This window comes from Aphidius gifuensis, linkage group LG4, assembly GCF_014905175.1.
Source record: "Aphidius gifuensis isolate YNYX2018 linkage group LG4, ASM1490517v1, whole genome shotgun sequence".
Classification (NCBI taxonomy): Eukaryota; Metazoa; Arthropoda; class Insecta; order Hymenoptera; family Braconidae; genus Aphidius; species Aphidius gifuensis.
In genome coordinates, this window is record NC_057791.1 from 11,221,171 (window position 1) to 11,365,349 (window position 144,179).

The 144,179-nt window shown below is 29.6% G+C and overlaps 1 protein-coding gene, 2 long non-coding RNA genes and 2 other non-coding genes across 10 annotated transcripts; 2 read left to right on the forward strand and 3 right to left on the reverse strand.

Moving 5' to 3' along the window:
* Nucleotides 1-2,725: 2,725 nt before the first annotated feature.
* Nucleotides 2,726-99,791, reverse strand: LOC122855049 (protein jagged-1b). Of its 6 annotated transcripts, XM_044156170.1 has the most exons (8): nucleotides 98,408-99,791; nucleotides 97,628-98,082; nucleotides 97,271-97,510; nucleotides 58,649-58,948; nucleotides 13,324-13,615; nucleotides 7,615-8,233; nucleotides 6,895-7,535; nucleotides 2,726-6,813 (listed from the first exon to the last, which is right to left on the reverse strand). In XM_044156170.1, exons 3-8 carry the CDS (start codon nucleotides 97,316-97,318, stop codon nucleotides 5,102-5,104), a joined length of 3,612 nt encoding a protein of 1,203 aa, XP_044012105.1. In that variant the 5' UTR covers nucleotides 97,319-97,510; nucleotides 97,628-98,082; nucleotides 98,408-99,791; the 3' UTR covers nucleotides 2,726-5,101. The 6 variants fall into 6 exon arrangements, with proteins under 6 accessions (XP_044012105.1, XP_044012109.1, XP_044012108.1 ...); XM_044156174.1 differs by lacking the exon at nucleotides 97,628-98,082 and having other exon boundaries at nucleotides 98,580-99,791; XM_044156173.1 differs by having other exon boundaries at nucleotides 97,271-97,968; nucleotides 98,580-99,791.
* LOC122855051 lies at nucleotides 25,478-26,524 on the forward strand. The gene is made up of 2 exons (XR_006374034.1): nucleotides 25,478-25,791; nucleotides 26,021-26,524. It is a non-coding gene; the product is annotated as an uncharacterized LOC122855051 (long non-coding RNA).
* Nucleotides 99,792-105,572: 5,781 nt separating the features above from the next.
* Trnas-gga lies at nucleotides 105,573-105,645 on the reverse strand. Its single transcript has one exon. It is a non-coding gene; the product is annotated as a tRNA-Ser (tRNA).
* A 6,557-nt stretch (nucleotides 105,646-112,202) lies between these two features.
* LOC122855052 lies at nucleotides 112,203-114,741 on the reverse strand. The gene is made up of 3 exons (XR_006374035.1): nucleotides 113,106-114,741; nucleotides 112,737-112,877; nucleotides 112,203-112,400 (listed from the first exon to the last, which is right to left on the reverse strand). It is a non-coding gene; the product is annotated as an uncharacterized LOC122855052 (long non-coding RNA).
* Nucleotides 114,353-114,425, forward strand: Trnaa-ggc. The gene has a single exon. It is a non-coding gene; the product is annotated as a tRNA-Ala (tRNA).
* Nucleotides 114,742-144,179: the final 29,438 nt, after the last annotated feature.

Sequence of the window (144,179 nt, forward strand, 5' to 3'; positions counted from 1 at the left end):
ACACACCCAAACTTGAGAGTTTATGTTAAATATGAAAGTTTGAAACATTCAAAAATAAATATTTTTATAACTTATTTATACTATTTATTAGACTCATTCATACGCTCATGAAAAATAACTATACTACAATACCGATTGACATGTTTAGTCTTCGTGAATGTCGGCAACACCCGACTTCGTCGAGCCAATAATAATTTGAAAAAAATATCTCAAAGTCTACTAATGAATCGTCGTCGATTGAAACTTTGCGGGAATTGATCAGTCAATATTTACAATTGGGTGCTGTGAGAAAACAGAAGTTTTAAATCTAATAAGGCCCAAAAATAAAAAATAAATATGATGATTGCTTTTGGGAAAAAAAAATGGAGCATAATGAACATCTCAAAAGCCAATTCGATCCAGAACTTTCATTTTCTCCTATTATAAAAATAAGAAAAGTAACGGCGGTTCTTTCTTCTGTGATTGGTTGTTTGTTTCCCTAGATTAATATTCTTTTTTTCTCTCTCTTTATTTTAATTAATAAAATAAATATATTATTCTGTTTCTTCGTCTGTTTTTTCTAAATTTTTTTATTTTTGTTAATTTTATAATATTGTGGTTGGCAACGGTTGCTGTAGGGTCAAACATTCTATTTTTGTTGTGTTAATAATAAAATAAAGTTATTATCCTGTTTTTTCGTCTTTTTTTTAGGTGCGTAAATTAACCATGCTCTACGTTCTAGAAAAATTTTCTAGGATACTTATTAGAAGCGTCTTAATTTGTACTATTTTGTACCGTAAATGTTTTAATTTGTAACTCAAAATTAAAGGGTGGAGAGAGGTTTAAAAATCTACTTTTTTTTTTTGATGAATTAGGGGGGAAAAAAAAATTATTACAAACGCATAATAATTTGCACCTACACGGAGAAAAATTTTCAGCAAATTTTGCTATGGCGCCATATCATTGAGGGTCTATCTTCTGACTATTAAAATATTTACTATCATGTTAACAAAAGAAAACAATTTTTGCTTTGAAAAATTGAAATGTACCATAGCAATTTATATAATGTTTTTTTTTTTTGCTATGTTCAGAAAAAAAATTACAACGCATTATGAAATTTTTACTGAGGCCAAATTTATAAGTTAAAATAATCTAGCCTAAAAATTACATTGTACCATAGCAAAATATATTTATTTTTTTTTTTGCTTTGTTATTCATAAAATTTTACGTTGTTGCTGTGGACAAAATTAAAATGATCCTCTGAAAATTTACAATGTGCCATAGTAAAAATTTAATTCTCTCAGAAATCCTATAGGTGTCACTGATATATACAAAGCAACATGGTTAAAATTACAATGGGCCATAGCAAAAGCAATGACAGACTCAGAAATATCAACCACCCCCACTTTTTAGCCGACTGCGCAGGCGTGTCTTTGCTTATGTTTAAGTTGTTAATGAAAAACAAACAAATGTTAGCTTTTGTAAATGTTGTTGTGGCGCAGCGGATAACGCGTAGGAATTCTGTTCGGAAGGTTTGGGGTTCAAACCCTGGTTTAGGTTAATAAATGAAATAAAATAAAATAAAATAAAAAGAAATAAAAAAAAAACAAATAAATAAATTATAGATATTGACAATAAAAAAAAAAAATTTTATAATATTTTCAATAAATGGAATAAATTTTGCGTTTGACCATAACAAAAATTACTATGGTACACAAAAAAAAAAAATAGCCACGCCCACACGATATTTTGCTATGGCCCATATGAAAATATCATGAAACCGATAGATGGCGCAGCTCAGCTATGGGCCATTGTAAAATTTGCTATGTTTTTTTCGTAAAAAAAAATAAAAAATTCTCTCCGTGTAAAAAATAACAACAAAAAAAAAACCATTTAATCCAAAATGTTAATTGGCAATTGCATATCTGCTTTAATAATCAACATATTTTGATGTTTTTTTTCCAAAGTAAAGAGTGAGTTGTATTTAAAATAAAAAAAAAATTATTTAAAAATATTTATTTTTGGAAGCAGTATAGAAACATTTTGGAGTAAATATTTTTTTTTTGTTGTTATTTTTGAGTTACAAATTTCGGGCTTGGTGGTACAAATTAGTACGAATTATTCTGTGTTTCCATTGATTTTTTTTTTCCCCCTAAACCATCTAAAAAAAAAGTAGATTTTTAACCCTTCCTCCACTATTTAATTTTGAGATAAAAATTAAAACAATTACCGTACAAAATAGTACCAATTGAGACGCTTCTAATGAGTATCCTAGAAAATTTTTCTAGGACTTATGCAGGCTAGGTTCACGCACTCCCGTCTTTTCTCTTTTTTTTTTCAAACTTAAAGAGGCAGAGAGACTCATTATCGAGAAATAACAAAAAGTCACAAGAAAACCGAAAACATAAGTGTCCTACGGAACACTAAAAAACGATATCATTTACGACTAATAAACGCAAATCAAGTATAGTATTGTGAAGGCACATATGACTGAAAAGAAATGCTTCGTGAAGTTAGCAACGAGTCAAGGAAGCAGGAAATACAAGTTTCTAGTGAATAGCAAGATACATATCGTGACTGAGGTGCAGCCAAGGGTATTCTATTTATATTTCGATGACATGAAATGGAGGCGATGTCGATAATGAAACTCCATTTATATGTACTTGTAATTATGTTATATTTATTCATAAAGTAGAATCATCATAAAATTTTCAATCAGTTAGTGATTTTCGGGTATCAAACCTTAAAATATTTTTCCAAGTTATAAAAGATTTTTGATAATGATTATCATTGCATAGGCCCACTGTATTCATAGACAAATTTTCGTTTTATTTTTTTTTCTTTTATTTCTTCTTATGAACCTCAATCTTGGCAACGGTTTGAAGCAAGACCTTTGAATTGCACTTTTTCCATATAAAATGTTTAAAAAAAAAACAAAAATCGAAATTATCGATAATAAGTTGTAATAATTATTAATAATTGGATATAGAATTTATGTACAGTTGTCCAATGGTTCGATTGCCTCGAAACTCAAAATCTGATTTTGTTCCTTTTTAATTTTTGCTCACTGATACCTGTTTTTTTCAATTTTATGTTAGAATCAGTATTTTCATAATGTTAGTAAATAAAGAATTTGCTTAAGATTTTCGACGCATTTATCGCCATGTATGCACATGTAAGATCATTCAGTAACGTCTAACTATTCTTTTTTTTAGTTTTTTTTGTTTTTCATGTTTGTTGCGCAAATATTGCATAGAGTCCCAGGTAGGAAGTGACGACGGGCACAAGCCTGGGACAAGCCTGATTACCCGGCTCTCGGGCCTGTGTCGGGCCTGAGACACAAGCCTGTGTCAAGTCTGGAATGTTCACGATGTATTTGCTGGTGTCGGACTAGTGTATCGGGCTTGACACAGGCTTGTGTTCCCAGGCTCGACACAGTCTTGTGTTCCCAGGCTTGACACCGGCTTGCAAAAAAAATTATAAAAAAATATAAATAAACAATTTCTATTAATTTATTAATTTGACATTATTATTTCTTACGCGATACAATTTGAATTAACGATGATTATATGAACGAAAATAAACGGCGTAACGGGGGATCGATCCTAGGTCTCTCAAGTGGAACTCCAATGCTCTATCAAGTCGACCACGGGGGATTCATGAAAGAGTCAGTCAAAATTTTTTATATGAATGAATTTATTCGAGAGTCAATACACAGTCCTTGTAAAAGCCTAGTACGGTAGTCAAAACCTAATAATTTTTATTTAAAATGTCTATTTACAATTTATAGATCTAATTAATTAATTTTTTTTTTTTAATTGAATATATGCACAAGTCAAGTCCCGTGTGAGGCTTGGTAAAACGGGCTTGACACACGGCTCGTGTGAAGCCGGGGAAAACAAAAAACACAGGCTTGACACAGGCTTGGATCATTGAGGCTTGTGTGAGGCCGGTTGAAAACAACGGGGTCAGTCTTGTGTCAAGCCTGTGTTAACAAGGCTCGTGTGAGGCCGGGGAAAACAATGGGCACAAGCTTGTGTCAAGCCTGTGCTCCCAAGGCTTGATACACGACCCTCGCACAAGCCTGGCACAGTTGTTCAAGCCCGAGAACTCCTACCTGGGGTGGAAAAATTCCCTACTTATTAACATTACATCACATACATATCACTTATATATTTATACTTATACAAAATCATCATAACAAAGTAAAAAAATTTCAAAAATCAGTATAATATGTATGTATCATGGTGTATGATATTGTGCAACATGATTATCATGTCGTTTTCTAGGAATGTTTGTGGAGTCTTGCATTACATATTTCTATAAGTAATTTCAATAAGTTTCTTATTCATATTATCATACGATGTGTTTTTTTTTTTATTACAATCTAATGGAATAATCGTATATTATGATACTTATTACTATGAACATTCCAAATTTTTTTTAAAGAAAAATTAAAACTAAATGAAAAATTAATAAAACGTATAAATCAAACAGTGATAGCTTATCATATACAAGCAATGATGCGTTTCTTAGTTTTATCATTTTCTTAATAAAAATAAAAGACTTAAAAAGATAAATAAGTACAAATTATGTACATATGTACAAGAATAGCAACGCATTATCATCATTATCATTGATTAGAACAGATCAAATTAATTTTCAAGTCTTGAGATATTTTTCTTTTTCGCTAGTTTAATGTAAGAAGAACATTTGAATAGACGTGAGCCTGTCCTGCATTTTATATTTTTTTGTTTTTTCTTTCACATATGTTTTGGTTGAAAACAAAAAAAAAATTCATGCCATGTATGTAAATATACACAAAGCAATATATTATTTTCTATATTTAGAATGTCAATCCAAAAAAATGAATAAAAAAATTAACCAGAGTTATGCGACATACAACCATATAATCTACTAAAATATACATTTTATGATTAGGTTTATATTTTTATAATTATTGAAATTCTTTTCGTATTTATTCTTCTCTCTTTTCAATAATAATAAGTTGCGATAACACACTATCATTCATTAATGTTTATATTTGACGTCGTTTTTCAAATGTTCAACTAGTTGCTTTATTTTAATTTAAAGTATTATAGATTACTCGTTCGTTATTTCTCTAAACATGTACTGTTAAAACCTGTCTCGGCCCAAGTTGTGTACTGGTACCAGGTTGCTGATGCGAGTATAATGGTTCTTGAAGTCGTGGCTTTGTGTATGGCTTATGAAGACTTTCTTGATAATTGAAACTTGCTGTATTATTCCTCGCTTCAGTATTCGTCGGTTTATAAAGTGGTGGTAAACGGTGTCTCCTTTCTTCAGAAACCATTTCCAGACTTTCTTCAGTGTTTGGGATAGAACCAAGTGATACAGCCGATAATGGTCTAACGACTGATACTCTCGATTCACCCAAATCTTGATCTTTCAATGGGTTAGCATATCTACGTAAATTTTCTTCATTCTGTAAATTATTTGATTTTTCATCCAGATCACCACGATGCCGATGTAGTGCTGTTTCACTAGTTGATGTTGCAGTTAGTCCAGAGTTTTGTCTAGATCTTAGAAACCAAAGTATGCCAGTAAAAGCAAAAATAAGTAAAGTAATAATGGCACTGCCAAGTAATGCAATATAGCTATTTCCTGATCCATTAGAGCCATTATTCGGGTTTGTAAGTAGAGCAGTTTCAACCTTTACTTCCACTACTGATGCCAGAGCAAAGGGTCTACCCATCGGTCGACTCAGAGATTCGCCGAGGTCTCTGGCAGCGTCAGCAGCAGCTTCAGAAAATATTGTCACTTCAACAGTGTCATTGTCACCAGGTTTAGTGTCACAAAGTAAAACAACTGATTGTAGTCTTCTTGGATCGGCTAAAAACCTTCTTAGTCGTCGACATAATATTTCAACAGATGTACCAGGTGGTAATGTATCTCTTCTAAGGATTATTGTCAAACGTGAACATGTTGGACCTGGTGTTGCTTGACCAGGCCAACATGATAGCGGTGCTGGTATTGCTGGTGGACCAACTCTTCTACCAGTTTCAATCGGTCGACATTCACCCCAAGGTAAACATGGTGGTAATAAACAACTTTCACCTGGTGATGGTACACAAACTTCATGTGCCAAACATGATGTACCGTTTAGACAATTACCCTGTCCACACCAAACATTACTGCACTGATTTTTACTATTTCTACATTCACATACATTGCAATCATCATCCCAGTTCGTTGAAATACAACCTATATTTTTAGATATTATGATTTCACAATGTACACCTCTTCTACCTGGTGGACAAACACAGAAGTAACTTGCAATACCATCATTGCATGTAGATCCACCAGTACAAGGATCACTTGCACATTCGTTGACATTGATACGACAATCTGGACCAGTAAAACCAGGAGCACATTCACATCTGAACCAATTGACACCGTCAACACAATGACCACCGTTCAAACAAGGGAGTAGTTTACAATCATCAACATCACGTCGGCAATTTGGCCCCTCGAATCCTTCACGACAAATACAACGATAACCACCGTCAGCAGTATTCACGCAAGTTGCACCATTTTCACAGGGATTACTTGCACATGATGGTGATGCGATGTGACATGCTGCACCTTCCCAGTCTGGTGGGCAATGACAGATAAAACCATTTCCTTGGTCTTCACAAGTACCACCGTGTCTGCATGTTCCTGGCTCACAGTGACCACCACGAAGAGTACAAGTTTTCCCTTTCCATCCTCCACGACAAGTACATAAAAAATCAGCAAGGCCGTCTATACACGTACCATTGTTTCGACAAGGTAAGTTTGAACACTCGTCTACATCTAATAGAACAACAATAAAAAATTAAGATTTTTCGAATGAATGAAGAATTGATTGAATTAGACTTGGAAAATTCTGAATACCTTCGTCACAGAGATCTCCTGCCCATCCTTCTCTGCATATACACTGGAAAGAATTAACAAGATCAACACAAGTGCCGCCATTGAGACATGGATTACCTTGACAATCATTGATATTTTCGTGACAATGTTGACCAGTGTATCCAGGATCACATATGCAAACACTACCACTGCACCTTCCACGCCCACCGCAAGTTGTACCCTCACTACCACATCCAAGGTTACTATTATCAAATGTATATTGAGTATTTTGAAGTACTGCCTCAGAACAATTTTTTCCTTGCCATTGTTCAGGACAGTGACAGTAAAAATCAGTTTGAGTGTTGAAACAAGGAGCTGTATTTTTACAAGGATTTGGACTACAATGATCACGATCAATTTCACATTGAAATCCTGTATATCCAACTGGACAAACACATTCATATGCGTTAACTAAGTCTCGACAATCACCACCGTTCTGACATGGCTTTGACGCACACTCATCGATATCAACATCACAATCTTTACCAGAGTATCCTGGTGTACAAGAGCAGTGATAATCATTTACAAGATCAATACATAAAGATCCATGTTTACATTGCCCAACACAATCATTGATATTTTTTGTACAATTTTTACCGGTAAAGCCACTTCTACATCGACACCTGCAAGATAATAATAAAGAACACTGTAATATTTGATTGTTATTCTGTTGAATAAGAAATCATCAAAACCAATTTATACCTGTAGTCACCAGCGAGATTAACACATGTAATGGAATTTTTACATGGTGATTCTTTAAGAGCACACTCGTCAACATCAAATTGACAAAGTGTACCTTGCCATGATGAGGGGCATTTACATGAAAATTCATTTTTACTGTCGATACATATTCCACCATTTTGACATGGTTGTGATGCACACTCGTCAATATCAATGGCACAAAGTAGACCAGAAAAACCAGGCGAACATTCGCATTCAGCGATTTCTCCACTTTCTCGACAAGTAGCGCCATTTAAACATGGATTAGTTGCACATGGATTATCAACTTTTTCACATGTTGGTCCAGAAAAACCATCTCGACATGTACATCTGTATTGATCTGGTGCTGTATTTTCACATGTACCTCCATTTTGACATGGTTCATGAGTACCACAATAATTCAAATCTTGATCACAAAGTATACCACCCCAATTGGTATCACAAATGCATTGCCAACTTGAGCCATTACAATAACCATGTTTGCACCCAGGATATGGTGTACACTGATCACAATAGTCACCTCGCCATCCATGGCGACATTTACATTCGCCACTCACATTGCAGTGACCATGAATTGGATGACATCCTTCTTTACAAACAGCTGAAAGACAAAAGAAAACAGTAAGAAGTATTTCGTTTCACATTCTGAGTAAACTTTGCAAGCAGTGTACAGACTTATCATGCTCCAGGAATCAGTTCAAAAATGTAATACTAAAATACCTCCATGACATGAGAGCAGTGGATATAATACATAAAGAAAATTCCATATAATATTCCCACTGCCTTAGTGTCATAAAATATGGTTCCATTTATTAACCGATCAAAAAGCCCACAACTTATGTAGAGGATAACTAAAGAAAAGATATATTTACCAGACAGTGGCTTGACCTTTTTTTTCTCTTATTAAATTGAAAGATATAGGTAAAGTAACTGAAAATGACTTTGATTGAATGTATTCATATTTCTTCATAACAAGAAAATAATTTCTGTTATTGTTTGATGACGGGATAGAAATCATAATTTAAATACATATGGAATCGTATTTATACGTTAATATGTTCATGAATGAATTTATTCAAATATAAAATCTAAAATACTACTAGTAGCAAATTTTTTTTACAAAACAGTAAAAGAATTATGATATTCAATGTCATTTTTGTCTCATATCTTGTAATATGTTGTCTCCTGTACTTGTGGGTAAGGACCTAATCATTCAATGAGTGTAGTGCTCTAAAACATCCAATTTTTTGAGTACGAGCAATAAAGTATAGCCGAACAATCATACATTTGAGCGCTCACACAATATAAAATGCACACTTGGGTTTTTGTTTTTTAGTAAATAGTTTTTTTTCGATATTTTCTTTAAGCCGGAGGTTATATTTTGTAATGATGAACAATAATTAATGAACGATTTTTTGTAGGTCAATTTTTTTAAGGTGATATTTTGAGATTGAAACTTGTAACGAAAATCACAATTGAAAAAAAAAAAAACAAGTCCAAGCTCATATAAAACTTAAAAAAATTAACCCACTGGAAATATAATTATTTGAATAATAATCTACTCAAAAAAAACATTTAGACTTGAAAAAAAAATGAAAAAGTTATTATGATTGAAACATCAATCAAGAACTGCATGACAAAGAAATTCACTGTTTTCCATTTTCGGTTGAATAATTCTTTTTTTTTGTAAGTTTTCTCTTCCAAAAGTTGTGTTTTCAATGGAAGACAATGAATAATAAATATTTTCCAATGGGTTAGTTTTTTAAGTTCAAAACAATTCAAAATTTTCAACAAGTTCAAATTTACAAGAATACCCGCATAAAATTGAACCAGCAAATTTTATTCATTTGTTATTGTTATTTATTACAATTAACATCTTTCAGACGAAAAAAATATGAGAGAAACATTTTTTCCCAAAAAAGAAAATAAAATCCATGTGCGCAGTTTGTATTGCAGTAGCACTCGTATGTAAATTGGTCATACTTTACCTTCTTTACGCTCACTCAAAAAAGCCTCTAGTAGCAGCTCACTTGTAAATATGATGCTTCTAATAATGGATTTTTATCATGATGAATCTGCGCCAAATTCAACAAGTTGAATTCAACAATATGAATTTTTTAAAGTGTCTCATGAAGTTCTATCTCAAATTCCATTAATCTAAGTAAAATAAACATTAATTAAGATTCTGTGTTAAACTATAAAAAAGTAATCACAATTACAAAATTACCGAAATCAATGAACAACAAAAGAAATTTTTGTTTTTTTTTCCGTCCATTATTAAAAAGTTGATTTCTCCGGCGAAAATATTTTTTCTATTTTCGACGCGTAATTACTTTGCAGGGGGGGTTATTTTGGCAATGCTGTAGGCAATTACTACGAAAATTTTCCCGTTTTTATTTTTTTTTTCGGTCAATTATTTAAAGAGTTATTCGATATTTCTCCGATAAAAATATTTTATTTTCAATTCTTTTCGCGACGCGTAATTATTTTTGGGGGAAAAGGGGTGGTTATTTTGCGAAAATGCTATATATCGAAATTAATGTACATAAACCGAAAAAAATTTTCCTGTTTTTATTTTATTTTATATAAATAAATAATTTTTTTTTATTAAATAAATAAATTTTATTACTTATATATATTACAATTTTTTTTATTGTTAATATTCCAAGATTCAGTTGTTTAAACAATTCAACAACTAAAAATTATCAAATTTATACACTTTTTTTTTGTTGTTGAATTATTTAAACAATTCAATCTTGGGATATTAACAATAAAAAAATTGTGATATAAAGTAGAAAATGTGTAGATTCTTATAGAATAAATGAATTTTTGTCTTTCCTTATTAACAATAGATATTTACAAAAATAAAAAAAAGAAAAAAATTCAATCATTTAAAGAATTTTATTTATTTATGCAAATATTAATTATTTATTACTTACTATTATTAATTACGCGTCGCGAAAAGAATTGAAAATAAAATATTTTTATCGGAGAAATATCGAATAACTCTTTAAATAATTGACCGAAAAATAAAATAAAAACGGGAAAATTTTCTTTAATTGTAGTACATTGATTTCGTTGTGGGCATTTTCGCGAAATAACCCCCCTTTTTCCACCAAAAGTAATTACGCGTCACGAAAAGAATTGAAAATAAAATATTTTTATCGGAGAAATATCGAATAACTCTTTAAACAATTGACCGAAAAATAAAATAAAAACGGGAAAATTTTCTTTAATTGTAGTACATTGATTTCGTTGTAGGGCATTTTCGCGAAATAACCACCCCTTTTCCCCCAAAAATAATTACGCGTCGCGAAAAGAATTGAAAATAAAATATTTTTGTCGGAGAAATATCGAATAACTCTTTAAATAATTGACCGAAAAATAAAATAAAAACGGGAAAATTTTCTTTAATTGTAGTACATTGATTTCGTTGTAGGGCATTTTCGCGAAATAACCCCCCTTTTTCCACCAAAAGTAATTACGCGTCGCGAAAAGAATAGAAAAAAAAATATTTTCGCCGGAGAAATCACGAATAACTTTTTTAATAATGGACGGAAAAAAAAAATAAAAACGGGAAAATTTTCTTTATTTGTAGTACATTAATTTCGTTGAAGGGCATTTTCACGAAAAAACCACCCCTTTTCCCCCAAAAATAATTACGCGTCGCGAAAAGAATAAAAAAAAAAATATTTTTGTCCGTGAAATATCGAATAACTTTTTTAATAATGGACCGAAAAATAAAATAAAAACGGGAAAATTTCCTTTAATTGTAGTACTTTAATTTCGTTGCAGGGCATTTTCACGAAAAAACCACCCCTTTTCCCCCAAAAATAATTACGGTCCGCGAGAAAATAGAAATAGCAATTTTATTACGCGCATACGATAGTTTATTTAATTTATAATATGACGAAAAAAAAATTTTCAAAATCGATGCATTTTTGAATGGTGGGGCTATTTGTTAAGATTCTTTTTTTATTAACAATTGCTTTTGTTGTTATTCCGAGTCGGCGACGCGAGAATTGAGAGAATTCGAATTGAAAAGTTTATGTCACTAATACTTTCACGGTGCGTGTAAATACAACAGCTGTGAGTGTGTGTGTGCGTCAAGTCGGGTACAGTCGAGAAGCGTCGGATAGCGTCGGGTCGAAATAAAACTATCTCACTTTTTTATATATCTATCGCGGTCGCACAGGAGAGTTTTGAGTGGGGGCTCGTGAGGGGAAACGCGTTAATCAAAAAATATAAAACTTTAAAAATTAATTACTCGAAAACGGATGGTTAAAAAAAAAAAACTTATTTGACTTACCCCCCCTAAAAAATTATTCTCTACAACTTTTACTTGAAACTTTTTTTTCTAATTCTAACAGGAATCGCGAAATTGATTATTTTAATTTTAATTAATTTTTTTTAACCCTTTCCCGGGGGGATAGAATTTTTTTGATATTTTTATTGAAATCGGGAGGTCAAAATACCCTTAGAATAATTTTTTCGTCAAAATCGGGTAAAATTTTTTAAAATGCCCATTTAAAACAGAACTTGCCTGGATCATAAGCAGCTTTAAATCTAGCTATATAAAATAAAATTTTTCGGGAAATTGTTAATATTATTGTGTTTTCTTTTCAAACATATTTCTCTATAAACATTAATCCTATAACTACAGAATATTTCACATTAACGTGTTATTATTAAATCATATATGGATCAGGAACCTCAATTAAGGGCAATTTTGTCAATTATTTGCTAAAATTATTTGAATTGAAAAAAAAAAAACCTAGTTATGTTGTCTGCATAATTATATTATGTACGCAATTTCCGAGTTATACGCAATTTTCTTAATATACTAACAGAACATTACATGCCTGCATGCGAGAAACATTCATCAATGTATTATTCTCTATTTTCTACTATTTGATTAATATGTATCATCAGTATAGCAAAGATGGTAACAATCCGACGATATCATCCGTTTTATAGATAAATTTCAAAAAATTATCAAATTCATAAAGTTTCTTCTAAATTAACGGTTTAAAAAAAATTTGGCAAAGTTTGAGAAAATTTGACAAAATTTGTCTAATTTTGACAAATTTTTTTCGTCGAATGTATTCAAAATTTTTCAAAAAAATATAAATTATTATAATTGTCGAAATTTGACAAATATTGCCAAAATTTGACAAAAATTGGAGATTTTGGCAAACTATAACTAATTTTGGCAAATCTTGACTAATTTTGCCAAATTTTGTCAAAATTATGTTCACCAGGCATCCTATCGTCAATCGTGATTATCGTATCGTATCGTATCGTGATTATCGTCTATCGCGGTTACACTAGGTGTAACTACGAACTACTACATACTACTACGAACTACTACACCATACTACATGCTACTACAACATAACTACACTTAGAGTAAAACGATGACTTAACTAATGAATAGCCCCTCGAGTAAGTTTCTATGGAATAACACTATTGACGGCTATAACAGTACATGTCACAAACTCATAATTTTGTAATTTTAAATTTCACAAATTAATAATAATAAAAGATAATTTAGGTGGAAGTAATGTGTCTTAACAATATGTAAATAAACTATAAATATTATATTTTAGGTTCATTTTTCATCGACTGAATAGTAACTATGCCTGCATTAGAAAAGTATGATAAAACATAAAATAAGGTGACCACTCTTACCTGTTCCACAGTCATTGCCTCTCCATCCTTGTATGCAGACTTTATCACCATTGTTATCACATGTATAATGACCAAATATATCGTCTCTTGAACGGCAAAATTTTGTACATGTTGCATTGTAATAATGATCATCACATTGTACTCTAACGCGATAAGCAAGTTGTGCGTTCCGCCCCTGATGATTCAGAGTATGCCACGTTGGTCCTGGTAAAACGATTCCACTGTAGCTTGCTTCGTCAATAATACCACCATGTGGATCATCTTTTGCTTGAAGTATCAGAGTAAATTGTCTCTACAATAGAAATCAGAGAAAAAAAAACAATAAGTAATTGCATTTGCTTTTAACGAAAGAAGTTGCGCAGTTGCCTGAAAGATGATTCTTTGTCACATAATCATACAAATATCTGTGTATTGACCGTAAGAGTATAATTCACTCTTGTCACAGAAGTTTTGTAATGCTACTGGTCGAAAAATCATATACTATCCTTGTATGTGTGTGAGTAAAGCCGGGATAAAAAGAACTAGTACTGAAAAAGTATAAAATTTGTATAGAAGTACAATAAATGTATAAAAAAAGTATTAAACTATAAAAAACGTATTGAAACTAAAAAACTATGTTGAAAGTTCAATTCGATTTATTAATTAAAATAAAAAGAACGGCTGAATTATTGAATTTTTTTTACTTTGTTTACTTATTGTATCATTGCTAACCCTAGCGGAACACTCAACAACAGCTTAATAGCGACTTGTTAATGAAATGGGCGCTTACTCAATAGCAGATTAATATCAAGTCAATAGCAAAAAGAATTATGGATTACAAAGGCTCTACATTACACTAAACATATTAAATTGATCTACATAAATTAAGGAAAAAATTAACAATGTTTCTATCACATTATTATAGCGTGATTCGATGTCATTTCTCAATAATCATAGCAAAGAATGATGTTAAATTTTTTTAGGTTATGTCCGAGCTAACATTCGTTGTTATCTGAGTTTTGGTAATTTATAGAAACTTATCGCGAGAATAAAATGACATGAAACATCCACTCAATAGCTAGTCAATAGCTGATTTATTTATCATTGTTAATGTGTATTGTTGTTGTTAAATTGTTTATTATATTGTTTTTTTCAAAGTTTTTGACAACAATACATAAAATTTAAAAAAAAAAAAAATTTTTTTTCGTATAAATTCGTCCAACATCTAGTCAATAGCCAGTCAACAGCAGATCAATAGCAAATTCGTAGCAACTCAATAGCTAGTCAATAGCTAGTTAATAGCAGAATAAAATACGTTATTTATCATTGTTATTGTGGTTGTTGTTGTTTATTATTATATTGTTTTTCAAAGTTTTTGACGACAATACATAAAATTCAAAAGTGCAACAGATCATTAGCAGAAGCACAGAAGAAGTCAATAGCGTTAGCAAGTTCAAAATTTATCATTGTTGTTGTTGTTTAATTGTTTATTGTATTGTTTTTTATTTAAAGATTTCAACAACAATACATGAAATTTTTTTTTTTTTCAATTTCATGTATTGTTGTCACAAACTTTTAAATAAACAATATAATAAACAATCAAACAACAACAATACACAATAACAATGATAAATAACGTATTTTGGATTTTTTTTTTTTTTGCTATTAACTAGCTATTGACTAGCTATTGAGTTGCTACGAATTTGCTATTGATCTGCTGTTGACTTGCTATTGACTAGATGTTGGACGAATTTATACGAAAAAAAAAAATTTTTTTTTTTTTAAATTTTATGTATTGTTGTTGAAAACTTTTAAAAAAACAATAGAATAAACAATTAAACAACAATACACAATAACAATGATAAATAACGTATTTTTGACTTTTTTTTTTTGCTATTAACTAGCTATTGACTAGCTATTGAGTGGATGTGTCATGTCGATTTATTCTCGCAGTAAGTTTCCATAAATTACCAAAACTCAGATAACAACGAATGACAGCTCGGACATAACCTAAAAAAATTTAACATCATTCTTCGCTATGATTATTGAGAAATGACATCGAATCACGCTATAATAATGTGATAGAAACATTGTTAATTTTTTCCTTAATTTATGTAGATCAATTATTGATATGTTTAGTATAATGAAGAGCCTTTGTAATCCATAATTCTTTTTGCTATTGACTTGCTATTAATCTGCTATTGAGTAAGCGCCCATTTCATTAATGACTCTTCCGCTAGGGAATACGAGAAAATATATTTATAAGTATAATTATAAATGTATATATATATATATATGAGCAGAAACGCCAAATCTAGACGTCGGCTTGAGTGACCCATCCTCAAAACTTCTTAAAATTTTGACAGATTATAGTCCTCGATAAAATACATTTACGTATTTTTTTTTATTTTTTCATCGATTATTTTGGCAATGTAAAATTTTTCTCAGCTTTCCGAAAAAAATATTTTTAAACATGTCAATTTTGGCGCAACGCAAATAAAACTTTTTTTTGTGAAAAACTGTATTTTAAAAGTATTATAAAGGTCAAAAAAAAAAGTGATATTTTTTTTGAAAAGCTGAGGAAATTATACACGAAAAATGATTTTTCTATATATTTTCATTTACCGACGAAATACTAAAAAAATAAACCAAAAAAAAAAAAATTCCAATTTTGATAAAATGCCCCATACAATAACTGCCACGTAATTGGCGTTTACGCTTATATATATTAAATTATTTATTTATAAATTTCAATTATTTATTTATTAATTAAACAAAAAAAAAAAATTTTTTTTTTTTTTTACATGAAACCGAGGGGGAAGTCACTTGTGTAATCTGGTGTACATCGGGAGAAGAATCTTCAATAATCTCTTGTAATCTTACAGAAATGATTACGAAAAAATCGTGTAATCGATGTAATCTAAGGTACTCTTGTAATCTTTTATAATCATCAATAATCTTCAAAAATTTTATGTAATCACCAGTAATCTTAAGTCGTATATCTTTAATCTGCGGAAACTTCTTGTAATCTTGACATGATTACAGAAAATCTCAGTAATCTTCCCTTCTCTGTCTGAAAATCGCGCATGCGCGTGTATACATGCACATGTATAGTATACTAATTTTTTTTTTTTTTTTTTAGTTAGTTTTTCATTATTTTTTTTTCTTCTTTGAATTGTAAGTGTAATCATAAAAGATTACAGGGAATCTGTGATTACCAAAAAAAAAAGTAATCTTGTGTAATCATTAGGAATATTGCATGATTACAGGTAATCTGTAATCTGGTGTAATCTTCAATAATCTCGTGTAATCTTTTTGAAATCTTTGAATTTTAAGTGTAATCATAAAAAATTACTGGGATTCTTCGTGATTACAAAAAAAGTAATCTTGTGTAATCATTGGAAAGATTACATGATTACTGGTAATCTGTAATCTGGTGTACACTAAATTTTGGAGTGACTTCCCCCTCGCATGAAACTTTTTTATTTTTTCTGAAATTTCTAGCAAAATTATTTAAATTGATGCTATTGTTATAAACAAAATTTTTTATAAACAATTTAAAGCCCAATCGCACTTTTTAATTTTAAAATATTATAATATTTTTTTTCATTTTAAATTATTATTTTATTTTAAATTCTTGGATTTTGGGTCTGCGATGAGCTACGAATGAGAGGTAAAAGAGAATCCGCGTCCCCTTTTCCCGATCAACCAGAGGTATTTTTATTAATATTTTCAATCGCGATTTCCCGCTTAACCTTTTGAAATACGCGAAAAATCCCCGACAACTCAATTGAAGCTAATTTTTTTCTGAACAACTTTAATTAAAACTATTTTTCCCGAAAACCCTTACTTTCCGCGATATTCCCAAAAAACACCCATTTTTAACCCTTTTTGTTTTTTTTTTATCTTTAAAAAAATTTTCAGCTACTTTTCATTACCACCCTCAAATTCCCCACCCCCGAATTAGTAAGTGTGATTTTTTTCCCTAATTTTGTCAAAAATCGACTCCAACTGTGTGGTTTGAGTGGACTATATAGTTGCTATGTGATATAGACAGTATGGTTACGTATTTCATAATCCTATCAGGTGGACCGCGCCACTCTGAGACTGAGTTAGGTTTACGTTTTGTTCTCGTTATCCCGCGGCTGTTGGCTTCTGAGATAAACAACATGGCTCCCCCGGTTATTTGGAGAAGGATGGTGAGAAATCCTCGTTGCAAACCTTGGCCAATGGTTCTTGCCGTGCAAGTCAGAAGACCGGTTACAATATTGCGCGGAGATCTCGGGATCTTTCGGTATGAGTGCCGCATCGCCAACAGCTGTCCGGTTAAATGTTAATAATTAATGTGCATTTCAGCAGTGTTCAGCAGTGAAAATTGTTTATAATAAGATATTCAAGAATAAGATATTGAATAGAGTCTTTCAAGGCTCTTTTTTGAACCTTATGAACATTTTATTTCAATTCTATGGTGACCCTGGTAGAAATAATTTCTCCGGATTTCTCCGGATCTCTCCCGATTTCTCCGGATTTTCTACGTGATTGAGACTTCCGGAGATATTTACGGAGTAATCTCCAGACTATTTCTATAATATCTCCGGATTTTTTCCGGAATTTTGACTTTAAAAAAAAACACAAAAAAATGGAAAAATTAATAAGAAAAAGTAGAAATAAAAGTTTACATACGAAAAAAAAAAAAGAAATTTTTTCTGAGAAAAGAAGTCTCAATTGCGTAGAAAATCCGGAGAAATCCGGAGAAAATCCGGAAAGATTATTTCTACCAGGGGACTTATTTATTAGGCCATTTTTTTTTTTCGCGAGCCATACACTCAGAGAAGGATATGTTTACAGTTAACATACCAATATGTTTACATTAAACATACAAAAGTCTAATGTTAAGATATATATATATTAACAATAAACATAGATATCTCAACTGTTAACATACGTATGTTTATAGTTAACATACGTATCTTTACGCGGTCAAATATTTTGATGCGCCTGCGCATATCAGTCTACTTCTTGTAATCTTTTTTTTTGAAATTATATTGTGATACTATTCTAATTGTAATATAATATAATATGTACTCGTGTTGTCATAAATTTATTTAAAATGAGTTTTTTTGTAAATTCATTCTTCATTAATCATTTTACATTAGATTTTCATATTTACATACGTAAATGTCCTCAACTATCAACCTAAACTTCAAATTGTGTCAATTACAGATATCTTAATATAGTTAACATACGCACATTAACTATTAAGATACGTATGTTAAATGTTAATATATATATCTTTGATGTAAACTTATCAGCCACCACCCATTTAAACATGGCATATGTTAACATTAAACAGGATATGTTAACTGTTAACAAATCCTTCTCTGAGTGTAACTTTTGTTATAAGATAGAGGTTTTGTATTAGGTTCATATCATGCGCTTCGAGAAAAGCTAGTGACGGTGTTAGGTTTTTTTTTTCTTTTAATAATGGTTTTCGAGAAAAAAATCCCGAATTTTTTGTTGAATTTTGAAGTTTTTTTTTTTTTTTCTCGAAAAAAGTAAAAAGTATTCCAATTTATTTTGGCAAATATAGCTAAGGAATTAATGTAGATTACAACACAAAATTTTTAGCTACATTAATTCCTTAGCCACAATAAATTGAAATCTACATTAATTCCGGAGTGACATCTCCTTTTTTTATTTTTCCTAATTTTTTTTTTATTTTAATATATAATTAACTTTTTCTTTATAATTTTTTCAGTGACAGCAATCCCTCAGCCATTTGCCTGAAGTATTTTTATTCATTTTGGCAAATGGCTAATGAATTAATGTAGCTGAAAAAATGATGTAGTAATGTACGTCTATTTCTGAGCTACATCGCTTTTCTTTGACTACCGTTTGTCCTTAGTATTTTATTTATTTAAAAAATAAAATATAAAAACAAAACATAAATTACAATTAATGTCGCCAAAAAGCCTCAATTTTTAAATACCTGTCTATTCATCATACCTTTAATAATCAAAAGACGTAAAATATCCAAAAGAATGTCAAAATTTTGAAGTATAAAGTTGAATAATTTGCTGGATAAAAAAAAATTTAAAAAAAAATTAGGCGCTGCAGTTTTTATTATTTATTATATTATTATTATACCATGTATCGAAATAGCGCCTAATTTTTTTTTAAATTTTTTTTTATCCAGCAAATTATTCAACTTTATACTTCAAAATTTTGACATTCTTTTGGATATTTTACGTCTTTTGATTATTAAAGGTATGATGAATAGACAGGTATTTAAAAATTGAGGCTTTTTGGCGACATTAATTGTAATTTATGTTTTGTTTTTATTTCACTTATTTTGTTTAAATTAATAATAAATTATATTTGTAATTCGTCTACTTTAAATTGACCGTGAATACCATAATAAATAATAAATAATAATCGAATACTAATTTTCTGGAATATAAAAATTTAAACATGTATATATACTATATATGTACGCTTTGAATAAAAGGAAAAAGAAACGAATTCTGCTATACCATCAATGATAAATAACTAACACATGCGGCTGCATACACACATATATAAAAAAAATTCAGGAGTAGGGATAGGCGCGGGGTATGCGCAACGTATCCGAAGAAATTAGACATTTCAGCTTGAAAATTTATTTTTTAGTAAGATTTAATACCTGGCTTTTACTGACTCTTATATCTTTTTTATTATTTGTTGGAAAAAATTGAGAGTAGGCTTATTGGAAAGAGAGGCATCGATATACATAGTGAAACTATTTTTATTTTTATTTTTTAACAAATAATTAGAACGTCATTTGATAAATTAAAAACGACGACGTCACAGACCACTGACTTAAAATACTTATACCCGGTAAAGAGTCTCGCTTTTTAAAAATTGAGGCGAGACTCTACCGAGTCTCTTGATATGCAATTTATTCTTACAAATTGAATTACTAAGGACAAGCAGTAGCTAAGGAAAATATGTAGCTCAAGAATTGATGTCGATTACCGCATGATTGCTTCGTCTACATTACACCGTAGCTAACATCGGATTCTTCACATTCACACCCAATGAACTTAAACTAAGAACACTTCTATCAAAAGGTATCCAAGATAATTATGCCGATAAAGGGACCTTAAATGAAATTAAAGAAAAAGCTGAAATAGGTACAACAATCATGAAACTAAAAAATGATCATACAGTTGCTGAAGCAACTGTGCCTTCCCTGCGGGGGGAATTTTAATTTCTTCTTTAATATATATTAAAATTCGTGACTACAAATTTATTTCATTCTCTATTGTTACAATGATTATTGTTACAGCTAAAATTTATTTAAGTTTCATTCATTTTGCTTGTTCCTTCTAATGGGTCATCTCCATGCCCAGAATCGCTTTCTTCTAACTTTTTAAACTCTCTGTTTTTATTCATTTTGTTGTACTATGATTTTAGCGTGTCAATGTTAAATATTTATTACAAAATTGTCGAGTTCGATTGTTTTTATTCTATTTACTTTTTTCTCTCGGTTGAATCAGGATTTAACGTTTTAGTTGTTGCTGAAGTCGTCATTATATTTTTAATTTTTTTATATTCATTTATTTTCAATTCCTTTAATACTATCACATCACCCTTTTTTCCCTAGAAATTTTCTGCCTTTTCATTCCATATAGTTAGTTCAATCTAAAATATATTTTCTTTGGTAAATTTATTATCTTTATTTAGTTTAATCAAACTTTTTTTCATTTAAATTTTATTTTACTTCATAATCACTGTCGTCTGCTAATGTTATTGTTCTTTATTTTAATAACCGTCCTGACATTGCATATATAAATTCCACTTTATTTATTGCTATTATGATTGCGATGATATCTAAATAATGTCATTATTACTATTAAATTTTTTTCCATGATGATTTTTCCATGATATTTTGCTATACTTTTCTTTTTTGTTTATCGATATTTTCCTAATATTTTCCTATAATTATCGTATTTTTCTTTATATTCAGTGATTTTTCTATATTTTTGTTTATTCGTTTATATATTCTTTATTTTCCTATATTTTTCTTCATTTTCCATATTCATCGTGTTGAGATTAATTAAGGGAATTTTTTTTTGGGGGGGGGGGGGGGCATAATTGATATGTTCCCTTATTTATCGTTTTTAGTGTTCCGTAGGACACTTGTGTTTTCGCTTTTCTGTGACTTTTTGTTATTTTGAGATAAAACGAGAAGTCCTGAATCGAATTGGCTTGTGAGATGCTCATTTTCTTTATTTTGGCCAAAAGCAATGGTCATATTTATTTCCAATTTTGGGGCCTTTTTGGATTTAATATGCCCATTTTTGGACATGGCCCAATTCCAAATATTGACGGATCAATTCCGGTAATGTTTTAATCGACGACGCTTCATCTGTAGACTCTACGATATTTTTTTCAAATTTTTCGGTCGTTTATTTTTTTTTTTTATTCAACGATATGTAGTGTCACAAATTGTTTTTTCGCGATATTTTTTGAACCGCTGGACCGAACTAGTCGATGTTGAAACAAATTTAGGTTTTTTTTTTTTTCCAAAAACAGACATGATATTTTTTTTTACTTTTTGGACCTTATTAGATTGAATATGCCCATTTTTGGACATTGCCCAATTCCAAATATTGACCGATCAATTCCGGCAATGTTTTAATCGACGACGCTTCATCTGTAGACTCTACGATATTTTTTTCAAATTTTTCGGTCGTTTATTTTTTTTTTTATTCAACGATATGTAGTGTCACAAACTGTTTTTTTACAATATTTTTTGAACCGCTGAACCGAATTAGTTAATGTTAAAACAAATTTAGGTTTTTTTTTTTTCCAAAAACAGATATGATATTTTTTTTTACTTTTTAGGCCTTATTAGATTTAATATGCCCATTTTTGGACATGGCCCAATTTCAAATATTGACCGATCAATTCCGTCAATGTTTTAATCGACGACGCTTCATTTGTAGAGTCTACAATATTTTTTTCGAATTTTTCAGTCGTTTATTTTTTTTTTTATTCAACGGTATGTAGTGTCACAAATTGTTTTTTCGCGATATTTTTTGAACCGCTGAACCGAGTTAGTCGATGTTAAAACAAATTTAGGTTTTTTTTTTTTCGCAAAAACAGACATGATATTTTTTTTTACTTTTTGGGCCTTATTAGATTTAATATGCCCATTCTTGGATATGGCGCAATTCCAAATATTGACCGATCAATTCCGGCAATGTTTTAATCGACGACGCTTCGTCTGTAGACTCTACGATATTTTTTTCAAATTTTTCGATCGTTTATTTTTTTTTTTATTTAACGATATGTAGTGTCTCAAACTGTTTTTTTACAATATTTTTGTAAACAGCAAAAAAAAAAAAAAAAATTCTACGGAACACTTAGGGTGCACCTTGGGGAACTTGACTATCTTTTTTTTCTTTATATTCAGTCACTTTTCTATATTTTCTTTTATATTCACTGATATTTTCCCATTTTTATCGTTTTTTTCTTTATATTCACTGATTTTTCTTCGATATTTTTTCTACATTTTTCTTTACAGTTACTGATATTTTCCCATATGTATCGTATTTTTCTTCATATTCAGTGATTTTTCCTTCATATTTACTGATATTTTCCATATTTATCGTATTTTTCTTTATATTCAGTAAGTTTTCCTTGATATTTACTGATATTTCCTTGATATTTTCCCATAATTATAAGAGAGGGGGGGGTCTACCATGGTTGGGGGGGGGGGGTCCAGATGAAAAGCGAAAACAATAGGAAATTAAAATTCCCTAAAAAAATTCTAGGGTATACAATAATAAAACTTACCACCTTAGAACAAAATAATTTATACATAATCGGCCTAGGTGCAACAAATAACAATAGAGACATATCCATCACATATCTAAATTAACTATTTATCAGCCTTGAACTAAATGATTAAAATAACTACTACTGATAGCAAGTGACTTCAACGCCAGACACATAAACTTTGATGATATACGAAATAATGCTAGTGACAGATATCTAACATGGATTGAAAATTCAGCTCGATTATAAAGAGAAAAAATCTACACCGCGTCTGAACAAAGTTTTACACTCAGAAAATTTTTTGACGAAAAAAAGAAGAATTATTCTCGATAATAGAAATAAACTGCTTGGCAAAAACATTTTTGAAAAAAGAAATAATTTTTTTTTTATAAATTATAATTGTTTTGTAAAGAGAAAGAAAAAAGTCTTGAATGAAACGAAATTTGTTTATTACATCCAGATGGCGTTTTGTGTCGAACGATAGATTGTTTTTATCAAGAAAAAACCTTCTAAAAAGTACCCCCACCACGCCTTGACACGAACACTACTACGTTCCCTATAATAGACTACATTCTTGTTTCGAACGGCAAGGGGTATTTTTTAGAAATAAACTTCTAAAGTTATGCCATGTGGTGTTTTCATTCAAACGGTGGCTGTTCGTAAAAAAAAAATTGTCATTTATTTAAAACGAGGTAACGTTTGTTTCAAATGACAGATGACTCAATATAAAGATAAAAGTAATGAATTAAATAAATTATAATTTGTTACAAGCAAAAAAAATTGAATTGACGGAAATATTAATTTTTTTCTTCGAATAATAACTTGTTACTATTTAATTGATTGATTGATTAGCTTATTGATTATTGTATTTAATTATTATTTAATATCAAAAATGTTATAATTTTAGTTTTAAGTAGAAAAAAAATTGAGTGTCTGGGTGCAATATAGGCACGAGGGCTCGGAGATCCATGGAACGTGACGTTGTTCGCGTTGAATTTAGGAAAATTCTAAAATGATTTTAAAAAAGAAGAAAAAATATCGTCATGTAAAGAACCAAAAATGACATATTTTCTTTTAAACGAATTATTTTCAATTACAATTATTTACTGAATTAAAAAATAAAGTTTATTAATTCTTTTCGAAAAAAACATTATTTTTCCAGATTTAACTCGTCATAACTTAATAATTAATAAATCGACCTGAAACTTGTCATATAGTTTTGTTCATCTTTATATCAAAAAGTTTTACTTAAATCTTCAAATTTTTTAGCAATAATTAACCAAGTTATTAATTAATTAACAAATTGTGAGCTGACGCTGCCACCGTTTATATGTTTGCATGCCCATGTAGGTCCATAGCAAACGTATGCGCACTCTCAAGTCATTGTAAATACTAATCTCTTGCGCAATAGATGAATAATGTTGCCACCCTGGTAGAAATATTTCTCCGCCGTTACTCCGGCTTTTTCCGGCTTTCTCCGGCATTACTCCGGCTTTCTCCGGCATTACTCCGTTTTTGGCCCATTTCCGGAGAAACTACTCCGGCATGAGGCTGGTGGCGGAGAAATTACTCCGGCATGAAATTGATGGCGGAGAAATTATTCCGGCATGAGGTTGATGGCGGAGAAATTACTCCGGCATGAGATTAGTGGTGGGAAAATTACTCCGGCATGGGATCGATGGTGGGGAAATTACTCCGGCATGAGATTGATGGCGGATAAATTTTTCCGGCATGGGATTGATGGCGGAGAAAATATTACAATTGTTATTAATAAATACTATTTTTGAGCAGACAAACTAGAAGTATTTTTCATCGGTTGAACATTTTTATAATATGACAATCTATTCTTTTGTGTTCTTTTGGTTCATGGAGAACCACATCCAACCCCGCACATACACATGCTTTATAAAAAAAAAAAATTGTCAAGTTCACTCACACATTTATAATCTAATCCTCGCCGAGTCGCCGGACGGCTGCCAGAAATACCACCTCTACTGCTCACAAGAAGACTAGAAATACAGGAGGACTTACTCCCTATCTCGCCTGTATATAAAAACCGTTCCGCTATATGGTCGCCGCATAATTGAGGGGCGCTAGTAGTACCCGGGTAACGTGCGCGACTTGTATCGCTTTTTTTTTACAATGCGCACAATACAAACATACTCTGACAAACACTAATAGAGCATATACACATGATGTTTGTCAGAGTATGTTTAATAATTAACATTAAAAGCGCACGTTCGCCTAGCGCCCTCATCGCACAACGGAACGGTTTGAACAAGTTCGTCCTCCTGTATTTCTAGTCTTCTTGACTGCTCACCATCGCTACTCATATACATGTGTGCGCCACTGTAGCATAGCAGGCATAGCAGTGGAAGCAGTGGAAGCAACGTAGATTGTTTTTATTCATTATCTTGTTAAAAGAAAAAAGTTGTAGTGTTGTGCCCTAGTATATAAGGCAATGGAAAATCATATCAATAAACAAATAAAATAATAAAAAAAGCCATATTGTGCCCAGGGCTAATATTAAAACACTCAGAATAAATGAATTCTGCTTCTATAAATTTGTGGTTCAGCAAAATGGCAGCAGCCGACTCACCAACCGACGACAGTCTTTATCCAATTGCAGTTCTGATCGATGACTTATAAAATGAAAATTTACAAGTAAGTACAATAATTATTATTTTTCAAATATTACCAAAGTTTTTTATGTTTGAAAAAAAAAAAATAACTCGATCTTAGTCAGCAAGTGTTTGTAACAATGAGGTTATAACTGGAGCGGTTTTTTTTTATATTAATTTCATCATATCAGTTGACTTAAAATTTGTTTAAAATGTAAATATGATGAACATTTTATTTTATTACAATTAATGAATATATTTTTATTTTATAGCTGCGATTAAATTCAATCAAAAAACTTTCAACGATTGCCTTGGCACTTTGTGCTGAACATACTCGTTGTGAGTTGATACATTTTGTTCCATTGGTACAACGTTTGGCATCTGGTGATTGGTTTACGTCAAGAACATCGACATGTGGTTTAATAAGTGTATCTTATCCACGTGTAAGTACAGCAACATCAGCTGAATCAAGAAATCATTTTTGTAATTTATGTCAAGATGATACACTAATGGGGCGACATTCAGCATCATCAAAATTGGGAGAATTTGCGAAAGTTGTTGAAATTGAGTATTTAAAATCTGATTCAATTCTAATGTTTGTTATACTTGCACGAGATGAACAAGATTCTGTTCGTTTATTAGCTGTTGATGCATGTGTTAGTATATTGCAACATTATTACAACGAGAAGATGTTGAACAACGTGTTATGCCAAAATTACGTCAATGTGCTGCTGATTTATCATGGCGTGTACATTATATGATTGATGATGAATTTATAGATCTTGGAAAGGCCGTTAATTATAAACGTACCACATTCCGAAAATATAATTTTAGTTTTTCTGAGTCACAAATGTGATGGTTAGTTTAAATAAATATATTTGATAAAATTGATGAACATATAACATTTCTACATTGTTTTTTAGTAATCTCATGCCGAATTAATTACTCCGGCATTAATGTTATGCCGGAGTAATTATTCTGGCATAAGATGAATGCTGAAGAAAATGCTTCGGCATAAAACTAGTGGCGGACTAATTTTTCCGACATTACTTTCATGCCGGAGTATTTACTCCGCCATCAATCTCATGGCGGAGTAATTTTTCCGCCGTCAATCTCATGTCGGAATAATTTTGTCGGCATGAAGTTAATGTCGGAAAAATGAATCCACCACTAGTTTTATGCCGGAGTTTTTTCTCCTTCACAGATCTAATGCCGGAATAATTTCTCCTTCACTGATCCCATGCCAGAATAATTTCTCCGGCACGAATCCTATGCCGGGATAATTCCTCCGCAATCAATCCCATGCCGAAATAATTCCTCCGCCATCAATCCCATGCCGGAATAATTTTGCTGGCATTAATCCCATGCCGGAACAATTTCTACGGCATGAACCTCATGCCGGAATAATTTCTCCGCCATCAATTCCATGCCGGAGTAATTTTTCCGCCATCAACTTCATGCCGGAATAATTTCTCCGCCATCAACCTCATGCCGGAATAATTTCTCCGCCATCAACCTCATGCCGGAATAATTTCTCCGCCATCAACCTCATGCCGGAATAATTTCTCCGCCATAAATTTCATGCCGGAGTAATTTTTCCGCCATCAACTTCATGCCGGAATAATTTCTCCGCCATCAACCTCATGCCGGAATAATTTCTCCGCCATCAATTTCATGCCGGAATAATTTCTCCGCCATCAATTTCATGCCGGAGTAATTTTTCCGCCATCAACTTCATGCCGGAATAATTTCTCCGGCATCAACTTCATGCCGGAATAATTTCTCCGGCACGAATCTCATGCCGGAGTAATTTCTCCGCCATCAATTCCATGCCGGAGTAATTTCTCCGGAAATGGGCCAAAAACGGAGAAATGCCGGAGTAATGCCGGAGTAATGCCGGAATAATGCCGGAGTAATGCCGGAGTAATATTTCCACCAGGGCACTGATAAGTTTTTTAATTCTAAAATTTTCTCGACACTTTTTTAATTGAAAGTTTGATAAACATATTTTATTTTTATTACCGCTAGACTATAACAAACCTATATGCCAAGTTTCAGATCGATTTATTAATTAACAAAGTTATGACGAGTTAAATCTGAAAAAATGATGTTTTTTTCGAAAAAAAATTAATAAACTTTATTTTTTAAATCAGTAAATAATTGTAATTGAATATAATTTGTTTAAAAGAAAATATGTCATTTTTGATTCTTTACATGATGATAGTTTTTCTTCTTTTTTAAAATCATGTTGAAATTTTTCTAAATTTAACGCGAACAACGTCGCGTTCCATGGATCTCCGAGCCCTCGTGCCTTTATTCCACCCAGACACTCTACGAAATTTTTAATTTTTTTTTTACATTTTCAACATATCATTAGTTTGATTAGAAAAAAAAATGGTTTGTATTAAACAAAAAATTAATTCCTTGAAAACGCTTTTTTGCTTGTAACAAATTATAATTTATTCAATTCATTACTGTTATTGTTTATATTGAGTCATCTGTCATTTGAAACAAACGTTACCTCGTTTTAAATAAATGACAATTTTTTTTTTACGAACAGCCACCGTTTGAATGAAAACACCACATGGCATAACTTTAGAAGTTTATTTCTAAAAAATACCCCTTGCCGTTCGAAACAAGAATGTAGTCTATTATAGGGAACGTAGTAGTGTTCGTGTCAAGGCGTGGTGGGGGTACTTTTTAGAAGGTTTTTTCTTGATGAAAACAATCTATCGTTCGACACAAAACGCCATCTGGATGTAATAAACAAATTTCGTTTCATTCAAGACTTTTTTCTTTCTCTTTACAAAACAATTATAATTTATAAAAAAAAAATTATTTCTTTTTTCAAAATTGTTTTTGCCAAGCAGTTTATTTCTAAATGTCAGAATTTTTTTTTCCCAGTGTTGTAACTAAATCAGATAAATTCACAAAACGATTAGAAAAAAATACATCTAACTACTAAGTGATAGAATCCTCATAATTAAGAAAATTAATATTGATCGAAATTAATGACAAAATAAGTCAGCTAAATCGACCAGAGGAAACACAATAAATTCTTCTGAATAATTAACAGATTATTCCAGAAAAAACAATCAATAGAACTCCAAAACTAACATATTGAAACAACCAACAATAATGTATTGACTGAATGCGACTCTGATCCATCAAATACTCCAATTAGTGATGCCACGAGCCTTATTATTTTCATGAATAAACTCTTCTGCAGAGTCATGTCAATGTCTTATTTTTTTTCCTTTAACTTTTCAGTATGAGTATTAGGTTGTTGTACAGTTCCGTTTTTCTCCGATATTTCTCCGATTTTCTTCGTATGACTCCGATTTTGTTCCGTATTGAATATAACTGAAATTTTCAGTTTTGAACGAAGAAAAAAAATTCTTGTTATGAATGGAAAACTTCTTGTTAAAAGACAAAAAAATTCTTGAAACATGACAGATTTAGATTTAGAATGAAACTAAATTAGTTTTAAAAAAAGACAAATTATTCTTGTAATGACAAAAAAACTTCTTGAAATAAATGCTAAAAAGGTTTTGAATTGAGACGCATACTTCTTAAAAAAAATCTTTTTGTTCTCACTTTAAGAGCAATAGTTCTAAATTTTAGAACAAGAGTTCTTGGAAATAATCAAGTTGTGTCTTGAATTGAGAACAAAAGGATTTCTATTAAGTCAAATTTTGATTCAAAAAGTACTACTGATTTGAATAAAAAAAAAAATTATTTTTTTAACATTACTTTTGTTAATCAACAGAAGCACAGTGCAACTGTACATTGTGAACAATGTTTTTTTTTCCTAAACTAATAACCTATAAGGGGATTCGAACCCTCGACCGACGCAAACCACGATAACTTAAACCTAACGACGGGACGGAAATTTCTGTTCTTATGAGCATGACATTTAAAGAAGAAAATAAGTAATATTCAAATTAATGTTAATTTTGTTAACAAGTCAAAAGAAAAATAATTTGCTTATTATTTTTTTTACATATATCATAAAGCAACTTATAAGACATAATAAAATATTTTTTTTCTATGTTTGTATTACTTTAATAATAATATGATAATATTATAGAAAATAAATACCGACTAAAGATTAGTTTTCTATTAATTTTTTTTTAATTATTTTTCAGTAAGTATTTGATATTGAACGTTAGTTTCTTAATTCGAATATGACTTAATCATTCTTCTCAAATATCATGTTTTACGAGAACAGAAATTTTCGTCCGTCACGTACATGCGCTTGTGGCTGGGGGAAAGTCGTTAGGTTTAAGATATCGTGGTTTGCGTCGGTCGAAGGTTCGAATTTCCTCATAGGTTACTAGTTTAGGAAAAAAAAAACATTGTTCATAATGTACAGTTGCACTGTATGTACTTCTGTTAATTAACAAAAGTAATGTCAAATAAATAATTTTTTTTTTTATTTGAATCAGTAGTTATTTACTTCTTGAATCGAATCGGAATTTGACTTAATAGAAATCCTTTTGTTCTTGATTATTTTCAAGAACTCTTTTTCTAAAATTTAGAACTGTTGTTCTTGAAATGAGAACGAAAGATTTTTTTCAAGAAATATGCGTCTATATTCAATACCATTTTTTAATTATAATTATTTCCAAGAAGCCTTGTTCAAAAAGTTAGAACTGTTGTTCTTGAAGTGAGAACAAAAAACTTTTTTTAAGAAGTATGCGTCTCAATTCAAGACCTTTTGAGCATTTATTTCAAGAAGTTTTTTTGTCATTATAAGAATATTTTTTTTTCTTTCAAAACTCATTTAGTTTCATTTCAAATCTAAATCTGTCATGTTTTAAGAATTTTTTTGTATTCTAACAAGAAGTTTTCCATTCATAACAAGAACTTTTTTTCTTCTTTCAAAACTAAAAATTTTCTAGAACAAAAATTTTATCCGGTAGAACTTTTTTTTTCAATGTACTTTTTAATATTTTAACAAGCGACATATTGAATTCATTTGACCTTAAGGATGGTAACAACACATACTCATTGGTTGGCGATCTAGTTATATGCATAGCTGGAAATACCCACTATCAGAGATACACTTGAAGATTTTGCAAACAAGATAAACAAAAATCTTGACATAAATCCAACAATATGTGAAACAATATTAATGGACCTAGATGAATTCAGTTCCGTGGTACCCCATGGTTACCCCCTGGGCCATTGTTTTCCGACCATTTATATACATTAGAATGTGTACCTAGTCACATCTGGTGGAACTGAATTCACCCTTTTCCATATTAATTCATGAACTAGTACAAAAATTGTCAAAAACTTTAACGTTTTATCTTGATTCAAATTAGTGAAAATTGTTATTCTCGTTACATCTTCATCATCAACAACATTCGCTCGTTTTAAGAAAAATGTAAATAAAATGAGTATGCACTATACATATATATACTGTATATTATATATCTCAGAAAGAACACACAACAAAAATTTTGGAAAAAAATTTTGTGAGCCATCTAGACTCGCGGGTTTATTATGTGTAAACATCTTCGGCGTGTTGTTGTAATTGAACAAAATAAAAATAAGTACACATTTAAACAAATTTTTTTCATTCATTTATGAAAATATTGTTTGTTTTTATTGAAGTGAAACTTCTTTACGGAGGGTAGCAAAAAAATTCGAGGCCCTGCTAGCGTTACGCGCTCGCGTATACTCTGGCGTATATTCTGGCGTTTACTCTGGCGTTTACTCTCCCGTATACTTTCTACTATACTCTCTGCTATACCGGCAAGCATTATACATGCACTATATATAGCGTATAAACTCGGGTCTCGGAGCGTCAGTGAGCGTCAGCTTCTATGTGTGTATGCGTGTGCGACTTTTTGTTTGTTTATTTATTTAAATATTATTAAACAGTTCAACTGAGTTTAATACTTAAATAATTGATTTTTAAAAAAAATTCATTTGAACGTATCAAGCAATAGTTATCTCGCGGGTTTAAAGAATCATTATTATAATAACAATAAAATTATTATAAATATATATAAATGATAATTATAACAACAATAATTTTGATAATATTACCAATTATTCACAATAGTATTAATATCAATAATAATATCTATAATAATAATATTTTGAATATCAATACTAATAATTATCAATATTTATATATGAATGTTATTGTCAATATTATTATTCATATTGTTAATATCACTGATATTATTATAAATCGATAATATTATTGTTATTATTACTAATATTATATTGATATTATTATTATCGATGATATTTTTGAAATTATTATTTTATTTATACTATGGTTATATATGAATAATATTATTATAAATAATAATAACTCCAATAATATTATGATTAACAATAATATCAATATAATATTAGTAATAATATCGATAGTATCAATTATATCGTCGCATTAAAGAATGAAGGGCGTAAGTGCCAAAAACGTCAATTTTAAAGGAAAAAGGGCGTAAGTGCAAATTTATAAATTTTCGGGTTTTTCATCTAATTTTAATACTTAAAAAAAAGCGAGAATGGGCGTAACAACCTTTGATGAAGGATAAAGAGCGTATGTCCAAGGATTTACGCCTTTTTTCCCGTTATCAAAATAATTTTTGATAAAAGATGAAGGGCATACTTTCAATTTTATTTGAAATTCATTTAATGGCAGGATTTTTTAAATTATTGATTGTTTACTGATAATTATACATAATTTATTATCAATAAGAAAAACATAAAAATAATTACAAATCTTCATCTTTTATTAAAAATGATTTTGAGAATGGAAGAAAGGCGTAAGTCCCTGAACATACGCACTTTTTTTTTTTCTTTAAGCCTTAAAATTGGATGCAAAACCCGAAAATTTATAAATTCGCACTCACACCCTTTTTCTTTTAGAAAAAATTCCTTACGCCCTTTTTCCATTAATGTGACGATATAAATAATAAAATTTATAATAATAATATTCGAAATATAAATACTAATAATTATTATTAACTAATAATATTTATATTTGAATATTATTGTCAGTATTAATATTATTATTATTATTATTATTATTAATATTCAGCGTGACATTACTCTGAAAGAAGTTTCACTTCCCCCGCGCGTACTCGCAACACGCTAATTTTTTTTTATTTTTTTCTATTTTCATCCAATTATTGTTGTTCAGAAATTTTCAATAATCAATGATTTTAAAAATTCCGATATATCGATTTTTTTTTCCTAATTTTATACTAATGATTGATAAAACTCATCAAGTAGAAAAAAGAGTTCAAATAAAATTTTTTAATATATTCCGAACGGCTGGTAAAAATATGTAGGTATTGTTTGTTTGGCTATAATTGAGGGTCCAGATGCAATAACCGGCCGCACGCTCGAAGCCCAAGAAAACACGACGTTGCTCTGGGTGAAAAATCAAACATGAAATATTACAAAAAAAAAAAATACCATCATTTGTAAAATTAAAAAATACATATTTTCCTTCGAATAAATTTTTTGTTATGATTATTAGTTAACAAGTTGAAAATTAAAAACAAACTTTTTTTTTTTTGAAAAAAATACTTTTTTTTCAATATATAACTTGTGATAACTTTCTTAAAAATAAATAAATCAACTTGAAAATTTAACAGTAGCTTTATAATAATCTAGTGATGCCAACAGCATTATTAAAAAAATTATTTATTCATATTGTTTATTTTTTTTTATTTATTGATTCATGTCCACGGAAAAATTCAATTTGTCTAACTTCAAACGATAAAAGAGTCGGAGAAATTTTAAAATTGATTGACTTGTCAGCGACAATATTGTGTAGTAGTATATCAAGAAGTTTTATCTAAATTTTCAGGTATTTTTATTAATTATTCACTGAGTTATTCATTTAACAACAAATTGCGCGTCTATCGTTTGTATTTTTATGAATATACAAACGCGCGAGCATACACGTTTACGAGAGAGGGGGTAACGATCAAGCATATATAGCTTCAACGGCGGCTTGCCGTGACGAAAAAATAAAAAAAAATATGAGTCAAAATATTTTTTTGGGTGTTCCATTTAGTAAAATTTAGTAAAATCATTAAGTAAAATAGTTCGTTCAAGGGAAATTACGATAAAATTTAAAAATTCCACTCAATTGAAAAAACAGCACCACTTAAATTAAATAAATTTTTTCTAAACATGATTTCTTATTCAAATGAATATACAAATCCCTGAAATGAAGAAAAAATTTTTTGAAAGAAGTGAAAATTAACTAACTTGACCTCTCAAGAATAAATGTGATTCTCTGCAGAACATTTGAAGATGAGAAAAAAAAACTATTATAAAAAGTACATAATCCAGTAAAAAAGAAACAAAAAATGTGGCGCGAATTATAAACAATACAGTTGAGTAAGTATAAATTTAGAACCTGAAAATTTTCCCTGAATTCAAGAAAAAAAAAATTTTAAATTAAAAAGTTTGATTTTAGATTGTAAAAGTAAAAAATATATATATTGTGATACTTAATATTATTAAAATTTAAAAATAACACACTAAAAACTCGCCTGATTAACGTGAAAAAAAAATTATTAGTATGAATATTAAATTTTCTTCAGCAACTGTTTCATCATTTTTAGTGTTCCGTAGGACACTTATGTTTTCACTTTTCGTGTGACTTTTTGTTATTTCGCGATAAAAACAAAAGTTATGAATCGAATTGGCTTCTACGAAGCCCATTAGGTTCCATTTTTTTCCCAAAAGCATTCATCATATTTATTTTCAATTTTTGGCCCTTATCAGTTGTGATAGTGCCATTTTTCTACAGGGCCTAATTTCAAATATTGACGGATCGGATCCGGCAATGATGCAATCAACGACGCTTCATCTGTAGACTCTACGATATTTTTTTGAAATTTTTTGGTCGTTTATTTTTTTTTTTATTAAACAAAATGTAGTGTCAGAATTTGTTTTTGCAAGATATTTTTTGAACCACCGAACCGAATTAGTTGATGTTAAATGAAATTTATGTTTTTTTTTTTCCCAAAAGCAATCATTATATTTATTTTTAGTTTTTGGGCCTTATCAGATGTGATAGTGCCATTTTTCGACAGGGCCCAATTTCAAATGTTGACGGATCGGATCCGGCAATGATTCAATCGACGACGCTTCATCTGTAGACTTTACGTTATTTTTTTGAAATTTCCGGTCGTTTATTTTTTTTTTTCATTAAACAACAGAAATAAACAACATTAGAAATTAAAACAAAACAAAAAAAATAGTCATTTATTTTACAATAAAATGAAAAAACAAATCGAACAACAAGAAAAAAATAAAAAATCCTACGGAACACTTAGGGTGCACCTTAGGGGACTTGACTATAATTTTTTTTTATTACTGAAATTAATTTTATTAACCTAAAGAAATAAAAAAATGATTTATAATGCGCAGGATCCATTCATGCATGGTAATTTTTATATAAATAATATTCTTAAATCTCTCTTATGAAACAAAAAAACTTGATTACAAAAAAAAAATATTTTTAAAACGTGTATTTTACTTAAATACAGATATGGATTTCCTTGGATTTAGGGAATATTGCTCATTTTGAAAAAAAACAATATTAATATCCAGCCAAAAAATGTTGCGACGTTTATTATAATTTTTTGAGTACAGAATGGAGTACACCAGATTATATGTTAGAGTTTTTATTTTTCAATTTTAAATACTAACTTCATTTTATTATCATTGGTTAATAAAGAAAAAATAACATTTCCGGGAATATTTCTACAATACGAAACAAGAAAAACCCTTTCTTCATAAAATGTGTTTCAATCCATTTGAAATAAATATTTCTCTCGATAAAAAATTTTTTTTTTTTTTTTGTATTTTTTTTCTTTAGTAGTGAAATAAATTTTATCAATTTGAAAAAAAGCCTTAGCCAAACCTGACTGAACCCGGAGATAAATTTGAAAAAAAAAATTAAGTTCGATTAAAGTCCGGCAATCTGGATCCGATTCGGATCAAGAAAGAGTAAGGAAAGCCGGATCCGGTTAGCCTTAGCCAAACCTGACTGAACCCGGAGATAACTTTGAAAAAAAAAATAAAGTCCAACTAAAGTCCGGCAATCTGGATCCGATTCGGATCAAGAAAGAGTAAGGAAAGCCGGATCCGGTTAGCCTTAGCCATACTGGATCCGATTCGGATCAGGATCCGGCCAAGCCGGATTCAATTTCCACTCGGGAAGCTAAAATTACTTGAATTTAGGTTCTAATTCTTATTTTCCAATGTTTTTCTTTTCTTTTTCAAGCAGTGCCGTAACAAGGAATTTTTGCGCCCTGGGCAAAATTATATTTTGCGCCCTATTTTTATCGATATAATATATAAAAAAGAAATCATTTGTTAGGTGTATTTAACAATAATATATATAACAAGCAAAACCGCCAGAATATACTGAAATTATTTTATTTTTTAAATAAAAATTGTTGTGGATATTAATATAGAAGACAAAATATTTTAAAAGTGATACCTATAGATGAAGAATAGATCATTAGAAAATCAAAACAGTTTTTGTCTTCTGGCGTTGTCGCTGGAAAATTCATCTATGATGTCATCGAAGTCTATTGAAGATACAATCAATTTGGCACAATGATTCTATTGTATTATAGAAACCATTGCAGAGAAATTGATCTAGATAATGAAATAATTTATTTGGTTACATCCAATCTTTAGCAACAGTCACCAATAGCTTTTTGATTAATTAATTATGGCAAATGTATCTAGGGAAAGAATGTAACCAAATATATTAATTCCTAGTCTAAATTAATTCCTTAGCAATATCTCCTATCATAAATTGAAATTATTGTCTAAAATAGCTAACGAATTCATTTAGACTAGGAAATAATATATTTGGTGATACATTCTTTTCTCAGCAATATTTGGCAATAGCTTTTTTATTAATTAATTATGGCAAATGTTGCTAAGAAAAGGATGTGACCAAATAAATAAATTCGTAATCTGAATTAATTTCTCAGCCATTTGCCTCAATCATCTCAATTTATGTCAATTAAAAAAAGGATAGGCAAACCTTTGGCATATATAGTCAATACAAGCAGAATAAAAATCGGTCCATGTTAACCTGCGTTACTGGTTAAGTCGGTTATAGTACGATGTTAGTGATAGGTAGAATTAGGTAGAATTTTAGAGTATAGAGGATCGTGTCTTGGCCGTTGTCAGAAGAAACAAAAAAAAATTTCAATTCAAATTATTAAGTATATTTTTGTCTTATTTTGCATTTTTAATATTGTTTTAGCACGATTGTCTCTAAATGACAAATGACAATAATGAGGACGATTAACTTCAAAATTTAGAAAGACAATCATGTTTATGTAATATCTGAATGATCATAAATGACAGTAGTCAATTTCTTTCCTGAAAATATAATTTTTTTTTTAATTGTTTAAAAAAGAATATTTTTTTTCTTGTGACGCGCTTCTAAGTGCGCCCCCCTTTACACTGCGCCCTGGGCAGTTGCCCCTCTTGCCCACCCCTTGTTACGGCACTGTTTTCAAGTAATACTCCTAATAGGGCTGTACGAAAATTTTCAATAATCAATTATCATAAACTGAAAGTCAACTTTTTTTTTTGGACTTTAAAAATTTTTTATTCATAACAAATCCATCTGGGTTGAAATATAATAATTATTTTCTACACAACAGGCCATTAAACCTTTTTTGATTTTCCTAAAACGAAGTAATTTTTTCCTTAATCAACAATAAAATTTTTATCAGTGATATTCCAAAATACTAACGATATACACGCATTTTGTTGTTAAATTTATAACTGAGTAAATAATTAATAAAAGCAGCTAAAACTTTGTATACATCTTCTCGGTATACTGCTCCACAATATTGTCATTGACAAGTTAGTCAAGTTTCAACTTTCTCTTATTTGATTTTCATCCAAAGTTACACAAATTGAATTTTTGATAGGCATAACACAATAAAAAAAAAATAAACAATATAGGTCAATATTCCATAATCAAGCTGCATATAATTTTTTTTTCTAGAACGTATGAAAAACTTTGAAAACTCAATTTTAAGGATGAAAAGATACTTTTATGAAATTGCCTATATGACTATAGTTTGATATTTTTTAAATTATTCATTATAGATACGTAAAATTTAGATTTAATGAAAACGATATAAGTTTTGTTTTTTTTATAACTGTGGAGACGACGTATACATCAAGAGTCCAGGGCTTAATTTTTCCAAACTTACATAAAATATATATATATATTCTATAGAAATATTTGAAAACTGCGTCCAACATCTTGCTTAGGTTTCGAAAGTTTGAGAATCATCTAAAAGTTTTACTCGGGAAATCTGAAAGAAGTGAAGAAAAACTTCTGAAGGTACGCACGTAAGTGACTTTGGATACACATAGAACTATATACCTATATTTATTCTGTATAATAATATGCATAATTGCTGTACGTGTGAAGACAAGATAAGGGTAATGCAATGGATATTGCAAGTGAATATTCGCGTATGTAAATGAAGTACAGAGAATATATCATCAAGATTTTACAGAAATAATATTGAGGTGTCCTAATAAAAACTGTGTATTAAAAAATCTATAGATAAAAATGAGATCCGTGATTCTTTTTAGGACGAGTTGATATGTCGTCCAATTTCAGGTGACAGTTTTTTTTATAATCTTAAGATATTAATTAAGAATTCACTGCATCTCCAACATTCTGTAAATATTGCTTTTTGTTTAAGTACAACCTTCTTAGTGATTCCTCGATGCCGTGGCTCTCTAATACGTGAGTTAATATACATTATACAGTATGAGTCTCTTCGAAACCAGTGCTGTACCTCTTTTTGGAGTGAATACGATGACGAAGGAAGAAGCGAGAAAGACTCAAGAAAAATATTCGACCGTGGCATTCAATACTGTGGAATGTTACAAAACGACCGCTTCTGGTGGTATTTTTTTTGTTTTATTTTTATATGCATCAGGTAAGCTCTGACGAGAGGTTCGCTTCTCTTCTTTGCATCGTTGTGTGTATCACTTCTCTAAAGTTTGTGTGTAAGTGTGTGTGTGTCATCTTGTAGATATATGTTCGTCCTTGGACCTGTTACAATAGTACTGGCCTGTTGCACTTTTTTATTATTCATTATTATTTAGTATTTTGGATATCATATAATATAAGATTTTATAATGTTGAATCAGCATCAGAATATAATTTCATAGTTTTTTCTTATTTGGAAAAAACGTAAACAAGTGGTAATTTTTTTTTTTGGATTCTGGTATAAAAACCACTTGGATTTTCTTGATTTTTTTTGTTTTCGGGGTAAAAAAATCGGAGTATTTCGCCTAAAGAAAATAGTATTGTATATTCTCTTTAAATTTTCTCTGCGTCATTCAAAATATTTTTTGAATACCGCTTTTGGCCTTTTAATGATATTTAAGGCGGTATGTCAAAATATTGAAAAAAAAATCCCTCTCACAGATTTTGATCAAAGTAGGCTCATTTTTTTAATGAAGTAAAGATCTATTTAAACAAATTTTTTTTGTAATTTTCTACCACGATTTGACCGAGATAATTAGGGTCAAAGTTGACAACAATTTAACACTTTAACACATAAGCATAGGAAGCATCGGCACGTTTTCACTTCTATTGAAAAAACGCTCTTACAGAAAACCTTTATTTTACTACAGCTTATACTTCTTTTAATTACAAAAATAATAAAAAAAAATCATCGATTTCTACCACGAATTTTAAAAGTTATTAATTATTTAAGACGAAAATTTAGGGTCAAAAACAGTCAAAAAGTACCAGGCGAAGCATTGAAAATCTGCTGAAGTAGTATTAGTGTGTGTAAATACGAGGCGCCCTCACTCATACTTCTAAAGACGCGTCAGTAAAGTATACAAATTTTAGACATTAGAGGGCACTTATTATTTTTTTAAGCTATGGTTACAAGGGTGCCTCTTTGAACCCAAAGAATCATCCTACCTTGGGATTTACATACCGCCTTAAGAAAAAGAATTATCTCAACAAAAAAAAAAAAAAAAACAAAGTTTGTCATTAATAATGAGTATATTAATTAAGAGGTGATACCAGAAAGACAAGAAGAAAATATGTTTTTGACGAATGTAATTAAGTCTAAACTATATTAAAAAAAAAATTTTTAACTTGACCCCACCTGATGTAAAATATATTGAATACTGAAATTTTATTTGGTAAAAACCAGGTGGGGTCAAGTTCAAAATTTTTATTTTCAATAGTTTAGACTTAATTACATTCGTCAAGAATATCTTTTCTTCTTGACTTTCTGGTATCACCTCTTAATGAATATATTCTCACAATTAATGCACGGAGAGAATTTTTTATTTTTTTTTACGAAAAAAACATAGCAAATTTTACAATGGCCCATAGCTGAGCTGCGCCATCTTTCGGTTTCATGATATTTTCATATGGGCCATAGCAAAATATCGTGTGGGCGTGGCTATTTTTTTTTTTGTGTACCATAGTAATTTTTGTTATGGTCAAACGCAAAATTTATTCCATTTATTGAAAATATTATAAAAATTTTTTTTTTTATTGTCAATATCTATATAATTTATTTATTTGTTTTTTTTTTATTTCTTTTTATTTTATTATATTTTTTTAATTTATTAACCTAAACCAGGATTTGAACCCCAAACCTTCCGAACAGAATGCCTACGCGTTATCCGCTGCGCCACAACAACATTTACAAAAGCTAACATTTGTTTGTTTTTCATTAAACATAAGCAAAGACACGCCTGCGCGGTCGGCTAAAAAGTGGGGGTGGTTGACATTTCTGAGTCTGTCATTGCTTTTGCTATGGCCCATTGTAATTTTAACCATGTTGCTTTGTATTTATCAGTGACACCTATAGGATTTCTAAGAGAATTAAATTTTTACTATGGCACATTGTAAATTTTCAGAGGATCATTTTAATTTTGTCCACAGCAACAACGTAAAATTTTATGAATAACAAAGCAAAAAAAAATATATATATATTTTGCTATGGTACAATGTAATTTTTAGGCTGGATTATTTTAACTTTTAAATTTGGCCTTCGTAAAAATTTCTTTATGCATTGTAATTTTTAATCTGAACATAGCAAAAAAAAAACATTATATAAATTGCTATGGTACATTTTAATTTTTCAAGACAAAAATTGTTTTTTTTTGTTAACATAATAGTAAATATTTGAATAGTCAGAAGATAGACCCTCAATGATATGGCGCCATAGCAAAATTTGCTGAAAATTTTTCTCCGTGTGACAATTTCGAATACTTGACACTTTTTTGTAAAAAAAACTTTGTTTTACGGAGGCTAAGAGCCGAAAGGCTCAGCCACAGTATTGGATTTATCCCCCAAAAAAAAAAAAAAAACGTTTATAACTTTTAAACTAATTGAGGGTCCGGATGCAATAACCAGTCGAGCGCTCGAAGACAAGAAAACGCTATGTTTCGGTGGGTGGAAAATAAGAAAAAGTAAAATTGATAAATCAGAAAAATAAAAAATACAGTCGTTAATAGAATTGAAAAATACATATTTTTCGTCAAATAAATTTTTTTAAATAATAATTAGTTAACGTGATAAAAAATAAAAACAAAATTTTTTTTTTTGAAAAAAATACTTTTTTTTAATCATATAACTCGTGACAACTTCTTTAAAAATTAATAAATCGACTTGAATTTTTGACTGTAGCTTCATTATAAGCTGCCGATTACAACAGTATGAGCAAAAAACTCATCTATTTATATTGTTTAATTTTTATTATATGATTGTTTAACGTCGAGGAAAAATTCAATCTGTCTAACTTTGAATGAAAAAAGAGTCGAAGAAATTTAAAAACTGATTAACTTGTCAGTGGCAATATTGTTGAGCAGTATATCAAGAAGTTTTATACGAATTTTTAGATATTTTTATCAATTATTTACCGAGTTATTAATTTAACAACAAATAGCGCGCATACTGCTTGTATTTATATGGATAAACAGACGCGCGAGCTTAGGCGTTCACGAGAGAAGGGGCCGAAGACCACGCATATATAGTCCTAACGGCAACTCGCAATTTGTTGTTAAATTAATAACTCGGTAAATAATTAATAAAAATATCTAAAAATTCGTATAAAACTTCTTGATATACTGCTCAACAATATTGCCACTGACAAGTTACTCAGTTTTTAAATTTCTTCGACTATTTTTTCATTCAAAGTTAGACAGATTGAATTTTTCCTCGACGTTAAACAATCATATAATAAAAATTAAACAATATGAATAAATGAGTTTTTTGCTCATACTGTTGTAATCGGCAGCTTATAATGAAGCTACAGTCAAAAATTCAAGTCGATTTATTAATTTTTAAAGAAGTTGTCACGAGTTATATGATTAAAAAAAAGTATTTTTTTCAAAAACAAAAATTTTGTTTTTATTTTTTATCACGTTAACTAATTATTATTTAAAAAAATTTATTTCACGAAAAATATGTATTTTTCAATTCTATTAACGACGGTATTTTTAATTTTTCTGATTTATCAATTTTAATTTTTCTTATTTTCCACCCACCGAAACATAGCGTTTTCTTGTCTTCGAGCGCTCGACTGGTTATTGCATCCGGACCCTCAATTGTCGTAAAGACTTCGGATTTGGCTTAAAAGAAGCGGCTTTGGAATTTCTATCGCCCCTGATAAAAAAAAAAACATTATCTATTCGGCCATTTTTTTTTTTTCCAACACGGCCCTAGCCGGAGTATTGAAAATTTTTAATTTTCAACGGTAACGCGGGCCACACACCTCAACAAACGTTACCAGATCTTTTTTTTTTTTTGTTGAGATATCACATCTTTTTCTACAGTAAACAATTTATTTATGCTGTCAAAGTAGTTTGGAGGTTATGTCATGAATACAAACAAATAATAACATACTGCAGTGCAGCCAAAATATAAACACTAAAAAAAATTTTTAGTAACGGATTCGTTCTATTGAAAATTGAAAATTTTCAAAACTCCGGCGAAAGCCTGTGTGGATGATTATTCCAAATTCATTTTAGTTTTTTTTTTTATTAATAATTTTAAATTATATGATTAAATATTTTTTGTTTTTTTCGCGCTGTTTTTACCTGTCAAATTATGTAGATAAATCAAAATACAGATGAAAAAATTTTAAGGTTATACCACTTGTAATTAATAATTTTATTAGATTCGTTCAAAAAAGAAATCAATACAAATATAAAAAAAATAAATCGTTCAATTTACTTTTTCTTTAACTAAACAAATCTTTTTTAGAACCATTTTGTTTATTACTTTTATTTATAAAAATTTGTCCATGGTAGTTTTTTTTTTCTTTTCAATAACATGGTAATATAAATAACTATTTTATCAATCAAGCAAATTTTAACCACAGCAAAGAAAGTTTTACGCATGCGCTTTAAACTCTTTTTTGAAGAAAAAATGCTTAAAATAAAAATCGGTAATTGTTTATATTTTGGATAACTTTTGAACAAATTAACATAAAAAAGTTTTATTAAGCTCAAAAAATTTGATATGAAATTCCTGAGAGCCACCCTGTCTTGATAAAAATCGCTAAAATCACTCCTTCGTTACTATTTTTCAACTGTAACATAGAGGATGATAGTGATTGTTATAAACAATTGCTGATATCTAATTTACAAATGATCAGAGCAAATTTTATCAAAAGAGGGTGGCTCTCGATATCGAAAAGACAATTAATTTGAGCTATAAACAAAGCTTGTAAGTTAAAATTTTAAAGAGTTATGCAAAATATAAAAAAACAGCAATTTTGTTTTTTTGTTTATTAACAATCTTCCAACGACATTAAAAACAATTTTCAACTCGATTATTATAAATTCCGTCATTCTTAATATCCTGGCAAAAAATCACATCCATGATTTGTTCTTAGTTTTCTTATTATTTGACTTTGAAAATTATACGGTGATCGTTTTTTGTTAATAACAAATTAAATAACAATTAAAATTACTTTTAGTAAGTCCCCGGTTTTAGTATTTTTATAGACAAATGATTTGGTCTTAATACGATTCTTCTAACTTTATTACTTTACAAGATATGATCATTTTAAAAAAAAACGTGTATGAATTCTATAGGCTTCGCCTACGTAAAAAGAGAGTCGTCGTAAGAAAAAGAACAGAAATAATTGTAAATTTTACCAACTGAACGTAAGAAATCTGGTCAACTTGATAAAAACGCGAAAACCGTAAATAATTATTGTCTTCATTGTTATATTCAAAAAATTTTTAATAACATATAATACTGGAATAATTTTAATTTATTTATATACACTGAGAGAAATATTAACTAAAAATTAAAATCACGGTTGAATAAAAATTACTATACTGCTTTGTAATTTTTGTTTTATTTCTGGGACTGGCCGCGAGAGATGGAATTCTACAATAAAATTATGTAAAATGTGTAAAATGTCAAAAAATTGTTGGGTTACTTCAAGCCTCTATACATCGTTATCTATTGCAGATGGACATGGGGTTGAGTGAAGTTTATTATTGAAAATTCAATTCTAAACAATTTATAAAGAATTACTTTTTTTGATTAATCTCTTAGATAATGAGTTATGAGTTAATTAAAATAAAGACATGTTTTGTGAAAAGAATAAAAATTATTATATGGTTGAATAAAAAATACGGCACAATTTAATAAATATTCTTATATATATAATAAAAATTATCATGTAGGCATATAAAAGTTAGCATAGACCTAAATATTTTTTACTATATAGCTTTGTAAAAATTCTGTTTGTAGGGCGAAATAACACAAAGATGGCCGACCGATTGAACAAATGATTGAACTGTCATGTAATTTCAAGCATTTCTACAGCCTTATCGGTTGAAGCTAGGTATGGGGTTAAGCGAGGTTTATTATTAGTTATTTATTTCTAAACAATTTATCAAGAATAACTTTTTTCTATTTAACAATTAGTTTTCGAGTTTTGAGCGTGTAAACAGAAAAGAAAAAATGTTGCCAGGAATTGATTTCTATTCTCGGTGAATCTAGCACAAACTGCCGAACTTAACACAAAAAATGTCCAACTTTTAAATAAAATTTATGATAAAATTTAGTAAATTCTAAAACCGGTAGTGGGTAAATTCTCAGCCTGCTAAAATTTACTTGTGAGTGTCGTGAATTTAGTCATTTTTTTAAACAGAAATTACAATAAAATTGTGTAAATTTTATGGCTTAGTAGTGTATATAGTCAATGGCCAGATTTTTTACATAATTTTATTGTAAAAATTATCTATCAATATACGAATAATTCTGATAAATGACGGGGGAACGCAATTTTTACTATTTATTTTGTAATTTTTTCTTTTACTTTTGTAATTCTTAGTTAATATTTCTCTCAGTGTAGATATAATATCAAAATAAAAATTAATTTTTATATACAAAAGCGGCTCATTTCTTCCTTTTTCATTAAACAAAAGATGTGAAATAATAAATGTATGAATAAAAAAATTAGGCAGTTTTCTTACAATAGTTTGTAAATTTGATTTTGTAATTTAAAAAAAAGTGCCTAATTTTTTTATTCATATATTTATTATTTTACATCTTTTGTTTAATGAAAAAGGAAAAAATGAGTCGCTTTTGTATATAAAAATTATTATTTTTTTTAATGTTATTTCACTTCTTTTGTTCAATAAGACGCTATTTTGGGGAACAATCGTTATTTATTTGTTTAAAAACAAAAAAAAAATCTAGCACATGCCAAACCATCCCTGTATTGGGAAACGCACTGTGGGCGTGGCCAATCGCTGTAAGCAGTCGGCAAAAAAAGAAACTAATGACATTCAGTCAAGTACCATTAGCATAGAATTTTATTGTTTATTAAAAAAATGTTATTAACTATTGAATATATACTGTCATGGGCACGAAAAACGAATTCCCCACGAAATTTCCTTGAAGCAAATCGTATTATATATGCGGAACATATTACGAGTATTGGTGTAAAAATTGATTCAAGTGATGAGTATTATGTGTTTGCCACTATTGTATACAAACATCTCATCCAAAGACCAAAAGAACCATGTCATGATATTGAGGGTCGATTTAAAAAAATTAATGGTGAAATATTATCAGTAACATGTTCATGCAAAGCTGGTCTAGGAGAAAAATGCAAACATGTCCTTGCTTATCGTATTTACTGTTCTTTGTAAGTTTTATTTTTATAAATATGTATTTTGTTTACACGAATGACAGGTTAAGGTTGTACATAAATAGATTTCCCTGAATTTAATTTTCGATTTTTTTTTTTAAATGTTTAAATGAAATAATTATCTATTTGGTGGAATTTTTTCGTAATTTTCCTCTTCGCGAAAATCCAGATAATTAGTGTCAAAGTTGACAACTTTAACACGCAAGCATAGGGAGTGTAGGTACGTTTGCGCTTGTATTTTTAAAACTCTTAATTTAAATTTCGATTTTTTTCTACAGATTTGTACTTTGTTGAATTCCAAAAATTATGGAAAAAAAATTATTCATTTCCTCTTCACCGTTTAAAAGATATTAATTAATTAGTTCTGAAATTTATGGTTGTCAGCCGACCGACGTCACATTGCAAACGTAGACATGGCAACATCGGATGCTTTCTCTCTTATTTTTTTTCTCTGTTTCGTGTATTGCGCACACTCACACCAACAAACTCATTCAAAAAATATATATATGCATTGATAAATATACATATAAATTGATAAATTATAATTTTTTTTTTCAAATAAATATTTTCAAATAAATAATTTCTTTTTTAAATAAATAATAAAAATAGATCAGGTGCTTTTTCAATAAAAAATCATCAAGTTTTATAATTTTCTTTTATTTTATTTATTAATTTAACTGCTAACAAAAGTACTATAGTAATAATCATTTTAGATAAAAAAAATATATATAAAAACATTATTATTTTTTCAACAAAATAATGCTAAATATATGAATAGTTTATTTGTTTAGTTGACAACATACGAGATACACTATACAGGGTATACAGTGAGTAGTGTAGTAGTGTGCGTAATTGCGTCGTTTCACGATCTGAATTTTTGCTGCTGGGGTAGTGTTAGTGTGTGTAAATACAGGCCGGCCTAAACATATACAACGAAAGACGCATCAGCAAAGCACAAAGATTTTAGGCATAGGAGGGCGCTCAAATATTTTTTTTAACGTAGTTTCATAGGTACCCTCGTGACTCCAAAAAGTCGCCCGACCATGCAATTTATGTACAACCTTAAAGTGACAGGTTCACAACAACAATTTCTGTTCTCTTCATAAGCAGTTGGTGAATTACATGATAGGACAGCATTTTTTTAAAAAATGTGCATTGGTTCTGATGCACCGAGAGCTAATTATTTAAAACAAACAAAAACTTGTTACTTGTGATGTTGAAGTATTTAGAGTTTTGTTTACATATAGATAGGTATACTTACTCTTCGTATAATCCTAATAATTAAAATAAAGAGAGCATAACATTGCTTTTTTATTTACTGTTTTGATTTTTAATGCACGTTTCCAAGCATCACACTGATTTATTTGATTAAAATCACCGAAATAATTTTTTACTTTGACAGGTTGTTGTTTGTCTAACCTCGGAAATGCATAGAAACTCAGATCTCTATTTCTCCTGGAATTACTGTTGCACCCAGAAACGTATAGTCTTGTTTTTTTTTTTTTTTTAATCAATTTTGGGGAAAATTTTGTACCAGACATTTTAAACTATTTGTAAAAATAATATTTGTTTATTAATTCAGCATATATACTGTGTATACCACATACGAATGACTGGATGAAATAGTTTCTCGAAACTTACCACCAGACGTCGTGGTGAATTGTGCGTTTCCCATAAGAACCAATCCGATGTGCGTATCCGTATGTAAGTTGCGTACACATTGAAGTGAAATAAAGATAGGAACGATGGATTTATAATAGAGGACGTAGAGGACGGAGAGATAGACGAAAAGATCAGACCGGCAATGTTAAAAAGGGAAAGAGAACGTGACGGATTGGCTCATTTTTAAGTTTGAAAAATCTTTTTTAATAAAAATTGTGACATGGCATTTACGGGGTACTGTATCTATTTTATTATTTATCGGAAAAATTTGAGAGTAGGCTTATTGGATAGGAAAACATCAATATTAATGAGGAAATTATTTTTACTTTAAATTTAAAATTGATATTTAAAGAGTTATTAGACAAATAAAAAATTTTGACGTCACACACACGCAACCTATTTATATAATTACACGGTAACTTCTCTCGCGCTGGGAAAAAAGAGTTGAAGACCCTACCGGGTCTTTTGATATTGAATATAAATATGTATTCTAGTATTTATCAATTAAATATTTGTTTTTTTTTTTTCTTTTTAAGGGAGAACGGTACGTATCATATCAACCAAAAGTTTTGTCCCTGAGCTCTATTTTTTAGTACCACAACCACCCGAGTAGAAATTCAGGTCAGGTTCGGATCAAGCCCTGATCAGGCTTGCCTGATTTCAAATCCAATCCGGATCCAGATACTGGGTCCGAACCTGATCAGGATGTAACGCTTTTTCGTAAGGTTTGGATCCAGAATGGATCAGGATACCTGATCAGGCTGTAGTAAAGATACATGATCCATAATGGATCCAGATACTGGATCCGAACCTGATCAGGATGTAACGCTTTTTCGTAAGGTTCGGATCCAGAATGGATCAGGATACCTGATCAGGCTGTGGTAAAGATACATGATCCATAATGGATCCAGATTCCGGATCAAAACTGGATCAGGATACATGATTTATTCAAAAAAAAAATTAATAATTTCAAATTTATTTTTTTTTTTAATTTGAAATCTAACGCTTAACAGAATACAGATAAACTTTATTATTACAAACTGACCTAATTGATAATTTACCTAACTAATTATTGCTACGACCGGGGTTCGAACCCTTCGACACGGGATTACAACGCTAGTACTTGACACGCTCGGCCATTGAGGCATTCGATAATTCGTACTAAATTTTGTCCTCATAGGTTCTACAAATTGCCTGGTCAGGATAGCATCAGGCCATCTCTATTTTATCCTTAATAGGGATAGCCTGATCCATTCTGGAACAAGACTGGATCAAGAAAAAATTATTTGAAAAAAAAATAAATTCAATAATTTTTTCTTGATCAAGATTTGATCCAGAATGGATCAGGCTACTCTATTAAGGTAAAAATACAGATAGTCTGATGCTATCCTGATCAGGCAATTTGTAAAATTCAAAGACGCAAATTTGATACTTTTTTCTTTATCCATTTTGGATCCAGCTAGCCTTACTCTATCCTTAATTGAGTAGCCTGATCCATTCCGGATCAAATCTTGATCAAGAAAAAATTATTTGAAACAAAAATAAATGCAATAATTTTTTCTTGATCAAGATTTGATCCAGAATGGATCAGGCTACTCTATTAAAGATAAAATACAGATAGCCTGATGCTATCTTGATCAGGCCATTCCTACTCTATCTTTAATAGGGATAGCCTGATCCAGTCCGGATCAGGACTTGATCAAGATGAAATTATTTAAAAATTAAATAAATTTAATACTTTTATCTTGATCAAGTCCTGATCCGGACTGGATCAGGCTATCCCTATTAAGGAAAAGATGTAGGTGCCTGATCCAGGCTTGATCAGGATGTGATAGAGTTACTTGAATAGGGATAGCCTTACGATATCCTGATCAGGCCTGGATCAGTGTTCAGGCTATCCTGAACAAGTTTCTACTCAGGCAGTCACTGACGTGAAAACTTTTGATTTTTTTTACCCACACAATTAAAAAAAAATTTACACCTACACAACAAGAGAGATTTGGCAACGCTTGATCTAAGTAAACACGCGTTTCAGAGACGCAGTCGATAATATACCATCAAATTTATAACACGAATCCAATGCGTAGTTGCCATATTTTTGTTGACAAGAAAAAAAAAATGATAAAATTAGCGTTTTTTTTTTTTTTCATTGCTATTTTTCATAAACAATAAGATAGTAACTGACAAAACTAAAACTGTCAATCTGTTCTAAATGATTTCATTTACTTATATTCACAAAAAAACACTATACAAAATAATTCCGGTCTATACTTTTTTTTGCAATAACTACTGTTTTGGAGGGTCATTTTTTCATTACTCCATAAGAGCCCATGTTAAATTTTTTTTTTTATAAACATTATAACTCTTAAACTAAGTCTGTAAGAAACGTAGAAATTTGTTTTAATAGATTCATCATAATTTTAACTATCTAGAAACACAATAAAAAAAAAAAATATAGTCAAGTCCCCCAAGGTGCACCCTAAGTGTTCCGTAGGATTTTTTATTTTTTTTTTTGTTGTTTGTTTTTTCATTTTGTTGTAAAATAAATGACTATTTTTTTAGTTTTGTTTTATTTTCTAGAGTTGTTTATTTCTGTTGTTTAATAAAAAAAAAAAATAAACGACCGAAAAATTTCAAAAAAATAACGTAAAGTCTACAGATGAAGCGTCATCGAATGAAACATTGCCGGAATCGATCTGTCAATATTTGAAATTGAGCCCTATCGAAAAATGGAAATATTAAATCTATTAAGGCCCAAAAATTGAAAATAAATATGATAATTGCTTTTGGGAAAAAAAAAAACATAAATTTCATTTAACATCAACTAATTCGGTTCGGCGGTTCAAAAAATATCTTGCAAAAACAAATTCTGACACTACATTTTGTGTAATAAAAAAAAAATAAACGACCGAAAAATTTCAAAAAAATATCGTAAAGTCTACAGATGAAGCGTCGTCGATTGAAACATTGCCGGAATCGATCCGTCAATATTTGGAATTGGGCCCTATCGAAAAATGCGGATATTAAATCTAATAAGGCCCAAAAATTCAAAATAAATATGATAATTGCTTTTGGGAAAAAAAAAAAACATAAATTTCATTTAACATCAACTAATTCGGTTCGGCGGTTCAAAAAATATCTTGCAAAAACAAATTCTGACACTACATTTTGTTTAATAAAAAAAAAAATAAACGACCAAAAAACTTCAAAAAACTATCGTAGAGTCTACAGATGAAGCGTCGTCGATTGAATCATTGCCGGATCCGATCCGTCAATATTTGAAATTGGGCCCTGTCGAAAAATGGCACTATCACATCTGATAAGGCCCAAAAATTGAAAATAAATATGATGATTGCTTTTGGGAAAAAAAAAAACATAAATATTATTTAACATCAACTAATTCGGTTCGGTGGTTCAAAAAATATCTTGCAAAAACAAATTCTGACACTACATTTTGTTTAATAAAAAAAAAAATAAACGACCAAAAAATTTCAAAAAAATATCGGAGAGTCTACAGATGAAGCGTCGTCGATTGAATAATTGCCGGATCCGATCCGTCAATTTTTGAAATTGGGCCCTGTAGAAAAATGGCGCTATCACAACTGACAAGGGCTGAAAATTGAAAATAAATATGATGATTGCTTTTGGGAAAAAAAAAAAACATAAATTTTATTTAACATCAACTAATTCGGTTCGGCGGTTCGAAAAATATCTTGCAAAAACAAATTCTGACACTACATTTTGTTTAATAAAAAAAAAAATAAACGACCAAAAAACTTCAAAAAAATATCGGAGAGTCTACACATGAAGCGTCGTCGATTGAATCATTGCCGGATCCGATCCGTCAATATTTGAAATTGGACCCTGTAGAAAAATGGCACTATCACAACTGATAAGGGCCAAAAATTGAAAATAAATACGATAATTGCTTTTGGGAAAAAAAATAGAACCTAATGGGCTTCATAGAAGCCAATTCGATTCATAACTTTTATTTTTATCGCGAAATAACAAAAAGTCACACGAAAAGTGAAAACATAAGTGTCCTACGGAACACTAAAAAAGAAGTTTATAATTTCCTTCAATGGGGGCCGTTCTCCCTTCATTGAATGCCTTGTTTTGCATGTGCCTTAGACCTTATCATTTTCTTTGGTGTAACTACCAATGACTACATATCATTACGAAGTATACTGCACTATACTTAATAAAACTACGAATGACAACGTGAAATAACGACGAAAGTTGCAGTCAAACGTACAAATACTACATAACTACACGTGACTACACCTTCACTACATGCTACTGCACCTTGACTACACTCAGACTGACACCATAACTACCCACATGAATAGCACTTCGAGTATAATACTATTCACTGGAAATATTAATATGTGACGTATAGTTATACTTTTTTTATTTTTTACTTTCAAGTTTGAAATCGGAGCATTTACTGACCGGACCATTTCGCGTTTTAGTTAGATTAATTAATTAGATTCTTACGTTGTTATTTAACCAAAGTTTTAGTTTTCATAGTAATTAACGTGTATTATTAAACCTATAATGACAATATAAAATTTGTATCAAAAATTTTCAAAAGTTTGTATAAAAATTATATGAAAATTTCGGAAATTTTTCACAGAATGTTTATATAATTTTTATAAAAGTCTCATTTAATTTGGTACATTCGAACCTATCTTATCCTCCCCTTGCATGCCGTCAGTCGATTTTTTTGAAGTGAAACTTCTTTACGCAGGGTACAAAATTCGAGGCCCCGCTAGCGTCACGCTGAAAGTCACACGCTCCGTACACGCTCTGTCACACAAGCGAATAAAGAGGGGAGAATTACATAGAGAGAGTAGGGAAGCTGGCAAGCATACAACATGTACTACATATAGCGTATGATAGCGTACAAACTCGGAGCGTCAGCTGGTTTGTGTGTATGCGTGTGCGACTTGAAACTTTTTTTTTTTTATCTGAATATTATTAAGCAGTATAACTGAGTATTGATCATATTAAAAATTTTATTATTGATAGAATCATCAATATTATATCGTAATTAATATTATTATTATTATTCATACTATAAATATATATAAATGATGATAATTATAACAACAATAATTTCGATAATATTATCAATTATTCACAATAGTATTGATATTAATAATAATATCTATAATAGTAATATTTCAAATATGAAAAAAGAATATATAATTATCAATATTTATATACGAATGTTATTGTCAATATTGAAGTGAAACTTCTTTACGGAGGGTAGCGACAAAATTCGAGGCCCCGCTAGCGTCACTCTCTGTTATACGCTCTACGCTCGGTCACACGCTCGGTCACAAGCGGATAAAGAGGGGCGAATTACATAGAGAGATTAAGGAAGCTGGCAAGCATACAACATGTACTACATATAGCGTACATCTCGGAGCGTCAGCTTTATAAAATTATTGTGATTATTATTATTCATACTATAAATATATATAAATAATGATAATTATAACAACAATAATTTCGATAATATTATCAATTATTCACAATAGTATTGATATTAATAATAATATCTATATTAATAATATTAAATATAAATTCTAATAATTATCAATATTTATATATGGGGCATTCTGAGTCACTTCAGCTGGTCATCTGCCTGACCCTCTCGGATTGAGTTGAACATTTTTTTATACATTGTTTTTGACTTTTTATGCAGCCGGAATTTTTTTGAAAATTTTGTGACGTGTTTTAGCCGGTAAAGTAGAGTGTTTTAATGTTAATTCTCTTCTTTCATAAAAAAAGCCCCAATTTAAATTCGTGAAATTTTTTCCATAAAATAAGATACTCAATTCACGTATATTCAATTAAAAATTAGAGTGGGCCGAGACGTTTATATGCTTTTTTTTTTTTTTTTTTAATTTTTTTTTTTTAAAATATTTTGAAAAAAAAAAAAAAAATTAAATTTTTAAATACAAAAAAATAAAACAAAATTAAAACATATCGTGGTAAGATTCTATTTTCAGCATATTTTAAAACTAAAAAGTGGAAAATTTCACAAACATTTCGTTAAAAGTTGAAATTTTTCACTTTTTAGTTCTAAAATACGCCGAAAAACAAATTTTACCAAGATATGTTTTAATTGAAAAAAATGAAAAAGCATATAAACATATTGGCCTCTACGTGGATTGAGTACCTTATTTTATGGAATAAATTTCATGTATTTAAATTGGGGCTTTTTTTATGAAAGAAGAGAATCAACATTAAAACACTCTACTTTACCAGCTAAAATACGTCACAAAATTTTCGAAAAAATTCAGGCTGCATAAAAAGCCAAAAACAACATATAAAAAAATTTTCAACTCAATCCGTGAGGGTCAGGCAGATGACCAGCTGAAGTGACTCAGAATGCCGCATATGAATGTAATTGTCAACATTATTATTAATATTATTATTATCGATAATATTTTTGAAATAATTGTTATTTTATTTATACTATGGTTATATATGAATAACATTATTATAAATAATAATTCTAATAATATTATGATTAATAATAATATCAATATAATATTAATAGTAATATCAATGGTATCAATTATATCGTCGCATTAAAGGATGAAGGGCATAACAACCTTTGATAAAGGATAAAAAGCGTATGTCCAAGGATTTACGCCTTTTTTCCGTTATCAAAATAATTTTTGATAAAAGATGAAGGCTGTATTTCCAATTTTATTTAAAATTTATTTAATGGGAGGATTTTCAAATTATTAATTGTTTACTGATAATTATAAATAATTTATTATTGATAAGAAAAACATAAAAATAATTACAAATCTTCATCTTTTATTAAAAATAATTTTTATAATGGGAAAAGAGGCGTAAGTCCCTGAACATACGCCCTTTATCCTCAATCAAAAGTTGTTACACCCTTCCTCTTTTTTTTTCTTGAGCCTTAAAATTAGATGAAAAACCCGAAAATTTATAAATTTGCACTTACACCCTTTTTTTTAATAAAAAAAAAATTCCCAAAAATGGCACTTAGGCTCTTCTTCCATTAATGCGACGATATTAATGATAAAATTTATAATAATAATATTCGAAATATAAATACCAATCATATAGAACTTTTGTTCAAGAAAATTTTTAAATTTGAAAGAAGAAAAAAAATTATTGTTATGAATGGAAAACTTCTTGTTAAAAGACAAAAAAATTCTTGAAATATGGCAGATTTAGATGAGAAATAGAACTAAATTGGTTTTGAAAAAATAAAAATTATTCTTGTAGTGACAAAAAAAAAAATTATGCGTGTTGCGAGTACGCGCGAGAGAAGTGAAACTTCTTTCAGAGTGATTGCGGTTATGACTCTATAAGTTTCTTTTATTGATTTTTCTGTTTTTTTTTTGACAATTTATATTACGGTCGGTATTCATATTATTGTTCATTTTATTAACTATTTATTATAAATTTTTTTGTTATAAATTATCGTTGTCTAGAAAGATATCGCTGTGAACGTTTAGTACTTGATAAAATGGTAGGTGTTATCTCGACTGGAAATTTTGGTCCGATTCGGATCAGGTTTACCTGATATAAGGTCTGATTCGGACCCGGTTTACCAGTTCCGATTCGAATCCTGTTGTAATAAGGACCCTTTAGCAAAATCGGATTGCAAAATTCATATCCAGCATAGATCCGAATTCATACTTAAACCGGATCCGAATTTATACTTAAATCAGATCCGAATTTATACTTAAATTGGATCCGAATTTATACTTAAATCGATCCGAATTTATACTTAAATCGGATCTGAATTTTGATTTAAAAAAAAAAAAATATGTGCTTTTTTCAATTATTTTTTTTAACAATCATTATTAACAATTTTTATATCTTAGAAAATTCAACCTAAAATAAACTAAAATTCTGAAACTTTCGAGGATCGATCTCGAGGCTTGTCCGTTTAAAATCAGCGACACTATCCTATCGACCACGGTGGCGTACATGGAATTGATAAAATCAAAAGCCATTTAAGCCTTACCGAACCCGGAGGTTAATTTTGAAAAAAAATCAAACTTCAATTAAAGTCGGGCATTCCGGATCCGATTTGGATCAGGATAGAGTAAGGATAACTAAATCCAGTTTACCTTAGCAATACCGGATCCAATTCGGATCAGGAAAAAGTAAAAGAAACTGGATCCGGCTTACCTTAGCCAAACCTGACTGAACCCGGAGATAACTTTAAAAAAAAAAATAAAGTCCGGCATCCCGGATCCGATTCAGATCAAGACAGAGTAAAAAAAGCCGGATCCGATTCAAGCCCGTTCACCTAGATCCGATTCTGATCCAAAAAAAGTCAAGAAAGCCGGATCCGGCATACCTTAGCCAAACTTGACTGAACCCGGAAGTTGACTTTGAAAAAAAAGTCACATTTCGATTCAAGTCCGGCAATCCAGATCCGATTCGGATCAGGAAAGAGTAAGGAAAGGTGGATCCGGATTACCTCAGCCATTCCGGATCTGATTCGGATCAGGATCCAGCCAAGCCGGATTCAATTTCCATTCGGGAAGGGGTGCTGGCATTGGAATTTTCCTGTAATTTTTTTTCACGTTGTCTAGCACGGTGTTGCCGATTTGCCGTAAACGTTGAGTGCTTGAAACAGAGGAAGATGTTGAAGCTAATAGAGCATAAGGGTTTTCCTGTAATTTTTTTTAACGTTGTCTATCACGATATTGTCGTACACGTTCAGTACTTAATGGTCTTGATTTCGTCGCAGGATTTTTTTGGGGTTTTTGATCAGTTGAATCAGGATAGGAAACTTAAGCCTTGACGAGTAATAGAGTTAGATCGGTTTTTGTTTTTTCAAGAATACCTATTATGTTAATAATATTTTTGAATTACAATTTGAATCAAGTGTTGAAGAATAAGTATTAATATTATCATTTTTGTTTTCATTATTTTTATCAACATACAATTTGTTGGGATCATTATCCATTTTAGATTCATCAGAGGTTTGTGATAATAGAGACAATTTTTCCGTCATTTTACAAAGTTTTGCGTTCATATTAAACGATTCCAAAAGGAGATTAATATACTATTTTTTATTGTTATTTTTTTATATATGTACTTATAAACCTATTTATTATAGTATTATGTATATCTACAGGATGAAGCGTAAGTCGCGAACAGTAGGTATACTACGAGATTGTACGTAAAATTTTAAATAGTAAATGTTTTTACAGTTTGGGTCTACGACGCTTTGTGCCTGAGTTATTAACCTTTTAAGTTGACCAATCAGAATCGAGCGTCGAAAATTATTGCGAATTCACACACACAGCACTCACACTAATCATAACAAAATAATCATTTTTAATTTAAAATCACATTTATATTTTTGATCACATTGTGTGATTTATTTATTGATCACATTTCAATTTAAAAACACTTTAATATTTTTTTGATCACATTATGTGATTATTCTATTAATGTGATCAAGAAATAAATCACATAATGTGATCAAAAAATATAATCATTTCTAATTAAAATATAATCATTTTTCTTGGTTATAATCCAAGAACCTTACTTCTAAAAATTAGAACATTTTGCCATGATTCAAGAAATTTTTGTTATTATTTAATAATTTTTTTTTATAACTCAAGACGTATTTGTTATAATTCAAGAAATTTTTCGTTCTCGAATTAAGAAGTTTTTTATTTAATACAAGAAAATTTTTCTATAATCCAAGAACTTTTTTTGCAAGAACAAAAGTTCTGTATTTTAGAAGTTTTTTTTCTCAGTGTATGACACCAATACGATAAAGCGATATATATATTTTTTTTTCAGTTATGCGCATGGCTATTTCTTTTTTCTAACTCTCAAACGATACTATAGGGATCTGACCTATTAGCCATGGCATCTGGTGGCGCACAGTGAACTATTTCCAGACCATTGAAAAATTTTATATGGTATAGTTTGTTGACGATAGCATACTATAGTAAAATGGTCTGGAATGCGCCATATTGCCTCACAGATAAGCTTTTACACAATAAATGTGTGCGTGAGCGACCAAACCCCGCCCATAGGTCAGATCCCTATACTGTGTTTCATATTGCGTTACCAATGCTATATGTATACCATGTATACTGTGTTTCATGTTGCGTTACCTATGCTATATGGATACTGTGTTTTATATTGCGTTACCAATGCTATATGTATACTGTGTTTCATGTTGCGTTACCTATGCTACCGTTTCAGTTCCCATTACAGTTTCTTGTGTTTCAGTTTCCGTTACACTACTTCCGTCTCTGATTTTCGTGACGAATTTTTTTTCCACCTACCCTCTAAAAAGAAGTTTCACTTCAAAAACTTCTTAAAATGAATGCTAAAAAGGTCATGAATTTAGACGCATATTTCTTAAAAAAAATCTTTTCATTCTCACTTCAAGAACAACAGTTCTAAATTTTAGCACAAGAGTTCTTGGAAAAAATCAAGTTGTGTCTTAAATTGAGAATAAAAAGATTTATATCAAGTCAATTTTAGATTCATTTCAAGAAGTAAATTACTACTGATTTAAATAAAAAAAAATTGTTTATTTAACATTACTTATGTTAATTAACAGAAGTACATTGCAACTTTACATTGTGAACAATGTTTTTTTTTTATCCTAAACTATAAGGGAATTCGAACTCTCGACTGACGCAAACCCCGATATTTTGAACCTAACGACTTTCTTACTGAGCTACGAGCGCATCTACGTGACGGACGAAAATTTCTGTTTTTATAAAGCATGATATATCAATAATTAGCGATACTTTAGATTTGTGTTGCTCCCTACGCTACAACCCAAGCATGGACTAAGATAAGTTGCCAATCTTTAGCATAATTTTGCCTAGCTTAGTACATTGCTCAGTGATGTTGTTTTCTCGTCCACGGGCACGCCATGACTTGCTAATTGACGAAGAATTACTTAAGCTTTCGTTATTATGCACTTCAAATAAAAACCAGTACACAAATTTTTTTTATTGTCATTGAGCTTACCGTCCATCTGAAGGTAAAATGAAGCTGCAGCTTTACTGGCTGAGTTAGAGTAAACGTATTCTGTCCAAGTGCATGACTAGATACATTGCCAAAGCTACATGAACCGATGGCAGTTACATTGGATTGATATTCTTTGAGACACAGCCAAAATGCTGTTGTACATGATTGTAAGCATGGTGGTGAATTGACATGACTACCAAGATCAGTACCTCCACCACAACAGCGTCCATCAATTAAGGTTCCACGATTATTTGTTATTGAAAGTATTTGTACCTCAAAGAATCCGCTACATGTTGCTGCCTGAAAGAAAGAAAAGAAAAAATATGAATACATCGAAGTTCTTGTAAATAATAATCGATGTGACAAAAGGTATATTCCAACAAGTACGACAAGAGACACAAAGGTGAATGCAATTTGCATAATTGACCGAAAAGGTTCACGACGATCGCGAGATCGAATAAAGAAACCAAAATTTAAGTAAAAAGCTAAATTATTTACCTTTGTTGGTGATAGTTTATCTATAATTACGTGATTTTCGGTTATGTAGTATGAAAATTATTTTTCAATTTCAAAATTTATATTAACTTGTGTCTTTCATTTTATATATAGAAAAAAAAAAAAATTATAAATAATACAATATAATTAATAATAATTAATCAAAGTATATAAACAAATAAAAATTATTCTAAGCGGTAATATTTATTCATCAGTTAAAATATTTTCAATTTTTTTAAGTCCAAATATTGGAGTATCAGAATACTTTTCAAACACTTTCAAAACACTTGAGTATTCAAAATACTATTCAGGGACAATCATGTTTTAGAATCAATCTTCGAGCTCCTTATCTATACTTTTCGAAATACCGATAGAAGTTCAAAAAATATTCACAAATACTCGAAAATATCGCCGGAGGTAATTCGAACACGAGAAAACATTAAAAATACTTCCCTAATACTTAATTTTTTTATCTCGGGCTCATAAATCATTAAATGTGATAAAATAATTAATGATCATGTTAAAAATTAATAAAATCAGTTAATTTTTTTTTTTTTCGTTTCTAATTGTTTGCTTGACTAACGTGGCCGAGTATTGGCAGCCAACGTTTGGCCAAGTACTGATATAGGTAAGCTTAATTTTGTGTTACTTCCCAGGGCTTGACCGAAGCATTTTGCCAGGCTTCTCCATTACTCGGCCGAGTTGTTTTCTCCTACACAGAACTGTTGAATTGTATGTGTTTGACTTGTGTTTCTATTCATTATAATTTTTTCTAAAGGAGTCATTTGAGCTTCAATGATGATTTATTAATATTTGGATATGTCTCGTAGTTTTACTCAATCTATACTAATAACTGACGAGCTTTCTTATGACTTATCCCTCTAATTTTTTTTTTTATTATCTTTATCAATACCTCCAAGTAATTTGTACATTACTATGAATGAAAACAACTATTGTCTTTTGTCTACAATTTTTATATTTTCTTTATTTAAATAAATAAATAACAAAAAAAAAATAATAATAAAATATGAAATAATAATAGTAAAAATATAGATCGGAAAATAATTCAAAGTGTTTATCATACACTCTACTTGCCTACATGTAAGTTTCACTGTAAAAAAAAAATAATTAGTTTTACTATGTTACTATAGTACTGAGGGACGTTTTCGGAAATATGGTTCAACATATTATTTTTTATAATTACGATGTGCATTTTAAATTTTACGATAGTAACATAGTAAAAACTACTCTGCTGAGGTAAAACCGGTTTTTATTATGGTTTTAGTAGACTTTACTTGTTCAATAGATAGTCTTCACTATACCAATGATACGAACAACCATAACTTGTTACTTTTTACTATGTTGTGTGTTTAAATTAACCATGACCGTGAGGGTACATTTGGAAAAATGAACCGTACTATGGGAACCTTTAAAATGTGCTATGCGATTCGTAGTTGTTACTATATACAAAATGGTAAAAGTTATTAGGTCTGTAGTTAGTTTCACTATGTTAGCATGAAAGAAGAAGGGAATAAAAGGGAATAAATATATATAGACATTTTCGATTCTTCTACTGTTTTATACCTGAATGGCAATTTGGGTAAACGATCGGAGTACAAATCCAGAAACCCGGGTTCGAATCCCGAGTTAGGTCAAGAAATAGCCAAGTTGAGAAACATGTATAAGCATAATAATAATTATTATAAATAATTTAAAGTTATTTTTTAAATGAACAAATAATTCTGTTTTTTTTTATCAAAAATACAAATAGAATATAATGAAATGTACTATTGAACATCGTAAATCTCACCATGCAACATAGTAGATTCAACGATCGCTAGAATTGACTATGCAACATAGTACTTCTTAACAAGATACATCGTATCTTCTCCGATTGAAACATTGTAAACTATACTAGGATAAAAAATTTTACTATGTGCATAGTACATGTTATTATTTTTTCGAAAACGTCCCCGAGTACCAGAAAAAATAGTAAAAATAATTCTTTTTTTATAGTAAAACTAATTATTTTTTTTTTACAGTGTTTGAATGCGTCTTGGAGACCACTCTGTCGTCAGCGACACAAAGCGTTTGATCACAGAGCTTTTGAACAAATTGTGTTCAGTAGACGTCTTTCAATCAGTCTTAATTAAGTCCAATGAACTTTATTGTCTCATATTAACGACTAGTGGGCGAAGAATTTTTCATTGCAATGGTTATTGGTTAAGTTATAATTTTAGTTTTATGATATTAATATGAAATAAATATTTTCCATCCCACCATCATTCAATAACGTGTTTTCTCATACCAGTTTATCGTTTAAGCTCAAAATTTATGATATCTATATCGGATGATCGGGAGATTAGAAATTTATTACGTTTCTGATAAATTATAAATAGGGCAGGGAGCTTGCTGTACGCGGGAGTGTAATATTGTTGAAATATTCCAAATTCAAAAATTTATTTGAATAAAAATTGAATGCAATTGCTATGTTCATGTATGTATATCGATATAAGTCGATACTAGAAAGAAAATCGATTTATGCTTATATGTGTATATGGGGCATTCTGAGTCACTTCAGCTGGTCATCTGCCTGACCCTCTCGGATTGAGTTGAACATTTTTTTATACATTGTTTTTGACTTTTTATGCAGCCGGAATTTTTTTGAAAATTTTGTGACGTGTTTTAGCCGGTAAAGTAGAGTGTTTTAATGTTAATTCTCTTCTTTCATAAAAAAAGCCCCAATTTAAATTCATGAAATTTTTTCCATAAAATAAGGTACTCAATCCACGTGTGATCGATTAAAAATGAGAGTGGTCCGAGATGTTTTTATGCTTTTTTTTTTTTTTCAATTTTTTTTTTTTCAAAATATTTTAAAAAAAAAAAAAAAAATTAAATTTTCTAAATACAAAAAAATAAAACAAAATTAAAATATATCTTGGTAAAATTTCATTTTCGGCATATTTTAAAACTTAAAAGTGGAAAATTTCAATTTTTAACGAAAAGTTCGTGAAATTTTCCACTTTTAAGTTTTAAAATATGCCGAAAATGAAATTTTACCAAGATATATTTTAAATTTTTTTTATTTTTTATTTAAATTTAATTTTCAAAATATTTTGAATTAAAAAAAAATATAAACGTCTCGGCCCACTCTAATTTTTAATTGAATATACGTGAATTGAGTATCTTATTTTATGGAAAAAATTTCATGAATTTAAATTGAGGCTTTTTTTTATGAAAGAAGAGAATTAACATTAAAACACTCTACTTTACCGGCTAAAATACGTCATAAAATTTCCGAAAAAATTCAGGCTGCATAAAAAGCCAAAAACAACATATAAAAAAATTTTCAACTCAATCCGTGAGGGTCAGGCAGATGACCAGCTGAAGTGACTCAGAATGCCCCATATGTATGTATCGACTTTCGTGTGAATTACTCCTTACTTTTATGTTTCCCTGTAATAATCTCGTAGATACAGTGAAGTTTAGTTAGTTTCTTCAGAGTAAATGTATATGAAATTTTTTTAAATTTTGAGAGGTTATAGAAATGAACAAGATGCAACTTTAATTTATATTTTTTTTAAAATTAATCCATTGGAATATATATGTTTTATAAAAAAAAAAGGATTGAGAATAAAAGATTCGCATAATATCTGTAGATAATTTCAGCATCAATTAGAATAATATACTTAAAGATAATTGTATACGCTTAAAAATTGTATTTTTTTAATTTAATTTTATTAGAAATAAAAAATAGTGATTTGAGCAGGAATTGAACCCGTGCCTTGTAGATACATTTAAATTTTTGTGTTTGAAAATGTGTGAATTTTTTTTTAATTTTATTTTTTTCTCATTTAAAATAGCAATTTATAAAAAAAATCCCGCATAATATCTGTAGGCTATTAAGAAATGCACACCCTGCCATCATCTATTTGGATTAACACCATACATCCGCCGTACTTTATCCATATGTACGCTGGATTTTATCCGTACGTACGCTATATTTCAAAAAAATGTATTTAAAAACCAACAAAGCTATTTACTGGAACAATAGATATTTGATTTTTTTTTTTTCAGTGTGTTATGCTGCCGTACTTTATCTTTACTTCAAAAAAAATAAATGTTCAAATTTTAAACCAACAAATCTGCTTATCAAAATATTAGTATTGGATAAATATTAGATGTAAAATATCGATTTACAAAAAAAACCTCGCATAATATCTGTGGACAATTAAGAAAAGCATAGTTTGCCGTATTTTATCCGGACGTACTCTATAAATCTGCTGTACTTTATCGGTATGTACGCCGTACTTCTCCGTACATATGCCGTACCTTGTTCGTACGTATGCCGTACTTAAAAGAAATCTATTTAAAAACCAAAAAAGCTATTTTCCGTAACAATAGATATTTGATTTTTTTTTTCGTTGTGTTATGCTGTCGTACTTTATCCGTACTTAAAAAAAATAAATGTTTAATTTATATTGAATACTAAATTTTTTCTGTAATGTATTATGCTGCCATACTTTATCCGTACGTTTGCCGTATTTAATCCGTACGTATGCCATACTTTGTTTAAATGTAACGTAATCTGGATAGGGAAGCCTGCTCCGGATCGGACCAGAATACTATCAAGATAAATTAACCAAGTTGATTGTTTTTTTGTACATTAGTTTCTCTATTCAGGAAAAGAGTAGGAAACCTTCCCATATCCTGAATAGAAATACCTGATCTGATCCCGACCAGAATATTATCAAGAAAAATAAATTTTTACAATTGGTTAAAATAACAGTTTCACATGATAATTCTAAAAAAAAATCACAACGGACAATTTAAGGTTGAAAGTAAATCGCATCGGTGGACGAAGTTTGGGCCAGAGAGGGTGCGCATCTACATATGGTTATAAAAAATATTTTCAGTGCCCCTCTATCCAAACTATATTCACTATACTGGCTAGTGATGGCGTGAGACGAGACAAAACGAGTTTGAAATAGGCTCTAATGACAAATAGACGTCGGTATTAACTTGTTGAAACTAGGAAAAAATTGAGATGCCCTGTAGTTTAGAATCCCGGTGGGGGAACTTCTTATTTTTTCCGAGTTTCTGTTTTTTAAATTGACGATCGTCTCGACTTTAGAGATCCGTCTCTCGTCTCGATTATTCTTGTCCCTCGTCAGCTATTTCTCTCAATTTATTTTTTAGTAGTTTCATTTACAATATAAATAGTGTATTTATTACTTTGATTTTTTTATAAATATTTTTGATATTTTCTAATACAAATTATTCATGCCTAGATTATTTGGTTAATTCGGTAACTTTTCTGCGAAAAAAAAAATATAATATGGAGAATAAATATATGTTGTACACTGTACTACATAAAAACAAGAAACAATGTAAATAATATTACAATCAACATTGATGAAAAAATCAAATATTTATTATAATAAATTAAACAAAATTATCAAAGTGAGAATAAATAAAGTATCATCACTGAACCAAATAAAATATTATTAAAAACAAGTAATATAAAACGGGTCAGAAATGTATTATAAGTAAATTAAAAAAAAATAAAAACAAGAAGAAAACAAGCTTGGTGGTATGTGTTGTAACGAGATTAAGCAGATCTTGATAAACTGATCAAGAGAAAACTGATAAAGAGAAAATATTTCATTGTAAAAACTGTGAAAAAATTCGGCACGCAAGCACAGATTGCAGGTTGCAACCTGTCGTATCGTTGTGTTAAATATGGGATCAGCTACTTCGCCCTGGCAAGTGATCGTTTACACTGTTTGAACATTTTGTAGAATTTTGTGAACATACAAAACCTGCATTGTAAAAGATGAACACAACATGTTTTTTGGAAATTTTTAATTTATTAAAATTTTTGTTTTAAGAAAAATAATTTTTGTTAGTCGTAAAACAAATTTTATTAGTAGTTGAATAATTTTTAATAAACAGCACAACAATTTTTACTGGCCAACAATATTTGTTGTTCTTCTAACAATTATTGTAGCGCAGTGGAATAAATTTTGTTGTTCCAGCACAGTGAATTTCTCCTTTCTTCCATGCAAAACCGAAAGTAATTCGGAAGATTCGGGATCTTTCGATATAAGTGCCGAATTGCCAACAGCTGTCCGGTTAATAACTAATGCCCATATCAGTAGTGAAAATTATTTATAATAAAATCCAATTATTACAATAACAATTAATTATAGAAAAAAGATGATAAATTTAATAAAAAAATGATGAAACAGTTGCTGAAGCAACTGTGCCTGCCCCGCGGGGGGAATTTTAATTTCTTTATTGAAATTCGTGATTACAAATTTATTTCATTCTCTATTGTTACAATGATTACTGTTACAACTGAAAATTATTTATCATTTTGTTTGTTCCTTCCATATTTTCTTTAGTAAATTTAGTGTCTTAACTTGGTTTATAAAATTTTCTTGATTCAAATTTTATTTTACTTCATAATCACTGTCGTCTGCTAATGTTATTGTTCTCTTTTTTAATAACCGTCCTGTCATTGCATATATAAATTCTACTGCATTTATTGCTATTATGACTGCGGTGATAACTATATAATAACATTATCAGCATTGAAAAATTTTCTTTTTTTTTTTTTTTTGCTAAAATACTTTTACCTGCACTTGAATTATTTGGTAGATGATTTCTTGTATTTTTTCAATTCGAAATTCATCTTTATTATATTTTCATTTTTCTCATCGTCTTCGAATTTTATATTAGCCGCTACTGGTATCATTATTTCTTCATTAATTTGGGTTATTTATTGACGGGTATTGTTTATTAATTTTTCTCACTAATCCTTCAGTGATATATTTTGTTCAACTTGAATGTTTAATAATTTATCATATGTTAATAATTTTCCTTTTTGTTTTATACATTTTATTGATAACGGTACCTCAATCAATCCATGATCTTTATTTGCAGCTTCTCCAAAATAAAATACATCTTATTTTGTCACTTTCCTCACATATATCCATCGTAAATTTTTTACCAGTTCCTCGTTCGTTTTTCCATTCCTTTATTTGACTTTTTTTAATTTAATTTTTTATGTAAATTATATTCATTTCTAATTTTTGACTTACCATATTGTGTTTAATTTTAAATCTGTTATTTTTTTAATTTTCTTTTTCATCAATGTATTTTTTGTTGTGTTTTTATTACACAGTTTTATTTTTTTTCTTTATTTTTGGATTGTTCCCTTCTTGTTTTCTTTTACCCATTTCGATTTTATTGGCTTATGATTTTAAAAATTTCGTTGTATCTGTTTTCAAATTGGTTAAAAATAATAGATGTTTTTTTTTTTTTCTATTGATGATGTGATGTTGTTGCATTAATTTTGTTTTTATTTTTATGTCATTAATTTTGGTTATTATATGTTGTTTTTAATTTGACTGAAATTGATTTTGATTATTCTTCACATTATTATATCTTAGGTCACATATATTGTATTATTTTCTTCTGCACGGATAGATTTTTTCTTTTTTTTTTACTGAAAGAACACCGCGATTTTTACTATGGCCCACAGCAACTCGGAAACGTGGGGGAATTGTATTGAAATTCAATATGGGCCATAGAAATTTTTCTCGATGAGCGCCGCCTAACGGCAATTTGAATTTTTAGCCTTGTACCATAATAATTTTTGAAATGGCCATATGAAAAATTTATAAAGGCAATACTAAATATTGGAAATTGACGATGTAAATTTTGAAAAAGTGAATATTACTATTTAATAAGGCAAACAGTAAATTTTCCAATAGTTATAAATTTTTTTACCCTGCACCGTGCTCTCTCCCCCCTTCATGGAGAGGGGGGGGGGAGACAGTGCAGGGTAAATAGATAGTAATTATAATGGAATAGAAATCAAATGAATGCACAGACAACTTTTAGGCAATAATTTAATAACAGCAACAGCAATAATAATAATAATCATATTTTTACATGAACTTATTTTGACAAAACTTGACCTCAAAACTTGCAAAGAATAGATTAAAAAAAAAAAACTGCAAGTTAAAAAAGTTACATAAATCATTGTTTTTTTTTTTTTTTATCAAAATTTCACTTATAAATTAAAATAAATTTACTTTTTAAATCCCATGAAAACTTCAATGGAAGTATAACACTACTGACTTTGAATAAAACACATTAAACATTTCGCCATTGAAATTTATTTTACCACGTCTGTGCACGTCTGACAGAAAGTGTCGATTATCGACAAAGGCAGACAACAAAAAAACATCTGGATCTTCCGATGCGCAGATGAACTTACTATTTGAGAATGAAATTTATTTAAGGTATTAGTTCCCAGCGGCGGGAGGCCATTTTAGGGATACAGGTTGAAATTACCAATAAGCAATTTCTACATAGTACATAATATTACAATTAAAAATTATATATACAGAATACAATGTGTTATTGTGTTGAGATGTAATTGAAATAATAGCTAAATTAAAATTAAAATACAGATCAGTATAACGTAGTACGGCTTATATTTAAATATTTATTTACTGTCTAATTACTGTCTAGATATTTTAATGCAATCCAGTATGAAACTAGGTGAGATTGAGTTTAATGACATAATATTATTGAACAGTGATGTTTTACGGCATACATTATTAGTAAGATTTATCATATTGTCTAAAGGTGGAATAATTGATGACACACATGGTCCAGCTGTGGTATAAAACGGTAATACACTACGAAGTTTGGTTGCAAGTGTTCTTATCCTGACGTCAGATAAGAGGTCAGGACAGTCAACAGCACCAGTTAGTAATTTGATAAAGAAGATAATTGTTAAAGTATCACGATGTACTGAGATGTTTGTCATATCAGCTGGCTGGATCAGAGTGTCATCATCACATCCTCTATCAACAACCAGAGCCTGAGTCCGATGTAGCAAGTACTTGGAAAATTTTCTTTGTACCTTGTTTATTAACCTGAGTTGTTTGTTGGTCCTTAAATCATAAGCTGCTGTACAAAAGTCCAATCTGGACCTAACGAACGCATTATATAATGCCTTTATCGTAGACGGGTTCCTGAATGACCTGGCCAGACGAAATACCATGCCCAATGAAGACATTGCCGATTTAACCACCTGTTCAACCTGGGAGTTAAACAAGAGCTTGTCGTCAAATACAACACCAAGATCTGTTTTTTGTCTAGTCCTACTTAACAATTCTTCATGTACTGTGTAGTTAAATACGAGAGGGTGACGAGATTTACTGAAAGACATCACGCTGCACTTAGCTATGTTGACCTGAAGGTCATTAACTAGACACCAGTTTGCAAACTTATTTATATTTGTTTGCAAGTAGTGACAGTCATTCAATGATTTAATAGGCAAGTACAGCTTAACATCGTCAGCATACAATAGTGAGTAACATGACAGTTTATCAGATAGGTCATTTATGTAGATATTAAATAATAGGGGACCTAAGTTAGAGCCCTGTGGTACTCCAGATGTTGGTGAGTACGGTGCTGATAAAGTTCCATAAATACAGACATAACAGCAGCGATTGACAAGATAAGACCAGATAAGGTTTATAAGAGTGAGTGGTAGAATTATTGCAATTAATTTAATGACAAGAGTTAACCAGTTTATCCTATCAAATGCCTTTGTCATGTCTGTATATATCACATCCACCTGAATGTTCTTGTTTAAGTGAGACGTTACGTATTGACTAAATTCTACAAGGTTAGAACAGGTGCTACGCCTTGGTGTAAAACCATGCTGGTAGCTAGATAAGAAAGGTGAGAAATATGACATGATAACCTTGTAGATTATTTTTTCAAAAAGTTTCGAACAAACAGGAAGTAGTGATATCTGTCGATAGTTAGATACAATTAATGGATTGCCTGACTTGAATAGTGGTTTAACCACTGAGTTTTTCCAACAGGTAGGATAAGTACCTGAAGATATAGCTACGTTAAAGATAATTTTAAGTGGTTGTATTAAAGCATCTGGACAAACCCTTATAAGCGACCCAGGCAGATTATCAAAACCACTAACGTTGTTATTTTTTACTAGTAGTATTTCACGGGCAACATTCTCAGAGGTTACAATAACATCCTGACAACCCAGATCACTCAGGAAAACCCCCGACATGAGTGAGTCAAAACCAGACATTGCATCAATATTCAGTTTGTTAAATACGCTAGAAAAATGTGCTGCAAATGCCTCAGATATATATATGAAAATTATAATTTATATTGTGGTCAATTAGAAAACAATTTATATTACTGGTTTGATTTTTCTTGTTGTTAATATATTGCCAAAACTTTTTTGGATTACTACTAATGTGATTTTCTATTTTATTATTATATAAATCAAGATCTCTACGAGATATATCTTTAATGGCTAAATTGATTGACTTAATTCTAGTTTTGATGGCTGCTGAATCTTTGGTTTTATTAATCCTCAGATATTTATGCTTGTTTTTAATCAGGGCAATCAGCTCAGCTGAATACCAGTATGGAAACCTCGGGGCCTTGAGGTTTTGTAGTTTAGGGTAGTAATTATCACTCACTAGTTTAAAAAATGTATCGTAAAAGATATCACAAAGGTGATCTACGGTAACCACACTGTCACCCAGCCTGAGAAGATTGTCCCAGTTTAAAGACCTTAATGCTAGCTTAAATTTATCTAAATCTAAGTATTTTATATTGTACTTTGAGAATGAACTAGATGACGGTATAGCCTCTATATGATAAGAGGTAGAGTTTACAATAAGTAGTAGTAAAGGCGGATGGTATTCATCCTGTTTAACTAAGGCCTGAGCCTGAGAGACCAGACATAGAGCACGAGAAACGAGTATGAGATCAAGGAGCTTGCCATAAGAGTTAGGGATGAGTTCAACTGTAATAGATTGAGTGCATTTATGAACATTGAGATATTAGAATATATTTTGCTGTTTGCAAAGGGTAACGTTGAGTTATAATTAGGGAGGTTAAAATCACCAACAATAATTAAGTTACCATGAAATTTTGCTAGATGTTCTTGAAGTAATTTAATAAATTTTGTAAATATGGCACATCTACCATTGACTATATCCGGTGGAATGTAGGTTGCAATGATACGGTAAGACACACCATGATAGTCTAAATAGATACCAAGTGTATCAATTTCTATAATATCTTTGATAACATCTGGCAAATTAATTATGTGAACATTGTTAAATTTAGTGAGTCTTACCGCACACAACACCCCACCCCCTTTGGATTTATAATTAATACTTCTATCTGCTCTAAAAACAACAAAATACTGACTGTCAAAGTAGTGATAAGAGAAAATGCTAGGATCAAGCCATGTTTCGGTGATAATGTAGATATCATGATCAAGTAAAAGAGAGTTTGCATATGTATCAGTGAATTTATTTTTAATGCTCCTGGCATTTTGGTAATGAATATTGAATGATGAATCAGAGAGTACGAAAGAGTCCATAGTAGAATTTGTAGCCTGTGTTGAACTGAAAGAAAGAGGTACATTAGCAGGAGGTAAAAGTGAAGGTGAAGGTAAAAGAGAGTTTACAATATTTGAATTAGATAGATTAACAGCAGAAAAATGAATTGACGCATAGAAGGACGTCGGAGTTAACTTGATGAAACTTAGAAAAAATAAGAAGCCCTGTGGTCTAGTGGACAAGGCGTTTGCCCGGAAAGCAAAAGACCCGGGTTCGATTCCCGGCGGGGGAACTTCGTTATTTTTTCTAAGTTTCTGGTTTTTTTTTTGATATCATCATTTGAAAAAAAAAAAAAAAAAAAAAAACCAGAAACTTAGAAAAAATAACGAAGTTCCCCCCCCGGAAATCGAACCCGGGTCTTTTGCTTTCTGAAACACTGATGACTTCTTCCACAGATTTCATCAAAGTTCTTCTATGCGTCAGTCATGCACTAACACTTCTAAGATGATATCAATGTTGTTTTATATATGGTAAATTGCCCAATATAAGATGATTGTATAAGATGATGAACCGTAGATGATTGTTTATTAATATTATTATTAATATTTATATTAACAGATCCGCAAAAAGCTCTCAGATTATTACAAATTATCACACCTCACAAATTTATTGAACACAATGAGACAATCCTGACTGAATAATAATTTATCAAAGTTTTAAAGTCAAAGACAATAGCTGTATTGTTTGTATTAAATTCAAGTAGCTGTTTTATTACACTAATGAACTCAAGTGATCACAGTATACTAGATACACTCAATTTACGACGCCGTAGAGGTTAAGTTGCCATGTGACACTTAGACTTTTGCAAAAACTATCTTCTAGCACAGTATAAAAATAAATTACCAGAGTAATTATATTGAATATTATTTACGCTGGTGGACACAACACAAACAGTATTATTTTGATTAATTAAATTAGTTTAATTATAATAAAAAATCCAACCAATTTTTAGTATGAGCAAGAGACGATGCGTACCGTGTTGCGTCCAACCACATATTTGATGATTTATCGTTTTTTCTCTATATTCACTGATTTTTTTTCGATATTTTCCTATTTTTCTCTACATTTTCCTTTATATTTACTAATATTTTCCAATATGTATCGTATTTTTCTTTATATTCCGTGATTTTTCCTACATAATTACTGGTATTTTCCATATTTATCCTATTTTTCTTTGTATTCAGTAAGTTTTCCTTGATATTTACTAATATTTCCCTGATATTTTCCCATAATTTTTAAAGTTTTTTTTATATTCAGCACTTTTTTCTTCAGATTTACTGATATTTTTCTATATTTATCGGTTTTTCTTTATATTCAGCGACTTTTTCTTTCTATTTACTGATATTTTTCCATATATATCGTATATTTCTTCATATTCAGTAAGTTTTCCTTGATCTTTACTGATATTTCCTTGATATTTTTGTATAATTATGAGAGTTTTCTTTATATTTAGCCCTTTTTTCTTTATATTTACTGATATTTTTCCATATTTATCGGTTTTTTTTTTATGATCAGCAATTTTTTCTTTATATTCAGTAATTTTTTCTTCATATTCACTGATATTTTCCTATATTTATCGTTTTTTTCTTTTTATTCAGTGATTTTTCTATATTTTCCTCTATATTTAATGATGTTCTTCATATTTATCGTATTTAGATTAAGGGACTTAGAAAATTTTCGGTAGGGGGGGGGGGGTCCCGATGAAAAGCGAAAAAAATAGGAAATTAAAATTCCATAAAAAAAATGTTGGAGATACAAAGTCTGATGACACGTCCCTGACTAAATATATTTACAACTGCTACACTAACGGACACAAATCTTAACTTACAGGCTGACACTAAACAAACATACTCAACCATACACTACACACACACACTATATGCACCCCTATATAATATACTCATTCCAGTTCCGGCCGCTGTGCACTTTACACTCTTGCCTCGCATTATATATTCTCTGACTGCTAATTAAATAAACGTAACCAATAATATTAAATTGTACTTGTTATTATTTATGATCTACCCTCACATAACCAACAAAAAAATTAGAATAATGTCCAAAAAAAGAATCATGGAAAAAAAATATTATTTTCATGTAATTATCAAATCTAACTGTTTGTGTAACTAACTTCATCTCCATATTATTTATCCTTGTGATTTTTTCTATATAGAAAAATGAAAAAAATTTATTTTCATACTAATCTAACTATGCATTTGTTAATTTTATTAGTTCTTTTAATATTCCCACAAAAAAAATTGGTTATGTAGTTTTTAGGCATGTGGATTTACGACACCCTGAAGACGTTTAGAAGTAAAAATTACGAAAAAAATGGTGTTATTTTTCACGAAGTTTTTCGTAAAATCACAAAACTTTTTTCGGAAATTTACAAAACTATCATTACAAAAAAAATTTGAAAAACTCTAAAACATTCTGTGGAATTTCAAAAAAGTTTTGTAAAGTACCAAAACCTTCATGGAAAAATGCGTAGAAAACTTTTTTTCTTTTTTCCCAAAAAAAATTCATATAGTGTAAAAGAAAATGTCACAAATAAACGTTTTTTTTTGTGTTAGCTGCAACTTGATGAAACTTACCAAAAATAAGAAGCCCTGTGGTCTAGAGGTCGAGGCGTTTGCCCGGTAAGCAAAAGACCCGGGTTCGATTCCTGGCGGGGGAACTTTTTTGTTTTTTCTAAGTTTTTGGTTTTTTTTTTCAGAAATTTCAACCTTAAAATTCTCAAAATCCTTATAATTTTACACCCAATAGGAGATGAACACTTGACACACTATCGACCAATCATTATTATGCAATAGCCACCTTTGTGAATCAAAGACAAACTATAGTCTTGCACGAAAAACCACAAAAAACTGTAGCATGTGGACACACCGCTTAATGCTTAATAATGATTGGTTGGTTCTTGCATGTTCGCCTTCTAACGGGATAAAAATTATAAGATCAAATTTTAATGGTTGTAGAATTTTTGTTATGTGAAAGAATAAAAATTGTTCAAATATTTTGTGAAAATATTTTTTTAAACTATTTTAATGATTTAAGGTTGATTCCCAATCCGATTAGTGAACTGATGTTTTTGCTTTAAAGGGCCCATAGATCAAAAGAGCTATTTTTTATTCCTTCCTCTTTTGAAATTTTTCAGTCCTGCTTAGTCTTTTGCGTTTTGCTCTATCCTGGATGCAGGCTAATCGTGTTGTATCGGCTTTGATTATCGTTCTTTTGAAGACAATCGTTCTGGATCGACTATTAAAAATGCCCAAATGTTTCCTCTTGATTTTTTTCCGAGTTCTGAAGGGTATTCATTTTGGAGACGATCCAACTTTTCGTCATTAATTGTCTTTATTGTAAGGGGATCGTGTCTGCAGTCTTTTATTTGAATATATTTAAGATTTACAAAAAAAATATAGAATAAGATCGTTGAACGGGGACTAAGAATAATTTACGTGCAACAATTTATTTAATTATTGAATAATTATTGTTCAATTATTATTAAGTAATGATAGTTATTAAATAATAAATGCAAAATTAATTAAAAAGCTATTGGTGAACGTATCTAAGAAAAGATATAGCCAAATAAATTAGTTACTAATCTAAACCAATTTCTCAGCCATTTGACACATTAATTTTAATTTATTACGGAAAACATTGGAGAGGAATTAATTTAGATTACGAATTAATTTATTTGGTTACATTCTTTCCTTAGATACATTTGCCTATAGCTTTTAAACCAATTAATCATAGCAAATATTGCTAAGCAAAAGATGTAACTAAATTAATTAATTAGTAGTCTTCATTAATTCCTCAGCAATATTTTCCATAATTAATTAAAATAATTATTATGGAAATAATTAATTAATTTAGTTACATCTTTTTCTCAGCAACATTTGCTATGATAAATTAATTAAAAAGCTATTGGCATAAGTAATAAGTATCTAAGGAAAGAATGTAGGGTGCGATCTACACGTCATTTTTTGATTTTCCTTTAATACACATGTTGATCAACATTACAATAATTAAAATTATCTATTGAATAGAACTTTATAGATATTAATGATTCAAGTGAAAGATAAAAAACTGTCACCCATTCGGAATTAATATTAATGAAATTGATATAAAATATTTGCACTGAATATCGGAATATTCATCATATTTCTTTTTGTTTATTTATTTTTATATATATGTACAGTTAAATGAAAAAAGACATTGATACAATAATAAATTTAAAAGTATATAAATGCATATCTAGTTATTATATGTATATAAAAAAAACGTAACTATTCCCAAACATATGACATCGACATTCAAGTTAGATAAAAACGACCGCGCAAGAAGCCGCTTAGTCGCGTTATAATAAAATATAGTAAATTCTAAAACCGGTAGTTGGTATATTCTCAATCTGCTAGAATTTAGCAGTGAATATTGTGAATTTAGTCATTTTTTTAAAAGAGAAATTACAATAAAATTATGTAAATTTTATGGCTTAGAATTGTATACAGTCAATGACCAAATTTTTTATTTAACTTTATTGTAAAATTATTTATCAATATACGAAAAATTCTTACAAATGACGAGACGAACGCAGTTTTTACTATTTGCTTTGTAATTTTTCCTTTTACGTTTGTAATTCTTAGTTAAAATTTCTCCTTATATTTATTTCTCTTATATTTATTAATTATTTTTAAATAGAAAAATACCAGTACGTAACAGTATACTTTTTATTTGAATTTTTGAATAATTATAGAAGAACGACACGGAGAGAAGTTTCCAATGAAAATTCCCGAGTAGAAATTCAGTTTAGGATATGATCAGATTTTATCAAGTTTTGATCGGACAACTTGATTGAGAATTGATAAAAACGTAACACCCCGGGATAAAATTTTTAGAGCCTTTATGAGTCTTTAAAATAAAGATGAGCCTTTATTTGACTCTTTCTATGTACCACTAGCGGGACTCATAAATACTCTGACCCACAGTGGTTGAGTCTTTAAAAAAAAGGCTCTGAAATACTGTGCATGCGAAAAAAAAAATATGAGCCATTTTTTTAAATACTCATAAAGGGTCTGACTTCGCATCTTTTAGAGTATTTAAAATAAAGGCTCTGAAATATTAAGGATAATTTGTTTTTTTATTTTATATTAAATGGGTGAATGAAAAACGTGCGCGTAACTGCCAGGATTTGAAAAGATGAACACAATGTCTAAATGTATAAATAAACGCTTTAGCCCGCTCGACCACTGGACCATCGATGCAAAGAATAATTTTTTTACTTTAATATTTTACGTTCAGTCACGAGAGACACAAACGAAATTATTAACATCAAAAAAAAATTATTTTGCAATATTATATTACACTCAATAATCATATGCATATTTATTAATTAATGTATATATTAATTAATATATATAATTAATAAAATACGAAATAGTTCCTTTGTATTTATTTGTTAATGTTGAAGTCATAACAGACTGGATACATTTTGAAATAAAAGAAATATAGTTATGGACATTGGGAAATTTGATGAAACTTAAAAAATTTTGGTCGAGGTTTGACCAGGTTGTCCTATTATTATTCGAAATGTGGTAAAGATACTTGATTCTATCCTAAATATGGAAAATTAAACAAAAAAAAAATTACGTATTTAAATAATAAATTTATTTATTAAACTTCCGTAGTAATTAATTGGTTTATTAATTAGCTAGAAAACATCTAAGTTTGCAGACAAATTGGAAATTATTCTAAGTTCCTAAACTCGAAAATAATCTAAGTCCTCGTTGAAGCCGAAAAAATTCTAAGTGTTGAAAATAAAAGTGAGTCCCAAAAAAAAAGGCTCTGAAATACTCGCGTCCACGATTCAATATATGACGAGTATTTAAAAAAAAGACTCATAAAGGCTCTGAAAGACTCTGAAAGGCTGTGAAATACTCTAAATCGATAAATAAAGACTCATAAAGAGTCATAAAGGCTCAAAAATTTTATCCCGGGACAAAAATAGATCAAGACTTGATCAAGCTACCTGTTCAAGATATGATCGAAACGTAACGCAAAAATGGATCAAGACTTGATCAAGGTACCTGATCAAGACTTGATCAAGCTACATATATATTTTCAATAAAAGTGCCATTGGAACATATTATTAAAACATTAACCAGATGCAACAATTAAATCAATGTCAAGTGTCATTGTTATTGTGTTGTTGTATTCGGTGTTAACATGTTGTTCCAAATATATTAATACATCAACAACAGCATATACAACATTAAAATGGTCAAAACTTAATTGAAAATATTATTAAATCAAAGACATTGCCATCAGTTGATAAAAAATTAAGATAGGTTATAATTTGTCGAAAAACATGAATGAGATAGTAATAAATATTTACAGATCCCATCTAATTAGCTTATAAGTTTGATGGAATTAGAATAAGCTGTTATACTTATTCTATTGGGGTTTTTTTAGAGAATATTAGAGTGAAGTTAATTTTCTTTGGGAGTTAACGGTTTAATTAATATTAATTGATTAAGATTTAGGGGTGCAGGCAGCCTGAACTTTTTTATTTTTCAACTTATTTAGGTTTTTTTTTTGCAATCGATAGATAATTTTTTGGAGAATCATCATATGCAAACAAATCCCATTGAGAGTTCTTCAATTTATTATTAAAAAATATTATAACTTTTAAATTATTGCTATGAGCTGATTAATCATTTTGGTCCATTGCGTATCTCTACCCACAAATCCCATACATTGACAAAGTGATGATTTTGTTAGGTTCCAATGTAAATCGGGAAAAAAACAGCCACATCACATTTTTCTATCAGAATTCTAATAACTCCGTGAGTTTTAATGATATCGTTTTCAAAATAGCGGCGATTTAAAGATCAAAATGAAAGGAAACTATTAATTAGTCGGTGCAAATCGATCACGCTTACAGATAAAAAGTTATTTAATATTTAAAAAAAAAAGAAAAAAAGGTTTTTAACATTTTTGGCTCTGGCAACTTTAATAATTATTTGAGAAAAAATCAAAAATATACAAATTAAAGAGATTGAAAATACGCTTCTTTTGGTTCTAACACGAAGTGTCTCTGACAATTACTAAAGAAATGAGAGCGTTTTTTAATTTTCGGTAGACAAATCCAATACGTAGGTGACGCGAAGCGTCTCACCTACGTAAAAAGTTCAGGCTGCCTGCACCCCTAAATCTTAGTTAATTAATATTAATTAAACTATTAACTCCCAAAGAAAATTAACTTCACTCCAATATTCTCCAAAAAAACTCCAATAGAATGAGTATAACAGATTATTCTAATTCCATTAAACTTAGGCTAATTAGATGGGATCATATATACACACATACATTGAGTAAAATCGAGCCAAAATAATGGTCAAATTGCATTGACTAATTTGATAATTGCATTGAATAACACCATCAGCACCGATAATACAATTTGGAACAAAATAAGCTTGGCATTCACACAATAGTTTTTCTTAAAAAACGATTAACAGAAATTCAAGGGTTGATTGCCTGAAGGGTGCGATCTACACGTCATTTTCTGATTTTCCTTCAACATCACATGTTAATCAACATGACAATAATTAAAATTATCTATTGAAATAGAACTTTATAGATATTAATGATTTAAGTGAAAGATAAAAAACTGTCACTCATTAAGAATTAACATTAATAAAATTGATATAAATTATTTGCACTGAATATCGGAATATCCATTATATTTCTACTCGTTTATTCATTTTTATATATATGTACAGATAAATGAAAAAGGCCATTGATACAATAACGGACTTAAAGTATATAAATACATATCTAATTATTATATTAAAAAACATACGAAAAAACGTAACTATATGTATTCCCAAACATATGACATCGATATTCAGGTTAAATAAAAGCGACCGCACAAGCGGGCGCTCAGTCTCGTTAAAAAAAATTTAGAATAACGTTCAAAAAAAAAAAAAATATTGTCTTGTAATTATCAAATCTAATTATTTGTGTAACTAACATAACCTCCATGACTTCTTGACACTTTATTGTGGTGAATCTGGTTAATAAATTACTAAATAAATAAATGTATATCTATCAACATATAATCACAAAAACTACAATATTCTATTACTTTCCCGATTATAATTACTATGATTATCAATTATTCATAATAATAATTATTATTATAAAACTATCATTATTATTATTAATTTATTTGAAATAATAATCAAATAATTTTTTTTTATTGTTGAGGATTAATAAATTTTATTTTTAATTACAATAAAAATTGTTGTATTTCTAATAATTTTTATTAATAATTTAATAAATTTTGTTTGACGCACTATAAAAATTATTATGCGGCCAACAAATTTTGTTGTGCCAGCATAGTAAAATTCGTTGTGCTATGTTTAACAAAATTTATTTGCTGGTAAAACAGTTTTTATTAAATTCTTATTTGGCCACCTTTTTATTGTGTTAGCACAACAATTTTTATTGGGAACTTCTCTCCGTGGATCGTCTTAAAAAAGAGACGATCGTACTTATTTTACAGACGCTCATCTTTCATCTTAGAAGATCGTCTTTTTAAGAAAAACAATTTGTGACTCGACGGAATCCTGCATCGTTCTAGAAAGTAGACAAATAAGGACGATAACAGGATGAGAAAAAAAAGACATCTTAAAAAATTTGATCTTGGGATCTCTTTCAGGCTTCACCAGAACGCAAAAGTGAAAAGACTGAGCAGAACTGAAAAATTTCAACTTGTAGGGGGGAGGGGGGTACTGATGAAAATCCAAGTTTTTTCTCGAGATGAAACTCATCTCTGTAAGTGCCACCAGCGATACATTTCAGAGACTCTCCATTATACCGGCATATATATATCTATAGGTATACAGACTGTCCCATTTTAATTGGATAATGGATTTTTCTTGAAAAATATAGCTCAAATTGAAAAATGATCCAAGTAAAAGTTGTAGAGTTTGGAGGGGGACCTAAAAAAAAAAAAAAAAAAAAATTCAAAAAATACAAAATGGCGGAGTTTCAGGTATGAACATATTTTTTTTAAATGGATACTGTATTTTTTTTTTGCACCAAAATGTTTCTTACATCAAAACTAACACTTTTTATTTGAAAAATTTTTCGATAAAATCACTTTTTTTTCGGCCCGATTTTATCTGTTGATGGATTTTCCTAAAAAAAAAATGGCTTTGATTTGAAAATAATATTTGGAAAAGTTGTAGCGTTTAGAAACTCAAAAACGAAAAAAAAAAAAAATTTGGTAAAAAAATGGCAGAGTGAGAAGCATGGATAAAAAAATTGGACTTAGCCAAAAAATTTTATTTAAAAAAAGTGTTAGTCTTGAAGCGAACAATTTTTTAGTAAAAAAAAATTACACCTAACCTCAAAAAAAAAAGATGTTCTTACAAAATTTTTTTTTTCTTTTCGTGTTTGTCTTCCTGAATGCTACAACTTTTCCAAATATCATTTTTGAATCTGAGCTATATTTTTTGAGGAAAATCCATCAACAGACAAAATTGGGCCAAAAAAAAAAGTGATTTTATCGAAATATTTTTCAAAAAAAAAGTGTTAGTTTTGATGTAAGAAACATTTTGGTGCAAAAAAAAAATACAGTATCCATTTAAAAAAACTATGTTCATACCTGAAACTCCGCCATTTTGAATTTTTTTAATTTTTTTTTTTTTTTTTCTAGGTCCCCCTCCAAACCCTACAACTTTTACTTGGATCATTTTTCAATTTGAGCTATATTTTTCAAGAAAAATCTGTTATCCAATTAAAATGGGACAGTCTGTATATATAAATCTATAGAGACTGTCTACAAGCTCGTTGTTTCAGAAATAGTAAAACCTCAGAGATGATCATCTTTGTAAGCGAGATAGTATTAATTTATAAATTTTTTATGTTATTACTAATAAAGTCAATTATTAATCCTAATCAAACTGATAGAAAACTGCAAAAAAAAAAAAATTGAGTACGAACGGAACTTTTTATAGAATTAACTTAGAAGATATGTAATATAATAAAAAAAAAATTTAGAAGATATAGTACACGGAGAGAATTTTTTTGTGGAATTTACCAAAAAAAAATATTTATTTTTACATGGTCACCACGACTAAAGATGTAGCTAAGGAATTAATGTTGCCAAAGAATTATGTTTTAAAGAAATATATTTGCTTGAAAAATTATTCTTTGGCAACATTAATTCCTTAGCTACTTTTTTCCCTTAGCTACTGCTTTTCCTTGGGATTTTTATTTATCAAAATAAATTGCATATTTTTTTTTTGTTTCATAAAGTAAAATACCAAGGAGTAGTAGCAGATCACTAATTAATTATTCAAATTCTATTCTTTCTGTAGACATTATCTGATAGTGTTTAATTTACATGGTAACACTGTAAAAATAAATATGTTATCATTGAATCGAAACTCAGTAACATTTATTGAAAAAAAAAAAAATTATATCGGTTTAATTTTACATGGTAACACTGTAAAAATAAAAATGTTATTCATCGAATTTCATATAAACAAGTAAACACACAAAATTTACATGGTTTCTCGTAGAAATATACGGGTCTTACAGATATAAATTGTCAATTACGAGGGGCTATCCACGGCTGGATTTAGTGACACCATGACTACATAATGTAGTCAAAAAAGACAAATACTACACCTACTACACCTTATAATAACTACAATAACTACACCTTGACTACACCAACAAAATATGATGACTACAATACTACAATGACTACACCATTTACTACAATAACTACACTGTCCATAACATTTTTCAAGTTTTTATTATTATTATTGATATTTTCATTAATATTATTATTATAATATAATGGAATCATTTATGAGGGATAATCCCAGGTAGAAATCGTATGTCAATTTGACGTCAATTTGAAGTCATTTTTTGACTTTAGACATCAAATTGACGTCAAACTTTGACGTCAATTTGAGGTCAAAATTTAATGGTTTTTAATAAAAAATTGACTTTCTGTTAGATGGCGTGACTATCGACGCAATAAAGGAAAGTGGTTCTCAATTTCGTTAAATAGTTAATATTAGTATATTTATATTGTTTATAAATATAATAATATTATTATTTATTAAGAAGTTGAGGTTAAAGTAAAATATTTATACGATTTTATTGAATTCATTTCTTCTCGCGAAATTTAAATAAAAATTAAATAAAATTGTATAAGACTAGAATCGATGACAATGATGATTCTGATGGTGACAGTAGAGATTCAAGTGATGACAGTAGAGATTCAAGTGATGTTAATGATTCTGGCGACGACAATGTTGATAGACATGGTGACAATGATGATTCAGGTGATGTTAATGATTCTGGTGATGACAATGTTGATAGACATGGTGCCAGTGATGATTCAAGTTATGATAATGTTGATGGACATGGTGACAATGATGATTCAGTTGATGTTAATGATTCTGGTGGTGACAATGTTGATAGACATGGTGGCAGTGATGATTCAAGTTATAATAATGTTGATGGACATGGTGACAATGATGATTCAGGTGATGACAATGTTGATAGACATGGTGACAGTGATGATTTAAGTTATGATAATGTTGATGGACATGGTGACAATGATGATTCAGTTGATGTTAATGATTCTGGTGGTGACAATGTTGATAGACATGGTGGCAGTGATGATTCAAGTTATAATAATGTTGATGGACATGGTGACAATGATGATTCAGGTGATGTTAATGATTCTGGTGGTGACAATGTTAATAGACATGGTGACAGTGATGTTTCAAGGAAATAATTCCTTAGTCACATTAATTCCTTAGCTACATCTTTACCTTAGCTACTGCTTTTCCTTGGACATTTTTTATTTATTTTATAAATAAAATACATGTTAATTTATTTTTCAAAAATACAAATGTCCAAGAAAAAGCAGTAGCTAAGGAGAAAATGTAGCTAAGGAATTAATGTGACTAAGGAATTATTTCCTTGAAACATAATTCTTTGGCAACCTCAATTCCTTAGCTACATCTTTTCCTTAGCTACTGCTTTTTTTTGGACATTTTTTATTTATTTTATAAATAAAATACATGTAAATTAATTTTTTAAAAATACAAATGTCCAAGAAAAAGCAGTAGCTAAGGAATTAATGTGACTAAGGAATTATTTCATTGAAACATAATTCTTTGGCAACCTCAATTCCTTAGCTACATCTTTTCCTTAGCCACTTCCTTTCCTTGGACATTTTTATTTTTTAAAAATTAAAAAATAAGGAATTATCAAAGATTACAAATTAATTTCTCTGATATCTCTAGCTATATGAACCAACATACATTAAAATATCCTGAATATTTCGTTAGATTTCAATTTTTTCTACATTTTTAATGTTCAAATTTTCTTTATATTTTTTTATTATATTATGTTTCGATTTAGTATCCGTATTAATAAAAAAAACTTCTTCTCTTGTATTCAGTGAAGATCATTCTTAATAAGGATTAAAATTTTATACCTTTCACAATAGCGTGCGATAGCTTAGGGGATAAGGCACTCGGTTTAGAATATAGGTTCCATAGGTTTAGGTAGAGTCACAGGTTCGAATCCCGGTCGGGACTGTCATCACAAAAAAACAAAAAAAAAAAAAAAAAAACAATGAACAATATGTATAATACTATTTTTTTTTTTTTGTTCATTTAGCATTGGTAAAAAAAAAACTAAATATTTCATTTTATTTTTATATGGTCACCCTTAAAAAAACTTATTAAAATAAATTTTAATTTTACATTATGCTATGTGAAAAAGAAAACATTTCAAAAATATAACATCCGTTTTATTTTTACATGTTACACTGTGAAAATTCTAATGTATACACAGAAATTAACAAGTTCTCCTTTTTAAATTACATTGTTGGCACTTCGATCCCAACTGTCGTGGTGACCATGTAAAAATAAATATTTTTTTTGGTAAATTTCACAAAAAAATTCTCTCCGTGTAAAAGACTCATTGGTCTACCTGTTGCACTATGTAATGCACCACAACCACCATGATGTTGATGATGTTCAGCACTACTATCTTCATTTTCAGTTTGACTTAATGCTGAACTAACATATGTTGATTATGTTGGTGTTGATGCACGATGTACTGGTGCAACAAGCATAGCATTTGGTTTTGACCATAAATGCATTGGTTGTGCTGTCATTGTTGTTGATAATGATGTTGTGTGTTGGTGCTGATGGTGCAGCAACTAATACCACGCAACTAATAATTTCAGTTTTTGTATCACCACAACGTTCATGTGCTTGGGCTAATGTTTCAGTGGCATCACGACAATATATTTTTCCGGAATCACTATTATGCTCATGAATGAAGCTAGTCTCATCCATCGGTATTCTATCTGGTACATTTTTATAACCACCATTTAAACAATCAACAACATTTGATGACCAACTACGATCATGATAACATGAACAATTATCTGGACATGTCATTTTACAATCGCAGGCATCAAAATCATAATGACATAAGGCAAAACAATGTGTTTCATAATTACATAACGAATCATTTGACTTTAATGATAATGATGGTCTTTTATGTGTTGCTTGTATGTGTATCATATCAAACACAACTGAATCTCAATCCATAACACGTGGATATTGTCTTGTACGTGATAATTCATTTTTTTTAACAACCATTCCATTGTACAATCACATATTATTGGATTATTACCAATATAAAATTCAGGTAATGTTTTATCAATTGACACTTGTTGAATTTTAAATGCTGTAACATAATACAACTTTTTCAATATTAATTTTGATTATAAATGTACCTGGTATTACGTATTTTATTATGATTTAAAAATATAATGTTTCAATTTTATTTGATATATTTGAACCAGTTATATCATTTATTAAATTATAACTAGCATCAAAAATTTTAATATTAATATTATCTTTATTTATATAATAATTACCTAATTTAGATATTTGATTATTAGGCACATCAAGCCATTCAAGACTTGTTGGTAAATGGCTATAATCAAACCATAATAATTTATTATCAGATATATGTTTTAGAGGTGCTTATTAAAAAAATACGTTATTTCTGAAGAAAAAGTATTGTCCAAGTTAGGATATCATATTACCAGGGCTAACGATTGGAACAATGATGACAATAATGAAAGTGATAAAAATGATGATAGTGATTGATATATATTAGCATGTAATTTGTTCGTTATGTTGTCTATGTTTCAATGTAATTAAAAACTGTTGAAAAATTTATCAAATTACAAAAGTATCAATATAAAAATTATAAATGTTTTCTCAATAATATTGACCATTATTCTCACAGGTAATTTATTGGATAATAAATTTAATAATTTAATTTTTAAAGCTGATGTCGAGAAATTTAGAGAACCACTGCTGGCCCCCTAATGGAACCTGGCACGCCGTTTAGTATAAGTTATATCAAGTTAAAAAGTATTACTTTTGACCTCAAATTGACGTCAATTTGACCTCTTTTTGAGGTCTGATATTGACGTCAATTTGACAAGAGTAGTCAAAAAGTGACAACTTTTTCTACCTGGGATGATATAATGAAATTTAATTTATTGGACTGTATTTATTTTCTTTCCCGATACATTTAATAAACTTCCAATAATATTATATAATATTTAGTATACATTTTCATATATATATATTATAGATATATATATATATAAGATATACGTAAAGAATATTATACTATATAGTGTTATTATATAAAGAAAATATATATATATTTTTTAAATTTTCATTGAAAATATTGTTTTATTTCTAGAACTGTGATCTCACTTTTTTTTTTTTATTTTTTCTTTATTATTATTTTTCTGGTGTAACTACGAATGACTACATAATACTTGGAAATACTACACCATACTACATGAAACTACGAATAACTACATAAAATAACTACAAAAGTTGTAGTCAAAAAATTACAAGTACTACGTAACTACACTGTTACTTCACGATACTACACCATGACTACATTCAGAGTGACACCATGACTACACCAATGAATAGCCCCTCGATAATAACCATTATAATAAGTGAGAATTAGTCGCTGAAATGACGTCGGCCATGATTTTTACGATACCACTACAGTACTATATGCTGCGGATTTCTCTCCGTGTAATTATATCTAAAAATATATTTTCATATATAATTATATCTAAAGATATATTTTTTTATATATAATAAGATGTTTTCATTTTTTCCCGGGAAGACAGTTTTTTTGAAATTGTAATGTCCTGCGGTAAGCGCCGAACTTTTTTTATTTTAGATAAATTGTATTTTATAAAATTATATATTCAGGGTCCAGTTATGCTGTCCTTAGCTCCATCTTATGAATTATAAGGGTAACATTTGAGGGAGTAAACGCATCCCCGAACACCTCCGAATATTCCCGACCTACCCTACGGTCAGCTTGTGCCATTGACCCAGGATATCGATCAGTTCACTATTATTATAAATTATTTGTGTTTAATTTGTGTACTATTCTCGCGTATTTTTCAGGTTCCTTTTTACCTCTCCCTACATTACGCAATTTATTATCTCTCTACCTTTCTAATGTACCTTTGCTGGGCAGGATAAACAGGGTTAATAAAAATACATATCTAACTGGAATATTTTATAGGGCAATATTGATTGTCTAATAAATAATCCGGCTACGATATTTCAAAATCATAAAAACATTATAATTTGCTGATTTTGTGAATAGATGATTAATTTCACGGGAAATAAGTAGACGATCGTCAACGATCGTTGAAGATGTCATATTTGTCCACATCTTTGTCGATTACCGTCGATCACTGTCGATCGCTATCGATATACAACAATCTACAGAAAAATATACAGTTTATATTAATTATTAACTTATGTTGGAGAATTTATCATAATTATAATTATTGAAATATATTTGCAACTTAAATTAAAAAAAAAAAAAAATATTCCTGAGTATATTATAATTATAATCAATTCTCCAGCGTAAGTGGAGAATATTATAATCCGTATTGATCCAGGAAAGATCCATTTTAAATGAACATTTTAAAAAATTTGGTTCCATTTTTATAACTAAATTCGACCCTTCTGATTTCAATAAAAATATTTAAAAAATTCTATCCCCCCGGGAAAGGGTTAAAAAAAAAATTAATTAAAAATAAAATAATTGATTCCGCGATCCCTGTTAGAATTAGATAAAAATGTTCCAAATAAAAGTTGTAGAGAATAATATTTTAGGGGGGGTAAGTCGAATAAGTTTTTTTTTTTAACCATCCGTTTTCGCGTAATTAATTTTTAAAGTTTTATATTTTTTGATTAACGCGTTTCCCCTCACGAGTCCCCACTCAAAATTCTCCTGCGCGACCGCGATAGATATATATAAAAAAAAGAGATAGTTTTATTTTGACCCGACGTTACCCGACGCTACTCGACTGTACCCGACTCGACGCACACACGCACACACAGCTGTTGTATTTACACGCTCCGTAAAAGTATTGGTGACATAAACTTTTAAATTCGATTTCTATCAATTCTCTCAATTTTCGCGTCGTCGGCTCGAACTAACAACAAAAGCAATTGTTAATAAAAAAAGAATCTTAACAAATAGCCCCACCATTCAAAAATGCATCGATTTAAAAAATTTTTTTTTCGTCATATTATAAATCAAATAAACTATCGTATGCGCATAATAATATTGCTATTTCTATTTTCTCGCGGCCCGTAATTATTTTTTGGGGGAAAAGGGGTGGTTTTTTCGTGAAAATGTCCTACAACGAAATCAATGTACTACAAATAAAGGAAATTTTCCCGTTTTTATTTTTTTTTTCCGTCCATTATTAAAAAAGGTTATTCATGATTTTTCCGACAAAAATATTTTATTTTCAATTCTTTTCGCGACGCGTAATTATTTTTCGGGGAAAAGGGGTGGTTTTTTCGTGAAAATGGCCTACAACGAAATTAAAGTACTACAAATAAAGAAAATTTTCCCGTTTTTATTTTTTTTTCCAGTCAATTATTTGATATTTCTCCGACAAAAATATTTTATTTTCAATTCTTATCGCGACGCGTAATTATTTTTCGGGGAAAAGGGGTGGTTTTTTCGTGAAAATGGCATACAACGAAATTGTTGTAGTACAATTAAAGAAAATTTTCCCGTTTTTATTTTTTTTTTCAGTCAATTATTTGAAGAGTTATTTGATATTTCTCCGACACAAATATTTTATTTTCAATTCTTTTCGCGACGCATAATTATTTTTGGGGGGCAAAGGGGTGGTTTTTTCGCGAAAATGTCTGACAACGAAATTAATGTATTACGATTGAGGAAAATTTTTCGGTTTTCATTTTTTTTTTCCGTTCATTATTCAAAAAGTTATTCGCAATTACTTCGGCAAATATATTTTTATTTCTATTCTTTTCGCGTTTTGGTGGAAAAGGGGTAGTTATTTCGCGAAAATGCTATATATAAAAATTGATGTACTACAATTAAAGAAAACTTTCCCGTTTTCATTTTATTTTTCAGTCAATTATTTGGAGAGTTATTTGATATTTCTCCGACAAAAATATTTTATTTTCAATTCTTTTCGCGACGGGTAATTATTTTTTGGGGAAAAGGGGTGGTTTTTTCGTGAAAATGGCATCCAACGAAATTAAAGTACTACAATTGAAGAAAATTTTCCCGTTTTTATTTTTTTTTTCCCTTGATTATTTAAAAAGTTATTCGCGATAACTACGGCAAAAATATTTTTTTTTCTATTCTTTTCGCGTAGCGTGATTATTTTTTGGGGAAAAAGGGTGGTTATATCGCAAAAAAAAAATTGTAATATATAGTAGAAAATAGGTAGATTATTATAATATAAATAAATTTTTGTGTTTAATATTTGCATTAACAAATAAAAATCTTTATATAATTGATTTTTTTTTCTTTTATTTGTTAGTGTAAATATTTATTGTTAATAAGGTACGACACAAAAATTTATTTATTTTATAATAATCTACACATTTTCTACTATATCTTACAATTTTTTTTTTCGCGAAATAACCACCCTTTTTCCCACAAAAATAATCACGCTACGCGAAAAGAATAGAAATAAAAATATTTTTGCCGGAGTAATCGCGAATAACTTTTTGAATAATGAACGGAAAAAAAAATGAAAACCGAAAAATTTTCCTCAATTGTTATACATTAATTTCGTTGTCAGACGTTTTCGCGAAAAAACCACCCCTTTGCCCCCCAAAAATAATTATGCGTCGCGAAAAGAATTGAAAATAAAATATTTTTGTCGGAGAAATATCAAATAACTCTTCAAATAATTGACTGAAAAAAAAAATAAAAACGGGAAAATTTTCTTTTATTGTACTACAACAATTTCGTTGTATGCCATTTTCACGAAAAAACCACCCCTTTTCCCCGAAAAATAATTACGCGTCGCGAAAAGAATTGAAAATAAAATATTTTTGTCGGAGAAATATCAAATAACTCTTCAAATAATTGACTGAAAAAAAAAATAAAAACGGGAAAATTTTCTTTATTTGTAGTACTTTAATTTCGTTGTAGGCCATTTTCACGAAACAACCACCCCTTTTCCCCGAAAAATAATTACGTAATAATATTACGGCACTAGTTATAATAATTTTTTTATAAAAATGGAACCAAATTTTTTAAAATGTTCATTTAAAATGGATCTTTCCTGGATCAATACGGATTATAATATTCTCCACTTACGCTGGAGAATTGATTATAATTATAATATACTCAGGAATATTTTTTTTTTTTTTAATTTAAGTTGCAAATATATTTCAATAATTATAATTATGATAAATTCTCCAACATAAGTTAATAATTAATATAAACTGTATATTTTTCTGTCGATTGTTGTATATCGATAGCGATCGACAGTGATCGACGGCAATCGACAAAGATGTGGACAAATACGACATCTTCAACGATCGTTGACGATCGTCTACTTATTTCCCGTGAAATTAATCATCTATTCACAAAAACAGCAAATTATAATGTTTTTATGATTTCAAAAAAATTGTCTTTCCGGGAAAAAATGAAAACATCTTATTATATATAAAAATATATCTTTAGATATGGATCATATATTTTTCTGTGGATTGTTGTATTTCGATAGCAATCGACAGTGATCGACGGTGATCGACAAAGATGTGGACAAATATGACATTTTCAATGATCGTCCGTAAACGATCGCTGACGATCGTTGACGATCGTCTACTTTTTCCCCGGGAATTATCAAAAATACGTAGCCTTAGAAATTGAACATTAAAGTAAGAAATCAAAGTAACCCGAGTGGAAATCTGGTCAGGCTCGACGGATTTGATATCCAATCCTGATCTAATATCAATACCTGATTTCAGGAAACTTGATTGAATTCTGATCAGGATTTGATCAAGATACTTTTTTACATTCATTTTCAAGCTAGCTTGATCAATATAGCATCAAGTAACCTTAACACATCCTGAAGAAGGGCAACCTGATCAAATCTTGATCAAAAAATTATCAAGTTAAATATATGCTAAAATAAATATTTTTTTAAAACAATTTTTCCTGTACAAGACAGCATCAAGTATCTTGATCACATCCTGATCAAGTAAACCTGCTCAAATCTTGATCAAAAAATCATCAAGTTGAATACTCTATAAAATATATAAGTTTTTTAAACAATTATTCCAGTTCAAGATAGGATCAAGTATCTTGACCACATCCTGAACAAGTAAACCTGGTCAAATTATGATCAACATTTTCTAAGTCTTATCATATTCAAAATGTAGAGCTGATGACAGCTCTATATAATATTTCTTTTATTAAATAATTTATTTATTAACAATCATTTTCTTTTTGCCTCTTGTGAGTGAATGTAAAATATGAGGTTTAAAAAACTACACAATGCATCGATCGTCCGGTGGTCGAGCGGGCTAAAGCGTGCGTTCAGAATAGTAATCCGTTGTTCGTAGGTTCAATCCCGTCTAGTTGCGCAAAAATACATAGTTATATTCTTTGTCTTTCGTTTCAGTCCATATATCTCTAACTCTATCCCAGTAATAATAAGTAATTAATTGATTTAAAAAAGAAAAAAAATGATTTGTTAAGGTTGATTCCCAGTCGCACTACCGAACCAATATTTATTCTAAAATTTTTTGTGGCACCGCTGATTAAAAAAACTAAGTTCTTCAGTACTTTGTGTTTGCGTGGCTACACACTCGCAAGCGAAGATTACATCGTACACTAAAGCCATGCTTGTGTTCATGTCTTTGTGCTGCGCATCTCGCGAAATTTTCGAATTTTAAAGTTATCTGTTTTTTAAACGGAACCGACGAAAAAATAAAAATTTATATCAAAAAATTTGGCTCTTCTAACACTACAAATTGATATAAAATTTAACGTTTTCTGTTGCGTTTTGAATAAGTTATTAATAAAAATATGAGGTATCGCCTATAGCTTGCGTGTTAAAGTTGTCTACTTTGACAGTAAATATCTCAAAAAAATCACACAAAAAAAAATTGAAAAAAATTAACAATGTAGATAATTATTTCATTTAAATATAAGATAAAAATAAAAAAAAATCTGTTGCGATTTCAGATTTCCAGAATCACCCTTAAATTATTTTTTTTAATCATTTTTCGATAATGTTTCTTCATCAATTTTTGATCAAAAATCTTGATCAAGCCTTCATCCAATTTTCCGTTACGTTTTGATCAATTCTTTATCAAGTTGTCTGATCAAAACTTGATCTGAATTCAAGTTGCCTGATCAAGTTTTGATCATATCTTGATCTGAATTTCCACTCCGGAAATATTACCGAAAAGTCGTAAAGAAATGAATTTTTATCCAACAGTGGTTGCAGAAAATTTGATTAATATGTTATGTAAATTAATTATAAATATTGATAAAAATAATGTTAAAAAAATGATAATTACTATTTTGACAAAATTGTTAAATTGAAAATGACAACACGAGTAGTTATTATCGTGATTTTTAAAGAACTGTCTGTACATTGTAAATAATAAAAAGAGTGTGTGAAGTGCACCCAGTAATTCTCGTTCATATAAATACAAACGGTATGCACGCAATTTTTTATTAAATTGATAACTCAGTAAATAATTAGTGGAAACACCTAAATGTTTGTGTAAATCTTCTTCATATATTTATACTGCTAAACAAGATTGCTTCTAACAAATTATTTACTTTTGAAGATTTTTCGACTTTTTTCATCCGAAGGTAGACAAATCAAATTTATTATTGACGGCAACAATGAGAAAAAAAAAATTAAATAACATGAATAAATATTTTTTTTGAAGATACTGTTGAAGTCGCTAGATTATAATAAAGTTACCCTTAAACTATTAAGGTTGTTTGTAAAAGACATCGTCGAACCAATATTTGTAGTTTGAGGGGCCTGTATATCGTAACGCTATATCTCATGCCCCGGTATCCAAAATTTTGTTGCGCTTCTGTCTCGAAAACCGGCTTTTAAGTGTGTCCGTGCATATACAGACAGACACTAACACTACTGCTAGCAAGCAAGTACAGTACACAGCTACATTATATGCTTGTGTGTGTCACGTCTGTGCGCATCACTTGCCGCGAGAAAGCAAATATTTTTTTTTTTTAAACTTGAATAACTTTTAAAATCCGTGGCAAACACAACTTATATTTTCAAATTATATTCGTTTTTTTCTTATCTACAATTTGATAAAAAAAAAGTTTTCGAGTAGACAACGAATCTACTATATGCTGTTTAAGAAAAAAAAAATTATTTCGCACTATTCTCGTGTATAAAAGTTGTCAACTTTGACATTCATTATCTATAAAAAGCCGAGGCAAAAAAAATTGAAATAAATTGTCAAAATAAATAATTATTTCATTTAAAAAATAAGCCTAATTAAAAAAAAATCGAGTAGAAACTCAAATATTTACAAACAACCTTAAATCAACCGATGAATTTAAAAAAAAAAAAAAAAAAACACCTAAAAAAAAGTATTTCCTATAAAAAAAAAAAAAAGATAGTCAAGTTCCCCAAGGTGCACCCTAAGTGTTCCGTAGGATTTTTTATTTTTTTTCTTGCTGTTTACAAAAATATTGTAAAAAAACAGTTTGTGACACTACATATCGTTAAATAAAAAAAAAAATAAACGACCGAAAAATTTGAAAAAAATATCGTAGAGCCTACAGACGAAGCGTCGTCGATTAAAACATTGCCGGAATTGATCGGTCAATGATTGGAATTGGGCCATGTCCAAAAATGGGCATATTAAATCTAATAAGGCCCAAAAAGTAAAAAAAAAATATCATATCTGTTTTTGGAAAAAAAAAAAACCTAAATTTGTTTTAACATCGACTAATTCGGTTCAGCGGTTCAAAAAATATCGCGAAAAAACAATTTGTGACACTACATATCGTTCAATAAAAAAAAAAATAAACGACTGAAAAATTAAAAAAAAATATCGTAGAGTCTACAGATGAAGCGTCGTCGATTAAAACATTACCGGAATTGATACGTCATTATTTGGAATTGGGCCATGTCCAAAAATGGGCATATTAAATCCAATAAGGCCCCAAAATTGGAAATAAATATGACCATTGCTTTTGGCCAAAAAAAATAAAGAAAATGAGCATCTCACAAACCAATTCGATTCAGGACTTCTCGTTTTATCTCAAAATAACAAAAAGTCACAGAAAAGCGAAAACACATTCCTACGGAACACTAAAAATGTTTGTTTTTATTTTTATCACGTTATCAGGAAAACAATTGTTTGCACATTACGATCCGTAGGACTTTGGTTTTAATATTGTCTGAGACATCGTTAACCTTTCTCATATTTTTTCTGTTAATTAAAAAAAAAAGTAACAAATTTTAGTTAGCTGGAGAGCAATTTATACAGTCCAATATTATTCGATGTGCTGCTCAATAAATGTTGCTCAGTAGCAAGACTAATTTTACTGGGTTGTTTAACAATGGATGGCTTTTTCGGGTGTTATCAGTAATTCCCGGTCTTGATTGTGTCATCATACCCCGGTATATCTACATGGCATCACTGTAAAAAAAAAATGATTAGTTTCACTATAAAAAAAGAATTATTTTTACTAGTTTTTCTGGTACTCGGGGACGTTTTCGAGAAAATAATAACATGTACTATGCACATAGTAAAATTTTTTTATCCTAGTATAGTTTACAATGTTTCAATTGGAAAAAATATCTCGATGTATCTTGTTAAGAAGTACTATGTTGCATAGTCAAGTCTAGCGTTCGTTAAATCTACTATGTTGCATGGTGAGATTTACGATGTTCAATAGTACATTTCATTATATTCTATTTGTATTTTCGATAAAAAAAAACAGAATTATTTGTAAATCGCATAGCACATTTTAAAGGTTTCCATAGTACGGTTCATTTTTCCAAATGTACCCTCACGGTCATGGTTAATTTAAACACACAACATAGTAAAAAAGTAGCAAGTCTATGGTTGTTCGTATCATTGGTATAGTGAAGACTATCTATTGAACAAGTAAAGTCTACTAAAACCATAATAAAAACCGGTTTTACCTCAGCAGAGTAGTACTATCGTAAAATTTAAAATGCACATCGTAAAAAAAATTATAAAAAATAATATGTTAAACCATATTTCCGAAAACGTCCCTCAGTACTATAGTAACATAGTGAAACTAATTATTTTTTTTTTACAGTGATCATATTAGTCTAATATTAGTTTTTGTGTTATTGAAATTTCGAAAAAGGATTAATTAATACCAGATTTCGATAATAAAACAATAATAAGTTATATTATCAAATATTTTTTATTTAGAAAATTAAAAAATAAATCGTATAAATTCCAATATTATATACTCATATCTTTGTATAATAGTTATACGTGGATTATCTAAGTGATGGATTGATTAGTTCATGAAAATTATGAAATTCATTTTTACAATAATTATAATTGATAAAATAAATTTTTTTTGATGTGCTTGTTGAGATAAATAAATTTAAGTGTTGGAACTAAAAGACAGTATTAAAAAATGATATTCTAAAATGATCACATTGACTTAAAAAGACTAAAAGTATTAAAAAAAATAAAATCTGTAAGACTTTATAACAGACGGTAGGCCTGTGACAAAATGACTTTAGATAATTTGAATAAGTAAAAAAAATCTCTTTATTTTGTAGGTTCTTATTTGATATAAAAAGGAATAAATTCAAAAAAACCATGATATTTAATCGTAAAGCATTGTTAATAAAAAATTTTAAAATTGATGAAAAACACCGTTTTAAAAACTATTTCATCCATCATGGCTAGGTAACTAATTTTTCTATATAATATTTTATGTCTCAAGAAAAAAATAACCGAAAAAGTGTTATCTGTAACAATGTCAAAAAAATTATTTAAACTAAAATTTTAAATGGGCAGCTGGTTGAGTCATGCGGGTGTTGCGAGTCAAAGGAAATGCAAAATCAGTAAGTAGTGGGGAGCTGCTTGTTTTTCTAATTTGTTTTTTTTATATTAAAAAAAAGTCCACAAAATAAAAAATAAACTTTTGATTGTTCTCAAAATACATGGCACCTTCACCTGGCTATTACCAGGTATTTTCATATTCCTGTTCTTTAGGTATTCTGTAAGACTAGTGGGCTTTTGTATTTTTGAATTATTTATACGGTCATTTCGTCGATTCCACGACAAAAAAAATTTTCAAAAAAAAACTCGACAAAAAAAATCATGACAAAACAAATTTCGACAAAAAAAATCACGACAAAAAAAATCACGATAAAAAAAATCATGACAAAAAAAATCACGACGACAAAAATTTAGACAAAAAAAATCTAGCAACTGAGTAAAAGATTTGGCTGGTAAAATAAGCTAGATAGTGATTGTTTACATTACAATTACAGCTAAGTAAAAAATCTATCTAGGTAAGAAATCTAGCTAAGTAAAAAAATGTAGATATTGATTGTTTGGCTACAATTACAGCTAAGTAGAAAATCTAGCTACGTGAAAAATCTAGCTAAGTGAAAAATCTAGCTGAGTAAAATGAAGTAGATATTGATTGTTTGGCTACAATTACAGCTAAGTAGAAAATCTAGCTACGTGAAAAATCTAGCTAAGTGAAAAATCTAGCTGCAGCTAATTACAGCTAAGTAAAATAATGTAGATATTGATTGTTTGGCTACAATTACGGCTAAGTAAAAAATCTAGCTGAGTGAAAAATCTAGCTAAGTAAAATGATGTAGATATTGATTGTTTGTCTATTATTAAGTCTAAGTTAATTATCTACCAGCTGAGTGAAAAATCTAACGGCTATATATATAAGAAAAATAATTTACATGGAATATTAAATTTATTATTTAGAAAAAAAAAATTTATTATGACGTGATTTTTATTTTTTTTATTTTTTTTGTCATGATTTTTTTTGTCGAGATTTTTTTTATCGTGATTTTTTTTGTCGGAATTTTTTTTGTCGTGATTTTTTTTGTCGAGTTTTTTTTGGAAAATTTTTTTTGACGTGTAACCATTTCGTCACCAACCCACAGACTATGAGACTTAGTATAATTGTAAATTATACTTCAAAACCGTAAGATAATATTCATCAATACTCTAGAATACTCAAATTCTTTATTTTAAATTTTACACTTCAATTAAACTTGAATTTTTCAATTTATATGGAATAGTCTGTGACTGTTATTCAATAATAATTCAAATAATAAAACATTAACGTTTTTTTTTTTTTCTTGAAAGATTCGTACACATCCAATATCATGTTATTGATTAAATAATTAAATGATTATGGACGTGAACTTGGTGAAATCTTCTGAAGTTAACCCGCATATGAAAGATTGACTTGGACCCAAAGACATTTCATTCACTTTGGTAGTCGTATATCTCAAAATCAAAAACAACATTTTTTCTAGAGACGAGATCTTTTTGCAACCCCCCCCCCCCTCCCGACTATTTCCCTATAGATTCACCCTTCCTAAAGAAAAATATAGTAAATTTCATGCAGTGGTACGCCCGGTATTGTTTGAAATTATATTACTATGGCACATTTAGTCACTCTTATATAGATAATACGATATTTTAATAATTACAACTGTTTTTGAACTGCACCATATTCGAATATGTACTGCTCTTATATATAGAGTGAATAATTTTTATGAGATAAAAAAAAAAGTATTTGTTGCAAGTTGTTTATTTTTTCAATGTAGGAAATATACTTCTATGGTGAAGGAGCGTCACCTTTCTTCCGATCCATTTGCACGAACGTTTTATGAAAATCGAGGTTTCTTTCAGTTATATTACATCTGATTTTTTTTAGCAACTTGTTATGACGACAAATTCAATATATTATATTATCATAAAATATCAACCATCTGTGGTCTGTATTACTTTTTGGGTATCAATAACGAAAGTGCTTGTAGTTATAGACGGGGGTAATATCCAGGAAGTTCATATAGTTTCACAAAGTTTTTCGAAAAATATAATTCTTCATTCTTGTTTTGTATGTATTCAGAAGTTTGACTAAAGTAAAAAGCAGTTCTGATTATAAATTCCTGTATTTTAGAAATATAGAAAGGTCATACCTGTATAAAGTGGACAAAAAACAAGACATAGGCGGCAGTCGCCCTCATGGCTTCCCTTGTTAATCCTTCGACTACCACATCACCTTGCTCGTTATGTTTTTCCACAATTTTTCTAATTTTTGGTTTTGGTTGAATTATACCAAATATTTGGAAAAAATTTTTTTTTCTTTTTTTTTCACTTATACAATTCGTCCTTTTTTCCACTGAACGTATTGTATCACTCTGTGACACCGAAATCCACTGTAAACAAACACATGTTTATATCCAATAAGAAGGAAAATATGTATCAGGACATTTTTTTAACTAATAACACGATATGACCTGCTATCGAACTTTTTCCGACAAACATTAACTTACTATCTCAAACAACTGTCCACATTTTTGATCAGGTATTTCACATTGGCACTGCGTATATTACTTAAATAGTAAATTTTGACGGTGATTCTCATTTGTCATTTTTGAAGTTGAACACATTCGATTATTCAGTATGTGTATATATGAAATTGTGATAATATTTTCAATCCACAATTCTTTTAATGTCGTTTAAGTATAAAAGAAGAGCATAAAATTTCACATAGCGTGGAGAGGACAATCCTGTTTTCTTAAGATAATATTCAGCTTGTGTATATACAGTAAAATCGGATTTTTTTTTTAAATCAAATTAATTTTCTAGGTAGCACATATCATTTGTCGAGATTCTGAAGTTTTATAGAATAAAAATTTTAATCAATTCTGATGACTATTAGTCAAAATTGGAAATTAAGAATATTTATTGTCATCATCTCATTACAATATGGTTTATAAGTTGCCGGCTTTAAACAATAATAATAATAATAATAATAATAATAATAATAATAATAATAATAATAATAATAATAATAATAATAATAATAATAATAATAATAATAATAATAATAATAATAATAATAATAATAATAATAATAATAATAATAATAATAATAATAATAATAATAATAATAATAATAATAATAATAATAATAATAATAATAATAATAATAATAATAATAATAATAATAATAATAATAATAATAATAATAATAATAATAATAATAATAATAATAATAATAATAATAATAATAATAATAATAATAATAATAATAATTGGGTCCTACGGACCGGGTAGTTATAATCTTATATAACTTGTCTTCTTATTAAAAAAAAATTTTACGTTTAGATTGGCAAGCAACTTTTTCTAAAGGTTGTGTATAGTGTAAAAATTTCGTAGTTATATTGGATTCTGTTTTCTATTTAAATGAAAATTAAAAGCCAGTTAACGATCTATGTACACCTTGTTTATTATTAGTATTCAAACAAAGCTTCTGTTCACTGCTCAAACGTATCTTTGTCTTCTTTCCTTTTCTTCTTTTTCTTCTTCTCAATTCCAGTTCAAGAAGCGTCCTTGCCCCAGGGAGTTAGGTAAAAATTGACTCCAATTCTCTTATCCAAATTTGTTCGTCAACTTCTAATAGTACTGTCAAAAACTATTTCTCAATGGAAAAAATTGAATTCATAATAAAACATATGAATCAACTTCAACACTTTCGATTCTACCACTTGCTTATAAATATTTAATAATCAAAGCCGTATAATTCGAATGACTTATTTAACACAATCAATAAACGCCGATCGACCATGTATATTCATATAATGTGAAGACATTTATTCGCAATTATAGTGAATGTCCATATTTTTTTATCAAAATTATTCACAGGAAAAAAAAGTCAAAGAATACATGTTTTTGTAAATTTTGATTGTACGTCAGAAAGATACACGTGAGTCGGATGCTCCGGGGATACTGAGCCGAAGCCGCAGGCCGGCCTTCAGGCTTCCCACCCTCACTCTCTCTTCCTCTCTCTTTATTTCGGACTCACATTAAGAACATCTCACTCTATCTTTCTTATCGTTTTTTTTTCGTTTCGTGAGATTCCTCATTGCTATACACATCGTAAAAGACAGAGATTGGTTTGGGTCCAGAGAGTTGAAAAAAAATGTAGAAGAACAGAGAAAAATACCTCGTGTGGCTCTTGATGCTTTTACCCCACTCACCATGATCAACGCCAATGATCTTTCTCCTTGTTTCGATCGTTTCTATATTTTTTGCGATTCTCCCCCTTTTTCTGAGTGATCCTGAAGCAATGCCCTAGCGCTGCGACTCCTTGTCGCCTCCAGGCCCCTTTCTATATATATATATATATATATACTGGTATATTGGTAGGTAGCCTGTTCTTGATTCTTTTTCTATTGCGACTTATACCAGCTGTATCAGTGACAATCTCCTCCCCATAGTCTTTATCATTTGAATACTTTACTTTTATGATTTTGGTTATTCGTTACGGTTTGTTCAACAGTAGGTGTTTCTGCTTCTTTATTATACTATCAAAGTAGTAGTAGTAGTAGTAGGACACTTGTCGTTTCCGTACAATTACTTAATTTTATGTACTTAAATTAATTCCACCTACGAAGCTGAATAAATTTCAAGATTATTTCCAATAATCATGATTTATGTTATTAATTTCATTTTTTTTCTCTTCTAAATAGATAAATTTCGGACATGCAAAATTATTTAAATAATTTTCAAGTGAGAAGGAATTTATTTGATCACGAGAAATTTGAATAATAAAAACAATGAGAGTTCGTGTTAATCAATTTTGATTCTAAGACAATAATATTGTTTGGGGAGAAGAAAAACTTTTTTTTGTCTTTAAAGACATCAAAAACGGAATAGTCTCAATGAAAACGTTATATCATGTTTTTTCGCGTCACAGCATTTTTTGTTTGTTTTCGTTTTCTATTTTTTACCTTGATATTTTTTCAAATGTATTAATTTTGGACTTTCCGAGTAGTTTTGGCCTCTTGCTTTCGCTACTCAATCTCAAGGTCCGCTATACCCAGGAAAGTGCCCACCGCGTGCAATGATAATGATGATGATGATGATGATGGTGGTTGTGGTAGTAATGGTAGTATTATAGTAATGGTGAATGCAACATTTGAAAAGAAACAAATATTCCAGCAGCATCTACAGCAGCAACACCAGCAGCGAGCCAAGTATATTGAAGACGAGAAAAGAGTGACGTGAGCAAGCCCAGAGGATTAGCCAGCGAATCTCACAAGTAAGGCCTCAAGGGTCAAAGAACTCCCTCGGGAACAGGTTCACTTCTCCGCATATTCTTTCTCATCTATCCATTCGTTTTGCTTGACTGTTTGATATATATATATATATACATAATATCTTCTCAAATTTTTACACTTTTCACTCACACGCTTGCATCTTGAGCGCTTACATCGAGGCCTCATCTCATGGTATGGGCCTCACTACTGACGCGCAATTCGCTTTGTATCCCCTCTGATCTGTATTCACTACATATGCATATCATTTCATTTACCAGCAGCTTAGCTATAATATCAATACATGTATATACGGTTCGTATACGATAGTATAAATACTACAAACTCAGGACTGTCGTACTATTTTTCAAAACTTTATTTTTTTTTATTAGGACGTTATATGCAGTGATGGGCTAAAAACATTACTATAAGCGCAAACATAGATAAAAATGGCGGTTGAAAGAGATAGGTTTTTTCATGAGCATTGGCAACGTTGGAGGTCGAGCATCATCGAGCATCACCTTTGAAAAGATACTGATGCTCTGCAGCCTCGATATGTGAGAGCGTAAGTAAGTGAACTACAGCAGGCAAGGACCCCCATACGAAATACATTAAAAGTATAGAGAATGACAAAAATTCTGTTATTATCAGTGATGGATACTCTCCTGAAATCAACTACTGCAGTTACATTAAGTGTACAAGCGAACAGTTTTTTGGTTGATTTCATTTTTCTCGAGAAAATAAAACATTAAAAATCAATCAAAGTATGTGCCTTCAACAGTCCACCTGTGTGTGTCTTTAACTTCTATATTATATTTTTTAAGCACGTAACACATCTGGTCAACACAACCCAACGTAATTAATTTATCAAAATAAAAACTTTTATTTAATTGATGTCGTTCTAAATATTTCAAAATATACACTATGCATTTATTTTTATTAATCCAATTTTTGAATATTTGACTTCTTGACAAAAACTGTTTTCGAAGCCTCACAGGAAACCATGCCTCACGAGTCTGCTAAGAAAAGCCAAAGTTAAGCCATAAGAACGAGCCTTATAGAAAAAAGTAACTCTGAATAAAATAAATAAATTACACTGCAGAAAATGTTTTCTGTTTTTAAGAATAAAAGTTTTATTAGCTAGAATTGATCTTGATTGAAAAAAAAAAAATTTCTCAATTAAGTAATGTAAAACTCCTTGAAACATTCAATATTTTATTTAATAATTGAGGTCTACTTGACGAAAGTAATACTGTTCTTGCCAAGGGGCTATTCATTGCAATGAAAAAATTTTCCTTTTAAAATTACGGGAGGCTCCTGTATTACCAGGACGTAAGACCATTCCTTCAATTTTTACGGGATTTTCCATTAAATTTTAATAAAAACATACGGAATTCTTAAAGAAAAACTCTGAATTATTAAGTGAATGGTCTTACGTCCCGGTATTACTGGAGCCTCCCGTAATGATAAAAGGAAAATTTTTTCAGTGGTGCAGTCATGGTGTCACTCTGAATGTTGTCATGGTGTAGTATCGTGTAGTAAAGGTGTGGTTATGTAGTACTTGTAATTTTTTGACTACAACTTTTGTAATTATTTAATGTAGTTATTCGTAGTTTTATTTTTCAAAAAAAGTGGTCTAGAGGTCAAGGCGTTTGCCCGGTAAGCAAAAGACCCCGGCTCGATTCCCGGCGGGGGAATATGCCAAGATATCATTTATCTTTGTTTTTAATTTTCCTACAAGAAATCATTATTAAATTAGTTTATTTTTGAAATTCGTATAAAAATTTGTTTTCAATCAGTTATAAAAAAAATAGTAATTATTCTCGGCCTATTCTCAAAATTTTATGGGTGACTCTTTTTTACCTCGAGATTATATGGGAAAATTTCAGAATTATTAACCTGGTCTAAATTGTTTAATACTCGATAGTGAAAAAAAAAAAAATTATTCTATGGTCTAAAAATGGTGATAAAAAACTGAAAAAAAATAAGGTCGTTTTTTGGACCAAAATACACCTTGAAAAAAAATTTCAACTGAATCGGTGGGGGTCAGGCCGATGACTCGGTGATTTGACCTGGAATGCCCCATATGTATAATTATTGTTTTTTTTTTTTTTAAGATTATATTTTTAATTAATTAAAAACTATCGAACTAAACTATTTAAAGTAATTTAAAAAAAAAAAAATATTCCGTGAATCTAGCAAAAATACAAGATTTTTCTTTGATATTACTATAACTTTCAGTAAAAATTACAATCAGCAGTCGGTATATTTTAGAACGACTATGATTTTTACTATACACTACTGTAATATTTGCTGCGGATTTCTCTCCTTGTACGCAAGCAAAATTTGAGAACTCATAACAATCGCTATGGTACATTGTAGTATTTGAAGAAAAACATAATAATTTTTCAACTCAAATATTGTAAATATTTCATAATAAACTGCAGTTTATATTTTTACAAAGTGAAAAATCAAGCTTTTAAAAATAGCTATAGCCGATTGCAATTTTATATCAAGACATTCCGTGTAGGAATCGCCAAGCATGGAAACACGGCCATTAGCCGATGAACGCACGGAGAAAAATAATTAGCAAAATTTATAAAATAAAAAAGTAGAAATTATGTTTTTATTAGGAATGGAGGGATTTATACGGTAAAAGGGTAGGAATTACTTTTAAAAAATGTTGAAGCAGGAGAACTGCAGTTTCATATTTTTTATGAGTAAAACTTATGATTTTTTTAAGTCAGAGATGTTCTTATTGTTTTGTAAGGTAAACTTTATATTTTATTCATGTTGAAATTCTTTTAACTTGGATTTCTAGTCTGCTCAAAATCTTTTCAACCTCGGGAATTTTTAAGTTTTTTAAAACAAAAAATATAGGGGTATGTAATCGGGGCTCGCGAATCGAATGGTTGGGTTTATAATTTGATAGGGCTAAGGGAAAGGGTTAAAAAAAATAATTAAGCATAAAATAATCATGATTGCAATTACGCGTTTCCCGTTAGACTTAGAGTGAAATGTTTCAAGTGAAAGTTGTAGATAATAAGATTTTAGGGGGGGTAGTTCCTGTAAGTTTTTTTGTTTTAACCGACCGTTTACGCGTAATTAATTTTTAAAGTTTGTGATTTTTTTGGATTTTTTATTAACTCCGTACCCCTCACGTGTCCCCACTCAAAACTCCCATACGCGAGAGCGATAGATATATAAAAAAGAGAGATAGTGTTATTTAGACCCGACGCTACCCGACTGTACCCCACTCGACGCACGTACACACACATAGCTATTGTATTTACGCGCACTGTGATAGTATTAGTGATATACACTATCATGTTATTCGCGATTTTTCCGGCACAAATATTTTTTTTTCTATTCTTTTCGCGACGCGTAATTATTTTTGGGGGAAAAGGGGTGGTTATGAAAAATTGTAATATATAGTAGACAATATGTTTGATTGTTATGGAAATAATTTTTATGTCTCACCATATTAACAATAGATATTTACATAAACAAAAAAAAGAAAAAAACTCGTTCATTTAAAGAATTTTATTTGTTTATGCAAATATTAATAATTGATTAGGCAATACACCAAAATTTATTTACTTTATAATAATCTACTATATATTACTATTTTTTTTATTGTAAATATCCCGCGATTAAATTGTTTAAATAATTCAACAATTAGAAAAAAGTGTATATATTCGATGAATTTAAATTGTTAAATTGTTTAAACAATTTAATCGCGGGATATTTACAATAAAAAAATAATATATATTGGCAATATAGTGATTATTAAAAGTAAATAAATTTTTAAAGTGTATTGCTTAATCAATAATTTATTTGCATACAAAACCTAATTTTAAATGAACAGGTTTCTTTCTTTTTATAATTATGTTAAATATCTGCTTTTAATATGGTGGGACATAAAAATTATTTATTTTCATAATAATCTTTATTTATTAGATATTACGTTTTTCATATGAAAAAACCACCCCTTTTATCTCAAAAATAATTACGCGCCGCGAAAAGAATAGAAAAAAAAATATTTGTGCCGGAAAAAAATAGAATAACTTTTTAAATAATCAACGGAAAAATAAAATAAAAACGGGAAAATTTTCTTTAATTGTATAACATCAATTTCGTTGTAGGGCACTTTCATGAAAAAACCACCCCTTTCATCTCAAAAATAATTACGCGTCGCGAAAAGAATTTTAAAAAAATTCTTTTTGCCGGAGAAATCGTGAATAATTTGTTAAATCATCGACGGAAAAATAAAATAAGAACGGGAAGATTTTCTTTGATTGTAGTAGATTAATTTCGTCTTCGGGCATTTTCTCGAAAAAACCACCCCTTTTATATCAAAAATAATTACGTATCATGAGAAAATAGATATGAGAGTATTTTTATTAGCATACGATAGTGCATGTCATCATTAACACGATGAAAAAAAAATCTTTTAAATCGATGCATTTTTGAATATTGGAGCCATTTGTTAAGATTTTTTTTTTATTAACAATTCTTGTTTGTTGTTATTCCGGGCCGACAACGCGAGAAATAAGAAAATTGCCTGAAATCGAATTTTAAAGTGTATATCACTATTACTATCAGAGTGCGCGTAAATACAATCGCTGTGTGTGTGTACGTGCGTCGAGTCGGGTACAGTCGGGTAGCGTCGGGTCTAAATAACACTATCTCTTTTTTTTATATATCTATCGCTCTCGCGTATGGGAGTTTCGAGTGGGGACACGTGAGGGGTAACGAGTTAATAAAAAATCCAAAAAAATCACCAACTTTAAAAATTAATTACGCGTAAACGGTCGGTTAAAACAAAAAAACTTATACCTAGGAACTACCCCCCCTAAAATCTTATTATCTACAACTTTTACTTGAAACATTTTACTCTAAGTCTAACGGGAAACGCGTAATTGATTATTTTATGTTCAATTATTTTTTTTTAACCCTTTCCATTAGCCCTATCAAATTATAAACCCAACCATTCGATTCGCGAGCCCCGATTACATATCCCTATATTTTTTGTTTTGAAAAACTTAAAAATTCCCGAGGTTGAAAAGATTTTGAGCAGACTATTCGTGTAAGATTAGTATATATTTTTATAAAGCCATAGTTAAGGAGGTTATGCACAAATTCAAAAAAACCAGAAACTCAGAAAAAATAACGAAGTTCCCCCGCCGGGAATCGAACCCGGGTCTTTTGCTTTCCGGGCAAACGCCTTGACCACTAGACCACAAGGCTTCTTATTTTTTCTAAGTTTCATCAAGTTAACTCCGACGTCCTTCTATGCGTCAATTCATTTTTTAATAAATTTTTAATAATAATAATTCAATTTAATAATAATAATTTGTATGTACGTGGCAACGAAGTGTTGAACACGCCATATTTGTGAAAATTTCATCAGAAAAAATAAAAATAATAATAAAATCTGGATACACGTGGCAACCAAGCGTTGGGCACGCCTGATTTCATCAGAAAATAATAATAATAAATGTACTGTATGATAAAATAATACATGAAAATTAAACAAAATATTTTCATTCAAATAATATATGATTTTAAATAATTGATAATATAATAATTGAAATATTGAAATAATTGTTTGCGTAAAATATAAAAAATAACATAAAATGGAAAAATTAATATCATTGGTAGTGAACATGTGGCCAACATGGAAGCCAATGATAATTGGAAAGGCTGATGTTCAAAGTCTATATACAATATTTAAAAAAATTGAGGTCATTGAAGAATTAATTGAGATAATGGGTAAAACAATAAATATTGAAAGATTCAATGAAACAATAGTTGAATTTATAAAACAAGTAAAATGTGTCACAGTTTCTATAAATGGACTGGAATTAATTCACAAAATATGTTCAGAGATCATGTTGTGGTTGCATGGAGCACATGTTGATATATCAAAATTCATGCGATGCAACATGAATCGAGAGGTATATGATGAAGAATATCACCGGACAAATGGTGGTATAGAACTTAAAAAATTAGTTGATAATATTATACAAGAAGTAGAGAAAGAAGTAAAAGAAAAAATTATGAATAAAATAAATGATCAGCAGGGAGGTGACTCTTCAAAAAATGCTGATCATGGTGATAAAATAAGTGGTGATCAACAAAATCAAGCAATGGTTGTTGATAATCAAGATAAGAATAAATTCAATGTTGTGATGAATAACCACAACAATCAAAATGATAAAATAAATTGTAATCAACAAAATAAATTGAATTTTGTTGATAACATATGTGAAAATAAAAGTGTTGATAATGTATGGGAAAATAAAAATAAAATCATCGTTATGCAGGAAAATCACAACAGTCATGGTGAAATAATAATTTGTGATCAACAAAATCCAATAATGATTGTTGATAATAAAAATAAATTAATAAATGTTGTGAATAATAATCACAATGAACACACTGAAAAAACAAATAATTACCATGGAAATGAATTAAATATTGTGCATGAAAATCACAACAATTGTGTTGATAAAATAAATAATTGTCACCAAGTAATTTGTGATAATAATATGTGTAAAAATAATATTAATAATAATAATTTAAATGTCAGTGAAAAGAAAATTCATTTCAAGGTCATGAATAATAATATTGAAAAAGGTCAACAATACAAAATAGATTGTGCCAGAAATAAACACAAAAATAAAATAAAATCCAAATTGGTAAATAATAAAATGATAAGTGACAATAAAATTAAATGCAAAATAAAATTAACTTGTTTTGCATTTAATAAATGAGTACTCAATACTTCCCAACATGATGGTAGAGGCAGGAAAAAATTATTATGGTCAGGACATGTGTGATATATATGTCTTGGATTGTCAATTAAGTAATGGAGATGGAAAATCATGTTCTATTGCCTCATCACTGGAACCAGGTGGCTTGCTGCTGTAGCTTGTGTGATAAAACGCATTCAAATATGCCATGTGGAAACAAGGCCAAATTATACTATGGTGGATGCTACTTCTACAATATATGCTGGGAATATTCATGGCGCAAATCATCAAAATTTTATAAAAATTATAAATATATATTATATCCTTTTTATAAATAATTTAATTAATAATTTATATATTAGTTTTAAATTTTAAAGACTCAAGGTCAAATTTTAAACAAGATAATTTTAATTTTAAAAAAATGACTGATATAAATTTTTAAATTTTTTATTTATTTTATAAATAAAATACATGTAAATTTATTTTTTAAAAATACAAATGTCCAAGGAAAATGAGCTAAAGAAAAATAATGCTATGGATTGAATCCCAAAATTATGTTTTGGAAATAATTTGATACATTAATTCCTTAGCTACATCTTTTCCTTAGCTACTGCTTTTCCTTGGACATTTTTATTTTTTTTAAATAAAAATACATGTATTTTATCTATTTAATAAATTAAAATGTCCAAGGAAAAGCAGTAGCTAAGGAAAAGATGGAGCTAAGGAATTATGGTTGCCAAAAAATCTAAGTGGTAAGCTACATTCATTTCTTAGCTACGTCTTTCCCTTAGCTACTGTTTTTTCTTGGACAATTTATTTTTTCAAAAATTAAATTCCGTATTTATATTTTTAAAAATTAAAAAAACATGTAATTGTTTTGTTATCTTCTATTACTTACTGAGCCATTCGCCACAATTAATTTATTCTATTATTATTAAAAAAGTTCCACGCAAGCTTTTAGCATCGGGTCAATTTAAGTAGAATAAAAATCTTCTATCCTCAAGTTCCGTTCGTGGTTAAGTCGGTTAAAGCACGCGTTTAGTAATAAGTAGAATTAGGTAGCGTTTAGGGTACAGGGGTTCGAGTCCGGGCGGTTGCCATCTCGAAAAAAAAATAAATAAATAAAAAAATTCGTAAATGCCATTGCATCACATAGACTTTACTTTTTTTTTACGTTCACTATGTATTTATTTATAAAAAATACAAATCTTACAAAAGAATAGGTAAAAAAAATCCTTACATTCGATAAATATAAAAGTTACTTTGTAAGGTGTGGATTCCTCACTTTACTTATTTTATAATTTAATTTAATTTCAAACAATAATTTAAAAGATAGACACGAGATTTATATTTAATATTAATAATAATAAAACAATTTATTTAACAAGTAGAATATGTAATATGACAATTTAACAAGACACAATATGTAGCTTACTACAGTTTGTGAGGTGGCCCATCTGTCTAAATTATAAATATAGTCCGACGCACTGTTTGGCTTGGTGGCCGGACTAGAAGCAAAGAAACAGAGTCTCAAGCAACAAGACGGGTGATTCTCACCCACGCATATGAATGCGGCCAACACCTCACTGACTATGTCATGTGACATGCCAGTGTGGTGGAGACATCAAAATTCTCGCTGCAACACCTATTATGTTTATTTTTTGTCATACAATTAAAAAAATAGACATAATACAATTACTCAATATTTGATGACTCCAAAACAAAACTTACAAATACATACAAAATTACACATAAAATATTCAACATAATAACAAACAATATTAGAAATTACAAAATTACAATTTCTCAATGACTATTAAATAAAATTAAATTATTAAAATTGACCTTGAAAATATTCAACGTAATAATAAATGAAATCAAAATTTAAAAATTTATATCAGTCATTTTTTTAAAATTAAAATTATCTTGTTTAAAATTTGACCTTGAGTCTTTAAAATTTAAAACTAATATATAAATTATTAATTAAATTATTTATAAAAAGGATATAATATATATTTATAATTTTTATAAAATTTTGATGAATTTGCGCCACCCCTTGAATATTCCCAGCATATTGTAGAAGTAGCATCCACCATAGTATAATTTGGCCTTGAGCGTTTCCACATGGCATATATTTGAATGCGCCATTGAAGCTCACACATAGATACAGCTAGCAAGCCACCTGGTCCTTGGCATGAGGCAAATGACAATAGCCAACATGATTTTCCATCTCCATTACTTAATTGACAATCCAAGACATATATATCACACATGTCCTTTTCATTGGACATTTCTATTTATTTTATAAATAAAATACATGTAAATTTATTTTTCAAAAATACAAATGTCCAAGGAAAAGCAGTAGCTAAAGAAAAGATGTACAACTAAGGGAATTGAAGAATTATGTTTCAAAATAATTCCTTAGTCACATTAATTCCTTAGCTACCTTCCTTAGTTACTGCTTTCCTTGGACATTTTTATTTATTTTATAAATAAAATACATGTAAATTTATTTTTTCAAAAATACAAATGTCCAAAAATCAGTGGCTAAGAAAAAGATAACAGCTAAGGAATTCTGAAAAATTATGTTTCAAGGAAATAATTCCTTAGTCACATTAATTCCTTAGCTACATCTTTTCCTTAGCTACTGCTTTTCCTAAGCTACATCTTTTCCTTAGCTACCGCTTTTCCTTGGACATTTTTTTTTTTTTAAATTAAAAATACTTGTATTTTATTGATTCAATATATAAAAATGTCCAAGGACAAGCGCTAATAACTAAGAAAGATAGATAGGGGATATGGTTTTATAAAAAATTAAATGGTAAGCTACATTCATTCTTTAGCTACTGCTTGTCAATCAGCTAGCCAAGGAATCGTTGTTGCTCTACACAAAAATCGTATATCAATCATTCATATTTAAATAATATACGTAATTAATTTATTATCAATAATAATGTATAGATATGTTTATTTCAATGAAATATTTCTATGAAATACTATTATTGTCGGTAATTATTATTTTTTAATAATTAATCTAAAGCAGTGCTAGATACGACGATATACGCATTAGTTATATGACGGGTTGTAGACCTGTGTGATCGGCAAGCTTGCTAACCCCCACCCCTCTATTTCCAATTCCCCAGAATTTATTATTCTTACTCGAAAAAAAAGTGAAAGCTATCGTCTGACATTGTAGAATTGGCCCTAAAAAGATCATTTAGTAAATCTTACGAGAAAGGATTGTAAGAGTAATGTTTAAGAGAAGTAACTCTTATGTTTAATTTTTCTAATAATTCCATTTGTTTGCCATAGACTTTTTATAATTTAAAACAGTAAATGCTACAATAAATAAATTAAATTCAGTCTTTTGTATTTTTTATTATCAAATCCTAAATATTAAAGCATTAAATTCACTAATTTAAACTCATAAAGTTTACTTTTTTTTTTAATGAAATCAATTTTGTCTCTATTATAAATTTACCCGATAAATTTTACACTCATAAAATTTGAAATTTACTTGATAGAACTGTAAATGCAGTTTTACATTTTATAAGGTAAGTTTTACTCATAAATGATGTTGAAAGTACATATTTTCCATATGGATTCCTCAAGTACTAAAATATAAGTAAAAGTTACCGAATATTGTTCTCCGTGCGGCAGCCCATGATTGGTAGTCAAGCAAGGGCCATTAATTGGATATACTTGACAAACGATCGGTCCATTATTGTGTTGCCAAGATTGGCAGCCTCGTCTTGGCCAACGTCTGGCCATTAATTGGCTGGCTATTCATCGGCCTATTCATGGTAAATGCATTGCTGGCCATTTAATTGCTGCAGTTCATTGGCCGATCCTTGGCAAATTCATGGCTGGCCAATAATGGCTACCGTTCATCGGCCAATTCATGGCGAATTCATGACTGGCCATTATCGTTCATCGGACTTCTGAGGACAGCCAGATTTTTATAGACAGATGAGGAATTAGAAATTCGAGAGATATGTATTATAGTAGTGTATCTATAGGCGTTCTGGATCAGAGGGTGGTCGAAAAAAGGTAGATCGGCGAGGGGACGGGGGACTGCAACTCGGTCGATAAAACAGAGATGGTAAAGAAATTTGTCATTTAAATTCCCAGTTGTTGATAATGCAGAGATGGAAAAGAAATTTGTCATTTCCCTAACGGTACGATCCAACCCCTTACACCGAAAACAAACCCTTCTTAAATCTAAAAATAACCAAATGAGAACTAACTGTTAGTTAACTGTTGATAAACCTTGTTCAAACCCGAATATTTTGGATTCAAATAACTAACCAAAAAATAACCAAAAACTAACTCTTTTGGGTCACCATTTATGGTTTACTCATGGTTTATTTAGGGTTTGTTGGTGGTTCGTTGGAGGTTAATTATTCGTAGTTGGTTAGTGGTTTGTTAACGGTAATTATCTAATTATATATTACAGTAAATAAATGACTGTACAAACTCGTTTACATTGAAAATAATCTGGAACTATGCATAAATAACAAGGTTTCAAGGATAATTTATTGTTTTAGTCACAATATACAATATTGTATAGAGACGATACAAATAAAAAATACATAGAAAGAACAGAAAAAAATTATGCAATAGAAAAATTCTATCATTATGGATGTATATATTCAGAATCTCCAGAATCTATTTCAGAATTTTCCATAGATTGATTTCTCAAAGGTTCTTCTTCTTCCCGTCCGCTTCTAACTGGTGATTCACTCACTAGAACCATTCACATGTGGATAACATAAACTTATTAAACCACATGCTGATGTTCTTGACGTAAGCTAATCACCAGGAGTGCTATTCTTGGTCCCGTATTGCGGGAGTTATTGCGGGTCCCGCAATAACGATTCGCCGACAAGAAATTTTAGTCGCAATAGAAAAACATGAAGGCGCTTGTTGTTGCTTTCATGTGAAGCTGCCATAGTGTATGCAATCGCAAAAATTAGGTAAAATTAACATGAAAGCAACAAAAAGCGCCTTCATGTTTTTCTATTGCGAGTAATATTTCTTGTCGGCGAATCGTTATTGCAGGACTCGCGATAACTCCCGCAATACGGGACCAAGAATAGCACCCCAGATGTTAAACGTTGTACCAATGGAACAAAATGATTGTCACGATATGCTGGACTGTGTTGACTTGCAATAATACGCAACGATTCAACTGCTTTGTCACGTACAACTGTTTTTTCAACAGCTGCTAATGCTTCAAGTGGTGGCTGAAATTTATTATTTTTAATTACAATTGATGTAAATAAATAAAACGGAAATTTTATTATTGTCTTGTTTACTTGAATGTAATATTTTTTTTGGTCTTTTTTTTGACGTTTAAATAATATTCTTTCAAGTAAATGATTGATTTTATAAAAAGAAAAAAAAAAAAATCAAATTAATGGTAAAGTGAGTATGTTAGTTTTTACATTTAAACATGTGAAAAACAAAGCTAAAGTATGCTTGTATTAATTTTTAATCAATGAATCAAGCTATAGTCTAATCAATAATGTTAAATTGTTGAATGTCAATTTAAATAATTATCTTTTTTTGCAAATACTTACCAATAAACAATAAAAACTAAACTAAACTTTATCTCCATTATAAATTGTCTCTGTGAAAAAAGGCATCGATTCACTACAAGTACGTTCAGCACCAAGTGCCAAGGCAATCGTTAAAAGTTTTTTGATTGAATTCAATCGCAGCTATAAAATAAAAATATATTCATTAATTGAAATAAAATAAATTGTTTATCATATTTACATTTTAAAAAAATTGTCGGTCAACTGATGTGATGAAAGTAATCAAAAAAAACCGCTGCAGTCGTAACCTCACTGTTACAAATACTTGCTGACTAAGATCGAGTTGTTTTTGTTTTTTTCAAATATAAAAAACTTTTGTAATATTTGAAAAATAATAATTATTGTACTTACTAGTAAATTTTCATATTATAATTCATCTATTAAAACTGCAATTGGATAAAGACTGTCGTCCGTTGATGAGTCAGCTGCTGCCATTTTGCTCAACTACAAATTTATCCAAGCGGAATTCATTTATTCTCAGTGTTTTAGTATAAGCCCTGGTAGACTAGCTCAAGTCTCAAGTTTCATGTCTCATGTCCTATATACATATATATTTTTAAATTGGATGTTGCTGTAACTAGGAAAAAATTAAAATTAAATTTAAAAAAATTTTATTGTATTGTCAGATGACACAGGAAACTTTCATCGTGGTCGGTAATGAAGATTTCTACTTTACTGACTGATGGTAAAGTAGATTTGCCAAGTTTCGGGAGACAACCAAATAGGCAATAAAATTTTTTCCGAAATTTTAAAAAAATTTTTCGAAATCATTCAAAAATATTCTCTATTTTAGATCTACTTCTGAAAATTTTTCTTGTCAGCAATAAATTTACTCAAAATATTAAGTTTTTATTATTATTCATTTATTTTTCAATACTATCATAGGACTGTAAGCTGACGTCATCATTCAGTTTTTTAACTTGAATATCAATTCAACATGAAATTACAAAAAAATGATTTTCGTAGAATGTATTCAAAGATAAAAAAATGGAGAGTCATCAAAAAAGTAAAGTCAACTATATTTTTTATTTTTCTAAAATAATATAAATCACGTCCAACGTGAAGACAATGATTTAAACGGGGCATCGAAACATGATCCATGACGTAAGGCAATCATTGTAGTCGTGTATCAAGCCTTGGGAGCACAGGCTTGACACAAGACTGTCCCCGTTGTTTTTAACCGGCCTCACACAGGCCTCAATAATCCAAGCCTGTGTCAAGCCTGTGTTGTTTGTTTTCCCCGGCCTCACACGAGCCTTGTGTCAAGCCCGTTTAACCAAGTCTCACACGGGACTTGACTTGCGCATATATTCAATAAAAAAAAAAAAAATTATATTAATTAGATCTATAAATTGTAAATAGAAATTTTAAATAACAATTATTAGGTTTTGACTATCTTGACAGGCTCTTACAAGGACTGTGAATTGACTCTCGAATAAATTCATTCATATAAAAAATTTTGGCTGAATCTTTCATTAATACCCCGGTGGTTGACTCGATAGAGCATTGGAGTTCCACGTGAAATTTTTTTTCAAAAAATGAATTGACGCATAGAAGGACGTCGGAGTTAACTCGATGAAACTTAGAAATAATAAGAAGCCTTGTGGTCTAGTGGTCAAGGCGTTTGCCCGGCAAGCAAAAGACCCGGGTTCGATTCCCGGCGGGGGAACTTCGTTATTTTTTCTAAGTTTCTTGTTTTGTGCACGTGACCTAGGATCGATCCTCCGTTACGCCGTTTATTTTCGTTCATATTTTCATCGTTAGTTTCAATTGTATCGCGTAAAAAATAATAATGTCAAATTAATGAATTAATAATAATTGTTTATTTATATTTTTTTATAATTTTTTGCAAGCCGGTGTCAAGCCTGGGAACACAAGCCTGTGCCAAGCCTGATAAACTTGTCCGGCACCAGTAAATACATCGTGAACATTCCAGACTTGAGAGCCGGGTAATCAGGCTTGTCCCAGGCTTGTGCCCGTCGTCACTTCCTACCTGGGTTAATTTTTTTTTTATTTATAAAAATAATTGAATTCGCAAGTAATGGGCCAATCTTGGCAAATTTTAATGGGCCAATCTTGGCAAGTATTAACGGGCCAATAATGCCAGCCAATATTAGAACGGTGTAATGCGCCGGGCCCGGCGTAGGAGTGGCTTCCCATTAATGGCAGAATTTCGCCATGCATCGGCCGTTGCATGGCCGTGTTGTAGTCTCCTACACGGGATTATTTTTTTTTCTAATATGACGGATAGTTCTCGGATGCTGTGGCACCATGCTAAAATTTGATTTAAATTGCTTTCCGTGTATAACCTTTAGAGAACATTATTCGCTTTAGATTATATCTTATTTTGGATAAAACTGCATAATAGTAAGAGCTTATATGTCCTCACTACATCTAAGAATTTCCTTAGCTACACTAGTTTTCTGAAACGATTTAAAACTTCGTACGCTACTATAGTTAATCGATGAAAAAAAATTACTGGTGTTGAGATAACGTAAAACATGTTGAATTTATTCAATAATCATAGAATTCCAACTTGAAATTTACAATAAAAACTAAACATAAATTTACAATCAATGTCCCCGAAAGCCTCAATTTTGCATGAACTGTTTATTTTTTTATCGTAACTTTAATAATCAAAAGAAGTGAAATAACGAAAAAAATTATGCGTGTTGCGAGTACGCGCGGGAGAAGTGAAACTTCTTCTAGAGTGATTGCGGTTATGACTCTATAAGTTTCTTTTATTGAATTTTTTGTTGTTTTTGACAATTTATATTACGGACGATATTCATATTATTGTTCACTTTATTAACTATTTATTGTAAATTTTTTTGTTATAAATTATCGTTGTCTAGAAGGATATCGCTGTGAACGTTTAGTACTTGATAAAATAGTAGGTGTTAGGGCTGATATGGCATTGGAATTTTCCTGTTATTTTTATTTCATGCGTACGAATACAAATATTCTAAATATAATTTGTAAATATTGTATTGTTATTATTTCCGTAAATAAAACAGCAATAATTGTTGCATACAAAAGTGACTCATTTTTTCTTTTTTTAACAAACAAAATATGTGGAACAAAAAATATGAATAAAAAGAATTAGGCGGTACTCTTACAATAGTTTGTAACATTGATTTCAGAGTTTTGAAAAAACTGACTGATTTTTTTTAGTTATATTTTTAATTCACCTTTTTTGTTCATCAAAAAGGGAGAAAATGAGTCACTTTTGTATACAAAAATTGAGAATTTTTGGTATAATGTTGCTTTCTCATATTATTTTCTGTGGATGAGAAGATTCGAGTCAATTAGTGTAAAAAAAAAAAAACACTATACAAAATTGAAAGTACAATCCAAATAGATTTTTATGTTCTTTAATTTTTATTTTTATGTTGTTTTATAAATGTTCTATCGAATGAAAGTTTCCAAATGTTAATTTTAAAAGAATTAATTTCTCAAAGGAAATTATTATTTGGCAACTTCTATTCCATAGAACATTTTTCCTGTAGCTCTCTAATTTGTTAAAAAGACAAAAAGCTATGGGAAAAATGTTCTATGGAATAAAAGTTGTTAAATGTTAATTTTTAAATAATTAATTTCTCAAAGGAAATTATTATTTGGCAACTTCCATTCCTTAGAACGATTTCTCATATCTTTTGAATTTTTTAAAATGACAGAAAGCTATGAGAAAAATGTTCTATGGAATGAAAGTTGCCATATGTTAATTTTAAAAAAATTAATTTCTGAAAGGAAATTATTATTTGGCAACTTCTATTCCATAGAACATTTTTCCCATAGCTCTCTGATTCTTCAAAAAGACAAAAAGCTATGGGAAAAATGTTCTATGGAATGGAAGTTGCCAAATGTTAATTTTTGAAAAATTAATTTCTCAAAGGAAATTATTATTTAAGTGTTAAATAAAATATTTGCAGCTGTCGTTAAAGTCACTCGTTGGACAATTCCAATCTAGGGACTTTTTTTTTCGTAAAATTAGGGTTTATTTTCATGAAATATTATGTTAAAAATGTTTTGATCTGTCAATTTAGGTTTGAAATAATAAAATAAAAATAAATAGAAGTCATAATTATATTTTTATCAACTTTTTAGATTGAATAAATTATAAAGAATCTCAGGACTGTAGTGTTTGACTATAAAAATTCTCTGCATTAATATAATACTCATTCTTACAATCTCGATTTTTACTCGGAAAGCGTAACGCCCCGACCTCGGGCTGAGTTTTGTACCTGAGATTTCTCTGAGCTTTGAAGTCGGGTGTTACCTCGGATCGAGGTCGGGCCGACCGTATTTTTCTACCTGAGGACAACCAGATTTTTATGGAGAGATGAGGTATTGGAAATTCGAGAGATATGTATTATATCTATAGGTAGTAGTGTATCTATAGGCGTTCTGGATCAGAGGGAGGTTGAAAAAAGGTAGATCGGCGAGGAGACGAGGGACTGCAACTCGGTCGGTAAAACAGAGATGGTAAAGAAATTTGTCATTTGATAGTGTGAATTCCTAATTGTCATGTGTCGGTAATACAAATTTGGAAAAATTTTGTTATTTTAACGTGTGATTTTTCATATCTCATGCCCCATGTCTTAGATTTTATGTCCCATATATTATTTTATGGTTTGAATTCCCAATCTCCATGTGTCGGTAATACAGACTTAACCGGAAAAAATTTAATTTTGTTATTTTAACATGCGATTTATCATGTCCCATGTCCTGGGGCATAGCTCAAGTCTCAAGTTTCATGTTTCATGTCCTATATACATGTATATTTTTAAATTGGATGTTGCTGTAACTAGGAAAAAATTAAAATTAAATTTAAAAAAATTTTATTGTATTGTCAGATGACACAGGAAACTTTCATCGTGGTCGGTAATGAAGATTTCCACTTTACTGACTGATGGTAAAGTAGATTTGCCAAGTTTCGGGAGTCAACCAAATAGGCAATAAAATTTTTTCCGAAATTTTAAAAAAAAATTTCGAAATTATTCAAAAATATTCTCTATTTTAGATCTACTTCTAAAAATTTTTCTTGTCAGCAATAAATTTACTCAAAATATTAATTTTTTATTATGATTCATTTATTTTTCAATACTATCATAGGACTGTAAGCTGACGTCATCATTCAGTTTTTTAACTTGAATATCAATTCAACATGAAATTACAAAAAATGATTCTCGTAGAATGTATTCAAAGATAAAAAAAAGAAGAGTCATCAAAAAAGTAAAGTCAACTATATTTTTTATTTTTCTAAAATAATATAAATCACGTTCAACGTGAAGACAATGATTTAAACGGGGCATCGAAACATGATCCATGACGTACGGCAAGCACGCGCGGTCATTGTGGATCCATTGTCTTAATCATGCATCGCTTTTAATTTTTTGCTTACTTTGCACTTTTTTATTTCTTTTTTCAAGACAATTGTATTGTTCTTTTCATTTATCATTATATTTTATGTTGATTGCACGGTAAATTATTGATCCTTCATTATTCAGTGGTCAGTTGATCTCGCGGCAACTACTTTCTTTTAATTATTAAAAAAATTATATATTTAAAAATGTATTGTATCGAACGGTGTGAGAAGCTTGTTAACGTTTTAAGTGCGGGTTATTCATCTGCAAATACTATTGAAAACATTGATCGATGGATCAAATGGGGTATTGTAAATGTAAAACTATCGAATAAATTTTTGAAAAATTCAGCTGATTCAGTGGCTATAAAAAAAAGAATACAATTAGTGGTTGTTAGACTTACAACAATAATTGGAAAGTTACAAGTGAATAGAGAAAAAACATTACATCATGGTTCTGGTATGAACACTCATCATGATAAACCGGCATTGCATGATAGAGTAAAATGGAATAACTTGGAGAATATTTTTAAAACAAATCTTTACCATATAAGAATTGAAGATTTTCTGAGAGATGCCCGAACTGTTGTCAGCAAAAAACTAAAAGCTTTTTTGAAAAAAAAAATTAATCCCAAGATCAATTCATGTTTACATCGTGAATATGAGGTTTTGAAAGATGACCAAGAAGTCAGAAAAATTAAATCATTTAATGCGAAAAATGCTGTTATACTTGCAACAACAAATCTCGATGACTGGTTTGATGAATATTTTTATGATCCTATATTGAAGAAAATAGAGGAATTTAATCTTGGTATTTCTGGTTGGAGCTTGAAAAGAATTCAGAGGATTATCTTCACTGTATGCAAATATCAACCGTTGCGTGGTAGTAATTCGACATTTGTACAGATGCCTGCTGACATTGAAAAAAAAAGCTGTGCTGAATATCAAAAATAGAGATAATTTTTGTTTTTTGTGGTGTGTGACTGCAGCTTCACATCCTGCTCAAGAAAATGTGTGTCGTGTTGCATCATATCCACATTTCAATACAATGTTATCATATGATGGAATATCTTTTTCAATAAAGCTGCGAGACATACCAAAATTTGAAAAACCCAACAATTTGAAAATAAATGTTTACGTAATTGTTTCAAATAATTCAAAAAATAGTATTATTGCTCCTATATTTTTGAGTGATAATATTTGTGACAGTCAAACGATTCATCTGTTGGCAGTGGATAAAAACGAAAATGATAATAAAAAAAAAAATGTTACCAATTCTAATGACAGTATTTTTGATGATGAATGTTCTTCGGCTGACGACGATGAGGATGATGATGATGATGATGACGATAATATGGAAGTTGATAAAGAAAATGAATATGAAAATTATGTTCAACAGCAGAAAGAAGGACAAAAAATTTCTATTTTGCATTAATTAAAAATTTATCACGCTTCGTAGGCTCACAAGTCAGCAAGGCTTATTGTCGTTTACACATATGTGATAGATGTCTAAATCATTTCTCGTCAGAGCTTTATTTAGACAGACATTTGGCTGACTGTTGTCAAATTGATCATGCACGAATGATTATGCCAAACGAGGATGCCAATATACTGAAATTTAAAAATCATCGATACAGAGAAATTGTACTTTTTGTCGTCTATGCTGATTTGGAGTGTATTTTAAAACCGATTGATAATACCGACTCTGGAGAGCATATTCAACACAGTGCTGCGTACTATGTTAAATGTACCTATAATAATACATTATCATTCTACAGAATGAATCGTAGTGAAAACTGTATTGAATGGTTTATTGATGAATTGGAAAAATTAGCTCACCAGGTCAATGATATACTTTTAAATCCAATATCAATGGAAAAATTGACTGTGCAACAGGAGCATGAATTTCAAAATGCCACAACTTGCTATATATGTAAGGAGGTTTTCCTGGAGCAAGACGTTAAGCACCATGATCACGACCATTTCAGGGGAACATATCGAGGTCCAGCTCATGCTAGATGCAATATTAACTATACAAAGTCTCACAACATACCTGTAGTCATGCACAATTTATCGGGATACGACTCACACTTTTTAATACAAGAAAAATACATTTCATTCACGAAAAAAGTGGATAATACTGTTGTAAGTTTAAGATTCATTGACTCATTTAGATTTATGTCTAGTAGTATTGATAGATTATCATCTGATTTGAGCAATGATCAAAAAATTATAACACGTAGTGAATGCAATAGCGAATACTTTGATTTTTGTGTAGAAAAGGGGTATTTCCTATGAATTTATTGACTCATGGGAAAAATTAGCTGAAACAACTCTGCCACCAAAAAAAGAATTTTTCTCAAAATTGAATAATTCTAATATATCAGATGCAGACTATGAACATGCCAAAAATATTCGGGAAAAATTTCAAATAAATACATCGGGTGAATATTCTGATTTATATTTGAAAACTGATGTGCTTTTGTTGGCAGATATCTTTGAAAATTTTCGTTTGAGCTGTTTATCAACATACAGTCTAGATGCACTCCATTATTTGACTGCACCAGGTCTAGCATTTGATGCAATGTTAAAATATACAGGAGTGAAACTTGAACTTTTGACAGATCCAGCAATGCATCTCTTCATTGAGGAAGGAATTCGAGGTGGTGTTGCACAATGTATGAATAAATATGCCAAAGCCAACAACCGATATATGGGTGATAAATATAATCCAGAAGAAGAAGAATCATACATCATGTATTTTGATGTGAATAATTTATATGGTGCTGGCATGAGTCAATATTTGCCTTATGGAGGTTCCCAATGGGAAGACAATTTAAATATTGATGTGACAAATATATCTGATGAAGCTGAAATTGGATATTTCTTAGAGGTTGATTTAGAATATCCGAAAAATTTGCATCATTACCACAAAGATTTACCATTATGTCCAGAACATTTTACAGCACCAGTTTATACATTATAGAAATTTAAAACTATATATGGGACTTGGCATGAAGTTGAATAAAATTCATCGTATATTGAAATTTAAACAGAGCTCGTGGTTGAAAAAATATATTGATCTTAATACTGGTATGCGTCAGCAAGCGACCACAGATTTTGGAAAATTTTTTTTCAAATTGATGAACAACAGTGTATATGGTAAAACGATGCAAAATGTAAGGAAAGAAAAAGATGTTAAAATAGTGACAAAATGGGAAGGTCGCTATGGAGCTAGATCATTGATTGCAAAGCCGAATTTTCACAGCTGCTCAATTTATAAAGATGACATTGCAATTATTGAAATGTCAAGAGTTAAAATAATTTTTAATAAACCAATTTATTCTGGATTTACAATATTGGATCTTACAAAAATCTGGATCTATGATTTTTACTACAATTATATCAAAAAAAAAATTTAATCACTATGATGTCAAAGCACTTTATATGGATACTGACTCACTCATTTTGCGTTTTAAAGTTCCTGATATTTATGAAAAAATGAATGAAAATTTTAAAAGATTTGACACATCTGATTATCCACCAAATAATGTTTATGATATGCCACGAGTCAACAAAAAGGTTATTGGTCTTGGTTGTGCAGAGTAAAATTGCACTCAGCTGGGCTGATGACAAACGAGCTCTTGATCAAAATGGTGGAACTGATACCTTAGAGTGAAACCGGCAGAAGAAGTTCATGAGAAACCTTCTGCACATGCGCGAATATTGAAGGACACAGAGGCAAATTGTATATCTGTGTGTAAAAGAATTGTGAGTGGGAATGAATCTGTTCACACAGATATACAATTTGCCTCTGTGTGCTTTAATATTCGCGCTTGTGCAGAAGGTTTCTCATGAACTTCTTCTGCCGGTTTCACTCTACCTTAGGACCCCGAATAATCATAAATAAAAATATATGTATTTATTATAAATAATAGTTATAATAATATATAAAAAAAATGCAAGTAAGCACATCTTTTGTTTGTTTTAAAGTGCTGACGTTTTATTTTTTAAATTATTTTATAAACAAAAATGGAAATCTGATACTAACTTGAGCGAGTTATATTGTTTATATTTCATAGAATTTGAAGTAGAAAACGCTGATGTTTAATTTTTTTAAACCATTTTATAAACAAAATTAGAAATTTCATACCAAAATGCGCGCGTCGTTACTCTTTTGTATATGAGTACCATAGAAAAAAAAAATTCAGTCTTGAATAAGATTTCAGTCATAATGGTTGAATATATTGTTGATGTTCGAGGATTTTATGATTCTGATCAAAGTTTTATTGTTGAAGAATTTGCAATAGCAAATTTGAATCAAGTCGGTAGTATTCAAGCCTCCATGTGCCATGAGTACATTATCATCTGCTTGCAAACTGACAAATAATTGGTTAGCAAACAATCATCATGGACTGTTATGGAAATGGAACTCAGGAGATGTTGATTATAATGAACATGGAAAAATTATAAATGACAGCCTTGAGTAATCAATTTACGTATAATAAAAAGGTCATGAGAAAAAAAAATGGCTTAGCAATATTTTAAAAGACGATAAAACTATTATCGATTTGATTGATATAGATTGTCCAGCGCATGGCAAACTACCAACTAAGGTATGTCAAAAAAACTATGTTCACCATCTGAGTTATCATCTCAATTTATGGACTCTTACTTGTGCATTGGATAATGTACAAATTTTAAGAGCATGGTTCCGAACTATCTGGGAATCTGTTTCATCATTGAAAAAATCGATTCAGCTATTTTGTCATCTTGAGTGTCTGGAAAAAAAGGCAACAGAAGATATTGCAAATTTACCAGCGAGATATATTTTTTTGCTTACACCAAACTCAATTAATGCTGTATGGGACAAATTGCCAACAAAAAAAGATTTTCTTCAATATAAACGCTGCATTGGACTTTATCATCATCAAGACGAAAAATCAGATGAATTTGACGGGCCATCACCCATGATAAAAGATTGTACATTATGTCAAAATAAAAATAAATGAAAAAGAAAATTTTAAAATACATTGTTGGTTCATTTATTATAATAATAATTTTTGATTTTCAGTAATATATAAGGAGAAAATAATATATACAACAATTTTTTTTTTTTTATGTACATTATTTGATTTATTTATTTTTTTTTATCTTTCTTTTACATATTATTATTATAATATAGAATTGGTAAGTTTACAGGCATATATTAAACGAGCTTGCGTGCTGAACCACTAATTGAATTATATTCAACAATTCGATCATGTAAAATCAAACAATAAGCTGATGTTTGAGCTGAAAATTGTGTTGTCGATTCGAATTCAAGTCGAATATCTACTGGTCCAGATTTTAAAAATTCATTTTGCTTTGAACAATCTATGACGATAAGTGGAGCTTCTTCCAAAAATTTTTGTCTTGTAAATAATGGTTGTGGTGTTTCTGTGTAATAGTAGGAAGCTTGGAAATATGCAAACATATCATATAATAATGAGAATTGATTATGAGCAAAATCAATATTTAAATTTCCATAAGGATATGATTGTGAATTTTTGGAAACTTCCACTCCATAAAACATTTTTCCCATAGTTTTTTGTCATTTTAAAAAATTCAAAAGCTATGGGAAAAATGTTTTAAGGAATGGAAGTTGCCAAATAATAATTTCCTTCGAGAAATTAATTTTTTTGAAATTAACATTTTGCAACTTCTATTCCATAGAACATTTTTCCTATAGCTTTTTGTCATTTTGAAAAATTCAGAAGCTATGGGAAAAATATTTTAAGGAATGGAAGTTGCCGAATAATAATTTCCTTTGGGAAATTAATTTTTTTAAAATTAACATTTGACAACTTCTATTCCATAGAACATTTTTCACATAGCTTTTTGTCTTTTTAAAAAATTAAAAAGCTATGGGAAAAATTTTCTATGGAATAGAAGTTGCCAAATGTTAATTTTTAAAAAATTAATTTCTTAAAGGAAATTATCATTTAAGTGTTGAAATAAAATATTCGCAGCTGTCGGTAAAGTCACCTACTGCACAATTCCAATTTAGTGACTTTTTTTTTTACGCAAAATTAGGGTTCATCTTCATGAAATATTATGTTCAAAATGTTTTGATCTGTCAACTTAGGTTTAAAATAATAAAATAAAAATAAATATAAGTCATAATTATATTTTTATCAATTGTTTAGATTGAATAAATTATAAAGAAACTCAGGACTATTGTGTTTGACTATAAAAGTTCTCTGCATTAATATAATACTCATTTTCTAGTTTTTTACAACCTCGATTTCAACTCGGGAAGCGTAACGCCGTGACCTTGGGCCGAGTTTTATACCCGAGGTTTCCCTGAGGTAATATCTCGAGTACTGACCGAGAATTTCTACCTGGGATGTGTCATAATTATTTATAGTCTCTTGCCAGCCAGAAATTTGAGACATAGATGACCGCAAACAATTGTATTATATCTTTGATAATTTTCATAATTATATTCAATGCTACCAACACCGAGATAATTAATCAGCTCTTGTAGAGGCTTCAAATCACCAAAGCTATCGAAATAAATTGCATCATTGAGCCGTTTTTTGTATGCAACCCAATGTGTACCAGCACCATCTTTATCATCAAGATTTACAATTGCTGATTCATTTTACGAGGACCAGTTATTGGTAAACCATTTCTCATGAAAACTCCGCGAAAATTAGGAATTTCGAAAGCTTTGGCGTATTTGATGATATCAATATTTGTGAGAGCTCGATGTGGTAGCATTACAAGTTTTTTTTCCCATTTACTTTTTCTGCGAGCTTTAAAAAAAGACCTAGTTCTCTTTTATAAGGAGATAAAAATGATCCTTCGCCCAATACAATTGATTCCATTTTTTTATTATGACGTTGATTTTCTCGTAGTAATTTTTTTGCTGCATGTATAACATTTATTGTCTTTGAAATTGTTGCTGCGCCACCCGTCATAGCACCAGATGCACTTAATCCAGCAAATAGTGGTATTAAAAATGGTAGTATACTACCATCACTGTTATTTTCCACATTCAATGGAAGAGGTAAAATTCCTGGTAAACGAATTTTTTTTTTTCCACCAACTTTTTTGACAGCAACTTTCCAGAACCGTCTTTATTGGATCAGTGATTCCAGGCTTCATAGATTGTTTTGATATATCTATCAGCCTGTTGAGACTTGTTAAATTCTTCTTATTTTTTCGTTTTGTGATGATTTTTATCTTTTTTATTATTGTTTTTAGTTTGTATTTTCTTGATTTCATGATGAATTTTTTTATTCTTTTTGTTATTAATTAAACCCATACCAAGTTTCGTTTTCAAATTCATTGCAGTTGTCACACCCCAAGCTACGGCTCTTTCACCAAGTGACGATTAACACCGCGATCACCACGAGCTAATCTTTTATCGAGCTTTGTACCCGGACCACAATAATTATATTATGTAATTCAAATGGCAGGCTATTGATGATACTGTTCAACAGACTGATACTGTTCAACAGACCCTTCCTTTTTTTTTTATCATTTTTTTTTATTTTTTTTTTTGCACGTTATGCTCAATTATTGTCTTTGAAGGAATAACTTCATTCAATAAAATCCCAAGTATTTATATGCTTTCACGTTAGTTAAGTTTGAGCTAGCAGCTTGTTCAGTTGTGAAAAAAAACATGGAATTTCAAGAACAACCATTAAAGTTGCCAGTCATCAATTTTGATCAAATTGTGCAAAAAACTGCTCTTAAAAAAACCATGTGAAAAAAGAAATGGAAGTTAATTACCGAATAATGTGAGAGGTGTATTTTGTGGACCTTCAAATTCTGGCAAAACAAACGCTCTTTTTGCAATAATAATTCATCCAAATGGATTGAGATTTGAGAATGTTTATGTGTATTCCAAATCGCTTAATCAACCAAAGTACAAATTTATCGAAAAAATTATTAATAATGTTGAAGAAATTGGTTATTTTCCATTCAATGAACATGAGAAAGTTATTCAACCTGGAGAAGCTAGACCCAATTCACTGATGATTTTCGATGATATATCTACAGAAAGACAAGATAATGTTCGAGCATTTTTTTGCATGGGTAGACATCAAGCAGTTGATAGTTTTTATTTATCTCAGACCTATGCTCACATACCCAAACATTTGGTGCGAGATAATGCCAGATTTTTTGTACTTTTTCGTCAAGATGAAAGAAATTTAGAGCATATATACAATGATCATGTAATTACTGACATGGAATTCGTAAAATTCCGCAATATATGCTCGACATGTTGAAATAAAGATAAATATGGATTCCTTGTGATTGACAAAAATAGTGACATTAATAATGGCCGATACAGGAGAGGTTTTGATTGTTATATAAACATTACAAACGATTCTACTGAATATACAGTTTCTCCCTCAGCTACCACCACTGGTACATCTACTATCTAAAAAAAAAAATATTACATAATTTAGAGTAATATTATACGATATATAGTAAAAATTCTAAAATAAAAGACAGTAGGATTGTGTACTGTGAACTGTCAACAGCATCTATCATGAAGCATACAAACTTACATGCTGAAAAATCATTATTGCATGAAATTGAAAAAGCAAGTGACTCTATAAGACGTAAACATAAATTAAATAAATATGGTCGAGTTGAAAATAAAAGAATAACAAGTGAGGTGTTAGGACCTATCACTGAACCTTTAAAAAAAATGCTCGCAGATGTATCAAAACAAAAACCAGCACCAAGTTCCAGTAAAAATCAAGCGAGAAAAAAAAATAATGCTCAAAGAAAAGATGAAGAATACACGACAGAAGAAGAATACGAGATAGAAGGAGAAGAAGAAAAATCAATATTGACAAATAATAATGAAAAAATTGATATTGATCCGTTAACTTTTCATAAGAATAATATTAGTGATGCTGATGATGATGACACAGACGAAGATATAACGGAGAAAAAAAAAAAAATTTGGGTAATGAAGAAGCATCTTGAAAAGCAAAAATCAATAAATTCTCATGACAAGACTCAAAATACAATGTAGACCATTCAAAAATTGAAAAACAATGAATTATCGTTTAGTAATTCAATGATTGAAATGAAAAATCATCATATTTATGTGAAAGATAAAATTTATTCTGCTACTCAAGGTCTCTTGGAGTTATTATTTCAACGATCACCTAATGCATCTATTATTCGGAAAGTTGATCGAGAAATTTTTATTGCAATTATGTTTCACTGTTTGTCAAGTCTTTGAGAAAACAAAAAGTAGAGAGCAAAAAAGGTTCAGCACTTGTATTACCAAAGTACAAAACACTACAAAAAAATGAGAAAATAAATAATACAAATTATATATATTGGGATGATCCCAATGAGCTTGTCAAACGTCTTCAATTACTTGTAGCTTCAGAAAAAGCTGGCAATAATAGTCACGCTAATGAAATTTTTTCAATTATTGAAGAATTAAGAGAAGCTGGTATTATTTGTTAATAAATATGTTCATTCAATCTTCAATGTACAGTCATTGAAAGGACTTTGGAGTGGAATAATGTCTAGTGTTGATATATTCGGACGTCAATTATCGAATGAACGAAAATATTCTATCAGTGGAAAAAGTGATGGCGATGCAATAAGAGGACCACCTGGAGAAGGTTTCAAATTTACAGAAGACGGAAATTATGACATTGCAGAAAAAAAATTATGTCACATTGATGATGCTCAAGACATGAATGAAGCTGTCTCAAAAAAAGTAGCACTGATTCTGATTAAAAATGAATAATAACTAATAATCTTCTTAGAATAATGCAAGGAGATAGTCAAAAATATAACACTGAAGTCATTAGTAAACTGACAATCAAAGTGGACACATTGCAAAAAAGTGTTGAAAAATCACGTCATACATTAGATGAGCTGAGTACAGAAGTTGCAAGTATATCCCACTATTTGACAAAAACTTTGGGAGTACGTTTAGAAGATCAAAAATAAAAAAGAATAAAAAAACAGAAAATAATAAAAAAGAAGACAATAATTATTTGAGAAGCGTTGTAGCACATGAGTTACACAAGCCTGCTCGCAGATATTATCAACGTAGACATGTTGGCATTAGAGCTCTCGATGAAACATGGCAATGTGATCTTGTCAACATGAGTGCATATGCTTCCGTAAATGAAAATTACAAGTTTATACTTACAATAATTGATAATTTTTCCAAATATGCATTTGCTATACCACTCAAGACAAAAAGTGCAAAAACTGCAGCAATGAAATCTGTTTTCCTAAAAGGTCGATATCCAAAAAAACATTCACATGTCGATCAAGGCAAAGAATCTTACAACAGTGAATTTAAGAATCTTATGAAAAAATATAATATAAATATGCACTCAATATATAGTACTTTAAAAGCAAGTATAGTCGAAAGGTTTAATAGAACCCTGAAAAATCAAATGTGGAAACGATTTACTTTCCAGGGCAGTTATGAATGGTTGACTATACTTCCTGAATTGATTAGAAATTATAATAATATACAAAATCAAAAATATAATTTTTGTAAAAAACAAACTCGTTAAAGTTGTTCTTTACGTTTGTTTAGTACTACTGTATATACTAAATTTCTATTCAATTTAACAAAAAAAAAAATAAAAAATTCAAACAAACGATGATAAATAATTTAGGAGAATTAAAGCTGCCTGTGTTTGAAAAATAAAATCGAAATAAAAAAATATCACGTTTTATCCTTATTACACAAACAAACTTTAACGCCGCGGTTTTTTTCACAATTCCAAGATCAGGTTGACAGACAGCTAAGACTTAATATAATTTCATGATATGTCCATTCAAAATAATCGACAATACTTTCATCTAAGACTCGATATTGTTTCACATGCAAATAAATAATTTTTTAGAAACGTCAAATTATTAGGAAACAGATTTCGTATGCACGCCCTGGTAGAAATATTTCTCCAACTTTTTCCAACTTTCTCCGCCTTTTTTCCAACTTTCTCCACCTTTTTACGAAAATGACCCATGGTTGGAGAAAAGTTGGAGTAAATTTTTGGTTGAAGTAGGTTGGAAAAAAGTTGGAATAAATTTCAGGTTGAAGAAATGGCGGAAAAAAGTTGGAGAAAAGTCGGAAAAAAATGGAGTAAATTTTTGGCTGGAAAAAGGTTGGAAAAATTTGTCCGCCATTTCTCCAACTATGGGTCATTTTCGTAAAGAGGTGGAGAAATGGCGGAGAAAAGTTGGAAAAAAGTTGGAGAAAAGTCGGAGAAATATTTCTACCAGGGCGTATTTGACAAAAATTTTTTTTGATTATTAATCAGGTACAGCTGACAAATTTTTTCTTTAAGAGGACTCAAATATGTGATGTAACTCCAAAATAGCCGATTTTAAATTGAAAATGAAGAAATTAAAAAATCTTTTCTTTATGCTTATCCCAGGTAAACAAGAATAGTTGTCGTTTGCATTGATTGATTTATTGATTGTTATTCATCAGGAACTCAATTACAGCTGTACTAGTGTTGTGATAACTGTAAAGGAAGGTGGAGTTACCAAAAAAATACAGAAAAACGGAAATATAGTTCACATTTCCAAAAAAATTTATATGATATACCCTGCAAATACCAAAAAATCTAATATCAAGCTCATCTAAAGACAAGCTGAGAAGTTAATCCAATAACAAGATATATGCAAAATAGTGAGATTGTTGATCATCAAATTGCATCTTTGCTGGAAAGTTTTCGTCTGAAAAACCTAATCTTGGAATTGTGAAGAAAACCGCGGCGTTAAACTTTGTTTGTGTAATAAGGATAAAACGTGATATTTTTTTATTTCGATATTATTTTTCAAACACAAGCAGCTTTAATTCTCCTAAATTATTTATCATCGTTTGTTTGAATTTTTTATTTTTTTTTTGTTAAATTGAATAGAAATTTAGTATATACAGTAGTACTAAGCTAACGTAAAGAACAACTTTAACGAGTTTGTTTTTTACAAAAATTATATTTTTTGTTGGAGATACAAAGTCTGATGACACGTCCCTGACCAAATATATTTACAACTGCTATACTACCGGACACAAATTTTAACTTACAGGCTGACACTAAACAAACATACACAACCATACACTACACACACACACTATATGCACCTCTATATAATATATTCATTCCAGTTCCGGCCGCCGTGCACTTTACACTCTGTTTAACGTACAACGCGTCTAGTGAAAACGTGTAGCGTCTATTGTATCAGAAACTGCGTGTGAACAGTGAGTGCTTATATATATAAAAATTAGTGACAATGGCGAAATCCCAAGTTATCTCAATTGATCCATTAAAACATAATAATTATGAAATATGGAAAGTCCGGATGGAATCATATTTATATAAATTGGATCTCTGGGATATCGTATCAGGCGTTAAAACAAAACCTCCAACAGAATGTGATGATTGGAATCAAAAAGATAAACTGGCCAGATGTGAAATAATCCTAGCCGTTTCAGCTAGCGAATTACAAAGTATTAATTCTACAAATACGTCCAAAGAATTATGGGACAAAATTAAAAATGAGCATCAGTCAAGTGCACCAATAAATAGAGTGACTTTACTTGCCATGCTTACTCGTTTTAAAATGGATAGCGCAAAAAGCATCCGAGATAATATTAATAAATACTTTGATCTTGTTAATAAATCCAAACAAATAAAATTGGAAGTAACTGATGAAATTTTGGCCATGTTTTTATTAAATAGTTTGTCTGAAGAATTTGAAAATTTTAGAATGATAATTATGACTAGAGAGACTTTTCCATCATTGCAAGATCTGTGCTCGAAACTTCTAGAAGAGTCAGATGCAAGAAAATCTATTACAGAAAATAGTGGAGACAGTCAAGGTCAGAGGTGGGGGAACGAATGGACAGAGAAGATGGACCCCGCACAACAACAATAACAAAGGTTTTGACAGAAAGTCAAGCAATACAATACGCTGTGCAAGGTGCAATGGTTACAACCACCATGCAAAAGATTGCTGTTCAAAAAATATTTATAAACATGCAAATTATGCGGAAGAAGAAGAAGAAGAAGATGAATACGAAGAAAATATTGAACTCGCTGCAAGTGCTCAAACAAATGAAGAAATCGCATTAATGAATTATGTAAACAATGCTAACAAATCAAACGATAAAAATCTATGGTGCTTAGATAGTGGCAGTACATCACATATCACTGCAAACAATATTCTATTTGAACAAATTGAAAAAGCAAATTTAAAATTAAGCCTTGCCAATAATGATTCAACAAAAATAAGTGGTGTTGGTGAAATTAAAATAAACATTAATGATGGTAATAAACAAAAGACAGTGAAATTAGATCGTGTTTTATATGTGAATGATTCAGAAACTAATTTACTGTCAGTGTCAAAAATGACAGATAAAAATTATAAAATCCTCTTTGAAAAAGAAAAAGCGACAATATCTGACATAAATGATAATGTACTGATAACAGCAAAGCGATACTATATCCAAGAGAGCCAAAACGCTGCAAATCTTGCCGAATTTAATTCCAAAAATGACTCTGAAAAATGGCATCAACGTCTAGGCTGTGTCAACGAAAAAGATATAAAGCTCATGTGTAAACAGGGAGTAAATATACCAAAATCACTTCAAGAAATTAAAAACTGTGAAGTGTGCGCTCAAGAAAAAGCTGTCAATCAACCATTTCCAAAATCCAATGACGGGAGGACAACAGATTGACTAGAAATAGTCCACAGTGACGTAAGTGGTCCATTTCGACGCCCTTCTCACAGTGGACACGGATTCTTCATCACCTTCATAGATGACTACTCAAGATGGGGTGAAGTATACTTTTTAAAACATAAACATGAAGCGTTAGAAAAATTTAAAATATATAAATCTATGGTTGAAAATTTTACTGGCAAGAAAATTAAAATGTTACAGACAGATAATGGTCGAGAATACTGCAATTCAAACTTTGATAAATTCCTACAAGAAAATGGAATTAAGAGGAGGTTAACTGTACCATATACACCACAACAAAATGGCGTAGCTGAAAGAAAGAATAGAACCCTGGATGAAATGGCAAAGTGCATGATGCGACATGCTGAAACACCAGGTATATTTTGGGCTGAAGCAATCAATACAGCCAATTATATTCGTAACAGATGTCCAACAAAACCTTTAAATGGCAAAACGCCTCATGAGCTGTGGACAAATAAAATTCCAAACGTTGACCATTTTCAAATTTTTGGGACAACAGTATATGCCTTAGATAACAAAATAAACAAAGGCAAATTTGATTCACGAGCACACAAATGTGTATTTGTTGGATATTTAGACACTTCAAAAGCGTTACAGAGTCTGGAATCCAGAAACTCGAAAAATAATAATATGTCGCAGTGCAAAATTCATGAATGATAATAAGTATGAAGAAATTCTAGGTGAAGGTGGGGACATGGTGAACCAAAATCCACCATCGAATTCCCTCAAAATAATTGATAATGAACCATCAATTAATAATGAATATTGTTACGTACCAGGCTAATTAATTTATTTTAACTATGAAATAGCAAAAAGAAGAAAGAACGTTTGACAAAAAAAATAATAATATAATAAATTGACAATAATAAAAATTAATGAGCCTGATATTTAACGTATTTTATAAAAATCCTCTTGTTTTGTTATTCCCTACAGGGTAACGGGTTAGGAGGGAATGTGTAATTTTTGTAGATTCTACCTTGTTGTTGTGGATTATCCAAAATTAAATTATAGAGAGCGTGTCAATCTGGATGGTCGCCTGATAATGTTGATAATTTAGAATAATCCAATAGGTAACACAAACTCGTAGCACAGGAAAACAACACCCCGGAAAAATGTCACAGTCAATATATTTTTAATATTAGGAACAGTCAATTTATAAACGGAAAAATAACAATTGAAACACAAAGATTATTCAATTTAAATTCACTTTTAAAATTTTATTTATTAGAAAATTAAAAGTTCAATTGATTGTAATATTTAAGTAATAAAATATAAAATTTAGAATTAATTTAGATATTGTCCAAACAAAAGTTGTCGCAAGAGTGAAGCTCCTTAAATTCTAAAATAATAATTCCCATAAAAAATGAAATTAAAAAGTAGGGATGATCTTAGGTGGAAACATCTTAGCCAATTATATTTTACCTGTCCCACGATAGTCAGCATTTAATAATTCACTTAGAGAATTATTTGTAACATCAACGGATGTAAAATATCGAGTAGCTAAGGTGACTTTGAACTACGGTTTGCAAAAATAATTTAAAATAAAAAATATAATATTGTGAGAAACAAGTAAAATGTTGATTTTGCTAAAATAATCAAAAAATAAAAAGGAAAAATTTTAACTGCCTACTCGGTATTTTATATGCCCTTGAATTTACTAAATATTTTATTTATTTATTTATTTATTTATTTATAATATTGATAGCAAGACGTAACAATATGTTTCAGACAATGAATCCATTAATGATTTCCAACTAGCTCCAGAAACACCTATTAGAGAAAATCTACCAGATAGACCAAATAATACATCAATACGAGGTCGTGGTAGACCAACTATATTGAGAACAGGTGGTAAAGGTAGACCTAGAAAAATATATCAACAAATAAGAAACAATACAATAGAAATTGTAGATGACTCTGAAGATGAGCTACCAAATGAACTAGCAGCTGATGAAATTGCAAACCTAACTGAAAACCCAATTACAATTCAAGATGCCAAAAATTCTGATGATGCCGAAGAATGGCAACAAGCAATCGAAAATGAATTACTATCTCAAATTAAAAACAAAACATGGGTACCAAAACCAAAAGACAGAAAAGCTATTGGCAATAGATACGTCTTCAAGACAAAAGAAATTCCTGGCTCAATTTCTGGCAAAAAGAAAGTCAGATTAGTAGCTAAAGGATGCTCTCAAAAATCAGGTGAAGATTATTTTGAAACATTCTCACCAGTTGCAAGACTCACTTCAATAAGAGTTATGGCTGCACTAGCAGCAGAATTTGGACTCATGATACATCAAATGGATGTCGTAACAGCCTACCTGAATGGTGACTTGAATGAGAAAGTCTACATGAAAGTCCCTGAAGGGCTTGAAGATATGCTGACTAAAATGTTGTCAGGCAAACCTGTCAGATCGAGTAGGCAGGTCATGTCAGACACACGAATTTTAGTAACAGCAGAAAATTGGAAAAATGAACTCCATAATGAGAACAACAAACAGGAAACAAACAAACAGGAAACTGGTAACTGAATTGAAGAAACGAGGTCTACAACAGCTTACTCAGGATCCATGCATGTTTGTCGCCAGAGACAAACACGACATCATGATAATATTAATATATGTGGATGACATGCTCATTGCATATGCTAATATTACATGGATAAATGAAATCAAATCGTCACTCTCCAAAGTTTTTGAAATGAAAAATCTTGGTGAAGTAAAACGATGCTTAGGTATAGAATTTAGCAGGCCTAAAGTAAATGATGTAGTACAATTAAATTAGAAGAAATACATAGAGGATATTCTTGAAAGATTTGATATGTCAAACTGCAAGCCAGTCTTGACTCCTATCAAGGCTAACTGCAACTTAGAGAAACCAAAGAATATAAATAATGATGAACTCCAAAGATTTCCATACAGGCAACTCATTGGAAATCTGATGTATTTAGCCATTTCTACCAAGCCAGACATCTCATATGCAGTAAGCTATCTTAGTCAATTTAACTCATGTTACTCATTGGAAAGCAGCAAAAAGAGTTCTCAGATATTTAAAAGGCAGTATAGATACCAAGCTTGTATATAAAAGAACTGGTAAACAATTGTATGGTGTTGCTGATGCTGATTGGGCAGGTGACAGAAATGATAGAAAATCATATACTGGATATGCTTTCATATTGGCTGGTGCCAGTATATCATGGGAATCAAGAAAGCAAAGAACTCTCGCCTTATCTAGCACTGAAGCCGAATATATGGCTTTATCAGAGTCAACCAGAGAAGCATTATACTTGCAAGAGCTATTTCGTCAGATCGGTATGATAATAGAACATACAACTATTTACAATGACAAACAAAGTGCTCAAAAACTTGTATTTAGCCAAGCATATCATTCTCGCACTAAACATATTGACATTAGACATCATTTCATCCGAGACGTCTATGAACAAGGGCGAGTAACACCATCATATCTATCAACTGATAAGATGCCAGCAGATATGTTAACTAAAGGGTTAACATCCACAAAACTGACAAGTTGCAGCCAAGGGCTTGGTCTACAATTAACGTAAACAACAGGTTCTACGCCATCATCTTTGAGAGGAGGTGTTGGAGATACAAAGTCTGATGACACGTCCCTGACCAAATATATTTACAACTGCTATACTACCGGACACAAATCTTAACTTACAGGCTGACACTAAACAAACATACACAACCATACACTACACACGCACACTATATGCACCTCTATATAATATATTCATTTCAGTTCCGGCCGCCGTGCACTTTACACTCTTGCCTCACATTATATATTCTCTGACTGCTAATTAAATAAACGTAACCAATAATATTAAATTGTACTTGTTATTATTTATGATCTACCCTCACATAACCAACATTTTTGATTTTGCATATTATTTAACTTCTTTTGTTTAAACATTCAGCTTAAAAGTAAAAATAATCAATCAATTCATGAATGATTGTTTTACCAAAAAAAAAAAAAATAATTTTAAAAATATAAGTGAAATAAAAAAATAAGAAATCCATTAGAAATTTATATAGTTCAGACTGATACCGATTTTAGTGGCAAGGCCGTTAATTTACCATTACGAAGGCATCTTTTTAAAAAATTTATCAACAAACGGTGCACGCAGGTGTCTTACGCCATCTATCAATAGTCACTTTACTGCGATCTAAAATACTGTCTGAAGCTTGGTTTTTCGGTATATACACCAATTATTTTCTTGCTGCGATCTAAAATAATGCCATGGATATCTCTCAGAAGTATTTCAGATCGTGGCGAGTAAAAAATTGGTAAACAGTACAGGCACTAGAAGCTCTATATATTATTATTGTCAATAAATATTATTATTATTTTATAAATATTATTCCAACAATAGCTAGAAATTTATCAACTAGTTGATTGGTGAATAATTTTTGTCACTATGATCTGAAATACCGATTGGGGATTCGTAGAAGTATTTCAGATCGCATCGAGATTTAACTTTGTATAAATTAGAGGCACTAGAAGCTCTATATATGATTATCATCAATGAATATTATTATTTTATGAATATTATTCCAACAATAGCTACAAATTTAATGTAACTAGTTGATTGGTAAATAATTTCTGTCACACTATGATCTAAAATACTGACTGGGAATTCGTGGAAGTATTTCAGATCGCATCGAGATTTAACTTTGTATAAATTAGGGGCACTAAAAGCTCTATATATTACTATCATCAATAAATATTATTATTTTATAATTATTTTATAAATATTATTTCAACAATAGCTACAAATTCAATAACTAGTTGATTGATGAATAATTTTTATCACACTGTGATCTGAAATACTGACTGGAGATTCGCGAAAGTATTTCAGATCGCATCTGGGTTCAACTCGGTAAAAAGTACAGACACTGAAAGCTAATACACTATGTATCAATAATATTCTCATAAAATACTGTTATTTATGTATTATGTATTATTATTGTATATGTATTATTTCAACAATGATTACAAATACTGACAATTGAAGAGTTCAAAATTCGTTGATTGACAGAACTATAAAAATGAAACCAAAAAATGTCACAAAAAACAATGAAAAGAATATATTGAGGGAAAATAACATAATCAAAATCCAATGTTTTGTGTCACGTCAAAATTGAAAAAAAATTTAAAATTGGTGATAAAGTGCGAATAAGTAAATATAAAAAAATTTTTGGAAAAAGGCTACACTCCCAATTGGACAACTAAAGTTTTTACAATCACAAAAGTATTGAATACAATACCGATAACTTACAAGCTTGCTGACTATCAAGATAACAATGTTGAAGGATGTTTTTATCAAGAAGAACTGAGTCCAGTACGATATCCAGATATATATCTTGTCGTTTCCTTAGCTACTGCTTTTCCTTGGACATTTTTATTTATTTCATAAATAAATACATGTAAATTCATTTTTAAAAAATACAAATGTCCAAGGAAAAGCAGTAGCTAAGGAGAAGATGTAGCTAAGGACTTAAGGTTGCCAAAGAATTATGTTTTAAGGAGATAATGTTGCTGAAAATATAATTTTCTGGCAACCTCAATTCCTTAGCTACATTCTTTCCTTAGCTACTGCTTTTCCTTGGACATTTCTATTATTCAAAAAAAAAATTACATGTATATTATTTTTCGATATACTAATTTTTTCTTCATTTGAGATTTTAATTTCTTCCACAAAATTTCATTGCTATCGTTAAAATATCTATCATTTATTAGTAAACATTTAAGTCAGACAACATAATTTTTTTTTTAAATTATTACTTATTAGGTTCCAGTAAAATATATTTTTTCTTAAATTGAGAAAATTTCGATCTCAATCAAATGACATGAATTTCAAATAAATTCAATTTTATATCACCTACACACAGCATTCTCTTCGATTATATCGACATTTCCTTGAAACAAGTAGTTTTATGGTTTACTTTAATTTTCTTGAATCAAGATTTTTTTTTTTTTTGGTACAATCTTGGAAAATATTCTATCAGGTTCTTGTTCCAGAAGAGAACTCATTTTCTTCAATTGAGATAATGATGACTTTCCTCAAGTTATTTTTCAATTCTGTGAAATTATCACGAGCTAAAATTTTCAATAATATTTCTTGCTTAAAACTATCGATAATTTCTATCATAAAATTTATTTTATCAAGTATTGCATGGAATATACATATTAAAATCTTAATTGAAGAAAATTTTTTTTCTACTTGAGAATTTCCAAATGAATGCGGACAGTTTATTATTGAAAAATATGAAATATAAAAGTTTTAAATCTAAATGCATTTATTTACAAATGAAGTAGAAATGAGATGGCTCTATATTCATTTTTCTAAAAACTTTCTACATTCCAATTGATTGGAACTTTTTACGTCAAGATGGAATTTTTTTTTTCTTAATTCAAGAAAATCATGATTTCATTCATACTTATATTCACATCTTTAAATTTTCCAATAAATGATCACAAAGATTATTTTCTTAGAATAAGATTCTTTCTTTTTTTAATATACTAATTTTTTCTTCATTCGAGATTATAATTATTTCTGCAGAACTTTCATGAGTTGTTTTAAAACCTTTATTTTTGCTATTGAGCATTTAATTATTCCCATTACACGACATAACTTTTCAAAGTTATTTATCCCTGGCTCCATTGAATTTATTATTCATTTTTTCGATCATTGTGATATATGATTGAGAGATTAATTCTTTATTTAAAAACAAATTGAATCGTATGTCAATAATAATTTTCGTGACCAAAGTGAATTTTTATTATTTGAGCTTTTTAGTAGTCTTTCCGAAACAAACTCAACTGTTTTAACCGATAATAATTTCCGGACGAAAGAGAAAAAATTGCTTCTGTAAAAGAATGTTTTTTCGTTACTAGAGATTTTGACAGCACTAGTAAAAATTATTATTTACAGAACTGAAATTTTAATAATTAAAATTAAAACTCACTTATCTATATGAAAATATTAATTTTCTGAATTTGATATAAATTGTTCTTGAAATCCTTAATTTTTCAATATTTTAAAAACTTTTGTAGAATGGTTCAATACATATTTTTCTCAAATTGTGAAAAACTGATGCAAATTGAAGAACAATAAAATTCCATTGTTTATTTCCTTTCTCTATTTCCCATAAATTTTTTTATCACAAATGAAAATTTCTTCATACTCAATAATTTTAGTTTGTCGAAATTGGAAATAGCGTTAATATATTTAAAAATATAATTTAATGAATTTTTTTTTTTTTTTCAATTAACTAAAGCTTCTTATGACTCACACACGGCATTCTTTTTGATCAAATCGACTTTTTCTTAAATGAAGTGGTTCACGGTTAATTTCATATTTCTTCATCCAAGAAAATTTTTTACCGGCAAAATCTAAAAATTTTCTCAGTATACTTACTTTTTTAATGCTTTACACCCACATTGTAACTTAATTTCATAAGCAAATTTTTCGTAATATTCAATATTCTTTGGTTTTTTTTTCATTGAATATTTTTCAAATCCCTTCTTTTTACAGCACTGATGTCTTGAATAATAACTGGTTTAATTGATTCCACAAACAATTCATAATTTTTTTTAATCGTAATGTCCAATAAATTTTATTTGAATTTACATTTCTTTCTCAATTTTTTCCACGAATAATATAATTTCTGAGAAAATGGTTATCTAATCTTTTAACTTTGGCAAGAATACATGAATATTTGTCAATATTAACTTCAGTCATATCGATTTTATTTTATTTTATTAACTGCTTACTACTACGACTTAAACACCTACTGATTTATATATTTTAAATAGCTGGAACATTTGTTGATTGACAAAAAAAATGGATATTCTTAGCAACAATAAATAAATGAAAATTATTGTATTAAAAAAAAAAATTGAAGTGCATAGTAACAAGAGAATATGTTGTATTAACAGTGACGAATAAATGACAATTTAATATAGAAAAAAAAAAAAAAATTACCAAATTTATTAACAATGAAAATTCAAGATTTTTTGAAAATTTTTTAATACCAACAGTTTTGAAAACCAGATGGTACAGCAGGAAAGAAACTGTGTATTGTATATACTTTTTGATTGTTACAATAAGCCTCAGTTGTTATATTACACTCGATACGCAAACTATTGACTTGAATTATATTTACTGGTAGATCTGACTTATGTGTTTTCCAAGTCTTCAATAACTTCAATGTGAATTTAAGTAAAGGTCCTAGTGATCTTGGTCTAGTGAAGTCAATTATTTTATTGCTTCCAATATATGTATGCAGAGTATTTTTGTTGCAGCTTAACTTGATAGAAGCTGCCAGTTGGTATTGTAATCGATCCAGAAAGACCATTAGCCTCAATAAATTCAATTTGATTATTATGAGTATCAATATTCAGTATTGAATTAAATGTTAAAAAAGAAATAAGGGCTAATTTCTAATGTTTTCCACTTGTAAATTGAATTGGAGAGAAATATTGAGTTTCAAGCACTGATGATGTACCACTTATTGTTAAAGTAAATAAATCGTTTATGTTTAAAGTTCATCAAAGACTGATGTTACATTGTTATATTTAAGCCTTTTATAGTTTTCCAGCAAGGAATGCAACACATAAATGTCCACAATTGAATGTATTTCAATCTTGATATCGTTTATGATTAAAATTTATGCTACCAACATCAAGATAACTGACGAGATCTTTTGGTGGTTGTAAATTACCAAACTATCGAAATATACATATTGCTAAATTGTTGTTGAGTTTTTTATATGCAACCCAATGTGTTTTAGGATTTTGTTTATCATCTAAATTAACAACTCCTGATATATCATTCCGCATAAAAACACCACGAAAATTTTTTATTTTTAATTGATTAGCAAATTTTATAATGTCACCGTCAGTCAAGGCTCTCTGTGTTATCATCACATCTAGTTATTTGGAGCTGAATAGAATCCCATTCCGCTTTTCAATCGTTCTAAATGAAGTCCTTTTCTGATGACAATCAATTCCATTTGTTTATTATGTCCCACAGTTTCTTGTAATTGATTTTTACTTGATTTTACTGCATTATTTGCATTAACAACGCCTGAACTAGTGCACCTAATGCTCTTATGGCTGAAAGTATTGGGATTAATAGTAGTAATGCACCATCCTTTATACTTTTAGCTACTGGTACCACTGGTACCACTCTTGGCATCAAGACAGCAGATTTTCAACCAACATTTTTGATAGCTCTTCTTGCTCTTTTTAATGCTGCTTTAATTACTATTGATGGAACATTGGATCCCTTACTTGCTTCTTTAGAAGCTTGTACAATTTTCATGAATGATACTTTTTTCTTGTTGTTTTTTCTTTTATTTTTCTTGCTCTTCTTGCTTTTTTTCTTCCCACCGGAATTATCTTTATTTTTAATCAGTTTTTGAATATTTTTGAATTATCCACCAGTTGTTCTTCGTTTTTTAACACAATTTTTTTTATTCACACAACCCATACCGAATTTTGATTCAATCTTCATTGTTTCAGTTACAAGTGCAGCTGCAGCTTTTCCACCTAGACCTTTTCGCGCTTTAATATTTTTCTGATTTTTTGAGTATGCGATATCGTGATTTTTACATGCTTCGTCTAGTGGATTTATTCCTCGATCTCCTCTTGCCAAAAGTTTCTCTGGCTTAGTTCCAGGTCCACAAAAAGAATATCCAGGTAGATGTAATTCAATAAGTAGTTTATTAATAATTTTATTTAATATTCCTTTCCAACAACGTTTTTTTTTTTTTTTTTTTTAAATTATTTTTATTATTTGTATGCTCTATCATGGTTGATGATTGACTGATTTTTTTTCATATAAAACAGTTTATTCTGTACTTTTTTCATTTAGTGTTTTAAAAAAAATAAATCGCGAATAGATGGACATCGCTGTTAACTTGATAATACTTAGAAAAAATAAGAAACCCTGTGGTCTAGAGGTCAAGGCGTTTGCCCAGTAAGCAAAAGACCCGGGTTCGATTCCGGGCGGGGAAGCTCTTATTTTTTCTAAGTTTCTGGTTAACTCAAAAAATAAACTTCTTCAAATCCGGCCTCCAAGCTACAAGGTGTGCTCGAAAAACTACTTGTTAAAAATATATCCGTGAAGTGGTATTGCCAAACAATAGAAAATATATTTAATGGAAACTATAAAAGTATTCAATCATGATAGTAATAAATTATTGTATGAAACAAAAGTTGTGTTGGATCAAATATCCAAGGATTTTGTACCAAAAGATTCCAGATAGATACAAACTAGGTTAGAAATTTAGAATTAAAATAATAATATTTATATCAGTGTGATAAGAAATTGTTTATCATATTTTTCGATCGTATCATATACTATCGTATGATTGACGAAATGTGTAAAGAGGATGGTTTGTCTTTGCATCCCTGTTTGTTTGGGCTGATAAATTTCTACACGTTTTGATCGTAAACAAAGAAATATATTTTTTCCTTGAATCTAAATTTTTATTAAAAGAAAATAAATATATAAATCAATAGTTTAACTGCACCTATCGATATTATATAGTAACAAAAAACAGTATTTATAAAAAATGTGGTGTTCGTCCATAGATATCACTCAAATTATGAAAACGTTCATTACGACGACAAATCATCGGAGTCAAGACTCATTGTACCCTCATCATCGTCATTATCTATTTTAGACCGTTTTTTTTTTTCAATATATAAATAATAATAATTATTATTTTTTTTTTGGTTAAAATATAAATTAATTTTTCACTTTTTTTTTTAGTTGAATAAATAATTAACAAAATAGCATTCACACATTAAACTATAAACGACGTAGAATAAAAAAAATACAAGATAAGATTTATTAAATTTTGTCCTTTAAATTTATTAATTTTGATTGCTTAGCTCCATAATTTATGACTATATATTTTTGTTATTCAAAATAAACACTATTCATATTTTTTTCGATATATTTACTAACCATCAAAAATAAATATGTGGTCAATAATAATGTTGTGAACTGGAACGACTAGCATTGAGCCATCAAATAGAGTTCGAGTGGTTGGCAATAAAATGAAAATAATTTAGAGCCTTAACAATAAAGCATACGATGGCCAAGTGCTTATGCAACATGGTAAGCCGATAGTAGTTAATTATTTTTTAATCGTAAATTATTTTTTTTTTTTTCTTTTTAAATCATTTTTTTCTATCTCGGTAATTTTTATCAGATGATTCGAAATATCTGTCGTCACGTGATGTCAGTCGTAATGGAATTTTTACTCGACCTCAAACACAGCCTCTTATTGAATGGAAACCAAAACTATTATTACCGTTATCAAAAAAACATGTTCTCCCTCAAACACTACGAAAAGTTATTGCAGCTTCTTCAGTATTGAGAGGTGTAGAATTAAAATTATTAGAGAATATGTTTGTTCAATGTAATGAAGGTTTTCCACAGATGATAAGCAAGCTTCTAAAACTCATTATGAGAGATGCAAAACTGCGGAATATGACAGCTTATGGAGTTGGGCAAATAAGAAAATTTAGAATTCCATTGAGACCATATAGAGCCATATCAAGTTGGTATTTTTTTTAAAACATTCATTTTTTATTATTTTATTGGGTTTTTTTATTTTTTCAGGTTTTGTAAAGTCAATTGATGAAAATAAAAAATTAACTGATAAAATGTATGGCGAAATGTTCGTCAAGCTTGTTATTTAATAAATTGTAAAATTGTTTGTTAAAATTTTTGTTCAATAAATTGTTGAATAGTATGTTAAAATTTCGTTTAATAAGTTGTTAAAGTTCGTGTTACGACAACAATTAAACAAAAATTATTAAAATCTAAAGATTAACCAATTCAGCCATATATAATTGCATGAAGCAATCGTATATATCCGGATGCGGCGAAGAAAATATTTGTCGTATTGGGTAAAATAAAATATTCTGTGAGCACAGGAAAATAAGCAATAGATTTATGCTTTAAAATGTTCCATGTGTTGTCATTGAAATATCCGTTGGAAAGTGAGCATATTTGGGAAATTATATCGCAGGGATTATATAAATATGATTCTCCATACCCAAAAAAAATACCTGGACATTTATTTAAATCATTGAAATTACTTGCGGATAAAGATTATTGATTTTTTTTTTAAATTTTCATACCTTTCAAAAATTTAACATATTCCTTTTTACTATGAATTATTTAAACATTGAGTTGATAAATCAAATAATATATTTGAAAGATACAACTATAATCAATATTAAATTT

What these genes read in the sequence shown, in the direction of transcription:
- LOC122855049 (XM_044156174.1), bottom strand. Translation starts at nt 97,318, where the DNA reads ATGAGGGCGACTGCCGCCTATGTCTTGTTTTTTGTCCACTTTATACAG. An exon ending in TTTTTGTCCACTTTATACAG is followed by an intron (nt 58,949 to 97,270) that starts GTATGACCTTTC and finishes TCTTTCTTTCAG; the next exon opens with GCAGCAACATGTAGCGGATT. An exon ending in ATTTTACCTTCAGATGGACG is followed by an intron (nt 13,616 to 58,648) that starts GTAAGCTCAATG and finishes TTTCTATTGTAG; the next exon opens with AGACAATTTACTCTGATACT.